Source organism: Eurosta solidaginis, chromosome 4 (genome assembly GCF_040869045.1).
Source record: "Eurosta solidaginis isolate ZX-2024a chromosome 4, ASM4086904v1, whole genome shotgun sequence".
Lineage (NCBI taxonomy): Eukaryota > Metazoa > Arthropoda > Insecta > Diptera > Tephritidae > Eurosta > Eurosta solidaginis.
In genome coordinates, this window is record NC_090322.1 from 147419044 (window position 1) to 147540939 (window position 121896).

Consider the following 121896-nt stretch of genomic DNA (forward strand, 5'->3'; position numbering starts at 1 on the left):
GCCGATTAAGTGGATCCGACTACATACTTTTAATTTTTTTGTATAGATGTGTTAACAAAAAATATATCAGCTTTTTAAATTTTTGTTGTGCCAGAAAAATGAATATGCTAAATCTCGGACAGAATGGATGCGAGCAGAACAATTATCTCAGTTAAAAGAGCATAGTGTGAGTATAATATATAAGTACATTTTTACACTAAAAACTAATTCTTCTAGTTTTGAGAGAGCAATAAACTTTGAAACTCGATTTCCCAACCTTTTCATTTTGGCTCATTCATGCTTCTGGCAAGCGGGCGACGGTATGTAATCATGTTTTTAAATACTTTTTGTATTTTTATTTGGTACTTTTATCGTCACTTGGTGTGTACATTTCATACTTATATGATTTTAATAAAACAATGTAATAATAATAACAATGTAAATAAATGTTATGTTTAAAGACACAGAGTGAAAATTTCTGAAAGTGATTTTTGAGCAACAAAGATATTATTTGATAGCTATCGATAATACAAACAAATCTTCGTCTCTGATTTTTCCAAAAAATACTGTATCCGAAAAATTACCGGCGAGTCCCTCCGAAAAGGGGGTGGTATCCATAGTATTTTTACGCAGAACACCTTTCTGCATTGGCGGCCTTCGGCCGCGCTTATAAAAAAATACCCTGGGTGGGTCCAGCACCGGTTTGGAGACAAAAACTGTATCCGCGCAAAAAATCTTATGTTTACAATTTTTTTTGTGCATTCAAGGTTCGAATCGAGCTCAAGGCCAGAACAATAATTTTTTCTAATGATAATTATTGTTATTTTTTAATTTTTCTAAATTTGAAAAATTGTTTTTGGAATAGTAAGTAGACAATTTTTCAGACAACCTGCCATAGCTGCGCAGATAGATCCATTTCGAAGGATGCTAAGCCTTCATCATCAGTACGCTTTAGGCATGCTGCGCTATATGTATAGCTAAATGGTTAGCGCAGCATGCCTAAAGCGTACTGATGATGAAGGCTTAGCACCCTTCGAAAATGGATCTATCTGCGCAGCTATGGCAGGTTGTCTGAAAAAATTTCTACTTACTATTCCAAAAACAATTTTTCAAATTTAGAAAAATTAAAAAATAACAATAATTATCATTAGAAAAAAATTATTGTTCTGGCCTTGAGCTCGATTCGAACCTTGAATGATTTACCAATAGGCCGATAAAAACAAAAACATTTTTTTTTTGTGGGTAAAACAACATTACAACAACCACATGAAAATAGCCAAATTCAACTGCAAATATCTCCCGGCAGAGATATAATATTTTTTTTTGCGCCTTCGGATTATTGTTGTCAATAAGTGTCTTTTGACACCCCTCTCGATATTTTTGGTAGCGTATTAGCAGTCGACCCCTCAACTAGACTTTTACCGACACACGTTCCGACCACGGATAACCCTGCTGACATTGTTTCGCGTGGGTCAAGTGCCATCAACCTTTCGGAAACCATATGGTTCACAGGGCCAACTATTTTATATAAAGAATACACAGATTGGCCTGTTAATAAACAGGCAACAGATGTCACTAACCAAGAGCTAGAACGTCGGAAAGCGGTATCGTTTAAGTGTAGTAGTAGTAGCACCCAGGGAGCCATCATGAATGTAATAATCAATCGTAGCTCATCATATTATCGCCTACTTCGCACAACATCATACGTCCATAGTGTTTTCAACAAAGTTCCAGTTGACACGCATCTTCGCGCTGCGATGGTGATACACGTACCACATACAGAACTGGAACACTCCTTCTGGAGAATTGTATCACAAATTCAACAAAAGGAGTTCGCGCTATAGATCGAATGTCTTCGCAAATAGGAACAGTTGAAATCTTTTTTACAAAAACTAACCCCATTCATACATGAAATGAAAAGGGGCGATCTTACGATTTCCATTTCAAGAGCTGGAGGTCGTCCATCTAAGGCACCAATACCCTTTGACACAAAGTTTCCAGCTATACTGCCAAACGAACATCGTTTCACTACACTTTTTGTTGAATACCTTCATCGCAAGAACGTACATGCCGGCCCACAGGTATTGTTGAATTTAATGCTTCAAAAGGTCCGGTAACAAACGCTACAGAAATCGTAAGAAAGACAGTACGAAACTGCTTCCACTATAAGCCAAGGCTTATGAATCAAATAATGGCAGACCTTCCTGCCTTCGTCTACATGGGCAAACCCCCTTTCTCATATCTGTGGTATATTTTTGTGGCCATTCGCTACAACTTATCGCATTCGAGGAAAACCCCCTTATAAAACTTGCATAGCAATTTTTGTTTGTTTTGCGTCGAAGGCAATTCATGCCGAGCTCGTATCTGATCTATATACTTATAACTTTTTGCTTTGTTTGAAACGTTTTATAGGTTGGCGAGGCATTCCTCAACGCCTTTATTGTGACAATGCAACCAATTTCATTAGAGCGCAGGCCAAATTGAAAGAACTTCAACAATTTTTCTCTACGGCAGCAGTCGACGACATCGTCAGCTACAGTAACACCACTGGTTTCGAATTTTGTTTCATTCCACTTCGCGCCCCTCATTTTGGTGGATTATGTGAGGCAGCAGTGAAATCTATGAAAACAATTATAATCAAAAACATTATCAAAGCTAATCTAACATATGAAGAATTGCAAATCGTCATAATTGAAGTCGAATATTCTTAATTCTCGACCGTTAGCCACTCTATCTACCGATCCCAATTATATGAATCCATTGACACCAGGTCATCTTCTAATTGTCAAACCTTTACTATCAACTACAGATAAGCATATTGAGGCCCAAACCATGCCCTTTTTGACACAGTGGCAGCGAGTATCATACTTGAAACAACGTTTCTGGGAAGTCTGGGCGCGTGATTATATTATTAGTTTACAACATCTGTCCAAATGGCTAAAATCAGAAACTAACATAAAGGTCGGAGAAATGGTCATTATACAATGGTCATTATACACGCAGCAATGGCTTCTTGGAAGAATTGTAAACACCGTTCCAAATTCTGATGGCAAGGTTCGAGTTGTAGACATCAAAACCACCATACGTCGCTCAATACGTAAAACAGCACCATTATCAATCTCAGATTGAAACGCAGGCATTTCAATGGGGGGAGTATGTTTGGTCAGATTCAGCCCACTGTGCCAGCGCATCATACTTACTTTCATATCTACCTTCATCATCTCTAATTTAATCATTTACCTACGCTGGCTAATTATATAGCTATGCTCAATCGCTTTCATATCATCATATATGTACTTGCATTTGTTTTAACTAGCCTACTTTGCGTGTCACCTAAGAATTTACTCGCACTTTATTTATATTAATATAGCTTCGTTCGGGTCATTGTAAATTTTACCAAGTAGCGCAACTAACAGCTGATCGGTGAAAATTCGCACATTCACACGTACAGTTCTCGACTCAGTTCCAAAAAAAAAACTTTAGATTATTTAATTCAAATTTTAAAGTGAGATACTCCTTATAAATTTATGAATACAGAATATATATGGCGTTTTTGTTGTTATTAAAACAATAGTTTTAATTATATAACAGCTGTTATAATTTTTTTGTTTAACTTTGAAAAAACTCCGAACACCATTCCTTCATTATATGACATACGACTGCCTAGTCCACTGCCTTCCACTCTATTCGCAACATAACCTCTACTTAAGCTGCCAAACTATATAGTAAACAATGGTTCGGGTACTCCAGTTTTCTGTTAATTTTGCTAATTTTGCAGGATTTTCTGTTCGCGTACCCGGCTCTCCAACAAAAAAATAAGGAAAAGGGAGAGTAAAGTGGCATTTCATTTTGCTGAGAGCTGCAATTTTCTGTTGGTCAAATTTTTGCCAACAGCAATTTACAAACTAAAAAACAGCTGATCGAAAAACTGCTGGTTGTAATTTATGCAAATTGCGAAATTTAATTCAAGTATTGCAGCCGGAAAATAAAGCATGGAAAATATATATGTTAATGAAAATAATCAGGGCGAACATCTGGATGAATTGGAGAATTGAAGCGGAACAAGATGGACAAACTTTACGGACATCCACCAGCTATGACACAACATTGCCAAAATTGCCGCCAAATAATTCATCAGCTCTTCGCAAATTGTGATGGATTTCTGTTCGCGTACTTTTTAGCACGCTTTTATTAGCTTGGCCTGTATGTAACGGAATCTTTGAGCTTAATTTTCACCGGTTTCTAGAAGTCTGATTAATTTGAAACTTTGCACACTTATCAAGGACCGATGACAATGCATTAATGTGATGGTGTGGTGACATAAGGTCAACGGCCATAAGGCCAATTGGCCTTATTACCACTTTGAATGGCCATCAGTTTGTTTGAAACTTTGCACACATATCAAGGCTCGATTAAAATGTATTAATGTGATGGTGTGGTGACATAAGGCCAACGGCCATAAAGTCAATTGGCCTTATTACCACTTTAAATGGCCATAAGTTTGATTGAAACTTTCCACACATATCAAGGGTCGATGACAATGCAATAATGTGATGGTGGGGTGACATAAGGTTAACGGACATACGGTCAATTGAACTTATGACCACCCCAAATGGCCATAGATTTGAAACCTTGCACATAATGCGAAAAACGCATTCCTTTATTAATGATAGAAGTGGATGCATGGCACATCTATGAAAGAGCATACTGGAGCCCTTTTTAACACGCTTTTATTAGCTTGGCCTGTATCTATGTAACGGAATTTTTGAGCTTAATTTTAACCGGTTTCTAGAAGTCTGATTAATTTCAAGCTTTGCATACGTATCAAGGACCGATGACAATGCATTAATGTAATGGTGTGGTGATATAAGGTCAACGGCCATAAGTTCAATTGGCCTTATTACCACTTTGAATGACCATAAGTTTGATTGAAACTTTGCACACATATCACGGCTCGATGACAATGCATTATTGTGATGGTGTGGTGACATAAGATCAACGGCCATAAGGTCAATTGGCGTTATTACCACTTTGAATGGCCATAAGTTTGATTGAAACTGTGCACACGTATCAAGAGTCGATGACAATGCATTAATGTGATGGTGTGGTGACATAAGGTCAACGGCCATAAGGTCAATTGGCCTTATTACCACTTTGAATGGCCATAAGTTTGATTAAAACTTTGCACACGTATCAAGGCTCGATGACAATGAAATAATGTGATGGTGGGGTGACATAAGGTTAACGGACATAAGGCTAATTGAACTTGTGACCACCCCAAATGGCTATAGATTTGAAACCTTGCACATAATGCGAAAAACGCATTCCTTTATTAATGATAGAAGTGGATGCATGGCACATCTACGAAAGAGCATATAGGAGCCCTTTTTAACACGCTTTTATTAGCTTGGCCTGTATCTATCTATGTATCCATGTATGTATGTAACGGAATCTGGAGTGGACCCGAGAGCTCCGGTAATGCAGAGCTCCGAACTCCGTTGCACCTTTTGAAGCATTTTAAGATAGGTACTTTTAGCTAGTGCAGGCCACCAGACCAAGGCACCATAAAGAAGAATCGGGCATAAAATGGATGTGTAAATACTTAGGGGAGAATCCCCAGGAGGTGCCAATTGCCCTCATGCAGGTGAACAACTCTGCTGCTGCCTTCTTGGATCGCTCCACTATATGGTCACTCCATAAAAGCTTCCTATCCAGAATGACTCCCAAATACTTGACTTGATCGCTAAACACTAAGAACGTACCCCCAATTCTTGGCGGTGTAAGATTTGGTACTTTGTACCTCCTCGTGAAGGGAACAAGCTCTGTTTTATCCTGGTTGACTTCCAAACCTATCAGAGTGACGGCGGGCCTATAAAGGTTGACCGACCTGGCGTCGTCACAGGCAATTATCTTGAAATTGCCCTGCAACAACCCTGCATCGGTGTAAGATGGCGGTGGACCAGGGTTGTCCTTTTAACCTTAACGTCCACCCTAGCGAGCGCGGCCTCGATCCACTTCCACTGTTGTTTCGGGATCCTGCCATATTCGCTGATCTCGTCTTTAATGCCAATGATCTGCCGACCCTTGGCAATTTCGGTGAAAGACCGCGTCCAGCCTCCCTGCGTCTTGGCCCTTTTCGGTGCCGTGGGGTTGGATTCATCCATGATCTGCTGGCATTTCGAGGTCTCATCACTCTCGACTAAAACTTTTAGAATTACTTGAACTAAAAAATTAAAAATAAATAATAGTTTAAAAAACTAAAAAAACACGCTTTTATAGCAAACCGAACTATAAAATAGAAAATAACTTTCAATTAAAAAGAGTTTATATAACAGTAGTAGAAGGTCAAACAATCGTTTAAAATTAATCACCTCAAAATAAAATTATAATAAAATTTAAGTTATTAACAGAATAATTTAATTCACAGTAAAAAGCGTGGGGTGCTTGATATTGAATGTTACAATCATTCTATTGGCAACTATCTGAGAGGAAAGATATGAAATACAGTCAAATCACCCAACGCTTTTTACTCTGAATTAAATTATTCTGTTAATAACTTAAATTTTATTATAATTTTATTTTGAGGTGATTAAGTTTAAACGATTGTTTGACCTTCTACTACTGTTATATAAACTCTTTTTAATTGAAAATTATTTTCTATTTTATAGTTCGGTTTGCTATAAAAGCGTGTTTTTTTAGTTTGTTTAAACTATTATTTATTTACATATTTTTCTCTATGAGAGGAAACAGCTAATAGTTGAGAGGATTTTGGCTGTTTGTAAGTTTCTGTTGGAAAAATACGCGAACAAAGCTTATGTCGATATATGCGTATGTATATTCATTGCAAGCTACAAAGCATTGGCATTTAGTAGGCATTGAAAGGGTATTAAACCATATTGCGGTGTATTTTTTTTTGCTATAGACAAATTCAGCAGTATGTAAATAATGATGTGTATATTTGTTGAGTGATGGTAGCGTGGTCCGCCTACCACACCGAATGCTCTGGATTCACATCACGGGCAAAGCATCATCAAAATTTTAGAAATAAGGTTTTTCAATTCGAAATTTTTCTAAGCGGGGTCGCCCCTCGGGAGTGTTTAGCAAGCATTCCGAGTGTATTTCTGCCATGAAAACTCTCAGTGAAAACTCATCTACCTCGCAGATGCTGTTCGGAGTCGGCATAAAACAAGTAGGTCCCGTCCGGCCAATTTGTTGGAAAAATTAAAAAGGAGCACGACGCAAATTGGAAGAGAGAAGCTCGGCCTAAAATCTCTCGGATGTTATCGCGCCTTACATTTATTTTTTCTTATATTTGTTGAGTACATATGTTAATCAAATTCTGTCATACTACGGGATCCCTTTTTATGATACAAATAGAGCCGTATGCACTTAGCAAATAAGAAAGAAGATTCACTTGAATAAATGAAATAGCCATTGCAGCATCGGCATAGTGTGTTTTTCTTTGGCTGCAACATACCTTATGATAGCATTTTTAACCCTTTCAGGCATAGGAGACACCGGTATCCCGAAAATAGTTTCTTGTATAGCAAGAAGGCTAGCAATATTTTACTAGTTTTTTTCGTTATAAGTTACATAATACAAATTCCTAATCGGTTAAACAAATAGATTTTGATCTACCAAAATAACAAGTTCAAGGTTGCTATGTTTATTCCGAAATAAAATTAGGGTGTATTTGTTCAGAATATTTTGATATTATTTTTCAATGGAAAATTTAGTTGTACTTAATAGCTTGTTTCTATATTTGTACAGTTGATTGAAACCATTTTTTAGTTTTATATATAAAGAAACTTTTATTCAATAAAGAATACGCCTCAATGTATGCGTCAATATCTTTTATTTTTCACAACAATGAAAGTTTTTGAAAATTGAATAATCAATATTTGAAACTTAATAAAACTTAAAATATTGATAACACATTTAAAAATTACAAAGTTGAAAGTAACTAAAATACAAAGTTAAATAAAAATAATAAGAACCCTACACTACTCCCCCTTCAAGAAAATTTATCATTAAACAAATTGAACGTAACTCTCTTTTTATGGAAATTCTTGGTGTTGTTTGTGTCTGTCGTTTCAATTATTGCAGGTTTTAATCTATCAATAGGAATAGTTTTAATATTATTATCTATTTCAAGTTTAAAACATTTTTGGTCTTTTTCCACAATTTTGTAAGATCCTTCATATGGCTGTTGTAATGAATGCTTATTAATGACTCTAACAAATGCAAATTTACTATTTTGAAGATCTTTTGGAACGTAAATTCCAGTATCAGAATCTTTATGATGACTTAAATTTGATCTAACATTTCGAAAATGTTCACGTAAATTACTTAAAATTTCAGTTGATGAGAAATTTTTAGCTGATGCCACAACAAGTTCCCCTGGCAAACATAAATTCTGACCGAAAACCATTTCCGCTGGTGTAGCCGAAATATCTTCTTTGTAAAAAGATCGCAAACCAAGTAATATAACCGGTAACTCGTCATACCAATTATTTGTGTCCTCTCTAGCTATAATAGTAGTCTTTAATTGTCTATGAAATCTTTCAACCATACCATTTCCTTGAGGGTGATATGCGGATGTTGTAATTTGGTGACTACCAAGTAATTTAGTTAGCTCTGAAAACAATTTCGATGTAAATTGGCTACCTTGATCAGTTGTTATCTTTAACGGAACTCCAAACCAAGAAATATATTCTCTAAAAAACTTATTTGCAATTGTAGTTGCTGAAATATCTTTTAATGCATATGCCTCAAGCCAACAGGTAAATCTTTCAATAATCGTTAAAATATAGCGATGTCCTTTTGAAATAGGTAATAGTCCAACTATATCTAAATGGATGTGTTCAAATCTATTCTTGGGAATTTGAATTTTGACAACAGGGGATTTTGTATGACGATAAACTTTAGATTTTTGACAATTAAGACACTCTTTTGACCAAATATTAATATCCTTATTCATATTAGGCAATAATATTTTTGAACTATGAGCCGTCGCACTGTGGCGCCTTTTGAGTTTTTTCCTTGTAAAAATCATAACTTTTGAACCAATGAAGAGATTTTAAAAATTTAAAATGCAAATGAAAGCTAATTATTTGAAGTTTTATTGTGTGAAAGTAAATGTCACAGATACAGGGTGCTTCAAAAAAATTCGTCAAACTCGAAAATTTTTAGAAAAATGCAAAAAGAAAATGGTTTTAGTAAAAAATAAAAAAAATAAAATGAGATTTGTCTTATAATGACGTATTTAAGCATTAAATAAGATAAACTAATGATTTTGATAAGATAGCGTGGCACTTCCCACTTATCATAAAAAGTTGTATCTAAGTAGTCACGTAATCAATAACTACCAAAATCTATAGACGTATTGTTTCTTTTAAATGGCAATACTCTTATAAAACTCAAATTTCCGTTTTTGGTGCCACAATAACAAGGTGCTTCAAAATTCATCGTAAAATTTTACATGTTTTTTTTTTTAATTTACAAGCAAAATATGTATTTTATTAACAACTTAAAGTTATTGGAAGTGGTTCAATGAAATTTTATTTGAGCTTAAGATTAAACAGCCAACGAATTTTGGAAAAAGAGAGTGGCACTCCCCATTTATGCTAAAAAGTTTGATCTTAGTAACCGCTTTACCAATGTGTACCAAACTCGATAGACATATTGATTTCTATAAAAATTTAATACTCGTTTGAAAGCGAAATGCCTAAGCTGTAAAATAAATTTGGTAAACTTTAGAGAAATGCAATAACGAAAGGTATATATTTATAAATTACTAAATTAATTAATTCTTTTATTTGAAATAAAAAATTAACTTGTACATAGATATCTTATTTTCCAATAAAGTAACAAAATTGATTAGTAAATCTGTTTTTCATTGTTGTGATAAGAAATGAGAAGCTTATTTTATCTTAACATAGTCATCGTCACTGGAACATATACCTAACAAAGCAACCATTTCTCATAGATGATATGACTCATAGATGATATGACTGGATCAGAAGAGATAGTTAACATGTTGAAAAGGTCTTCGTTTTGTCTAACTCGTGATACTTTGCAGGTGTTCATACATCTATATCTTTTGTAGTCCTTGTTCTTTGATTCTTGAGCTTTTTCAGACAATTCTCCTAATGGTAAGCACTGGTACTCTTTTAAATCTTTTCCATGTGCTAAAATTTTATGTACCGTTGGTGTAAGTTTCTTCTCAGGATACTTTTGTTGCAGCAACTCTGTAGTTTTAGATGCATATTCTCCAAATTTGGGTCCATTAACTGGTTCATGGCAGTTTAAAATATTTAAAATTACTCGCAATCTTTTCACAATATCTCTATCAACTCCTGTTATGCGAGCAGTCACTTCATCGTTTTCAAAAAATCTTCTTGAGGAGTTACCATCATTTGTATTTCCGTATCCATACTTTGGACAGTGAAGTCTAAGGCCAACCTCTTTATAGAATGCATCCTGAATTATTTTTTTTTTCTCCTTACATGTTGTATTGTCGTCGAAAACTTCTCCTTGTTGTGGTAGTGTATAAGCCAGCTTCAAAACAAATTCCATACGTCTTATCCTAGCATGCAAAGGAGATATTCCATACTCATAATTTAGATCATCAATTATTGAATCATCAAGATTTTCAAAGTCCTTTTGGCTCTTCTTACAAATTGGACATTTCATTGTAGATGTCATATTTGTTATTAAGTTCAAAACTTTTCTTTTCACTGTAGCTTTTATGAGTTCCGAAGACTCCTTCTCGTATTTAAATAAAATCGGGCGGCACAATATAGTTGATGACGGACGTCGATTTTTCCAATATTCTGAAGCTTCATCTTTTAGTCGTAATGGAACAATAGAAGCCATAAACATATTACTATCTGTAATTGGGTCATTGTCTACATTTATTCTTTGTTTATTTGCGCTTTGTCCTGATGATCCATCACAGCCCCATTTATTTATCAATGTTAGCCTTTTTGGCAGTGATTTCAACTTTTCTTCAGTAAAACTTTGAAGGAGTCATGTAGACGTATGATCCATTAGGTTTTGTAGCTCAATTTCAGCTGATGCTTCTGTTATTTTGGGACTTAGAGGAACTGCTTCTTTCTTGGCTTGAGTAATTTTTTTGTATCCAGGTAAAATATCGGCATTAAGTTGCAATAATGACTTACACAATATAAGATATTTTTTCTTCGTTAAACTGAGATCTATAAACAGCGCCAAAGCTTCTTAGGGAGTGTATTTCCTAGGTAGCGCATTTGGTGGTGTGGGAGTGCCGTTTTTAATCCTCATCAGTCGCACTGGACTTGCTACCGCAACTGCTTCTGTTATATGAGACTTCACGTTTTCTTCGTCTTTTTATATTTAATAGCCAGTGCTTCTGAAAGATGAGTCGTGGCCATAGCTTTTGTGGTATCAGACAGCCTCCTTTTCCTTGCGTAGGTAGAACACCCTTCTATGGGTTTTGTTGGTCTCCCCCTAGTTGGATTGGTTGACGTGCTAGGCGTTTCTTCGTTTAAAAAAGTTTTGTCAGCTAGCCACTTTTCATGCTTACTTAGAAATTTTAAATTGTTACGATAGACGTCCTTCCATTTTCTTTCTATCATAATGTATTGTAAACCAATATCCGTGGTGTGATGGTAGCGTGCTCCGCCTATCACACCGTACACCCTGGGTTCAACTCCCGGGCAAAGCAACATCAAAATTTTAGAAATAAGGTTTTTCAATTAGAAGAAATTTTTTCTAAGCTGGCTCGCCCCTCGGCAGTGACTGGCAAGCGCTTCGAGTGTATTTCTGCCATGAAAAGCTCTCAGTGAAAACTCATCTGCCTTGCAGATGCCGTTCGGAGTCGGCATAAAACATGTAGGTCCCGTCCGGCCAATTTGTAGGGAAAATCAAGAGGAGCACGACGCAAATTGGAAGAGAAGCTCGGCCTTAGATCTCTTCGGAGGTTATAGCGCCTTACATTTTTTTTATTTTTAAACCAATTTTTTCTTCCAGGCCTTCCTTTTCTTTAATGCTTGTTTCGCTCGCTAATTCTCTCATAATAGCCTCAACAAAGTCCCGTCTTGACTTTGTAGATTTAAACAGCGCATATAGTTCCGAGTTTTCTAGATACATATTAGAATTGGCTTCGAGTGTATCTGACTAAATATTAAACTGTGAACTATATTTAAAAATACTATTCACTTTATTTAAGTACACAAAATACTTAGTTCCTTAATCTCCAAAAGACGAATGATAATGTGCATTGTAGATGGATAGCTTTATATACCTACTAAAATTATTAAAATGAATTTCAGGTTTACAATTCGTAACTAAAAAATTTATGTTGTTAACAAGTTCCAATAACAAAAACGACTTTACGGCCGTACTGAATTATAAATACCTGCTCAGGCGCGTATTTATGCCCAAGGATGTTTAACTTTATTTCATGTAAAAAGTGAAGTTGCAACTGGACGCAGGTAGACTTTATGAATTTTGGTAACTGAATATTTCACAAATAACTACTGTTTTCCATCAAAGTTTTAAAAAGGGCCTAAAAATAGGTATTTCGGAAAACAGGTATATCCGCCAACTTTTAACAAAAAAAAAAAACAATTTTTTTTTTGTTTCAACCCTAAATTAAATTATCTTTAATTGCTATGCAGGAAAACTACAACCGGCCGCCTTATTTACTCACAAAACCATTTTAAATACAACGAAAAAGAAGAACAATTTTAAAATTTGCCCAATGTTGAAAATTGGTCAACTTTGAGCGGCTTTACCTGGTAAACTATAATTTTCTGTGAAAAACAGTTGTATATTCTTGATCTCTGGAGAATTCTCTCTTAGAAACATGTAGTAGATTTAGCGAACGCTTTCATGATTTTTTTGATTTTTGCCATGCTTTAACGGCAGAGGCGCCACTGTGCGTCGTGTAGCTCTTGTACCCGGATGTGCTATTCAATGTAAAATATCAAATACTGTCTTTCGCAAATTACTCGGTACAAATGCCCTAGGAGTTTCTCCTGAAATTTCACACCAAATATTAAAATTTAAAATGGGAATACTAATTAGTTTTAAATTTAGATATTGAGAATCAGATACAAGTTGATTTAAGTCATCATCTTTTTGTTGTTCAGGTTGTAAAATTTTAAAATTCAGTTCTGTATTATATATTGCAATAACCTCAAAAGCTCTAGATAGCGTATCTGCTACAACATTGGATTCTCCTTTAATGTATTGTATGTCATCAGTAAATTGTGCTATAAATTCCAAGTAACTCGTTTGTCTAGGATTTCATTGTGTTTTTAAATATAAAGCAGTAGTCAAAGGTTTATGGTCTGTATAAACCGTAAATTGTCGTCCTTCCAAGAGATATCTAAAATGTTTTATATTTAAATAAATCGCCAATAACTCCCTATCAAAAGCACTATATTTAATTTCAGTTGGAGAAAGTTTTTTAGAGAAGAATGCAATGGGCTCAATTTTATTATTGTAATTTTGTTGTATAACGCCCCCAAACGCTGTGTTAGATGCATCTACTGTTAAAGATAATTTAGCATCTTTGTTAAAATGATTTAAAAATATCGTAGATGCAAATTTATCTTTAATGCATTCAAAAGCTTCATTCGTATTCTCGTCCCATACCAAAGTTGTGTAACGTTTCTTACTTACTTTGTTAATTAGATCATAAATTTTGTTTGTAAATTCTGCTAGTTTTGGAATGTATCTATGATAATAATTTACCATACCAATAAATTTCTGTGCCTGCTTAACTGATTTTGGACGTTCGAAATTGCGAATAGCTGATACCTTTTCATCGGAAGGTCGAATACCTGTTCCAGAAATGTTATGTCCTAAAAGATCTATATTTGTCACACCAAAAGTACATTGACTTGGTTTAATGTTTAAACCGTACTCTGTAAAGCGATGAAAAAGGATACGTAAAACTTTTAAATATTGTTCTTCGTCTTTACTTGCAATAAGTAAGTCGTCGATGTAAGCATATACAAAATCTAAGTCACCAACTACCTCATTTATGAATCTTTGAAAGGTTTGTGCAGAATTTCTAAGTCCGAAAGGCGTTCTCATGAATTCCAACATACCGAAAGGAGTGGTCATAGCAGTTTTATAAATATCTTCTTCAGCCATAGGAATTTGGTGATATGCCCTAACTAAATCTAATTTTGAAAATATATTTTTATTATGAAGGTTCATATTAAAATCTTGAATGTGAGGTAAGGGATAATGATCGGGAACAGTTACAATATTCAGTCTTCTAAAATCACCACAGGGACGCCAATCATTCAATTCTTTTTTAGGTACAAGGTGAAGTGGTAATGCTACTGAAGAATTTGAAGGCCGACAAATGCCCGTTTTAACTAAGAAATCAAACTCCGTTTTCGCGACTTTGTATTTTACCGGATCTAAGAGCCTGGGCTTAGAAAATGGAAGGCTACCTTCTGTTACAAGTCGATATACTGTTGTACGTTTAACAGGTTTAGTATAATCTGGCTCTGAAATAAGTGACGGAAACTCTTTTAATAATTTTGTAAATTTATTGTCAACCACAAATAATTTAGGTAATGGAATATCATAAAATTTTTTTGTTATAAGAACAAGGTTGGTCACAACTTCTAGCATCATTTCCAAATTTGTAGTGAAATCTACACAACCAATTTGGATTATTACGAGAGTTAGAACGATGCCTAAAAGAATTTCTAAAATTATTCCTAGAATTAGAACGCGACCCAGATTTATTCCGATACACTTCTGTTTTAATTTCTGCTAACTTCAAAGAAAGTTTCTGAAAACTTTCACACATTAAAGAAGTGGTTTTAACTAAATTTTCAACAACCAAATTTTGAACTTTTGTATCTGAATTTGTATTTACTGAGAAAACTTCGCTTTTATTCATAACTTCAAAAATGTTATCTGCTAATTTTGTTAACTCATTAAGATTGTCACAACTTGAGCTAGCCAAAATGGCATTTAAATTTTTGGGAACTTTTCTCAACCCAATTTTCTTTAAAATATTTTCACTAAAATTTGAACCGGCTAATAAAATTAATGACCGATAAAACTCCGATCAATTTTGGACTAACTGTCCGGAAGCATGGTTTATTCATGCAGAAACACAATTTAGTACTAAAAACATTACACAAGAAAACACTAAATACGAACACATCATTACAGCACTTCCGCAGGAAGTGATAAAAACTATTTTAGATTTTATCCAAAATCCCCCAATTAATAACAAATTTACTGAACTTAAAAAAGTGTTGATAGAAAGACACTCACTTAGGGAAAATTCGAAACTTGATAAAATTTTAAACGATTCTGAGATGGGTGATCGAAAGCCCTCAGAATTTTATCGTTCATTAATTATATTAGCCGGGTCAAATTTTAGTGAAAATATTTTAAAGAAAATTTGGATGCGTAAACTTCCTAAAAATTTGAGTATGATTTTGGCTAGTTCGAGTTCTAATAATATTACCGAATTAACAAAATCAGCAGATAATATTTGGGAAGTGATAAACAAAAATGAAGTATTTTCGGTTAATAATTTTTCGGATACAAAAGCACAATTTTCTGTTGTTTAAAACTTGGTTAAAACGATCTCTTTGATTTGTGAGAATTTCCAGAAACTCTCTTTAGAGTTATCTGAAGTCAAAAACCAAATTTACAGAAATCAACCTAGATCGCGGTCCAGTTCGAGAAACAAATTTAGGAATACATTTAGGGATCGATCGAATTCACGATATAATCAAAATTGGTTGTGTAGATTCCACTAAAAATTTGGAAGTAATGCCAGGAAGTGTGAACAACCTTGTTCGTATAACAAAAAACAAAGATTTAACAAACTAAATTCTTCCGCTGTTGTAGCGACGAACCACGGAAATTTAGAATTTTCGACGCGTCGCTTATTTATTTTTGATAGAGAAAACAAACAAAATTTTTTAATTGATAGTGGAGCAGAAATTTCGGTATTACCCGCGTCTAAATTTCCTCATACGAAACGTTAAGACATAATTCTCACTGCAGCTTATGGCTCAACAATTGCCACTTACGGAAAAAGGCTTTTAAACGTAAATTTAGGTTTAAGACGTGAATTTCCCTTTACATTTTTGATTGAGGATATAGCCAAGCCAATAATTGGCGCTGATTTTCGTTGTAAATATGGTCTTCTTATAGATATTAAACATAAACGTTTAGTAGATCCATTAACCAATCTCTCAGTTAATACAGTATCCTACTTTTGTGATGTTCCATTACCGTAATTATTTGTGGTTGACAATAAATTTACAAAATTATTAAAAGAGTTTCCGTCACTTATTTCAGAGCCAGATTATACTAAACCTGTTAAACATACAACAGTACATCGACTTTTAACAGAAGGTAGTCTTCCATTTTCTAAGCCCAGGCTCTTAGATCCGGTAAAATACAAAGTCGCGAAAACGGAGTTTGATTTCTTAGTTAAAACGGGCATTTGTCGGCCTTCAAATTCTTCAGTAGCATCACCACTTCACCTTGTACCTAAAAAAGAGTTGAATGATTGGCGTTCATGTGGTGATTTTAGAAGATTGAATATTGTAACTGTTCCCGATCGTTATCTCTTACTTCACATTCAAGATTTTAATATGAACCTTCATAATAAAAATATATTTTCAAAATTAGATTTAGTTAGGGCATATCACCAAATTCCTATGGCTGAAGAAGATATTTATAAAACTGATATTACAACTCCTTTCGGTATGTTTGAATTCATGAGATTGCCTTTCGGACTTAGAAATTCTGCACAAACCTTTCAAAGATTCATAAATGAGGTAGTAGGTGTCTTAGATTTTGTATATGCTTACATCGACGACTTACTTATTGCAAGTAAAAACGAAGAACAACATTTGAAAGATTTACGTATCCTTTTTCAACGCCTTACAGAGTACGGTATAAACGTTAAACCAAGTAAATGTACTTTTGGTGTGACAAATATAGATTTTTTAGGACATAACATTTCTGGAACAGGTATTCGACCTTCCGATGAAAAGGTATCAGCTATTCGCAATTTCTGACGTCCAAAATCAGTTAAGCAGGCACAGAAATTTATTGGTATGGTAAATTATTATCATAGATATATTCCAAAACTAGCAGAATTTATAAACAACTAACTCCAAAGAAAGTTTCTGAAAATTTTCACACATCCAAGAGGTGGTTTTAACTAGATTTTCAACAACAGAATTTTGAACTTTTGTATCTGGATTTGTATTTACTGAGAAAACTTCGTTTTTATTCATAACTTCAAAAATGTTATCTGCTAATTTTGTTAACTATTAATATTATCACAACTTGAGCTATCCAAAATTACATTTAAATTTTTGGGAAGTTTTCTCAACCAAATTCTTTTTAAAATATTTTCACTAAAACTTGAACCCGCTAACAAAATTAATGACCGATAAAACTCAGAGGGCTTTCGATCACCCATTTCTGAATCACTTAAAATTTTGTCTAGCTTTGAATTTTCACTAAGTGAATGTCTTTCTATCAAAACTTTTTTAAGTTCACTTGTTAGTGAGGGTGGATTTTGGATAAAATCTAAAAATGTTACTATTACTTCTTGTGGAAGTGCTGTTATAATGTGTTCGTATTTGGTATTCGCTTGGGTTATATTTTTTGTACTAAATTGTGTTTCAGCATGTATAAACCACGCTTCTGGACAACTAGTCCAAAATTGTTGAAGTTTGACCGATGTTGCTGAAATTTCGTTTTGATTGTAATTATCATACTGATTTGTAATATTTTGTTGTAAAGTGTCATTTGGTATATTTATATATGAATCATTTAGAATATTGGAAAGTGTAGATGTTTGTGTATTATGTTGTGGTGAACGAAACACTATTGAATTAAATGAAAAGAGAGTTCACTAACAAAACAGTAAAATTAACTAGTAATTCTATGAAAAGAGAGTTTACAATAATAATAATAATAATATATCTATATTTTAGTATACATACATAAAAGATGATACTTTTATTCAAATACTTGCGAATATTTAGTTTGTTGCCGTAACTGATACTATGGCTTTTGATGGTGTTGTGTTTGTAGTTGTTGCTGTTGCTACTGCTTAACCTTTAAGTTATTCGAGGATAATAATTGCTTTTGATGTTTTTTAAACGTTTGATGGTTCTGCCTATGAATGATGATGATGTACTGTAGCAATTGTTTGAAATTGGTTCGATGATAATGTTATGACGCCACTTGAGTACTTTTAAATTGTGTTGGCTGTTGATAATTTCACAGTGGAATTTGTTGATGTTACGCTTTAGCTTATTGGATCGAAGTAACTGTCAAATAAATCTTCCAATTCCTTATCTTCTGGCTTTAATTCCTCAATATCTCGCAATACTTCAGCTAAACAATCTCTTTATTTACTTCATATAGTATTCAAGGATTATAAATCATATTTTTGTTCTACATACTTTCAATTTAACCCCTTATTCCCTTAAAACTGCCATATTTTGCTCACGCGTCTCTAGATCAAAGCCGGCCAAAAGTTGCACATGGTGCAATTTGAGTTCATATTTTCACACCGACACTAACGATGTGTGATCACGATCGTTTGCTTTCGCTTGTCATTCACAAAAATCAACCGTGAATGCAAAAGGAAAAGTCCATGCTACTTTTTGGGCACATAATAAAAACAATATGCTACAATGTTAAAGTGACTTTTAATACGTTTTAGTTAATAAATATATTTTTATACGTTCTACTTAGTTTTATTAATTTTCATAAATTTTTATGTTTTGAAAATATATATTTCTATCTTTACATTTACTTTGTTTTATAGTTCTTTCTTAATGAAAAAGTGAATTTTTTAAGTAAATTTTGCATTGAATAAACAGCGTACCTTCTTTTATAAAAAAGTTTTATCTGACTAGCTCGACCTCCACGTTCTTAGTTATACGAATATAAGTAAATAACCAAAATCCTTTTTAATTTCACACTTCACAGTCCACATTTTCTTTTAGCACACTGTGTGGAGTTCTCACTCAATTTTTACACATACTTATGCAATTATTTTAGGTTTGGGTGGCCTGCTCTGCTCTAGATCTTCATCTTTATGTGTATTGAGTGTAACCGTAGCTACGAAGCCAAACGAAAGGCTAAGGGACAAAACTTACATCTGTGTATATTATCACCCAGATGTAGACGTAAATGCGGATTCAGTGCACTTGTTTGCAGTATTTGCATTTATATGGGCTTTCACCGGTATGAGTACGCATATGCTGGTTTAAGTACGCAGCATATATAAATCGCTTATCACAAAGATCACATTTATTGGCCTTTTCGCCGCTATGATATAGTTTATGTCTATTTAAAACCGACTTTGTTTTAAAATTTTTTCCACAAATATCGCACTGGTATTGGTATTGTTCGTTCTTGTCACGTATGCTTTTGTATCTTATTATCTTGTGATTTGTTAAAATGCAAAAGTTTAACTGCACCGCAACGGCCCCAAGGTTGGATCTTTGACTGCCACAACGACTTTAAAAGCATGATTTGTTACTTTATCGCGCACACATCAAAAATGTTTATTTTTTATTTAATTATTAGCTCCTGGCAGGATCGCCAGTGTGGTGATTGAACCAACATTTAATTTTATATATAAAGAAACTTTTATTCAATAAAGAAAACACCTAAAATGTATGCGTCAATATCTCTTTAAATTTTTCGCCACCATGAAAATTTTTGAAAATTGAAAAACCAATATTGAAACTTAAAATATTGATAAAACATTTTAAAATTACAAAGGTCAAAGTAACTAAAATACAAAGTTAAATAAAAATAATAAGAACGCTACAATATTTTACTAGTTTTTTTCGTTATAAGTTACTTAATACAAATTCATAATCGGTTAAACAAACGGATTTTGATCTACCAAAATAACAAATTCAAGGTTGTTATGTTTATTCCATCGAAGTGAAATTAGCTTGTATTTGTTCAAAATATTTTGGTATTATTTTCCAATTGAAAATTTATTTGTACTTAATAGCTCGTTTCTATATTTGTACAGTTGAATTGTGGTATTAAGTTCACATAGGTTAAGTGATACATTTTACACGTGTGACGGTATTTAAGTGATACGAGTACAATGTGACCATATTTAAGTGATACGTGTACCTTATAACCGTATTTTGAACCATTTCAGGCAATGAGACACCGGTGTCCCCAAAATATTTCCTTGTATAGCAAGAAGGCTAGCAACACTTTACTAGTTTTTTTCGTTATAAGTTACTTAATACAAATTTATAATCGGTTAAACAAACAGATTTTGATCTACCAAAATAACAAGGTTGTTATGTTTATTCCATCGAAATGAAATAAGCGTGTATTTGTTCAAATATTTTGGTATTATTTTCCAATTGAAAATTTAGTTGTACTTAATAGCTCGTTTCTATATTTGTACAGTTGAATTGTGGTATTAATTTCACATAGGTTAAGAGATACATTTTACACGTGTGACGGTATTTAAGTGATACGAGTACAATGTGACCATATTTAAGTGATACGTGTACCTTATGACCATATTTTGAACCCTTTCAGGCATATGAGACACCGGTGTCCCGAAAATATTTCCTTGTATAGCAAGAAGGCTAGCAATATTTTACTAGTTTTTTTCGTTATAAGTTACTTAATAACAATTCATAAACGGTTAAACAAACAGATTTTGATCTACCAAAATAACAAATTCAAGGTTGTTATATTTATTCCATCGAAGTGAAATTAGCATGTATTTGTTCAAAATATTTTGCTATTATTTTTCAATGGAAAATTTAGTTGTACTTAATAGCTCGTTTCTATATTTGTACAGTTGAATTATGGTATTAAGTTCAAATAGGTTAAGTAATACGTTGTACACGTGTGACCGTATTTAAATGATACGAGTACAATGTGACCATATTTAAGTGATACGTGTACCTTATGATCATATTTTGAACCGTTTCAGGCATATGAGACACCGGTGTCCCGAAAATATTTACTTGTATAGCAAGAAGGCTAGCAATATTTTACTAGTTTTTTTCGTTATAAGTTACTTAATACAAATTCATAAACGGTTAAACAAACAAATTTTGATCTACCAAAATAACAAATTCAAGGTTGTTATGTTTATTCCGTCGAAATGAAATAAGGGTGTATTTGTTCAAAATATTTTGCTATTATTTTTTCAATGGAAAATTTAGTTGTACTTAATAGCTCGTTTCTATATTTGTACAGTTGAATTGTGGTATTAAGTTCATATAGGTTAAGTGATACATTGTACACGTTTAAGTGATACGTGTACCTTATGATCATATTTTGAACCCTTTCAGGCATATGAGACACCGGTGTCCCGAAAATATTTCCTTGTATAGCAAGAAGACTAGCAAAATTTTACTAGTTTTTTCGTTATAAGTTACTTAATACAAATTCATAAACGGTTAAACAAACAAATTTTGATCTACCAAAATAACAAATTCAAGGTTGTTATGTTTATTCCGTCGAAATGAAATAAGGGTGTATTTGTTCAAAATATTTTGCTATTATTTTTTCAATGGAAAATTAGTTGTACTTAATAGCTCGTTTCTATATTTGTACAGTTGAATTGTGGTATTAAGTTCACATAGGTTAAGTGATACATTGTACACGTTTAAGTGATACGTGTACCTTATGATCATATTTTGAACCCTTTCAGGCATATGAGACACCGGTTTCCCGAAAATATTTCCTTGTATAGCAAGAAGACTAGCAAAATTTTACTAGTTTTTTCGTTATAAGTTACTTAATACAAATTCATAAACGGTTAAACAAACAAATTTTGATCTACCAAAATAACAAATTCAAGGTTGTTATGTTTATTCCGTCGAAATGAAATAAGGGTGTATTTGTTCAAAATATTTTGCTATTATTTTTTCAATGGAAAATTTAGTTGTACTTAATAGCTCGTTTCTATATTTGTACAGTTGAATTGTGGTATTAAGTTCATATAGGTTAAGTGATACATTATACACGTTTAAGTGATACGTGTACCTTATGATCATATTTTGAACCCTTTCAGGCATATGAGACACCGGTGTCCCGAAAATATTTCCTTGTATAGCAAGAAGACTAGCAAAATTTTACTAGTTTTTTCGTTATAAGTTACTTAATACAAATTCATAAACGGTTAAACAAACAAATTTTGATCTACCAAAATAACAAATTCAAGGTTGTTATGTTTATTCCGTCGAAATGAAATAAGGGTGTATTTGTTCAAAATATTTTGCTATTATTTTTTCAATGGAAAATTTAGTTGTACTTAGTAGCTCGTTTCTATATTTGTACAGTTGAATTGTGGTATTAAGTTCATATAGGTTAAGTGATACATTGTACACGTTTAAGTGATACGTGTACCTTATGATCATATTTTGAAACCTTTGAGGCATATGAGACATCGGTGTCCCGAAAATATTTCCTTGTATAGCAAGAAGACTAGCAATATTTTACTAGTTTTTTTCGTTATAAGTTACTTAATACAAATTCATAAACGGTTAAACAAACAGATTTCGATCTACCAAAATAACAAATTCAAGGTTGTTATGTTTATTCCGTCGAAATGAAATAGGCGTGTATTTGTTCAAAATATTTTGCTATTATTTTTTCAATGGAAAATTTTGTTGTACTTAATAGCTCGTTTCTATATTTGTACAGTTGAATTGTGGTATTAAGTTCACATAGGTTAAGTGATACATTGTACACGTTTAAGTGATACGTGTACCTTATGATCATATTTTGAACCCTTTCAGGCATATGAGACACCGGTGTCCCGAAAATATTTCCTTGTATAGCAAGAAGACTAGCAATATTTTACTAGTTTTTTTCGTTATAAGTTACTTAATACAAATTCATAAACGGTTAAACAACCAGATTTTGATCTACCAAAATAACAAATTCAAGGTTGTTATGTTTATTCCGTCGAAATGAAATAAGGGTGTATTTGTTCAAAATATTTTGCTATTATTTTTTCAATGGAAAATTAGTTGTACTTAATAGCTCGTTTCTATATTTCTACAGTTGAATTGTGGTATTAAGTTCACATAGGTTAAGTGATACATTGTACACGTTTAAGTGATACGTGTACCTTATGATCATATTTTGAAACCTTTCAGGCATATGAGACATCGGTGTCCTGAAAATATTTCCTTGTATAGCAAGAAGACTAGCGATATTTTACTAGTTTTTTTCGTTATAAGTTACTTAATACAAATTCATAATCGGTAAAACAAACAGATTTTGATCTAACAAAGTAACAAATTCAAGGTTGTTATGTTTATTCCGTCGAAATGAAGTAAGCGTGTATTTGTTCAAAATATTTTGCTATTATTTTTTCAATGGAAAATTTAGTTGTACTTAATAGCTCGTTTCTATATTTGTACAGTTGAATTGTGGTATTAAGTTCACATAGGTTAAGTGATACATTGTACACGTGTGACCGCATTTAAGTGATACGAGTACAATGTGACCATATTTAAGTGATACGTGTACCTTATGACCGTATTTTGAACCCTTTCAGGCATATGAGACAGCTGTGTCCCAAAAATATTTCCTTGTATAGCAAGAAGGCTAGCAATATTTTACTACTTTCTTTCGTTATAAGTTACTTAATACAAATTCATAATCGGTTAAACAAACAGATTTTGATATCCCAAAATAACAAATTCAAGGGTGTTATGTTTAATCCATCTAAATGAAATTAGCTTGTATTTGTTCAAAATATTTGCTATTATTTTTCAATGGAAAATTTAGTTGTACTTAATAGCTCGTTTCTATATTTGTACAGTTGAATTGTGGTATTAAGTTCACATAGGTTAAGTGATACATTGTACACGTGTGACCGCATTTAAGTGATACGAGTAAAATGTGACCATATTTAAGTGATACGTGTACCTTATGACCGTATTTTGAACCCTTTCAGGCATATGCGGCACCGGTGTCCCGAAAATATTTCCTTGTATAGCAAGAGGGCTAGCAATATTTTACTAGTTTTTTTCGTTATAAGTTACTTAATACAAATTCATAATCGGTTAAACAAACAGATTTTGATCTACCAAAGTAACAAATTCAAGGTTGTTATGTTTATTCCATCGAAATGAAATTAGCGTGTATTTGTTCAAAATATTTGCTACTATTTTTCAATGGAAAATTTTGTTGTACTTAATTGCTCGTTTCTATATTTGTACAGTTGAATTGTGGTATTAAGTTCACATAGATTAAGTGATACATTGTACACGTGTGACCGCATTTAAGTGATACGAGTACAATGTGACCATATTTAAGTGATACGTGTACCTTATGACCGTATTTTGAACCCTTTCGGGCATATGCGGCACCGGTGTCCCGAAAATATTTCCTTGTATAGCAAGAAGGCTAGCAATATTTTACTAGTTTTTTTCGTTATAAGTTACTTAATACAAATTCATAATCGGTTAAACAAACAGATTTTGATCTACCAAAGTAACAAATTCAAGGTTGTTATGTTTATTCCATCGAAATGAAATTAGCGTGTATTTGTTCAAAATATTTTGCTATTATTTTTTCAATGGAAAATTTAGTTGTACTTAATAGCTCGTTTCTATATTTGTACAGTTGAATTGTGGTATTAAGTTCACATAGGTTAAGTGATACATTGTACACGTGTGACTGCATTTAAGTGATACGAGTACAACGTGACCATATTTAAGTGATACGTGTACCTTATGACCGTATTTTGAACCCTTTCAGGCATATGCGGCACCGGTGTCCCGAAAATATTTCCTTGTATAGCAAGAAGGCTAGCAATATTTTACTAGTTTTTTGCGTTATAAGTTACTTAATACAAATTCATAATCGGTTAAACAAACAGATTTTGATCTACCAAATTAACAAATTCAAGGTTGTTATGCTTATTCCATCGAAATGAAATTAGCGTGTATTTGTTCAAAATATTTGCTACTATTTTTCAATGGAAAATTTAGTTGTACTTAATTGTTCGTTTCTATATTTGTACAGTTGAATTGTGGTATTAAGTTCACAAAGGTTAAGTGATACATTGTACACTTGTGACCGCATTTAAGTGATACGAGTATAATGTGACCATATTTAAGTGATACGTGTACCTTATAACCGTATTTTGCACCCTTTCAGGCAATGACACACCGGTGTCCGAAAATATTTCCTTGTATAGCAAGAAGGCTAGCAATATTTTACTAGTTTTTTTCGTTATAAGTTACTTAATACAAATTCATAAACGGTTAACCAAACAGATTTTGATCTACCAAAATAACAAATTCAAGGTTGTTATGTTTATTCCGTCGAAATGAAATAAGCGTGTATTTGTTCAAAATATTTTGCTATTATTTTTTCAATGAAAAATTTAGTTGTACTTAATAGCTCGTTTTTATATTTGTACAGTTGAATTGTGGTATTAAGTTCACATAGGTTAAGTGATACATTGTACACGTTTAAGTGATACGTGTACTTTATGATCATATTTTGAACCCTTTCAGGCATATGAGACACCGGTGTCCCGAAAATATTTCCTTGTATAGCAAGAAGGCTAGCAATATTTTACTAGCTTTTTTCGTTATAAGTTACTTAATACAAATTCATAAACGGTTAAACAAACAGATTTTGATCTACCAAAATAACAAATTCAAGGTTGTTATGTTTATTCCGTTGAAATGAAATAAGCGTGTATTTGTTCAAAATATTTTGCTATTATTTTTTCAATGGAAAATTTAGTTGTACTTAATAGCTCGTTTCTATATTTGTACAGTTGAATTGTGGTATTAAGTTCATATAGGTTAAGTGATACATGTACACGTTTAAGTGATACGTGTACCTTATGATCATATTTTGAACCCTTTTAGGCATATGAGACACCGGTGTCCCGAAAATATTTCCTTGTATAGCAAGAAGACTAGCAAAATTTTACTAGTTTTTTCGTTATAAGTTACTTAATACAAATTCATAAACGGTTAAACAAACAGATTTTGATCTAACAAAATAACAAATTCAAGGTTGTTATGTTTATTCCGTCGAAATGAAATAAGGGTGTATTTGTTCAGAATATTTTGCCATTATTTTTTCAATGGAAAATTTAGTTGTACTTAATAGCTCGTTTCTATATTTGTACAGTTGAATTGTGGTATTAAGTTCACATAGGTTAAGTGATACATTGTACACGTTTAAGTGATACGTGTAACTTATGATCATATTTTGAAACCTTTCAGGCATATGAGACATCGGTGTCCCGAAAATATTTCCTTGTATAGCAAGAAGACTAGCAATATTTTACTAGTTTTTTTCGTTATAAGTTACTTAATACAAATTCATAAACGGTTAAACAAACAGATTTTGATCTAACAAAATAACAAATTCAAGGTTGTTATGTTTATTCCGTCGAAATGAAATAAGGGTGTATTTGTTCAGAATATTTTGCTATTATTTTTCAATGGAAAATTAGTTGTACTTAATAGCTCGTTTCTATATTTGTACAGTTTAATTGTGGTATTAAGTTCACATAGGTTAAGTGATACATTCTACACGTTTAAGTGATACGTGTACCTTATGATCATATTTTGAACCCTTTCAGGCATATGAGACACCGGTGTCCCGAAAATATTTCCTTGTCTAGCAAGAAGACTAGCGATATTTTACTAGTTTTTTTCGTTATAAGTTACTTAATACAAATTCATAATCGGTAAAACAAACAGATTTTGATCTAACAAAGTAACAAATTCAAAGTTGTTATGTTTATTCCATCGAAATGAAATAAGCGTATATTTGTTCAAAATGTTTTGCTATTATTTTTTCAATGGAAAATTTAGTTGTACTTAATAACTTGTTTCTATATTTGTACAGTTGAATTGTGGTATTAAGTTCACATAGGTTAATTGATACATTGTACACGTTTAAATGATACGTGTACCTTATGATCATATTTTGAACCCTTTTAGGCATATGAAACACCGGTGTCCCGAAAATATTTCCTTGTATAGCAAGAAGACTAGCAATATTTTACTAGTTTTTTTCGTTATAAGTTACTTAATACAAATTCATAAACGGTTAAACAAACAGATTTTGATCTACCAAAATAACAAATTCAAGGTTGTTATGTTTGTTCCGTCGAAATGAAATAAGGGTGTATTTGTTCAGAATATTTTGCTATTATTTTTTCAATGGAAAATTAGTTGTAATTAATAGCTCGTTTCTATATTTGTACAGTTGAATTGTGGTATTAAGTTCACATAGGTTAAGTGACACATTGTACACGTTTAAGTGATACGTGTAGCTTATGATCATATTTTGAAACCTTTCAGGCATATGGGACATCGGTGTCTCGAAAATATTTCCTTGTATAGCAAGAAGACTAGCGATATTTTACTAGTTTTTTTCGTTATAAGTTACTTAATACAAATTCATAATCGGTAAAACAAACAGATTTTGATCTAACAAAGTAACAAATTCAAGGTTGTTATGTTTATTAAGTCGAAATGAAATAAGCGTGTATTTGTTCAAAATATTTTGCTATTATTTTTTCAATGGAAAATTTAGTTGTACTTAATAACTTGTTTCTATATTTGTACAGTTGAATTGTGGTATTAAGTTCACATAGGTTAATTGATACATTGTACACGTTTAAGTGATACGTGTACCATATGATCATATTTTGAACCCTTTCAGGCATATGAAACACCGGTGTCCCGAAAATATTTCCTTATATAGCAAGAAGACTAGCAATATTTTACTAGTTTTTTTCGTTATAAGTTACTTAATACAAATTCATAAACGGTTAAACAAACAGATTTTGATCTACCAAAATAACAAATTCAAGGTTGTTATATTTATTCCGTCGAAATGAAATAAGGGTGTATTTGTTCAGAATATTTTGCTATTATTTTTTCAATGGAAAATTAGTTGTACTTAATAGCTCGTTTCTATATTTGTACAGTTGAATTGTGGTATTAAGTTCACATAGGTTAAGTGATACATTGTACACGTTTAAGTGATACGTGTACTTTATGATCATATTTTGAACCCTTTCAGGCATATGAGACACCGGTGTCCCGAAAATATTTCCTTGTATAGCAAGAAGACTAGCAATATTTTACTAGTTTTTTTCGTTATAAGTTACTTAATACAAATTCATAAACGGTTAAACAAACAGATTTTGATCTACCAAAATAACAAATTCAAGGTTGTTATGTTTATTCCGTCGAAATGAAATAAGGGTGTATTTGTTCAGAATATTTTGCTATTATTTTTTCAATGGAAAATTAGTTGTACTTAATAGCTCGTTTCTATATTTGTACAGTTGAATTGTGGTATTAAGTTCACATAGGTTAAGTGATACATTGTACACGTTTAAGTGATACGTGTACCTTATGATCATATTTTGAAACCTTTCAGGCATATGAGACATCGGTGTCCCGAAAATATTTCCTTGTATAGCAAGAAGACTAGCAATATTTTACTAGTGTTTTTCGTTATAAGTTACTTAATACAAATTCATAAACGGTTAAACAAACAGATTTTGATCTAACAAAATAACAAATTCAAGGTTGTTATGTTTATTCCGTCGAAATGAAATAAGGGTGTATTTGTTCAGAATATTTTGCTATTATTTTTTCAATGGAAAATTAGTTGTACTTAATAGCTCGTTTCTATATTTGTACAGTTGAATTGTGGTATTAAGTTCACATAGGTTAAGTGATACATTGTACACGTTTAAGTGATACGTGTACCTTATGATCATATTTTGAACCCTTTCAGGCATATGAGACACCGGTGTCCCGAAAATATTTCCTTGTATAGCAAGAAGACTAGCAATATTTTACTAGTTTTTTTCGTTATAAGTTACTTAATACAAATTCATAATCGGTTAAACAAACAGATTTTGATCTACCAAAGTAACAAATTCAAGGTTGTTATGTTTATTCCATCGAAATGAATTTAGCGTGTATTTGTTCAAAATATTTTGCTATTATTTTTTCAATGGAAAATTTAGTTGTACTTAATAGCTCGTTTCTATATTTGTACAGTTGAATTGTGGTATTAAGTTCACATAGGTTAAGTGATACATTGTACACGTGTGACCGCATTTAATTGATACGAGTACAATGTGACCATATTTAAGTGATACGTGTACCTTATGACCGTATTTTGAACCCTTTCAGGCATATGCGGCACCTGTGTCCCGAAAATATTTCCTTGTATAGCAAGAAGGCTAGCAATATTTTACTAGTTTCTTGCGTTATAAGTTACTTAATACAAATTCATAATCGGTAAAACAAACAGATTTTGATCTACCAAATTAACAAATTCAAGGTTGTTATGTTTATTCCATCGAAATGAAATTAGCGTGTATTTGTTCAAAATATTTGCTACTATTTTTCAATGGAAAATTTAGTTGTACTTAATTGCTCGTTTCTATATTTGTACAGTTGAATTGTGGTATTAAGTTCACATAGGTTAAGTGATACATTGTACACGTGTGACCGCATTTAAGTGATACGAGTACAATGTGACCATATTTAAGTGATACGTGTACCTTATAACCGTATTTTGAACCCTTTCAGGCAATGAGACACCGGTGTCCGAAAATATTTCCTTGTATAGCAAGAAGGCTAGCAATATTTGACTAGTTTTTTTCGTTATAAGTTACTTAATACAAATTCATAATCGGTTAAACAAACAGATTTTGATCTACCAAAATAACAAATTCAAGGTTGTTATATTTATTCCATCGAAATGAAATTAGCGTGTATTTGTTCAAAATATGTGCTACTATTTTTCAATGGAAAATTTATTTGTACTTAATAGCTCGTTTCTATATTTGTACAGTTGAATTGTGGTATTAAGTTCACATAGGTTAAGTGATACATTGTACACGTGTGACCGCATTTAAGTGATACGGGTACAATGTGACCATATTTAAGTGATACGTGTACCTTATAACCGTATTTAGAACCCTTTCAGGCAATGAGACAACGGTGTCCGAAAATATTTCCTTGTATAGCAAGAAGGCTAGCAATATTTTACTAGTTTTTTTCGTTATAAGTTACTTAATACAAATTCATAACCGGTTAAACAAACAGATTTTGATCTATCAAAATAACAAATTCAAGGTTTTTATGTTTAATCCATCTAAACGAAATTAGCGTGTATTTGTTCAAAATATTTTGCTATTATTTTTCAATGGAAAATTTAGTTGTACTTAATAGCTCGTTTCTATATTTGTACAGCTAAATTGTGGTATTAAGTTCACATAGGTTAAGTGATACATTGTACACGTGTGAACGCACTTAAGTGATACGAGTACAATGTGACCATATTTAAGTGATACGTGTACCTTATGACCGTATTTTGAACCCTTTCAGGCATATCAGACACTGGTGTCCCGAAAATATTTACTTTTATAGCAAGAAGGCTAGCAATATTTTACTAGTTTTTTTCGTTATAAGTTACTTAATACAAATTCATAATCGGTTAAACACGCATTTAAGTGATACGAGTACAATGTGACCATATTTAAGTGATACATGTACCTTATGACCGTATTTTGAACCCTTTCAGGCATATGAGACACCGGTGTCACGAAAATATTTCCTTGTATAGCAAGAAGGCTAGCAATATTTTACTAGTTTTTTTCGTTATAAGTTACTTAATACAAATTTATAATCGGTTAAACAAACAGATTTTGATCTATCAAAATAACAAATTCAAGGTTTTTATGTTTAATCCATCTAAACGAAATTAGCGTGTATTTGTTCAAAATATTTAGCTATTATTTTTCAATGGAAAATTTAGTTGTACTTAATAGCTCGTTTCTATATTTGTACAGCTGAATTGTGGTATTAAGTTCACATAGGTTAAGTGATACATTGTACACGTGTGAACGCATTTAAGTGATACGAGTACAATGTGACCATATTTAAGTGATACGTGTACCTTATAACCGTATTTTGAACCCTTTCAGGCAATGAGACACCGGTGTCCGAAAATATTTTCTTGTATAGCAAGAAGGCTAGCAATAATTTACTAGTTTTTTTCGTTATAAGTTACTTAATACAAATTCATAATCGGTTAAACAAACAGATTTTGATCTATCAAAATAACAAATTCAAGGTTTTTATGTTTAATCCATCTAAACGAAATTAGCGTGTATTTGTTCAAAATATTTAGCTATTATTTTTCAATGGAAAATTTAGTTGTACTTAATAGCTCGTTTCTATATTTGTACAGCTGAATTGTGGTATTAAGTTCACATAGGTTAAGTGATACATTGTACACGTGTGAACGCATTTAAGTGATATGAGTACAATGTGACCATATTTAAGTGATACATGTACCTTATGACCGTATTTTGAACCCTTTCAGGCATATGACACGAAAATATTTCCTTGTATAGCAAGAAGGCTAGCAATATTTTACTAGTTTCTTTCGTTATAAGTTACTTAATACAAATTTATAATCGGTTAAACAAACAGATTTTGATCTACCATAGTAACAAATTCAAGGTTGTTATGTTTATTCCATCGAAATGAAATTAGCGTGTATTTGTTCAAAATATTTAGCTATTATTTTTCAATGGAAAATGTAGTTGTACTTAATAGCTCGTTTCTATATTTGTACAGTTGAATTGTGGTATTAAGTTCTCATAGGTTAAGTGATACATTGTACACGTGTGAACGCATTTAAGTGATACGAGTACAATGTGACCATATTTAAGTGATACGTGTACCTTATAACCGTATTTTGAACCCTTTCAGGCAATGAGACACCGGTGTCCGAAAATATTTCCTTGTATAGCAAGAAGGCTAGCAATATTTTACTAGTTTTTTTCGTTATAAGTTACTTAATACAAATTCATAACCGGTTAAACAAACAGATTTTGATCTATCTAAATAACAAATTCAAGGTTTTTATGTTTAATCCATCTAAACGAAATTAGCGTGTATTTGTTCAAAATATTTTGCTATTATTTTTCAATGGAAAATTTAGTTGTACTTAATAGCTCGTTTCTATATTTGTAAAGTTGAATTGTGGTATTAAGTTCACATAGGTTAAGTGATACATTGTACACGTGTGACCGCATTTAAGTGATACGAGTACAATGTGACCATATTTAAGGGATACGTGTACCTTATAACCGTATTTTGAACCCTTTCAGGCATATGAGACACCGGTTTCCCGAAAATATTTCCTTGTATAGCAAGAAGGCTAGCAATATTTTACTAGTTTCTTTCGATATAAGTTACTTAATACAAATTCATAATCGGTTAAACAAACAGATTTTGATCTACCAAAATAACAAATTCAAGGTTGTTATGTTTAATCCATCTAAATGAAATTAGCGTGTATTTGTTCAAAATATTTGCTATTATTTTTCAATGGAAAATTTAGTTGTACTGAATTGTGGTATTAAGTTCACATAGGTTAAGTGATACATTGTACACGTGTGACCGCATTTAAGTGATACGAGTACAATGTGACCATATTTAAGTGATACGTGTACCTTATAACCGTATTTTGAACCCTTTCAGGCAATGAGACACCGGTGTCCGAAAATATTTCCTTGTATAGCAAGAAGGCTAGCAATATTTAGCTAGTTTTTTTCGTTATAAGTTACTTAATACAAATTCATAACCGGTTAAACAAACAGATTTTGATCTATCTAAATAACAAATTCAAGGTTTTTATGTTTAATCCATCTAAACGAAATTAGCGTGTATTTGCTCAAAATATTTTGCTATTATTTTTCAATGGAAAGTTTAGTTGTACTTAATAGCTCGTTTCTATATTTGTAAAGTTGAATTGTGGTATTAAGTTCACATAGGTTAAGTGATACATTGTACACGTGTGACCGCATTTAAGTGATACGAGTAAAATGTGACCATATTTAACTGATACGTGTACCTTATGACCGTATTTTGAACCCTTTCAGGCATATGAGACACCGGTTTCCCGAAAATATTTCCTTGTATAGCAAGAAGGCTAGCAATATTTTACTAGTTTCTTTCGTTATAAGTTACTTAATACAAATTCATAACCGGTTAAACAAACAGATTTTGATCTATCTAAATAACAAATTCAAGGTGTTTATGTTTAATCCATCTAAACGAAATTAGCGTGTATTTGTTCAAAATATTTTGGCTATTATTTTTCAATGGAAAATTTAGTTGTACTTAATAGCTCGTTTCTATATTTGTACAGCTGAATTGTGGTATTAAGTTCACATAGGTTAAGTGATACATTGTACACGTGTGAACGCATTTAAGTGATACGAGTACAATGTGACCATATTTAAGAGATACGTGTACCTTATAACCGTATTTTGAACCCTTTCAGGCAATGAGACACCGGTGTCCGAAAATATTTCCTTGTATAGCAAGAAGGCTAGCAATATTTTACTAGTTTTTTTCGTTATAAGTTACTTAATACAAATTCATAACCGGTTAAACAAACAGATTTTGATCTATCTAAATAACGAATTCAAGGTTTTTATGTTTAATCCATCTAAACGAAATTAGCGTGTATTTGTTCAAAATATTTTGCTATTATTTTTCAATGGAAAATTTAGTTGTACTTAATACCTCGTTTCTATATTTGTAAAGTTGAATTGTGGTATTAAGTTCACATAGGTTAAGTGATACATTGTACACGTGTGACCGCATTTAAGTGATACGAGTACAATGTGACCATATTTAAGTGATACGTGTACCTTATAACCGTATTTTGAACCATTTCAGGCAATGAGACACCGGTGTCCGAAAATATTTCCTTGTATAGCAAGAAGGCTAGCAATATTTTACTAGTTTCTTTCGTTATAAGTTACTTAATACAAATTTATAATCGGTTAAACAAACAGATTTTGATTTACCATAGTAACAAATTCAAGGTTGTTATGTTTATTCCATCGAAATGAAATTAGCGAGTATTTGTTCAAAATATTTAGCTATTATTTTTCAATGGAAAATTTAGTTGTACTTAATAGCTCGTTTCTATATTTGTACAGTTGAATTGTGGTATTAAGTTCTCATAGGTTAAGTGATACATTGTACACGTGTGAACGCATTTAAGTGATACGAGTACAATGTGACCATATTTAAGTGATACGTGTACCTTATAACCGTATTTTGAACCCTTTCAGGCAATGAGACACCGGTGTCCGAAAATATTTCCTTGTATAGCAAGAAGGCTAGCAATATTTTACTAGTTTTTTTCGTTATAAGTTACTTAATACAAATTCATAACCGGTTAAACAAACAGATTTTGATCTATCTAAATAACAAATTCAAGGTTTTTATGTTTAATCCATCTAAACGAAATTAGCGTGTATTTGTTCAAAATATTTTGCTATTATTTTTCAATGGAAAATTTAGTTGTACTTAATAGCTCGTTTCTATATTTGTACAGCTGAATTGTTGTATTAAGTTCACATAGGTTAAGTGATACATTGTACACGTGTGAACGCATTTAAGTGATACGAGTACAATGTGACCATATTTAAGTGATACGTGTACCTTATAACCGTATTTTCAACCCTTTCAGGCAATGAGACACCGGTGTCCGAAAATATTTCCTTGTATAGCAAGAAGGCTAGCAATATTTTACTAGTTTTTTTCGTTATAAGTTACTTAATACAAATTCATAACCGGTTAAACAAACAGATTTTGATCTATCTAAATAACAAATTCAAGGTTTTTATGTTTAATCCATCTAAGCGAAATTAGCGTGTATTTGTTCAAAATATTTTGCTATTATTTTTCAATGGAAAATTTAGTTGTACTTAATAGCTCGTTTCTATATTTGTAAAGTTGAATTGTGGTATTAAGTTCACATAGGTTAAGTGATACATTGTACACGTGTGACCGCATTTAAGTGATACGAGTAAAATGTGACCATATTTAAGTGATACGTGTACCTTATGACCGTATTTTGAACCCTTTCAGGCATATGAGACACCGGTTTCCCGAAAATATTTAATTGTATAGCAAGAAGGCTAGCAATATTTTACTAGTTTTTTTCGTTATAAGTTACTTAATACAAATTCATAACCGGTTAAACAAACAGATTTTGATCTATCTAAATAACAAATTCAAGGTTTTTATGTTTAATCCATCTAAACGAAATTAGCGTGTATTTGTTCAAAATATTTTGCTATTATTTTTCAATGGAAAATTTAGTTGTACTTAATAGCTCGTTTCTATATTTGTACAGCTGAATTGTTGTATTAAGTTCACATAGGTTAAGTGATACATTGTACACGTGTAAACGCATTTAAGTGATACGAGTACAATGTGACCATATTTAAGTGATACGTGTACCTTATAACCGTATTTTCAACCCTTTCAGGCAATGAGACACCAGTGTCCGAAAATATTTCCTTGTATAGCAAGAAGGCTAGCAATATTTTACTAGTTTTTTTCGTTATAAGTTACTTAATACAAATTCATAACCGGTTAAACAAACAGATTTTGATCTATCTAAATAACAAACTCAAGGTTTTTATGTTTAATCCATCTAAACGAAATTAGCGTGTATTTGTTCAAAATATTTTGCTATTATTTTTCAATGGAAAATTTAGTTGTACTTAATAGCTCGTTTCTATATTTGTAAAGTTGAATTGTGGTATTAAGTTCACATAGGTTAAGTGATACATTGTACACGTGTGACCGCATTTAAGTGATACGAGTAAAATGTGACCATATTTAAGTGATACGTGTACCTTATGACCGTATTTTGAACCCTTTCAGGCATATGAGACACCGGTTTCCCGAAAATATTTCCTTGTATAGCAAGAAGGCTAGCAATATTTTACTAGTTTTTTTCGTTATAAGTTACTTAATACAAATTCATAACCGGTTAAACAAACAGATTTTGATCTATCTAAATAACAAATTCAAAGTTTTTATGTTTAATCCATCTAAACGAAATTAGCGTGTATTTGTTCAAAATATTTTGCTATTATTTTTCAATGGAAAATTTAGTTGTACTTAATAGCTCGTTTCTATATTTGTAAAGTTGAATTGTGGTATTAAGTTCACATAGTTTAAGTGATACATTGTACACGTGTGACCGCATTTAAGTGATACGAGTAAAATGTGACCATATTTAAGTGATACGTGTACCTTATGACCGTATTTTGAACCCTTTCAGGCATATGAGACACCGGTTTCCCGAAAATATTTCCTTGTATAGCAAGAAGGCTAGCAATATTTTACTGGTTTTTTTCGTTATAAGTTACTTAATACAAATTCATAACCGGTTAAACAAACAGATTTTGATCTATCTAAATAACAAATTCAAGGTTTTTATGTTTAATCCATCTAAACGAAATTAGCGTGTATTTGTTCAAAATATTTTGCTATTATTTTTCAGTGGAAAATTTAGTTGTACTTAATAGCTCGTTTCTATATTTGTAAAGTTGAATTGTGGTATTAAGTTCACATAGGTTAAGTGATACATTGTACACGTGTGACCGCATTTAAGTGATACGAGTAAAATGTGACCATATTTAAGTGATACGTGTACCTTATGACCGTATTTTGAACCCTTTCAGGCATATGAGACACCGGTTTCCCGAAAATATTTCCTTGTATAGCAAGAAGGCTAGCAATATTTTACTAGTTTCTTTCGTTATAAGTTACTTAATACAAATTCATAATCGGTTAAACAAACAGATTTTGATCTACCAAAGTAACAAATTCAAGGTTGCTATGTTTATTCCATCGAAATGAAATTAGCGTGTGTTTGTTCAATGGAAAATTTAGTTGTACTTAATAGCTCGTTTCTATATTTGTACAGCTGAATTTTGGTATTAAGTTCACATAGGTTAAGTGATACATTGTACACGTGTGACCGCATTTAAGTGATACGAGTACAATGTGACCATATTTAAGTGATACGTGTACTTTATAACCGTATTTTGAACCCTTTCAGGCATATGAGACACCGGTGTCCCGAAAATATTTACTTTTATAGCAAGAAGGCTAGCAATAGTTTACTAGTTGTTTTCGTTATAAGTTACTTAATTCAAATTCATAATCGGTTAAAAAAACAGATTTTGATCTACCAAAGTAACAAATTCAAGGTTGCTATGTTTATTCCATCGAAATGAAATTAGCGTGTGTTTGTTCAATGGAAAATTTAGTTGTACTTAATAGCTCGTTTCTATATTTGTACAGTTGAATTGTGGTATTAAGTTCACATAGGTTAAGTGATACATTGTACACGTGTGACCGCATTTAAGTGATACGAGTACAATGTGACCATATTTAAGTGATACGTGTACTTTATAACCGTATTTTGAACCCTTTCAGGCAATGAGACACCGGTGTCCGAAAATATTTCCTTGTATAGCAAGAAGGCTAGCAATATTTTATTAGTTTTTTTCGTTATAAGTTACTTAATACAAATTCATAATCGGTTAAACAAACAGATTTTGATCTATCAAAATAACAAATTCAAGGTTTTTATGTTTAATCCATCTAAACGAAATTAGCGTGTATTTGTTCAAAATATTTTGCTATTATTTTTCAGTGGAAAATTTAGTTGTACTTAATAGCTCGTTTCTATATTTGTAAAGTTGAATTGTGGTATTAAGTTCACATAGGTTAAGTGATACATTGTACACGTGTGACCGCATTTAAGTGATACGAGTAAAATGTGACCATATTTAAGTGATACGTGTACTTTATAACCGTATTTTGAACCCTTTCAGGCAATGAGACACCGGTGTCCGAAAATATTTCCTTGTATAGCAAGAAGGCTAGCAATATTTTATTAGTTTTTTTCGTTATAAGTTACTTAATACAAATTCATAATCGGTTAAACAAACAGATTTTGATCTATCAAAATAACAAATTCAAGGTTTTTATGTTTAATCCATCTAAACGAAATTAGCGTGTATTTGTTCAAAATATTTTGCTATTATTTTTCAGTGGAAAATTTAGTTGTACTTAATAGCTCGTTTCTATATTTGTAAAGTTGAATTGTGGTATTAAGTTCACATAGGTTAAGTGATACATTGTACACGTGTGACCGCATTTAAGTGATACGAGTAAAATGTGACCATATTTAAGTGATACGTGTACTTTATAACCGTATTTTGAACCCTTTCAGGCAATGAGACACCGGTGTCCGAAAATATTTCCTTGTATAGCAAGAAGGCTAGCAATATTTTATTAGTTTTTTTCGTTATAAGTTACTTAATACAAATTCATAATCGGTTAAACAAACAGATTTTGATCTATCAAAATAACAAATTCAAGGTTTTTATGTTTAATCCATCTAAACGAAATTAGCGTGTATTTGTTCAAAATATTTTGCTATTATTTTTCAGTGGAAAATTTAGTTGTACTTAATAGCTCGTTTCTATATTTGTAAAGTTGAATTGTGGTATTAAGTTCACATAGGTTAAGTGATACATTGTACACGTGTGACCGCATTTAAGTGATACGAGTAAAATGTGACCATATTTAAGTGATACGTGTACTTTATAACCGTATTTTGAACCCTTTCAGGCAATGAGACACCGGTGTCCGAAAATATTTCCTTGTATAGCAAGAAGGCTAGCAATATTTTATTAGTTTTTTTCGTTATAAGTTACTTAATACAAATTCATAATCGGTTAAACAAACAGATTTTGATCTATCAAAATAACAAATTCAAGGTTTTTATGTTTAATCCATCTAAACGAAATTAGCGTGTATTTGTTCAAAATATTTTGCTATTATTTTTCAGTGGAAAATTTAGTTGTACTTAATAGCTCGTTTCTATATTTGTAAAGTTGAATTGTGGTATTAAGTTCACATAGGTTAAGTGATACATTGTACACGTGTGACCGCATTTAAGTGATACGAGTAAAATGTGACCATATTTAAGTGATACGTGTACTTTATAACCGTATTTTGAACCCTTTCAGGCAATGAGACACCGGTGTCCGAAAATATTTCCTTGTATAGCAAGAAGGCTAGCAATATTTTATTAGTTTTTTTCGTTATAAGTTACTTAATACAAATTCATAATCGGTTAAACAAACAGATTTTGATCTATCAAAATAACAAATTCAAGGTTTTTATGTTTAATCCATCTAAACGAAATTAGCGTGTGTTTGTTCAATGGAAAATTTAGTTGTACTTAATAGCTCGTTTCTATATTTGTACAGCTGAATTTTGGTATTAAGTTCACATAGGTTAAGTGATACATTGTACACGTGTGACCGCATTTAAGTGATACGAGTACAATGTGACCATATTTAAGTGATACATGTACCTTATACCGTATTTTGAACCCTTTCAGGCATATGAGACACCGGTGTCACGAAAATATTTCCTTGTATATCAAGAAGGCTAGCAATATTTTACTAGTTTTTTTCGTTATAAGTTACTTAATACAAATTCATAATCGGTTAAACAAACAGATTTTGATCTACCAAAGTAACAAATTCAAGGTTGTTATGTTTATTCCAACGAATTGAAATTAGCGTGTATTTGTTCAATGGAAAATTTAGTTGTACTTAATAGCTCGTTTCTATATTTGTACAGCTGAATTTTGGTATTAAGTTCACATAGGTTAAGTGATACATTGTACACGTGTGAACGCATTTAAGTGATACGAGTACAATGTGACCATATTTAAGTGATACATGTACCTTATACCGTATTTTGAACCCTTTCAGGCATATGAGACACCGGTGTCACGAAAATATTTCCTTGTATATCAAGAAGGCTAGCAATATTTTACTAGTTTTTTTCGTTATAAGTTACTTAATACAAATTCATAATCGGTTAAACAAACAGATTTTGATCTACCAAAGTAACAAATTCAAGGTTGTTATGTTTATTCCAACGAATTGAAATTAGCGTGTATTTGTTCAATGGAAAATTTAGTTGTACTTAATAGCTCGTTTCTATATTTGTACAGCTGAATTTTGGTATTAAGTTCACATAGGTTAAGTGATACATTGTACACGTGTGACCGCATTTAAGTGATACGAGTACAATGTGACCATATTTAAGTGATACATGTACCTTATACCGTATTTTGAACCCTTTCAGGCATATGAGACACCGGTGTCACGAAAATATTTCCTTGTATATCAAGAAGGCTAGCAATATTTTACTAGTTTTTTTCGTTATAAGTTACTTAATACAAATTCATAATCGGTTAAACAAACAGATTTTGATCTACCAAAGTAACAAATTCAAGGTTGTTATGTTTATTCCAACGAATTGAAATTAGCGTGTATTTGTTCAATGGAAAATTTAGTTGTACTTAATAGCTCGTTTCTATATTTGTACAGTTGAATTGTGGTATTAAGTTCACATAGGTTAAGTGATACATTGTACACGTGTGACCGCATTTAAGTGATACGAGTACAATGTGACCATATTTAAGTGATACGTGTACTTTATAACCGTATTTTGAACCCTTTCAGGCATATGAGACACCGGTGTCCCGAAAATATTTACTTTTATAGCAAGAAGGCTAGCAATAGTTTACTAGTTGTTTTCGTTATAAGTTACTTAATTCAAATTCATAATCGGTTAAACAAACAGATTATGATCTATCAAAATAACAAATTCAAGGTTTTTATATTTAATCCATCTAAACGAAATTAGCGTGTATTTGTTCAAAATATTTTGCTATTATTTTTCAATGGAAAATTTAGTTGTACTTAATAGCTCGTTTCTATATTTGTACAGTTGAATTGTGGTATTAAGTTCACATAGGTTAAGTGATACATTGTACACGTGTGACCGCATTTAAGTGATACGAGTACAATGTGACCATATTTAAGTGATACGTGTACTTTATAACCGTATTTTGAACCCTTTCAGGCATATGAGACACCGGTGTCCCGAAAATATTTACTTTTATAGCAAGAAGGCTAGCAATAGTTTACTAGTTTTTTTCGTTATAAGTTACTTAATACAAATTCATAATCGGTTAAACAAACAGATTTTGATCTACCAAAGTAACAAATTCAAGGTTGTTATGTTTATTCCAACGAATTGAAATTAGCGTGTATTTGTTCAATGGAAAATTTAGTTGTACTTAATAGCTCGTTTCTATATTTGTACAGTTGAATTGTGGTATTAAGTTCACATAGGTTAAGTGATACATTGTACACGTGTGACCGCATTTAAGTGATACGAGTACAATGTGACCATATTTAAGTGATACGTGTACTTTATAACCGTATTTTGAACCCTTTCAGGCATATGAGACACCGGTGTCCCGAAAATATTTACTTTTATAGCAAGAAGGCTAGCAATAGTTTACTAGTTGTTTTCGTTATAAGTTACTTAATTCAAATTCATAATCGGTTAAAAAAACAGATTATGATCTATCAAAATAACAAATTCAAGGTTTTTATGTTTAATCCATCTAAATGAAATTAGCGTGTATTTGTTCAAAATATCGTGCTATTATTTTTCAATGGAAAATTTAGTTGTACTTAATAGCTCGTTTCTATATTTGTACAGCTGAATTGTGGTATTAAGTTCACATAGGTTAAGTGATACATTGTACACGTGTGAACGCATTTAAGTGATACGAGTACAATGTGACCATATTTAAGTGATACGTGTACTTTATAACCGTATTTTGAACCCTTTCAGGCATATGAGACACCGGTGTCCCGAAAATATTTACTTTTATAGCAAGAAGGCTAGCAATAGTTTACTAGTTTTTTTCGTTATAAGTTACTTAATACAAATTCATAATCGGTTAAACAAACAGATTTTGATCTATGAAAATAACAAATTCAAGGTTTTTATGTTTAATCCATCTAAACGAAATTAGCGTGTATTTGTTCAAAATATTTTGCTATTATTTTTCAATGGAAAATTTAGTTGTACTTAATAACTCGTTTCTATATTTGTACAGCTGAATTGTGGAATTAATTTCACATAGGTTAAGTGATACATTGTACACGTGTGACCGCATTTAAGTGATACGAGTACAATGTGACCATATTTAAGTGATACATGTACCTTATGACCGTATTTTGAACCCTTTCAGGCATATGAGACACCGGTGTCACGAAAATATTTCCTTGTATAGCAAGAAGGCTAGCAATATTTTACTAGTTTTTTTCGTTATAAATTACTTAATACAAATTCATAACCGGTTAAACAAACAGATTTTGATCTATCTAAATAACAAATTCAGGGTGTTTATGTTTAATCCATCTAAACGAAATTAGCGTGTATTTGTTCAAAATATTTTGCTATTATTTTTCAATGGAAAATTTAGTTGTACTTAATAACTCGTTTCTATATTTGTACAGCTGAATTGTGGAATTAATTTCACATAGGTTAAGTGATACATTGTACACGTGTGACCGCATTTAAGTGATACTAGTACAATGTGACCATATTTAAGTGATACATGTACCTTATGACCGTATTTTGAACCCTTTCAGGTATATGAGACACCGGTTTCCCGAAAATATTTCCTTGTATAGCAAGAAGGCTAGCAATATTTTACTAGTTTCTTTCGTTATAAGTTACTTAATACAAATTCATAACCGGTTAAACAAACAGATTTTGATCTATCTAAATAACAAATTCAAGGTGTTTATGTTTAATCCATCTAAACGAAATTAGCGTGTATTTGTTCAAAATATTTTGCTATTATTTTTCAATGGAAAATTTAGTTGTACTTAATAACTCGTTTCTATATTTGTACAGCTGAATTGTGGAATTAATTTCACATAGGTTAAGTGATACATTGTACACGTGTGACCGCATTTAAGTGATACGAGTACAATGTGACCATATTTAAGTGATACGTGTACCTTATAACCGTATTTTGAACCCTTTCAGGCATATGAGACACCGGTGTCCAAAAATATTTCCTTGTATAGCAAGAAGGCTAGCAATATTTGACTAGTTTTTTTCGTTATAAGTTACTTAATACAAATTCATAATCGGTTAAACAAACAGATTTTGATCTATGAAAATAACAAATTCAAATTCCTGGGCGCTCATCTCAGATCGCTATTTAAAATGAACGAAATCGGTCTGCAACCACGTCCACTTTTTCGATATCGAAAATTTCGAAAAACAGAAAAAGTGCGATAATTCATTACCAAAGACGGTTAAAGCGATGAAACTTGGTAGGTGGGTTAAACTTATGACGCAGAATAGAAAATTAGTAAAATTTTGGACAATGGGCGTGGCACTGCCCACTTTTAAAAGAAGATAATTTCAAAGTTTTGCAAGCTGTAATTTGGCAGTCGTTGAAGATATCATGATGAAATTTGGAAGGTACGTTACTCCTATTACTATATGTGCGCTAAATAAAAATTAGCAACATCGGATTACGAACACGCCCACTTTAAAATTTTTTTTTTTTTTAAAAGTCAAATTTTAACAAAAAATGTAATACCTTTACAGTATATAAGTAAATTATGTCAACATTCAACTCCAGTAATATGGTGCAACAAAATACAAAAATAAAAGAAATTTTTAAAATGGGCGTAGCTCCGCTCTTTTTCATTTAATTCGTCTAGGATACTTTTAAGGCCATAAGTCGAACAAAAATTTACCAATCCTTGTCAAATTTGGTAGGGGCATAGATTCTGTGACGATAACTGTTTTCTGTGAAAATTGGCAAAATCGGTTTAAGCCACGCCTAGTTTTTATACACAGTCCACCGTCTGTCCTTCCGCTCAGCCGTTAACACGATAACTTGAGCAAAAATCGATATATCTTTACCAAACTTAGTTCTCGCACTTATCTGAACTCACTTTATTTTGGTATAAAAAATAGCCGAAATCCGACTATGACCACGCCCACTTTTCCGATATCGAAAATTACGAAAAATGAAAAAAATACCAAATATGAAAACAGAGAAGAGACATTGTAATTGGATTGGTTTATTGACGCAAAATATGACTTTAGTAAAAACTTTGTAAAATGGGTGTGACACCTACCATATTAAGTAGAAGAAAATGAAAAAGTCCTGCAGGGCGAAATCAAAAGCCTTTGGAATCTTGGCAGGAACAGTATCGTGGTATTATATATGTATATAAATAAATTAGCGGTATCCGACAGATGATGTTCTGGGTAACCCTGGTCCACATTTTGGTCGATATCTCGAAAACTCCTTCACATATACAACTAAGGGCCACTCCCTTTTAAAACCCTCATTAGTGCCTTTAATTTGATACCTACATCGTACAAACACGTTATAGAGTCACCCCTGGTCTACTTTTTTGTCGATATCTCGAAAAGGCGATCTCCTATAGAACTAAGGCCCACTCCCTTTTAAAAAAATCCTTAACACCTTTCATTTCATACCCATAGCGTACAAACAAATTCTATAGTCACCCCTGGTCCACCTTTATGGCGATATCTCGAAAAGGTGTCCACCTATAGAACTAAGGCCCACTCCTTTTAAAAATACTCATTAACACCTTTCATTTGATCCTAATATCCCTTGTCCACCCCTGGTCACCCCTGGTCACCCCTGGTCCACCTTACTGTCGATATCTCGAAAAGGCGTCTACCAATAGAACTAAGGCCCACTTCCTTTTAAAATAGTCAATTACACCTTTCATTTGATTCCCGTATCGTACAAATACCTTCTAGAGTCACCCCTGGTCCACCTTTATGGCGATATCTCGAAAAGGAGTCCACATATAGAACTAAGGCCCACTCAATTTTAAAATACTTATTAACACCTTTCATTTGATACCCATATCGTACAAACGTATTCTAGAGTCACCCCTGGGCCACCTTTATGGCGATCTCTCGAAAAGGCGTCCACCTATAGAAGTAAGCCCCCCTCCCTTTTATAATACTCATTAACACCTTTGATTTGATACCCATATCGTACAAACACATTCCAGAGTCACCCCTGGGCCACCTTTATGGCGATCTCTCGAAAAGGCGTCCACCTATAGAACTAAGGCCCACTCCCTTTTAAAATACTTATTAACACCTTTGATTTGATACCCATATCGTACAAACACATTCTAGAGTCACCCCTGGGCCACCTTAATGGCGATATCTCGAAAAGGCGTCCACCTATAGAACTAAGGCCCACTCCCTTTTAAAATACTTATTAACACCTTTGATTTGATTCCCGTATCGTACAAACACATTTTAGAGTCACCCCTGGGCCACCTTTATGGCGATCTCTCGAAAAGGCGTCCACCTATAGAACTAAGGCCCACTCCCTTTTAAAATACTTATTAACACCTTTGATTTGATTCCCGTATCGTACAAACACATTTTAGAGTCACCCCTGGTCCACCTTTATGGCGATCTCTCGAAAAGGCGTCCACCTATAGAACTAAGGCCCACTCCCTTTTAAAATACTTATAAACACTTTTGATTTGATTCACGTATCGTACAAACACATTTTAGAGTCACCCCTGGTCCACCTTTATGGCGATATCTCGAAAAGGAGTCCACATATAGAACTAAGGCCCACTCAATTTTAAAATACTTATTAACATCTTTCATTTGATACCCATATCGTACAAACGCATTCTAGAGTCACCCCTGGGCCACCTTTATGGCAATCTCTCGAAAAGGCGTCCACCTATAGAACTAAGCCCCCTCCCTTTTACAATACTCATTAACACCTTTGATTTGATACCCATATCGTACAAACACATTCTAGAGTCACCCCTGGGCCACCTTTATGGCGATCTCTCGAAAAGGCGTCCACCTATAGAACTAAGGCCCACTCCCTTTTAAAATACTTATTAACACCTTTGATTTGATACCCATATCGTACAAACACATTCTAGAGTCACCCCTGGGCCACCTTAATGGCGATATCTCGAAAAGGCGTCCACCTATAGAACTAAGGCCCACTCCCTTTTAAAATACTTATTAACACCTTTGATTTGATTCCCGTACCGTACAAACCCATTTTAGAGTCACCCCTGGTCCACCTTTATGGCGATTTCGCGAAAAGGCGTCCACATATAGAACTAAGGCCCACTCCATTTTAAAATACTTATTAACACCTTTCATTTGATACCCATATCGTACAAACGTATTCTAGAGTCACCCCTGGTCCACCTTTATGGCGGTATCTCGAAAAGGCCCCCACCAATAAAACTAAGGATCCCTCCCTTTTAAATTACTCTTTAATACCTTCCATTTGATACCCATGTTACAAACACATTCCAGGGTTACCCTAGGTTCATCTTCCTACATGGTGATTTTCCCTTATTTTTTTGTTTCCAAAGCTCTCAGCTGAGTATGTAATGTTCGGTTACACCCGAACTTAGCCTTCCTTACTTGTTTTTCTTTAAGTTATAATCGCGGCTGCGAAGCCAAGGCAAAGCGGGAAAAGGCAAGAAAAAGAAAGATACGGAAGAGAAAGGTACAGAAGAGAAAGGTAAAATAAATAGAAAAAAAAATGTAGCACGCGAATAACTTCCGAAGAGATTTTTCGCCGAGGTTCTCTTCCGATTTGCGTCGTGATACTTTTAATGTTTCGTACAAATTGACGAGTCAGGACCTGCATGTTTTATGCCGACTTCGAACGCGTCTGCAAGGCAGAGGAGCTTTCACTGAGAAGCTTTTCATGGCAGAAATACACGCAAAGTGCTTGCCAAATCACTGCCGCGGGACGACCCCGCTTAGAAAAATTTCTTCTAATTGAAAAAAAATGTTTTCTAAAATTTTAATGTTGCTTTGCCCATGGTCGTGAACCCAGAACCCTCGGTGTAGTAGGTGAAGCACGCTACCACCACACCACGGTAGCCGCCAAGTTAAGAGGAAGGTAAGGAGAAAGTAAATGAAGGGGGAGAGGAATGGAAATATTGGAAGACACAACCCAAGCCGGATGATGGCGTGTTATAAATTTACTAACGAAGTGTTATGGGTTTGTTACCAGTGTGTTATCAATGAGATGTAGACGAGTAACCAATTTGTCATCAGCGGTGCTTTGGCAAACACACCAAATGTATTTCTGCCATTAAAAGCTTCTCCGTGAACATCTGTCTTGTTGCTGTCGTTCGGACTCGTACGTCCCGTCCATTTGTAGAAAAAATTAGAGAAGGAACACCACACAAATCGTAAGAGAGGCTCGGCCTAAATCTTCACGGAGGTAGATCGTTACAAGTATTTTTAATAGGCATACTTTGAAAAAGTTATCGATTTGCTATCGAAAAGTTTTTGATTTATTATGGAATAGTTATCGGCCTGCTATCGATTTGTTTTCGAAAAATTATCGCCTTCTTTCCGAAAAGTCATCGATCTGTAGTGGAAAAGTTATCGATTTATTACCAAATAGGAGTCGACTATTAATCCCAACGTTATCGATATATTTTTCCGAGAATAGTTATCGATTTTTTATGGGAGTGTTTCGCTCTCGATAATATAATATTAGCTTGTCAGTATCGGCTTCGCCTATTTGCATAACATGACTTGGCCAGCGGAACCTTTGAGCTTTCGCTGCACAATCAACATATCTTCATAAAGCTCATCATTATACCTACTTCGATACCCACCGTCAGCATCACCGAGATTTTTTCTCTCGAATACTCCATGAGACATCTCATTTTCTCTTGGTGAGACTTGTAGAGCATGATTTTTCTCACTTTTCAATTGCCTACTCAGTCCAAAAAAGCACTCCGGTTGATTTCTAAGCCGACATAGTTTGCGCTGTAAATGTTTGTTCCCAGATAGACGAAGTCCTTCACAATCTCCAATTTATATCTGTCAACAGTGACGTGGCTTCCAAGGCGCGAGGCTCACTTTTTTTGCTACTTTATCTAATCCGAAGAAGGCAGAATTCAATATCATCAACATACGCCAGGATTTTTTACTCTTTTCTAATAGATTGTGCCATTACGGCTAAGGACCAGCATTAGGTTAAAGAAATCGCACGAAAATGAGTCGCCTTGTCTGAAGCCCAAGCCTTATGAAGATCGTGGTGTTCCTCAACGTCAACACGTCAACAAGAAACTTCTTTTCAAGCTGCCAAGCTGATTTTAAGTTGACAAAAAGCTGGTGAGTGCCAATTATTTTTTCGTGAGTACTCTACTGTATCGGGCGTATTGTTAAGATCTGATCGATAGTGGATTCACCAGATCCGAAGTCGCACTGATAAGGTCCAATCAGTTTGTTGACGATGGGCGATATTTGTTGACATATTTTGCATTGGAGTTCTTCTTCACCTCCATGTTTGAACAGCATGGCGGGTAGTCCGTCTTCACCCAGCGCCATGTTATTCATAAGCCGGGATATTGTTGTTCTCTCTGCGTATTCTCCATACAACTTGAGCACACTCTATACGTCAGATACCAGGTTGCCATTATCATTCCTGCTAGATTCTTCCCCGCATTGAAACCCACCGCCGTCATTACTATATTTTCTACTCGTTCAAGACTGTTTCATGTCGAAAATTGGTCGGATATGGTCGAAAGTGATATCAACGGATGCGCATCACTGCCGGTTATAAGAAACTAATTGCGAAATTTAACTCTTTCTAACTGCTCAAAAGTTATTTAAAAAAAACAGGCGTTTTCGATGTCAGCTGAACAAGGACTTTGTATCACCCAATTCACCAAGTTATTAAAACAAAACACTAAAAGAAAAGTTATATAATAAATTTATATGCCCAATTGCATATTTTTTTTTTTTTTAATTAATATGAGCAATGAATTTAAATAAAATGTCCCAAGTCGAACATATTTTCAAATTGTCCTCAAGTTGTTATAAAAAGCAAAATACCCAAAAAGCTGCCGTTAACAACTTTCAACCTAAAATCGGTCGACTTTCATTCTAAAATATCATCTTGATTTAACGAAGACTATTGAAATCAATGTTGTGAACACAAACGTCTGCAAACTTTGGTCTACATTTTAAAAATTTTATCCAGGGTCCTAGTAAAATATTAAATATGTAGATGCGCCGGGGATTATACGATTTTCACCCATTACGCAATGGCATCCACTTATACTGCTTATACTTTCGGGGCATTCTTGGCCGAATAGTCACTCCCTAACGTTTCAAGGTGTTTCTCTGATGTAGCTCGACATCATAGCGCGACAAAAGCATCCGTTGGAAAGTCTTCGGGGCTAGAGCTTATAGGAAAGTTACGTCGACGAAGGTATGAGTTCGAAGTCGCAGTCCTATAGCTTCTGTGCTGGCATATGATGTGAGGGTCAGGAGGCGTGGCAGCGTCTGGTATTTGGGATTGCTACTGTTCGCACATCGGGTATTGTAGCTCTTAAAAACAGCCGAAAAAACTGGAGGCGCCCTGTGCCACGAGAGCCATGAGTATTAATAGACCATTAATAACAACCGTAAGTCGACTTTGTGTGTGACGGCGAAGGAGCCACAAAACTGGAACTACGCTTTGCAAGAGATATACAGACAAAATTGTGACTATTTTATGTATCTCTATTTCTTTTCAGCAGACGCAGCAGTACCAATTCCAAAGACCGGGGTTAGGTTCGAAGACTCTGTGGAGTAAGTGAACGAGGGACAATACCTCCGCACGGCGCTACTCCTGAAATTTTTTGAATGGTCTGCGAGATCTTGAAATGGCCAACACGTTGATTTCCTTAAATACATACAAACAAAACCTTTCCTAAATATTATTTTTTTAAATAGAAAAATCAAGATTTTTAAAGTAAGAACACCGGCCTACGCCGCCGCCACCGATAGAGTGATCGGCGCAAACCTCTAGTACATATGCATTGTGTACTTACTTAGTTACCCTTGTCCATCATTTATTAATAATCATTTTGTTGAATGGCTGTTAGGTTATTCTCATGGATGACATTCGTTGCCACCCCAATGGCGATTTTATCAAAACAATGTTCTACAATTACAACAATTTAAAATGTATATCAGTGGGTGATCAGATGTAACAGATGATTGTGTCAAACATGCCATAAGCAAATAGCAGATAAACAAAAAAAATACAAAATGATATAACTAAAACAATAACTAAATCGTTTAGGCACACTTACATACACATATATATTTAGTAATATTTTTGCATGCGGCCACCGTGGTGTGATGGTAGCGTGCTCCGCCTACCACACCGTATGCCCTGGGTTCACACCCCGGGCAAAGCAACATCAAAATTTTAGAAATAATATTTTTCAATTAGAAGAAAATTTTTCTAAGCGGGGTCGCCCCTTGGCAGTGTTTGGCAAGCGCTCCGGGTGTATTTCTGCCATGAAAAGCTCTCAGTGAAAACTCATCTGCCTTGCAGATGCCATTCGGAGTCGGCATAAAACATGTAGGTCCCGTCCGGCCAATTTGTAGGGAAAAGCAAGAGGAGCACGACGCAAATTGGAAGAGAAGCTCGGCCTTAGATCTCTTCGGAGGTTATCGCGTCTTACATTTATTTATTTATTTAATATTTTTGCATAGGGATTATTTTCAATTATTTTATACACGCAGAACGCTGTCAACATTAAAATTAAAATAGCTTGTAATAAAATTTAATAGCTGCAATCTTGTATACCTAAGTTGAAAATAAAACACTGACATATTGTATTGTAGTATTACAATAGTACGACTCATGCGGAATTCTCATTTGGATGCTATCCTAAACAAAGCAAAAAGACCTTTCTTCACCTGTACTGGACTCTACAGCAAAACATGGGGGATATCTCCAAAAATGGTATACTGGACATTGAATTCTGTGGTACGGCAAACAGTCACCTATGCTTCCCTAGTTTGGTGGCAGAAGGCCACGCAAAGAACAGCAACAGCAACAGCAAAACTAAACAAGTTGCATCGACTAGTTTACATTGGCATAACGCGTGTGATGAGAACGTCCCCTGCTGATGCAGTTAGTGCTTTAGTGGGAATACTATAATACCCTATTCCGATAGAGAAAGAGGCAACACTAGGCGCACTATTTCGGAGTTGGAGCCTGGAAACATCATAGAGCATATAAAAGTAATAAGAAAATTCATAGGAAATCCCACATTACCACTGCGTGACGTAATGTCCCCTCAGCTCATAATCTCACGGAGTTTTGCAGTGTCCATTGTGGACAGAACGCACTGGAAACAGAGAATCCTTATAATGACCCTGAGTCAGAGGTCGGGTTCACGGATGGATCGAAATGCGATGACGGAAGAACGGAAGCTGGCATCTATGGGCCGAACTTCAAGAAATCGATACCAATGGCATGCTACCCCACCATATTTCAGGCAGAAATCCATGCAATAGAAGTCTGCTGTAGAGAATGTCGGCGGAGAGGCTCAAAATCGAAGAGCATCTACATTATGTCGGACAGCCAGGCGTCGCTGCATGCCTTGCAATTCTACACATTTACATCTAAGCTAGTGGATGACTGCGTCCTTAATGCACTGGAAGCCAAAATCAAGGTTTAGTTAAGACATCAGGACACCCGGACATCAGGGACATGAAGTTAATAAACATGCAGATTACGCAGTAAAGCAGGAGCTATAGCAGCATTCTATGATCCAGAGCCCTTTTGTGGACTCACAAAAGCACACACCAGAGAAACCATAAGTAACTGGGAAACAAAACAAATCAGACGTCACTGGATTGACTGCCCAAGGCAAAGACTGACCAAACTGTTTGTACTTCCAGCAACGAAAGTATCAGCCAAACTCATTAATCTAAGCAGGCAGGACCTAAGAACTTTCACTGGGTACTATACGGGACACTGTGGTCTACGATATCACCTTAATAAGTTAAATCTATCCGATACTCAAATTTGTCTTTTCTGTAAGCTGGAGGAAGAACCACCGGTTCACATTCTCTGCGAATACGCCGCTCTGGTAAGGCAAGGATTCTCCCATCTAGGTGATGTAACTCTTAATCTCTATGTGATACGGAATAAAAAGCCTGAAAAGGTACTTAGATACATCAAAAGCCTCCACATATAAAATTAGGCTGAAAGGTCATGCAAAATAGATCTGCACAAAGGTCGCAGTGCTTCCAGGCCTAATAATAATAATACAATATTACGATCCTTACTGTAACTTCATATGCGCCTAAATACATACTACAATATACCAGCAAAACAAACAGAGGCCGGTCAACGGTCAGCAACTGGCCAAGTGAAAAGCGTCAATGCTGCAGTGTACCAGATCCTGTCCGCATGACTCTGGCCTTGTCTGATGAATCCTTTTAGCATAACATCACCTAGCCCCACCCCGAAACCATCATACTCAGCAAAATTGGCGAATCACATTCCCAACATTGACACCTATGAAGCTACGGTGTGATAACTGCAGGGGCGAGGCCAGTACTACAATGGATTCTGAAATATTTAGTAGTAAATATTGAATCAAAACTAACTTTAAGCAGCACTTCAGGGTAGTGGGTAGGAAACAAAGTTTCTGAAGTTAGTGGAACATCGGAGGACCAGGTGAAGCTAACCGTCACCTTTTGTCCAACGTAACCAGTCGCCACAAGTGGGGCACAGAGCTATAATGACCCACGAAAAAGATAAACTAGAGTTACAAGTGCTTATCGGACGGTGTCCGACGATGTAATCCTTGTTTTATCCCAGTATATCTACTGTCAAGAGCCGAGCTGTACGGTACTGGATTCGGGCGACCATCGGAAGATCCCAAGAAAAGCGCAAGGTGAGGAACAATTGCTGGGTGACAATAACGGTGAGAAGAACCGAGGAAAATGCGCTGGATGTTCACGTTAGCTCCGAGTATAGAGGAATGGTATGAACGGAAGCGCAGCGAACTAAACTACCACCTTACGCAGATACTGAGTACGCACGGCGTGTTGTGGTAGCTGTGCAATATTGCCGACATTTGCCAGGCCGCATGAGATCGCCGAGGATTTATTCGGTCATAGTACCAAGTTATGCGAGATGACATAGCTGGAAATACTTTGAAGATAGTTGTTAGTTTAACACAAGAGCTCATCAGTGGAAGAGTCAGGACCTGTTGCCTTTATCGTGCAGGCATCAACGTAGGAAACAATGGCAGCTCTTTCGGGTTGTAAGAGAGATGTAAAAATAAAACATAAGTGGTGGCAGGACACCATCCTTGGTGGCAAGACACCTCCTTTTGAGACTAGATGGAAGGGTAGACCCTTCCAAGTATTGCAGTGGCGTACTGTGATTGACTGCGCCCAAAGCTTTTGATAAGTCTATGGTGTGGTGCTTGGTTCAGTCTTCAATTTATTTGTGTTGATGGTGCAAATCTGGGTGGAGGTGCTCTGTAATTTTCGAAAGCCATGCTCGTGACTGGCACGTCACAGATTTGCGGAGGAATAAGGAAGCAAGACGTGCTTTAGTACCACCCACGCCATTTACAATTTTTTTAGGGAGACAAAAGAGGATCGAGAGAGGTTGAAGACGGGCGCTATGTAACTCAGACCCTCATTACCAACGTTTTTTTTAATCAATTTCAGCACAACAATTCAGTACAGGCCTACGGCTTTTAAACACAATTCTTCATTGCGCTTTGTGGTATTTGAAAGAGACCTTGCGATTGACCAAACCTTACTACCACCGGCAGAGGTAGCAATTTTTTTGATGTTCCCCCTATTATCCACCACTGATACGCAATTGTTTGTCCCTGTCGTACAAGGTCACGCCTCTCTTGAAAAATTTGGCCGGCTTTCCGGAATTTGTGATTGCGATGGGCGCATAGAGACTATCTGTGTATACTGTATACTCTGCTTTTTTTTTTTAGGTTGATGAAAGTGCGACGCTCAGACGTGGTGAATTCGGCTGATCCCTGCAGCGATAAAAGTATGGGCAGTTGACGAAGTTGAAAAGTCCTGCGCTAAGGAACCTATTCTCCCTGGATATGTCTTCTATATATTTGTTTGCGTCGAGCTTCCTCCCAAACATGCCGCTAAGTTATTCCTTTTCACTTGAAACTAGAATATATCTCGATTTACCACCAAAAACCAATTCTGACTTTAAGGATGGATGTTGGTAGGCGCATGTTAGGTTCAATTAAAAAATCAATTACAAAATTTTTAGTTTAATTGATTTAAAACCATAGGAATCATCTTTATTTCACAATAATTTATAAACAATGAATATTCTTATGCAAACATATATTCAGGAATTTTATAGTTCGAGTAAACTCCATTGAAGTTTATAACCCAACCGGTGCCATCGTAGTTAAGTGTTTTGTGGAAACGTATGGAGAGTGTGCTGCGTTCACTCTTATAGAATTTGGGATTATCCTGCAAGGAAATAATATTTTTCAGTATACATATATACACAAGGAAAGACATTACAATATATATTACCTCGCCACAATATCGTCTCACCACAGCATCCTCGCCATTCTTATTTTTCTCGATAATCTCCAGATAATCCGTGTGACAAGTGTTTTTGGTGCCAAAGTCAAAAACTTTATAAAATACAAACATCAAAATTTATATAAATAATAACTGCAGGATGTAGTAGACACTTATATGTAAATTAGTTGGGGAACAGAAGTGCGAAGGATACGATCGTTTACCAGCGCGTTAAACCCTAAACCTGGACTTAGTGATGTTACTACGCTGTTATCTCTTAAGCGAATGCCAAACACAACTACACAAATATAAGCTCTAGGGGTAGTAACTGCATGCCAATAGCGATTTTTATGAAATATACCCGTTAATTTCAGAACTCTCATGATGGAAATCTTATTAATAATCGAAATTATAAATGAAGCTCAATGTAAATAAGAGACGGAAGAAAGCATTAATATATCTAAAGAATGTTGCGGCTGCATGCGGGACAAATCGCACTTTCTTTGAAACAAGTTATCGACAATCATCCCTTTGAAAGCTAATCCGGCAACAAACAATGCACTTCAGCACATTCACCCAGTAGCCGTCCTAACAAAGAACAAGGATATTCAGGCCGTACGGCCATATTGATATTAGACGGACAGACTATGTTATACCATGGCAATGCTTTGATGGGGATTTAAGATTTAAAACAGATGTGAAGGGTTGGTGTAATGCCTTTCTAACTTCATTTGAAGACATAACAAATCAGCTGAGATACTAGAGAAACTCGCATAAGTTGCAGTCTCATCAACTTTGACATTGACAGTCGGTCGGCCATCAAGCCGATAATCTCGCATAGTACATCAACTAGATTCGGCCGCAGAGAAAGAATTGGATTTAAATCTCGTCTAGGTTTTCGGCCATATTATAATGAAAATGTATAAGGAGCTCTCCTTGTAGCTGTTTCAATCTGATTGGGTGAGATATATAGTAGACCAAGATGCATATGATCAACCAAGGTGATTAAGACTATGAGTCATACGAGCTGTACTTTCACAGTGGCTTAAAGGTCACAGCAAATTACAGCGACAGCGACAGCTTTAAAGAAATCGACGTGTCTAAGAGATTGCAACGCCACATCTGTCTTTTACGCAATCTCGCTTACCATTAACGGCAATCTCAGATCCATTTACACCGCTCGTTATAGGAACAATTCGCTGCACAGTATGTAGTAGTAAGCCTGTAATTTGCGTTGCGACAAAGAAGCAGAGCATGTTTCGACTTCGCAGAATAAATCACGGCCTTATTGTTTATCCAAGCGCATTCTTCTGCCGTGGCGAATTGTGATTTCGACTATAACCGCTGAAAAAAATCGCCGCGACCGAGAAGTCATAGTCATAAGTGACCCTGCTTCTCGGATATCACGGGATCTGCCAGCTCTAAGCTTAGCTATTGTTACTAAGGCAGCACCATAGGTTTATAGCATAAATATTGGTCCAAGCAAGCTCACGTCCTCTGCGGCAAAATATACTTACATCTAAACCAATTCAAACGGAGCAGGTCATCACGAACTCGTAGGTAGTGTAGGAAGAAAAGTAGGCACTCTGCAGCCCTGAGAAATTCCGGCAAATGAATTTAAGTACGCCTTAATGATGCGAGCTCGCAAGTTTTTACTCAAATAAAAACTCTTGCAATTGTGGCAGGGCTCACTTGTGGTGGTAGAGCTTTCTTTTCCACAGTGAAGCATCTGAGAGCCCAAATATTTAGCAAACTAAAATGGGGGTGCATCATGCGCACAGCAAGTGCAGATTATTTAGGATTGGAAAATATTCATATACCTAGAATTTTGTCACGGCGACTGAAATATCACAGTAAATATCAGCGACTGCTTGGAAAGAATGGCTGTGATTGATTGTATGTAATGCGCGTCCCATTCGTAATTACGCTTACATATAACATCAACCCCAGACCCTAAGACCATGTAGTAGTAGTGTTCTTTTTTGCGAGGTTGCCCGACATTCCCAAACTGTACCAATAACTTTTTCGCGCTCACGGGGCTCCTGTTCACACTGCTTGCTTACATGGTGACTTCAAAGAGTGCTCCCATTTGTGCTGTTAAATCTATAATTCCTCCTTTCTTGATAAAGTTAATAAAACTATAAGACACACTAAGCAAGACGTGAAAGCGTCGAAACGCGTGGGAGAAAAAAGAAAAATTGAACTTTGCCTTGCCATTTCTAGGCCGTAAAGCTTAATCTCATTTGGTTTTAATATCAAATACTAATTTTTTCCGCAAACTTACCTTGAAATTGTAAAAGCACATGTAAATTCGATGGCACTCTGATATTCCATAGGCAATTCGAATTATTTCGCACATTATTTGGATAGAAGGGACTCACAATTGTGCCATGACTGTTATACAGATTACCACCACAACCTGGACCATCACGACTAGCCAAATAGGTGATATCGAGTTTTGTGTAATAGCCGCTCATTTTCATGTGTAAACGTAACTTATTCGTGCGTGAAAAGAGCGCCAATTCATTTCCAGTATACGAACAAATCTTTTGCAAGGAACTATTCGTATGCGAATCGAATACTTCGACAAATTCTTTCCCACATTCATATTCGGCAAAAGTGGCATCGTTGTAATAAAGGTTCAATGTATAGTTCTCTGGTGATTCGACATAAATGTCACACTCGTCGGTGACATCGGCCATTTGTATGCGACCCTGTGTGCCGGTAAAGTTACGGAAGCAACCTTGAAAATAAAAAAGAAATAAAAGGGATAATAAGTTTGAAATGTTCTATTATGAAATAGCACAGAATAAAATCGATATCGAATAAAGCAAATACATAGCTATACAACTCTTACTTTCGCCTCTAGTAAACGACCGATACTACAACGCCAACGACAACGTAAGCAGAAAGGGATGCAAAAACGAATGTTAACGAGCATAAGTATTCGGTATAGTCATCCTCCATCGTTGGCAAGTGGCTCTCATGAGTTGATCATGTTCCTTCGGATTACACTACATTACAGCCACTGAGCCAACGAGCATGTCCACCAAAATCACTAATTCACCTCAATTGTGATCAAATCCAATTGGGCACAATTTTAGAATTTTTCGTCCTCGCCGACTTCGGAAAGTGTAACCACATTCACCATCGGTTAAAATAAAACGGATTCATCGATTGGTTTGTCCACACACAAAAATAATCAATCGTATTTATTGAAAAACAAGATTGTTGAAGAGAAGAAAGGCAGGAAATTGGTGATTCAAGCCATTAAAGGAAGTGTAGAGAAAGGGAGAGATAGGTAGAGATAGGGAAAAGGTAGGCTAGGTTAGGATGAACTGGCCGGTCAGTTGGGATCTCACATAAACTGAATGTACTCATAGTGTTACCAGCACTGTTTGGCGACCAAACATAAAAGCCTCAATCAGGTACCAGGACTTAAGGTACGAAATAACTACGTCCTCTTGGTAAATACTAAAAGTTTTCTATGACTTAGCTTAATTGCTGCCACGAGATCTGGCAACACTGCCGCCCCTAGTAGCTGGAGCATTGACTTCGCGAGCGCAGGACACAAACGCAATACGTGCTCAAACGTGTATGCCTGCTGCTCGCACTTCCTATATCTGCTGTGACTGATGAGCCGAGAGCAAAGGTAAAGAAAAACAAGAGAGGAAGGCTAAGTTCGGGTGTAACCGAACATTACATACTCAGCTGCCAAATTACAGCTTTAAAAACTTTTAAATGACCTTCTTTTAAAAGGTGGCGGTGCCACGCCCATTGTCCAAAATTTTACTAATTTTCTGTTCTGCGTCATAAGGTCAACCCACCTATCAAGTTTCATCGCTCTTTTTCGGTTTTTCGACATTTTCGATATCGGAAAAGTGGGCGTGGATATAGTCCGATTTCGTTCATTTTAAATAGCGATCTGAGATGAGTGCTCAGGAACTTACATACCAAATTTCATTAAGATACCTCAACATTTACTAAAGTTATCGTGTTTACGGACGGACGGACGTGGCTAAATGAATTTCCTTTTTCGCCCAGATAATTTTGATATATAGAAGTCTATATCTATCTCGACTAGTTTACGCCGTTACGGAGTACCGTTATGCGAACAAAATTAATATACTGTGTAAGCTCTGCTCAGCTGAGTATAACAGTATGGTAAATGGAAGACAAAGTAAAACAAGGAAACCGGAAAAGGAAGATGGAAAGATATCGGAAATGAGAGAGGAGTACAAAATGCAATGGTTTTATAAGTTTTTAGTTGTTTTTGTATAAGGTCCAGCCTTAATGTACTTTCGTCGGGTATCGAAAGGTTCATGTAGTTTTTAATCAGGGGTGATGTTATTCGATGAGACTAACCTCAGCGAGGTCGCGTCTACTTGAAGACATTAAAGGTGGTGGTTATTTAAGCCCTGAGTTCAACTGTGGTGGCGTCACTTTTTTAACTATTAATATCATTGCATCACGGAACATAGCAATATACCTGGCAACTGTGTTTTCAACTGAAACTGATCTGGGCGAAAAAAGAAATTCATTTAGCCATGTCCGTCCGTCCGTCTGTCCGTAAAGACGATAACTTTAGTAAATTTTGAGGTATCTTAATGAAATTTGGTGTGTAAGTTCCTGGGCACTCATCTCAGATCGCAATTTAAAATGAACGAATTCGGACTATATCCACGCCTACTTTTCCGATATCGAAAATTTCGAAAAACCGAAAAAGTGAGATAACTCATAACCAAAGACGGATAAAGCGATGAAACTTGGTAGGTGGGTTGACCTTATGACGCAGAATATAAAACTAGTAAAATTTTGGGCAATGGACGTGACACCGCCCACTTTAAAAAAAGGTAATTTAAAAGTTTTGCAAGCTGTAATTTGGCAGTTGTTGAAGATATCATGATAAAATTTGTCAGGACCGTTACTCCTATTACTATATGTGTTCTAAATAAAAATTTAAAATTAGAAATATCGGATAACGAACACGCCCACTTTAAAAAAAAAATTTTAAAAGTCAAGTTTAAAAAAAAAAAATGTATATCTTTACGGTATATAAGTAAATTATGTCAACATTCAACTCCAACATTTGTCTCCAAAGCTCTCAGCTAAGTATATAATGTTCGGTTACAACCGAATTTAGCCTTCCTTACTTGTTTGAACCTACATAGTTGCCACGCAACGGTGATCTAAATAGGTACTTCTTACATTACTGTATCGTATGTGGTATCACAACAGACCTTCTTTTTGGTCAAGTAAGCTACGCCTGCATTGGTGGCTAACACTCAACATAACCTACCTTAAAGGTGGCGTTTGTAGCTTCAGTGCAGAACGCTGTAGAGCATGAACTGCGTGATCAGCTTAAACCAGTCCGCAACAGTTCGTTCAATGTAGACCTACTTTGCACAAAGACATACTGAAGTGAAAGGTGACCACCTAAATTATATATTTTTCCGGCATATGCAGGTGTTTTTTTCTAAACCTGACCGGAGTTTTGTAGGAAATACGAGTATATGATAAATTAAACATGTTTATACGCAAATGACACCCCTTGGTCGGGTGAAGAAACTTGCAGCTACTAGGTGCAACTAATTGTCGTAGGAAGTATGAGGAAGTAAATTTTGCTATCGGAGACCGCAAAAATTAATTCCGCTGCTGTAACTGAATTCGACCTTCTCGACTACGCACCGCATTTCTTATATCCATATAATTATATTCATCAATATATTTTCGTAGTCCCACTTACCTTCAACTGCATAAGCACTTAGAGTAAAACCAGTTCGTTCAATATCCTCATCAGTCTGAAATTTAATAATCAACGTACTACTCGTGGAAAAGTAATCATCCGGCAAATGATTGCCACAATAAACATGATCCGTTGCGTATTCACTATAATCAACGCTGCCTAATTTGCCATTGAAAATGACCTCAGTGCCATAACCTTTTTCAATTTGATCGGCGTCCTATGAGCATAGAAAATGTGTTTGAAAATTGTTTCACATTTCGGTTTATGAAGTTAAGTTAGTGATGACATAAAAAAATATCCCTTGTTATGGGTAAGACTAGGATGTCATGATATGTCGCCACCAATTTAACTTTCTTAACTCACGTCTTTGTTATAAATTCTGAGTGTATCACCACCACATTTTCCTGTAACATTGTTACCCTCCAAATCGAGCCGATCGAACTTCAAGTGTATTGTTTTTGTACTCTTAAGTTTCCACAAGCAATTTAAATGTTTGCCATAAAGTTGGTCGGGAGCGTTAGGAGATTTTATGATGAGTTTCTGTGAAAACAAAATAGTTGTATATATATATTGTGGCGAATATTAGTATCACTAAGCTGATACTAAATAAATAATCAACGCAACAATAAAAAAAAATTAAAGCAAGCTACATAAACACATGAGTCATCATTTACACACATATATAGAAGGCGACGAAGAGATTACTCACGCACACACATTTAGTCATCAGCAGAAGTAATTACTAACCCATACACACGCATATGGCTATAAGAGAAACATAAGCTACAAATAGGTATACATGTATATAGCTAATAACCAAGCAACGGATACAATTGTTTGGGAATACAGTTTCGCGAAATGACTAGACCTCAGGAAAATGGATGAACGACAAAACTGAGAGTATAAAAGCAGCGCAAGCTGAGGAATTAGTAATCAGTTTGATTTAAACACGCAATTAGTTGTGAAGTATACATGTTATTGTGAATTACTTTCAAAGTAGTATAATAAAGACCATTTTACATTACTGAATATTGGAGTTATTTATTCAACAATTTAGGGATTCGAACGGTTGCAGAAGGTGTATATTAACAAGGATTTCCTAAAATTCATTACAATATGTATATATGTATAAAGAATGAATGCATACAGGCCAGGAGCTTCAAAAGATCAATAGGAAGGCCTAAACTGAAACGCCCCACTGTATTCATTAGAAGATGTTACCGTAGACCACTGATGACCTTATACGAAGCATTCATTCTCTCTCAATTCGTTTCCAGGAATGGGTGTTAAAGTTCATTCGATTGTAAACAATGGTTCATTCGATTGTAAACAAAAGTTCATTCGTTTCCAAGAATGGGTCTTGAAATCAGATGGCTATAGAGTTGCCTAAAATACGCAAAAAAACCCCAAGAAATCCGTTCGGTTTTGATTATTTTCAAATAAATCAGCAAGTAAGCTGATAAAAAATCATTAAAATTTATAAAAAAGGCAAAGTTTTGTAGAAATATTTTGTGGTAGATAAGTGAAAAAATATGAAATAATATATTTCGGTTGCTCTGGCACCGCCATAAGATAACAATGAACGGCTAGCTCCTTCTTTCACTTTGATGCGACCAAAACGTTTATGTACATACATATCGTTAGCTTAATGTGAAAATTTGCTAGGTCGCTATTTTTGAAAAATTGTATTTTAATGCAGTTTTAAAACTGAATTCAAAATACATCGATCACAAAAAAAAAATATTAAAATTTTTCATTTTTACGTGCTGTGGGCAATGATGTGTAAATGTGCTAAGTCAACCTGTCAATAATATCAATCTGAATTACTAGTCGTTTCTTTGTGCACGCATTTTATTTATTTATATAATTCATTCAATCTTAAAGTACATGCTTTGTTGTTGTTGTTGTATTAACGATAAAGACACTCCCCGAAGGCTTTGGAGAGTGTTAACGATGTTATTGGCCCTTTGGCGGATATAGATCCGGTACGTTCCGGTAACAAAGCACTATTAAGGTACTACTAGCTCGCCCATCTCGGGAACGATTTATATGACCACATTAAACCTTCTAGGACATCCCGCCCTCCCCACCCCCTAGTTCCATGAGGACTTCAAATTCTTACATTTCGATAACTACATGCTTTCTTACAGACTAGTTAAAAATATAAAACAAGTCAGGCTTAAACTTATATAAGCTGTTATTAAAATTAATAACACTACTGAATCGATTTGCTAGATGTATAGTCCTAGTTATAGGTTCATTCATAGCATAATTCCTTTTATGAGTTATTTCGATAAATAATCTATTATGACGTAGATCAGGCAGTGGAATATTTGCAATGAACAAATTAGATAAATCAGAGCAATTCGTCCTATAGTTTATTACATTAAAGGCAAGCATGAGTGAGATAAAAGTTCTTCTGTCATGCAAAGCCTGAAGACCAAGCAATTTGTGCCTGCTGGTATATAATTGGAAGCATACTTAACCCTGGACGGTCATCCTTATTTTTTGTACATTAACGTCATCCTTAGTCATTATGACGACGCCTTATTTTAAATCCATTTTCGGAAGGGTGTGTGTAGAAATAATGAACGAGTTTTATTCTTTTTTTTAATTTATTTCATTATTGGTAAATACAAGTCAAAAATAAAAAGAAAAACTTATATTCTTTTAACTAAAATTAATAATTCACAGTCGTCTATCAATTGGCTAAAACTTTAAGGCATTGACTTTTAAAAAATAAAAAATCACAATTTGTAGCAGGAATTCTCATACAAGTCTTTAAGTTTCTTAAAACTAAATAATTAAACTTAAATAGGAAAAGCAACATTTAAAGTTCTAACCTCAGAAAAGACAGGAGGCACAAACATCAACTTTATGCTCTTCACATAGGTGTTTATGGCACTTTGCTTATACCACATTCGTTATTTTTCGTTTGAAAGAAGGACGCATGGCACAAATCTGTATGCGTGCATTCAAAGAGAGTAAACAACCGACTATCGCTGTACGAAATCGGAGATCAGCACGAACAATAAAAACATATTTACAGTGAAAATAAGATCATGCGTAGTCGTATTGACGAAGGATGACCGTCTAGGGTTAAAGCAATTTTTATAAAAATATTTTGAACTCTCTCAATTTTATAGGAGTTAGATTCATAGAAAGGATTCCATATTATTGAGCAATATTCAATACCACTTCTGACCAAGGATATATAAAGTGCCTTCAACGTCATAGGGTCCTTAAAGTCACTGGTGTTACGTCTCCTGAACCCAACCATTGCAACAAATTTTGAAACAACGAAATCAATGTGACTAGAAAAAGAGAGTTTGGAGTCAAAAATTACAACCAAGTCTTTACTCTCTTGACAACTATTGAGATATTGAGCATTTAGTTTGTAGATAAAGTATGTGGCAGTTGTCTTTATGGAATAAGACACAACACAGCATTTATTTGAATTTAAAAATAAGTTATTGTCTGCGCACCATCCGGCAAAAGAGTCCAGATCAGAACCGTTAGAAATAAAATAAATAAATAAATGTAAGGCGCGATAACCTCCGAAAAGAGTTTAGGCCGAGCTTCTCTTCCAATTTACGTCGTGCTCCTTTTTTTAATTTTTCCTACAAATTGGCGGCACTGGACCTACTTGTTTTATGCCGACTCCGACCGGCATCTGCGAGGCAGATGAATTTTTCACTCAGAGCCTTTCATGGCAGAAATACACTCGGAGTGCTTGCCAAACACTGCCGAAGGGCGACCCCGCTTAGAAAAATTGTCTTCTAATTGAAAAACCTTATTTCTAAAATTTTGATGTTGCTTTGCCCGAGGTGTGAACCTAAGGCAATCGGTGTGGTAGGCGGAGCACGCTACCATCACACCACGGTGGTCGCCAATAGTTAGAAATAGTTTGACAAATAAATTGTATTTTTTGTGAAATATATAGTTTTAGTGTTATATTTGAATCATTAAGGGGGAGGAGTGATGGGGAATTGAAAAACCTTATTTCTAAAATTTTGATGTTGCTTTGCCCGAGGTGTGAACCTAAGGCATTCGGTGTGGTAGGCGGAGCACGCTACCATCACACCACGGTGGTCGCCAATAGTTAGAAATAGTTTGACAAATAAATTGTATTTTTTGTGAAATATATAGTTTTAGTGTTATATTTGAATCATTAAGGGGTGGAGTGATGGGGAAACATATTGAGTAAAAAGTGCTTAGTCAGGAGAAAAAATTTGTTTTGAGTGAGGAAATTGTGCTAAGTCATATAATAGCTGCTGGGTTAGCATACATGATTTTTATTTATCTTTTTCAAAGCTTCAACACTCAAAAGTATTGCAACTAAGGTATCCTCATTCACAGTTTTGAAAAAAAGGTTATTTCAAAAATTATTCAGTTGTTTTCGTCTCCTGTAAAGTTCGTAAAAAGTGACTTAGCACATTTTCGCATTAAGCTAACGATATGTATATCCACATACAACAAAAAAACCCAAAAAATGTATAAGAAATTACGAAATTAGATCACTTGGTGAAGTATCTGCGTTGTCGTCCGCAAAAGGCTGTTAATTAAACATGCTGCGTCAACCTATATATTATATAACTACAATTTATCTCAGCTGTCAAAAATGGAATGTCGCAACGCTCGACAAAAACATGGCCTTTAAGCATCCATTTGCATCAATGCGAAGACTAAGAAGCTGACTTGACTTTTCACCAATCGAAAATTGCTACCAAAGCCTGTTTCGTGTGCAGCCCTTCGATGAAAGGTGTTGTCACTGATAAATTTTCCACCGGTGAAAGAGTTATTTTTTTCTTCGGATTTGTAATCCTGACATAAATTCGAGTTTTTTGATATCCCATTTGACAATCTTGAGTAAATTTTCCGTGAAAATCATAAATTAAACCTTTACCATGTAAAATAACCCAAAGTTATTCTGAAATGCCCGAATTTGATTTTGAGCATGATGGCATCTATGGCCAATATCAAAAAAAATGCACATTTTCACGCGCTCTCAGAGAGCGAGAAGTTTCATATCAGGTCATCAGTGCCGTAGACGAAATGCATAAACCTTTTAATAGACTTGAGCATAAATTATCATGAGCCTGAAATGCCCTACTGTATTCATTAGAGGATGTTACCGTATAATGAGCTGACCGAATACCCAATAAAGTAGTTAAGTCGGATTTACATCATCTTACGCCATCACCTGCCAACTTTCTTATTGTATGCTTAGCTTAGAAGATATTCCCAACAATGTGGAAGCGCCAGTCCTTGATACTACAACAAAACAACAAAGTACGAAATAACGGGCCTACATATTTTATGCTGCTTCAAATATGAATTTATCATACACTAGAAGACGTTGTTCTGCCCTAAATTTGGCCTATCTGCATACATTTTAATAAGCTTTTTCCGTCTGACTCTGCCTTCCCCCTCTCCACTTTTTCCTAATCCTTTTATTCACTCCTCCCTCCGTCTTTTTCGCTTCATCTATCTCCATATTCGTCTCATTCTATCTCTTTCTCAATCTCCTTCTCGTTCTCTCTTTTCTCTTCTCTCAATTTCTTCTCATTCTTCTGCATCCCTTATTGCCTGTCCAAGAGGGTGGTATCTATTTTATTCCAGTCCCAGTCCCAGTCCCACTCCGAGTCTCAGTCCCAGTTCCACTCCGAGTCTCAGTCCCAGTCCTAGTCTTAATCCCAGTCCCAATCCGTCTCTGGATAATATATTACTCTGTACTAAAGCACTCATCAACAGCTTTCATTTGTTATCGTTGTTTAATTAAACACCAACCAATTACACGGAAGTATATCCGCACCACCTGAAAATGTGAGTGCCGGTGCGTATACGTAACATTTTATTATTACGTATAAACAAATAAAAAATTTGCAATAAGATAATAGTGCGGCTATAAACTGAGATATAACCTACCCTATATTTCAAGTTAGATTGAACTATATACGGGGTGCAAAACAAATTCAAAATCGGTTCAGTAGTTTAGGAGTCCATCGGGAACAAACATAGTGACGCGTGATTTTTATATATTAAGATATATACATCAGGCGAGGTTCTGGCTTCCCGAATCTCCTCATTTAACTGGGGGTGGAGGCGGGATGGTTTAGAAGGTTCCATGTGATCATATTAAATCGTTCCCGAGATGGTCGGGCGAATAGCTTAATTGTGCTTGTTACGTTTTTATTACTGTAACAACAACAAATATTTGATTTATGGAAAAAAAATATTTGGTATACACTTAGATTAAGTTCTAATCAATTGTGAAAGAGTGCGAGGTGTAACACTCCTCCCTTTATCTTAGAACCCCTCCACCCCCCACCATCACACCAAGGAAAACACCAAGGTAATCGTTATAGCTCGGAGTCCATTTAACTTAGACCACGTTGGCCGCCTTGGTGCGGTGGTAGCGTGCTTCGCCTATTACACAGAAGATCCTGGCTCAAGTCCCGGGAAAAGCAACATCAAAAATTTAGAAAAAAGTTTTTCCAAGCGGGGTTGCCCCTCGACAGAGAATTGGCAAACACTCCGAAGTGTATTTCTTCCATGAAAAGCTTTTTAGTGAAAACTCATCTGGCTTGCAGATGCCGTTCGATGTACGACGCATATTGGAAGAGAAGCTCGGCCTAAATCTTGGCGGAAGTATATCGCGCCTTGTGTTTATTTAATTTTAATAACACCTGCGATAAGCGATTGGGGAGATGTGGGCGAACTCACCCGCCTCGTACTTCAGGAATATTTCGGGAGGATTTTAAGATCAGTTTGGGACTACTCCGGGATAATTTTAAATACTACATTGGAACTTTCACTATATCTATACTGTTTTGGCATCATCTTCAGATCAATTGGGGATTGGCTCGAAACCTATGATAAAAATTATTTCGGGACTGAGTTAGTTTGCCTACATTTACTTAAAAAGTGAGCCTCGCTTCCTCTCTGAACTCTCTATCACATTATATTCTACATGATCATTCGCTTTTTTCTCATTCTGGTTGATCCCTTATTCTATTTCCACTCCCACTACCACTCCAACTTTAACTACCATTTCTGTGGCAATTAGAAAAAACAACCTAATTCGAGATAGGATAAAAGTGATATTCTGGCTTCATAACAGAAATCCGGTACAGATCTACCTGTGTTACTTACTCATAGCCCTAGCGCCAAATGGCTGCTATAAAATATAGGAAGTTACAATGGTGAATTGTGGCTAGCTTTTCAGATAAAGGTCTATGTATCGCCATTATCCTAACTCGAATTAGGTTGTTTTTTCAAATTGCACAGATTTCTACTCCCACTAATACTCTCATACCCACTTCCACTCCCACTTACTCTCTCACTCCTTGGTATGCTGCCACGACTACGGTTATCGAATTAATCTCTTTTTATGCGTTGGTTTGAAATTCATTTTATGGGTTTCGGGCGCGTTTCCAAAATGAGTTTTCAAACATTTTTCTGAAGACAAAATTGAAATAGAAATGAATTTAACTAAAATTCTTAAATGTGCTACTTAATACCAGTTACGTTAATCGGAAGCCGCGATAAAAGTTAAGTTTTCTGGAACATTAGTGAGAAAATCGTTTCGAGCCTAAATTTTCCACCTACATCCGCATAGTTCTGTCATCTCTGGTTAACGTTGTCCGGCGCTTCTACTGACAGATAAGGTTTGGTTATCTGTCCAATAAGCCGTCGGTTAGCGCTAACGAGAGTTAAACGAGCACTAGCCATACACATAGATACATACCTCTTTACTTTTAACCTCCAAATCGGTATCACCACAATATCTAGGCATGGATGAAATCTTGACACTAAAGCCAGCACTGGACATTGACGAATCGCTAACAAAGCGCATAAACAAAGCATTCTTCGAAGACATCATTCGCGTGGGCGTTATGTGACCACAAAAACTGCCAATCAAATCACCGAACGGACCACCACCATCGCGTATCTCTAAGAAATCATTGCGACACTTAACACTATCCTCAATGTGAAAGCTATTGAATTCCACGAACAATTGACGCCCATGTGTTGTTGTAAATATGAGAGCACAATCCAAGTTATGCGCATAACCGTTAGCATATTTGACGTAATCATAAGTGGAATTCTCCGTGCCCAAAAAGATGCGCTCATCGCAATTGGGAATAAAATTAATAAGAGCTTTAAAACCCAACGATGGTACGCTACGATCGGAATAACTGTGAATTAGAGCACGATTGCTTGGCACATGTAACGGTGGTATACGACCCGTTAAGTTGCCGCATAATGTTGCAATGCGCTGATCTTCGACTTGAAAGAGTGATTTATAAACTTCAACGCCATCAAATTCGCAATCTTCGTGCGTTTCATAATTGAAATATTCAAATTTAATCAGTATTTTATAATTTTCTGGCGCAGTTAAATTCCAATTACATTCACTATTCGGCGGAAAACTACCATCGGTGTAGAGACGTGGTGTTTCGAGCACGCTTGTATTATGTATGGTATAACCACAAACATTGGTGCTGTAAACAAATTTGAAACCTTTTGACGAAAATGAATGATCGGTGCGAAAAATTACTGTTATTTTATCACCACGAAATTCAAGCGCATCACGTGTACCACATAGAACCGACTCTGCCATACCCATATCATCACATTGCGTTGTAACGGTAACATTATCGAAGAGACAGCGTGTTAGCGGCGGTGTCTCAACTTCGAAATCCAAAAATTGTAAAAGTATACCAGTTTTAGTTTTTTCCTCCTTTGGTAGTATAGTGTAATTGCATACAAGATTGCTGTCATAACGCCACGGATAGCCAGGACTAGACATGTGCTGAGCTTCAGCAGTGGCATATAGCAAACCACCACAATTACGATCAAAATGTGCTGTAAAACCATCACCCACATTTTCAGCATCGGTGCGAAATATTAAACGCATCTCACTTGTTGTTGTATTCACAAATTGTGGCGGCACACGTCCACAATATCTACCCAAATCTTCCCAACCCACACTATCATTGGCGCGTCTTTGTTGTACTAGCAAATAATCTTTGGTACAATCTTTGCTGGATTCGATAAAGAAACGATCGGTAAAATAGAGTCCCACATGAAAACCTGGTTCCGTTTTCAATTCCCATACGCATTCAATATTATTTTTATATTGATCGCTAAACGAGATCGTACGATATGGATATGAGAGTTTACCACCACAACCGCTACCTTGACGCATAGTCAAATTGAATGTGGAAGCGTTTTCATAACGACGCATATAATATTCAACAAATACTCCACCCTCCACAACTACATTTTCCAGACTCGATTGTGTACAGAAGCGTCCTACATGTGGAAAATTCTGATTCGGTCCGCTATAAATTAGCAAGTATTGATCGTCACAATTCGCTTTGAAATCTGTTGCCAGCGTCAACTCTATTTGTACACCCGCTGACCATTGTTCCAAGTCTTCTGCATCATCTTCGCTTAACTCATGATCAGGCCAAACAGCCCAGGCGCATTGCAAGTCGCCACTATAATTAGCCCACATGCGTGGCTCTGTTATATTTAGGTCATCATATACGGAACGTATACCACCACATGCATACATTTTATAACCTAATTCCAAATTAATCAATTTGTTACGATTGTCACCGAATAGCTTGAGATTAACTGGAAAAGGTAGACGCGCCACAGCCATCAGACTATCATTCTTACATAACAGCTCACCCATTAGTTGTTGTTTATTCAATTCGATTTTGAGTGGTGAGATAAATTTACAATATGAGGGATAATTTGGAAATGGGTCGCTGCGATTATGCGCATAACGTTCTACTTGTAGAGCTAGCGTATTATTATCGCCCACATTCAGCGCATAACTGCAATAGATGTTCGTATCGTTCTGACGACGGAATTCTACCACACCCTCACTATCTGCTAAATCAAAAGCTTGACGGCATACATGCGAATACTCATCAGAGCTGAAACGTAGCTTGAAACCACGATGTTGTACAAATGAAAAGAGGAATGCATCAATACTCATCGTATTATCGGTTGAGTAGACGACCGCTGGTGGATTATTGGAAACACGCATAATGATCGAATGCATTTCGAAATCATTAGCAAAAGTTAAACGTCCGCGGAATGCACCACCCATATGTCCGAAAGAGTGTGTTGCAATTAGATTTGCAGCAATTGATGACGTTGACATGCCCGTATCAAAATCTAATATCTCCACTTTAATACGTTTACCTTTGGCTACGCGTATACGCCAAGTGCAATGCATTGGATGTGGTACACCCTGTGGATAACCAGGTGTATAGAGTGTACCACGATTAGCATTGATCGTTTCGCCGCAACGTGCACCCAACGCAGTGTAGCTGAGTTTGAATGAGTGTGTTGTGGGATTTGAGTTTTTAATGCTATAGCGTATGATGAGCTTATTTGTTTCCACAATATAAACTTTATTTTTAAGTGTACCACAAAGGCGTAGCGAATCGGTGATGTTATCTGTGCCATCGTAGTTGACAATTTCTTGCAATTCTATGTGACTAACTTCATTACAGTCCTGTGCGTCGGGCAAATCCATATTCTCAACAGTTAATTTAATCGTACTACCAGCATCAACCTCAATGGTATAGACACATTCAAAATCGGGTTTATCATTAAGTAGCACATGTGCAGGTGAGTTTATTTCACCTTCATTCTCATAGTAAGCACCACCACAACGTCCAATTGATACAGTCGCTTTAAAACCGGGATGCGGTTCAGAGATATCAGTGAAATATTTGATGCGTAAAATATTGCCAGTTGTAAGATACATATTCGGTTTCTTTTTACCACAAAAAACACCAATGAGTGGCATTAAATCGGTTGCACCATCATTTAATTGTACATATTCACGTGCGCAATCCAATGCACCACCCGACGCACTCTCCGCTGCTGCTAAGTCAAAATCGTCCTTGAACTCTATCGCAATTATATGATGCGCTGGCGCTTCTACGCGCCAAATACATTCTGTATGCGGATTTGGTATATTTGGATAATTTGGTGAGTTGATGGTTTTCATTTGTTCTTCAGTTCTCGTGCCGCGTTCGGTGAGTACAAGCGTATCCGAACATTCATGACTGATCTCTTCATAATAGAATGCCGCCTTGAATCGCGGAAATGAGGTGCGCGCAAATTTTATGAATGCACGATTTGATGTGGTCTCCAATATGTCGGTAATATTATTTTCACAATATTTACCCTTACCGAGAAATGGTGAGTCTTCGTCTATACCGTTACGTACTAAAAAGTATGCACGACAGTTATTCGCTTGATTATTGTCTTGTGATAAATATGAGTCCACGAATTGTATGCGTATGCGCCGACTTTGTCGTACTTGTATTCTCCATGTACACTCCATTTGGAAGCTATTTATACCACTCACCATACTTGTTGCATTGATTAGTCCTTGCCTTTCGCTCAGTTCTGAACCGCAAGCAGCTCTTGCGCGCGCTGCAAAGCCGGTATTATTGATACTAACATCGGTTAAGAATGACAGTTTAAGATGTGGTTCACCATGATATTCTTTTGCTACATTATCCGCCTTTTTACATAGCCTTTCTAACTCATGCCAATTTTGTAGATCCTCACTAGCCGAGATAGCAACATAGTCAGCCAGACATTCCGACATGTCTTCCAAATCAACTTTGCTAAATTGTAGCGTAACATGTGTGCCAAGTTCAGAGGGCATCAAAGTCCAACTGCAATTAAGGTTACTGGCATAACCGTCTGGATAGCCGGGAGAGCTGATAAAAACTAGAATACCCGTATCGACTTTATACAAACTCTTGCCACAAATTTTTGTGTTCTCTTCTAAACTTTGATTATTTTTCAGTTCTTGCTTAGAAAGTGTGGACCATTCCATTTGGAATGGCCCTCTTGTGACCTTGATGTACACTATGTTTGTGCTTGATTGTACGTAATTTGTATTGGAGTAATCAATTTCAAGTCCAATATCCGAATAACCGTCGTAGATCTAGAGAAATAAAAATAATAAAATAATATTTTATATTGTAATTATTAGGAAGTAAAGGGCCCAACATTGTTCCCTAACCCTTCCGTGTCGCTCTACCTCTACCGCTACAATTGACTCTATCTTAATTAGCCTACTTCCAACAACAGCAGGTTCTGGATACGGAAGTGACTCGCGCTTTTTTTCGTGACCAAAGGCTGCTAACCCATTTAATTTGGGGATTCAGTCCCTCCTGCTCATGGAATATGTATATTGAGGTGGGTTGCCAGGTTGCTTACTGTGCAAAGGATGGGCGTATCGAACGATGTGCTGTGATCTCGCTCCAAATACCCTGCAAATTTTTTTGGATCCTTGTGCCTGAACACGTTGTGCGACCCACGCCCAAGTGTACCTCCGCCACCATTAAGCAGCTTCGCTGCCCAGCAAATCATGTCAAACACTCGCTTTTACTCGCGTCAAATAGTGCTTTTAGCACACAACGCTACCAGAGTGAAATACTTCCCCTCGCCCTTCAAAATTAGTGAAAGGGTGTTGGAGAACTTTGAGCCCTAAGCCCACGCCACTTCCAGGACTAGGGGGATATTCAACCGGTTGTTGATTCAAGTGCCATGCCTTACCGAAGACCATAACAAGCAAGGAAATCACTTTTGTTGTTGTTGTTATAACGACAGAAAACGCCCTGAAGGGTTAAAGGAATGTTAAAATAGGTGACAATTCTTTGTCGGACATGAACGTGGTATAATCCGGTATAACGTCTCGATCCTTCGTAAAGGAAAGTAGAAGAATGATTATTTAAAGTGAGAGCTATCGTGTCCGCAGATTAGCCCTCAATCTTTATTGCCTTTCAACCAGCTCTTTGGATAGCACTCTCGGAAAGCTCTGTTTTCGCTGCTGGTGATATCCCAATGCTGTGAGCTTTTATAAAGTTGATGTGGAGTTAAATTGCATAGATTGGCAGAAATAAGTTAGGCCTGGACGAGATTCAACGGGTTGTTAAGTGCAATAAATAGCTAATATAGCTTGGCAGCTTCTCCAACTCCCTTTTAACGGGAATAAATATCATATCATGTCTAAAAGACTCCTTCATAATACGGCACGCGTCCATGGGCACTTCCCAAGGAGGTGTAATGTCCTCACTGTGTTAGCAAGGGCCGGTAGCTAAGTTATCGGTTACGCCTATGACATCGCTGTTACGGCAACTGACAAATGTCATCAGGCTCTAGACAAGCATTAATCCTCGCAGAGGGCTGGGCCCGTGACATTGGCTTCAAAATAAATACTGCCAAGACTGAATGGTTCTATTTACCAGACGCTACAAAACACCACCTTTCAAACCACCGCAATTAAACGGGGTAAGACTCGAACTAAGGCAGTAAATTGAACTGGAACAAGCATGTCGAAGAGAGATCCAAAAAGGGCTATAACGACTATCAACGCCTGCAAAGTAGGCGTGGCTTTAAACGCCACATTTTGCATTGGCTGTACACCGCGGTAGTTAGACCCATCTTATTCTAGCTCATCAAGGTTTGTTGGTCGGCATTTAAAAGAAACAGCACAGTTAGCTGGTGAATAGGGTGCAGCGGGGAGCTGCAAACTAATATCAGGGACACTACCTTCCACGCCCACAAAGGCTCTAGAAGGTTATGCTCAGCCTCCTCCAAATAGACCAGTATAGTATCCTATAGACGAGTTCTAATGCGGTAAGACTGAATGCGCTTCTGTGAACTATCCCAGAAGACTTTAGTCATCTTGATTATACTACTCCAACCCTTCCTCTATACAACGAATTCTCTATCAGAAACCCAGAGCGACACGAAGAGAATATCCAATCTACATATATCCAGACAGTTACTCCGACAATTAAACAGCAATTAAAGCTCTTCAAGGTAGGAGCACTTTATCAAGGGTTGCAATCGAATACTCACAGTCGTTAAGTGAACTAGTCTCTCGGTGCACCACATTGGTGTTGTGGGTTGTTGTTGTTGTAGCAGTGTGGGGTTTGGGTCCCGGGTCGTAGTGGTGTACCTGTGAACTGCGTTGCTGATTAGCGAGGAATGCTACCGAGCAGACCGAGGTAATTCAGTTAAGACACATCGCTCCTCTTTTTCCGAGGTACAAACACTTCCTCATGTCTACATTTGCTGATGTCATGCGCACTAAAACCTATCAGTTAGGTGTCTCGGCGGACTTGGCCTCACATAAATAAGAAGCGAACTTGGTTCCTTATTAATCTTAATCGTCTCTCCTTAGGTCCACTAATCGGCATTTTAACAGGACACTGTCTGATGGGAGTACACGACGAACACATGGGAACCCCAACGAATTACTTCTGTCGTAGCTGTAGGGACGAGGCGGAAATCAAACATTTCGTCTGCAGATGTCCGGTTTTAGCCAGAACACAGCAGTCGGAGCGGCTCAGGGATTTTCCCGATCAAGGGCTGTCATATCGGTGGAACCCCATTTCACTGCAACAACAACCAAAGCTCCTTACGTAATGATCTTGAAATCGTCCCCAAGACTTAGGTCCTGTTTTTCAGTGCAAAGAAACAAACATTTTTGCTGCTCATCTTAGTTTAAGCGGCCGAAGTGGCAATGTTAAACTCTATTCAACTTTAATTGGAGTTTAAACTCGCACTGAAAACCCGGGCTTAACTATTTTAATTTGCTACTTTCGGAGCGTACCGGATTGAGTTGAAGTGAAGCAGAACCCTTTATTTCAACAGAAACGTGTCCATCTAACTTTACATAGAAGCCAGCTTTAACGGATCGATCGTCCTGTATACAATAGTCCTTAATTACAGAAATAGTCTCACCTTAACAAATGGCACATCCACGTCAACGATATGTTTTATTACCATCACAACAACATACTCTTTATCGACTGTAATCCGCCACGAATACGGCTCATCTGTATGAAATCTGCTTGGATAACGTGGTGATTCGATGGTAGCCTTTGTACCATTGAGCTCATTGTGATATGCTAAAAGTAAGTGGAAAGAAATCATAGTTATAAAAGCAATTCATAATTCACCACATTTGTTTTCGTACTCACCATAATTATAAGAAATCAAAAACCCATTGCCAACATTATCATTATCGCTACTAAATTTCAACCACATTGATTGGACACCCGTTACAGGCGCTGGAACATTCTTACCACAGAACAAACCAAGCAAACGTCCATCTTCTTTTGTATCACGCACTTCCAAATAATCTTTATTACAATCCTCCGATTCCTCAATATCAAGTTTTTCCAAAGTCACCACCAACGAATTACCCTCACTTGCTGAAATTATATATTCACAATCGATATTCACCGGATACGAGGATGGGTAATAAGGTGAAGCAAATTGTCCATTTAATGACATGTAATAACCACCGCACCAATTATCCAGCAATTGGTAGTAACCTTGAAATTCCGATGTTACATTTAGAGGCACCTTGATGGTAAGAGCGTGTCCATTCGATATTATATTCGGTGGATGAATTTTGCAAAATTTAATGCCTAATGGTGCGGTATCATCTTCACCATCATATATCTGTTAGGAGGTATATTTAGAAGCGTCAAAAATTGCTGCCAGATATTTTATTTTTGTACATTTTTGGTAAAAAAAAAATTACATAGTCATCCATAAGTGGCAACTCTTAAAATCTCTCTTATTAAATGACAGATGCCAGCGAAATTTAAAATTTTGGTCGAAAGGCATAAACCCTTTAGCTTTTTAGACCCAAATGGTATTTTTTATTTAACTCATATGTTTAATTAAAAGTAAACCTTTAAACGGGTGTCAACCCAATTTATAGTTTTTTAAGTAATTCACACTTGTATTGGGGCTTAACATTTAGCTTTGATAAAACATTATTTGAAAATCCGGCAACTCTATACGACGATAGGTGGCAAGTTTATTAGGCTGTAAAAAGTTGCTCGACTCCAGCACCTGTACCCCGTATCGCCACCAAGAAAAAAATTGCATACAGCGCCACACTGTGCTGAAGCGCATCGCACGGAGATAGCTCCTTTGGACTACGAAAAGGTCCGTTATGATAGCTCAGAGGACGATGATGTCAGCTTTAATTATCAAGGGAGTCTGTGGGACTTTTTAGTTTCGAATATTACTGCCCCTGACCAGGTAAAAAACCCTCGGGCAGGCCAACAAGCCGAGGTCGAAATACTTTCATTTTTTGTTGGCAAAAACTGAGCAATTAAGCAGGAACTGACTCGATAATTTCACTTTCGATTGCACCCATATTATATGCCCCGAAACCAAGTTGCTACAAATCTTAGATATAATAATTTGAAGCAATGGCAAGCGAGGTATACCTGTCGTAAGAGACGACTAAAATACTAGATTCAAGGGATTGTGTAGCGCAACCTTTTTAGGTTGCCAGCGCAATATATAGCTTCTCCAAACCCAATTGTCAACCTCAACGGCGAATCCCATTTCACTAACAGACGAGGCTCTGGCGACCCCCAAAGCCTGCGGGAAGCAACCTTATCGCTACAACAACAACAACAACAGGTCATGCCTTCACAGACCAGCTTCGATTGCACCACAGTCAAGTTTGGAGGTTTACTTTCCGCTTGACTGTTTGAGTAAATGTTAAATTCTTTGAACGTAGTACCATTTTATAGCATTCCATCCACCGTATCCTTATTTGCGGCAACTTCTACTTGAAAAGCAGTGGTCGGTGATAGTCAGCGTTGTCGTTACTTGTCCTTTTACGGACTGAGTACCGTCGCTCGTGCATTGGCCCCACCGCTTTGAGAAAGACGTTTATCGGGCTCTTCGAGTCTTCGCGTCAGTGGATTTTAGTTGCCTTTTTCGGCAGACATGCCTATAAAGGGAGTATTCTAAGTCCCCTATCGTGTTTGAGGTATCGTAACTCGAATAGGGCAGAAAGATGAATAGTTAAAAAGAAGAAAAATAAGGCCGTAAAGATTGCGTGCTAGGAACCGATATAGCTAATGACCGAAAACAGAGAAGAAACACTCCGCTCCACTGCTTAATATCGAAGAAGATACATAAAGGCTAACCCAATCGGCTTTTATCATTATCACTAACCTTCTAGGCGACTTTAACCGTTGCGTAACAGGTCCCGTCAGTTATTCCTATTTTGCGACAAGCAACACTATTTGGGAGCACCAAGGACGATGAAGTTGTTAGAGGTATCAATTTAACACTGTCACCTGTTTCCTGTTTCCCCCTTCATATTTTCGCACAACATGACACAGCCAGCAAGATTGTTCCAATATACATCATTGTATATGTTGTACTTTGTTCAATTTGAAATTTCATTTTTAATGCTGGCTCCAAGGTAATTTAAATCCTTCACATATTTGAACTTTGCAAAGGCTCGTCTTTCCTAGTTGAAAATTTTTGTACGAATACGCTTTCCAAACCTTGTCCTTAAAGGGATCGCGGCGAAGGTTTAATGGAATATTGCGGATGGTGTCATTTCACTGCGGAAATGAATCCGGTACACTCCAATTCTAGTACATTTTGGTATCTTGGAAATGAATTTTTCTTTCCTCACACCTTTAGGTCTGTAGATTTTCGTCGCCTCTTATAACAAGCATGCCTACAGCTGGAATATTATAAGTCCCTTAACCCATCTCTTTCCCACCAAGAAACCAACACCACAGCTTCGACTTACGCTTTCTTCCTAATGGCCATTGTTGTAGATGTCGCAAATCCTAGCGCGAAACTAAGGCACGGGTTTTGATTTTAGTCAGCTCTCAATATAGGCATACCTTACCGCAGGTATATCTAAGCACATAAACCCGCCGGGGTAAGCCATATAATACGAACGGAAGATGAAGGTCAGGATCAAAAGGTGTCCCTATTGGCACAATGCAAGGAGGAGACCCCCATTGAGCTGGGAAAAGCAGGCCTCGCTTGGTGCTTAAATTTCGGTCAGCTATCGCTGAAAGGTCAAGCGCCAATTTATGCAAGTAGGTGACTGGTGGTGTGCTGGCTAACTAACAAATGATCCGCGACTCAAGTGAGGGACTATTAATATCAAACTAGGTCCCCCTTTGTTGGGGTTGGCAAGTTATTTGAGTAAATATATGCCACGAAAAGCTTCTTAGCAAAATTCATTTGCCTTACAGATGTCGTTTGGAGTCGGCATAATGGAAGTAGGTCCGCCAATTTAGAGGAAAAATTCGCGCCAAAATATTATTTTATTTAGCATAAAATTGATTATAGAATTTACCTTAACACCTTGATCCAAACACTCCTCTTCTGTTAACGCCGACATAGCTGCCAATGGACTCAATTGTACATGGGTTGGGGTGAATTGTATATGCTTTTTAAGATCCCTGGCCAATAAAGTCCACTCGCAGGTTTCATTTGTAATTGCGTTACGACTAATTGTTATATAACCAATATTATCATCATCAACTACAATGCGTTGTCCACAATTCTATAAACAAAGATGAAAGAAGATATTGATCGATTATTTTTAATCTTCTTCTTTTTAATCTTACCTCCTTAAAACTTAGCTTAAAGCCTTTGGCTTGTATGCTATCATCACTTTGAAATCTTACGACTGCCTTATTTGTTGTTGTAGTCCATTCAGATTTTGCTGAATCTGGTAAACTGCACTCTTTGAATAATAAGATGTGGACGTCATCGGGTGTTTCACTATCACTATTGGCACTCTCGTATGCTTCCACGAAGTCCATTTCACACGTGTAGTAATTTTCCATTTCCACTTCATCTAAAGTCAATGTCATGGTGTGATGCTCCGAAACTTCTATCGTCCATTCACAATTTGATTCCGGTGGATAGTTGAGCGGATAATTTGGTGATGTGATTATACCATTTTTAGCGCTAAGGACACCACCACATTCTGGAAGATATTTGAATAAGCATTAGTTTAATATAAGATGGGAGTAGCTCCCGGATCAGGTCACGTAAAATCAAAGGTAGCGCACGAATAATAATAATTAATAGCCCAACTGGTATTCGCGCTTTTCCTATATCTATATGTATCATTTCAAGAGCTGTTCCGATTGCCCTCCGACCATCTTAGCCTAGCTTTGTTCAGTTTCGACATTTCACAGACTTTCATCCTGAAAACAGGTTACACGTATCTGATCAAAACAATCAGCCAACTGCACCCAAAAGACTACTTATAACCCGGGGTACTCACGCGCGTCTCGAAAAGCTCTATCATGCACAGTTTCACTTCGTTTAGAGTACACCCAGCAAATTGAATCGCCTGGGATCACTTCATTATGTTTAACTGTAACTGGTTATCAGTCACCGGTTAAGGTAGTTCAAGGCGACATGCAGATGACGTTTTTTGATGGTTAGCCTCATCGTGAGGTACATAACTTACATGCGACAACAGGTTGGCTGCCACTGCATTGTAGTCATGCTTCCTTTGCTTTATGCTGGTACTCCATGTGGGGGAGAGGATTGTACGTTGTGGTTAACTCAATACATCTCTCTTTCTGTATATAATCCTTGACTTAATAGAAGTCTACTCTGGGAACTGAAAGGTTTTCTTAGAAGCATCGCCACGGCATTATTACGTCTGCATACTTAGAAAAGTTAAAAAAGCTACTCTGTAGGGAAAAATATTGAGCTACAGATAAGATGCTCCCAATAATCGTCGTATTTTACTATTGGCCGACAGATCACTACTGAGGTATAGGAGGACCCGGACGTCACCACGAAGGTGTTTTCAGGGGACAAACAACCAAATGGTGCTGCGAGTTGCACAGAGAATCATCCAACACAGCATTTACGCCCCGGGAAAAGAAGTCCAGAGGATAATAATCTAATAATATGCGAAAAGCGGGAGAGGTTGAAGAGGACATTGAAAGCCTTCGAACAAAAGAACAAAAGGGGGGGGGGGGGGGGGGGGTGGGTGATGTCACGACGAAGATGTTGGAGGGGGCCAGCCTAATGGTTCTGCGAATCTTGCAGATAATCCTCTAACACAGTAAAGTGGCGTCGTGTGAACTCCTCCTAACCTTGAGGAGGGTTCGTTTAACATGGTGCTGATCCAGGAGCCATGGCTCTTATCGAGAGGAAAGGTTTCTGTGCTAAGCGCGCGCGAATTTGGCGTTTACTACGCGCAATCGGAAGGAATGTGCGAGCTGTCGTAGTGGTAAGGAAACGGCTATACTGATATATGTTGCCTAAATACACTACTGAGGACCTCGCAGTGGTGGCCATCGAGCATAAGAATAACAAGTAAGGAAGGCTAAGTTCGGGTGTAACCGAACATTACATACTCAGTTGAGAGCTGTGGAAACAAAGTAAGGGAATCACCATGTTGTAAAAGGAACCTAGGGTAACCCTGGAATGTGTTTGTATAACATGTGTATCAAATGGAAGGTATTAAAGAGTATTTTAAGAGGAAGTGGGCCATAGATCTATAGATGGACGCCATTTAGGGATATCGCCATAAAGGTGGACCAGGCCTGACTCGAGAATTTGTTTGTACGATATGGGTATCAAATGAAATGTGTTAATGATAATTTTAAAAGGGAGTGGGCCTAAGTTCTATAGGTGGACGTCTTTTCGAGATATCGCCATAAAGGTGGACCAGGGGTGACTCTAGAATTTATTTTGTACGATATGGGTATCAAATAAAAGGTATTAACTAAGTTCTATAGATGGACGCCTTTTCGAGATATCGCCATAAAGATGGGCCAGGGGTGACTCTAGAATTTTTTTGTACGATATGAGTATCAAATGAAAGGTGTTAATGAGTATTTTAAGAGGGCGTGGGCCTTATTTCTATATGTGGACGCCTTTTCGAGATATCGCCATAAACGTGGACCAGGGGTGACTCTAGAATTTGTTTGTACTATATGGGTATCAAATGAAAGGTGTTAATGAGTATTTTAAAAGGGAGTGGGCCTTAGTTCTATAGGTGGACGCCTTTTCGGAATATCGTTATAAAAGTGGACCTGGGTTGACTCTAGAATGCGTTTGAACAATATGGGTACAAAAACTTCAACCGATTTTGCCCTTTTTCACAGAAAACAGTTATCGTCCTAGAAGCTAAGCCTCTACCAAATTTCACAAGGATTGGTTAATTTTTGTTCGACTTATGGCATTACAAGCATCCTAGACAAATTAAATGAAAAAGGGCGGAGCCACGCCCATTTTGAAATTTTCTTTTATTTTTTGTATTTTGTTGTACCATATCATTACTAGAGTTGAATGTTGGCATAATTTACTTATATGCTGTAAAGATATTAACTATTCTTTTAAAATTTGAATTTAAAAAAAAAAATTTTTAAAAAGTGGGCGTGGTCGTTCTCCAATTTTGCTAATTTTTATTAAGCAGACATAAAGTAATAAGAGTAACGTTCCTGCCAAATTTCATCGTGATATCTTCAACGACTGCCAAATTACAGCTTGCAAAACTTCTAAATTACCTTCATTTAAAAGTGGGCGGTGCCACGCCCATTGTCCAAAATTTTACTAGTTTTCTATTCTGCGTCATAAGCTCAACTCACCTACCAAGTTTCATCGCTTAGTGCGTATTTGGTAATGAATTATCGCACTTTTTCGATTTTTCGAAATTTTCGATATCGAAAAAGTGGGCGTGGTTATTGTCCGATATCTTTCATTTCAAATAGCTATCTGAGATGAGTGCCCAGAGACCTGCGTACCAAATTTCATCAAGATACCTCAAAATTTACTCAAGTTATCGTATTAACGGACAGACGGACGGACGGGCGGACGGACGGACGGACATGGCTCAATCGAATTTTTTTTCGATACTGATGATTTTGATATATGGAAGTATATATCTATCTCGATTCCCTTATACCTGTACAACCAACCGTTATGCAATCAAAGTTAATATACTCTGTGAGCTCTGCTCAACTGAGTATAAAAAAGAAGTTATCCTAGCATCCTGTTATATGGCCCATACTGCGAAGGCAGCACCGGGGGAGTGCAAGAGGCGAGTGCAAAAGGAAGGACGCAAAGGGCGGTTGGTCATAGGTCCGAATGCTAATGTGACCACAATGCGTAGAGAGGAGGAGATACGAATGATAAAAGTCGCTCTCTATTATATTACATATTGCAAACGCAATTTGCACATAGCCAACAGGATTTGGTCCAACAGCGAGAAATGAACGCGTTATATCAAGGTATGATTGGATAGCCTTCGCTAGACCATCCTTCTCCCCCTAAAGAGGGAAGACGAGGTTCCTCCACCTCTGGAAACCCTAGGTCAACGAACTGGGCCAAATTCCAGAAATATGTAGAAACAAAACTGGGCAAATCCAAAGAGGTTTCCAATGTGGAGGAACTGGAGGAGTCTAATGAGTTCCTATCAAAGACGCTTATGAGTACGTATAATAGAGCTTGTCTTCTTAGAAAATTCAAGGGAAAAGCAAAGCCCACATGGTGGAGCAAGGAGTTGAGTCTTCTTAGAAAACAGGTAAAAGAAATGTTTAAGCTGGCAAAGGTCGCGCAAAGCGAAGCGTGTCGGGACGAGTATAGGGATCTGTTGAGGATCTACAAAGGCGAAGAGAGTCTCTTGGAAAAATTTCTGTGCGGACCTCGAGTGCTCCAGGGAAACAGCGCGGCTGGGGAAAGTTCTAACAGGGGGAAACATAGTCGAAGGACTAGTAAAGAAATAGATAGAAATAGTGAGGTGTCCCTTGAGGCGCTTTTCAGCAGGGTTAAGCTCTAGTCAACTTTAACTGGTTTAGAAAATATTTGCTACTGCCGGACATTTGCTGAAGACGAAAGCCTTACCTACCCGATACTCCTGAGTATGCAGTTGGTTGGGTTAATGGTCAAAGCTTGAAAATGTTCAGATTTTTTCGTATTCCATTAGCAAACAGTCTTCGTTAGTAGGACCTAACCGACACAAAAACATATTAAGTACTCACGTGACTTTAATACTTTGTAAGTTGCAAAAAATCCTTTTCCGTTATGTTCTTTACTGCTGTAGAATCGTATATACAAGCGATGACTCGAGCTGGTGATGACCAATTTTTCCGGTTTTCCGCAATGTCGTTCTTTCCAGTTTTTGCTATCAGAATGGCTTGATATCTAAGGAAACAAAATGAAAAATGGAATATTTTAAATATACATATGAGCAAGATTCGATTTCTCTATACCGCCATACAAAAATAGGTTTAAAAGCGCTTCCGAGACACTCAGTTCAGGGTTAAGGGGCTTACATTATACCCGCGATAGGGCATACGTGTCGTAAGAGGCGAATATAATCACTCGCAGTCGATATACTACCGGATCGTACTTGATTCTTCTAAAAAAAAGGACTATATATGTACATCCGTCAACCTTCCTTTGACATTAAAACTACAAAAAAACCGGAAATAAGTTGGCACACTCACCCAATATCTACGCAGCTGAGGGTAAGTCGGGATAACAAAAAGAAATGGACAGTCCTCATCCCAAACGAAATATTTTGATTCATTGAGCTTGAAATTTATTTGGTATATAAGCTCTCTCCGGCTAATTAAGGTCGCTAGGACGTGCATGGAAACTTCTGTCACCTCCAATGCTAGAAATTGTTGTTCATTATAAAATCACTTGCATTCGAATATGAATTGAAGTAGGAGAGGAAGATCTTTCTTTTCCTCCGTTACACTGTCGGGAAACCGTGCTCACAGCAATCTGAATGTCTGCTGTTCTGAACTTTGGCTGAGAGAGTGCTGAACCGAATGTTCTTCTTATCTTCACAGCCTCTGAAGAAAAATCGGAGCAAGGGCATACATACAGACACCTCTAACTTTTCCATCCAAACATGGTCATAAAGACCCCGAGACCACTGAATTTTGGTTGGTCTCCAGCAAGTTCGTTTCCCTAATAGTGTAAACATAGATTTTCCTCAGGAGCAGTCCAACTCGTTTATATTCATTTCGAAACCTTGTTTGGTTCTGTATTACTGTGACTTTGGATTTAGTAGAGAAGACCCTGAAATGTCCAGACGTCAGCGAGGCTGGAGGTCTCCTCACATTATCCGATTTTACTAAAATAGTAATCGTATGCTTTTTAGCCAGCCCGGCTGTCACCAAAATTCGTCACATTAGTATCTTAGTTTATACTCTCCTCTAGCAGCCTAGCTGATCTCTCTGTGGCGCAGACCTCCAGCTGGACTGAACATTAAGAGTCAGGTAGCCGGTTAGGCTGGCCGAGTCCTATAAACTGACCGAACGACTGACCACCACTATCCAATCCTTTCTAGAATACCTGCATCGAAGGATACCTCACATTCTGTACCTAGAAGTCAACAACTGCCGTAATATAGTTCGTCGAAGACCGCCCTGCCTTGTCATCTTATATCTTTCCGTACCCGATGCTCACATGTGGGATCCTCGGAATAGCTGAGCCTCTTCTGCGGAAAAATTCTGCACGAAACGTCGAATAATAGACGACATTAATGCTTCATAAAGCGCGAGCTTTTATATTCCCAGACAATTTTAGCCTTTGCACCTTCTTTTTTTTCCAACGCCTTTCACCAGACTGGAGCGTCATACGTTAACTTCAGCCAGTACGATGCCAGAGCTTTCATTGATCTCTCCTTAGCATTGGCTTTTTAGTAGAGGTTTATCGTTGTGCCTTTCAATCTCGGCAAGTTGAAGGAGAGGATTTTGGTTTTTCTAGTAAACAGGACAAGCTCCGTTTTCGTGGAATTATTCTCCAGCCAAAGGTTAATGTTCTTTGGTCTGCAGAAGGTCTTCACCAGCTTAGTACAGCTAGAATGTCCTAAAGGCATTAAAATTAGGTTTGATAAAATTTGTAAATTGTTCGAAGGACATAGGGCATCTAAATCCTTTTTTTCTTCTTGTAGTAATAATGGTAATCTCCAGTAAATTTGTGTTACTGTGTAGTGCATTTGTGTTACTTCGCTTTGGCGTATCACAAAACAGCTGAATACAAAAAAAGTGTGGTGCTAGAGCCTTGTGTATTCCAAGAGTCAGTCTTGGCTTCGAATCACACCTATTGCTAAAGGTTATTTTGCTCTGTCCGAAAATTTGCAGTATTCCATTAACCTCCACATAACCTTTCCGGCCAGCTTCCAGCTGGAACCACTCGTACATATTTTAAGCCTTCTGAATGTGCTTCTCCACATGAAGCTGATGGTGGCATCGTCATCATCATTAATTTGGGCTTAACTGGGAGGTCAAGCCTTCCTCCTGCTGCTTTTCCCAACTCAGTGGAAGTCCCCCTTCCTCTGCTTCACAACTGCGATGTCGACTGACATACTTTCTTCGTCTGAGCGTCTTCGTCCATTCGCAGAACATGTCCTAGCCAGCGAAGCTTTTGGGCCTTTATTCGCTACACTATCTTGCTATCTGCGTGAAGCTCATATTTATACCTCCTTCAGTACTCGTAATCGTATAGGACCATATATCTTTCGAAGAACTTTTTTCTCGAACACTCATCTTCTCTCGTCGCGACACCGTCCATGATTCCGAGCCATATATCAATACAGGTGTGATAAACGTCGATAGAGGGCTTTACTATTCAAATGTCTACTCAGTCCAAGGTTAGGTTAGGTTATGTGGTAGCTACCTTAATAAGGGGAGCTCACTTGGACAACATGAAGGTCCGTTGTGATACTACTCAGTCCAAAGTAGCACTTGTTTTCAAGAGTTATCCTCCGTCTGATTTCTAAGCTGAAATTGATTTGGCGAAATTTTGTTTTTGTTGTTATAGCGATAAAACACTCTCCGAAGGTTTTGGAGAGTGTTATCCACGTTGATGATACTTTGCCGGATATAAATCCGCTACGTTTCGGTAACCAGTCCCATTAAAGTGTAAGCGCGACCGTCTCAGGAGCGGTTTAATATGACCGCATTTAACCATCTACCCCACCCCGTCCACCCCCTAGTTCGATGAGGAACTTGGTGTCGCTAGAGCCTGTTAAAGAAACCGGTTGCGCCACGGGTAGGTGAAGTTGACAATTGAGTTGGAGTTGCTATAAATTGCGTTGGCAACCACTTCGAAAGTTTGCGCTACAAAACCCCTTGAATCTTGCACTTTCACCCGTCAACAGTGGCGGGCAGAAAGTATTTTTACTCTTTATCTAATCGAGAGAAGGCAGAATTCCCGTCAGTAATTTTACGCTCTTATAATAGATTGTGCCATTGCGCTTTAGTTCTGCTACTACAATAATATTCTACCTACTATCCACCCGCATCAATTTTAATCCACTATTTATTACTTTCTAATATCTTTTCTATACTCACCACTATTGCATCATTGGTGCAATTCACGGTTTCTTCAATATCCATATTCTCAATTGTCACCTCAATACCCTGACCCGGTATCGTTTTTATTTCCCACAGGCATTCCACATCATTAGGATAAGGTAGCGGATAGTTCGGAGATTGGAATTCGCCTGTCTCACGATGAAACACTTGCACACACCCCACCATTATATATTCCAAACGGAAATTCACCACACTACTATTTTGTAAAATTGTTAGCATATTTCCTGCTGTGGTGTAATTCTCATTCGTTGATAGTGTATGGACATAGGTTTCATTCCTTCCATGTTCTTCAAATACCAAAGGCTGCCCACCATAACCAAATTCATAATGTGAAAATTGCAGTACTATGTGATTGCCCTTTGGAGCCTTTATAGTCCATGAACAATTGATGGGATCATTGTAATAAGGATTACCAAAGTTGGGACTTTCAATTATGCCGCTAATATCACTGATGGTACGCGAACAGTTCGTATAATAGGATAACAGGAAACCACGTTCATTTTGACTACCATCAGTACGAAAACGTATCAGAGCTTCATTGCTAGTTGTATAAAGTTGTATCGGTGCATGGGCCTCCAATTCGCACAGCTTGGCTAGTACAGGGTCTGAAGCACTACGTCCGTTGAAAATTTCCAAATAATCATAATGACATTCAAATAATGTTTCAATTTCGAGATCGTCAATGCTAAAATGTATCGAGGAACCACGCGGCACTTGTATATGCCAATCACATTCAGCATTGCTTGGATAGGCATTTGGATAGCGTGGTGATGCGACAACCCCTCTATCCGCTCTCAAATTACCGCCGCAACCATTCGAGAAAACAAACCAACGTATTTGAAATCCACGCGCGTTAATAAAATCGTCACTGTGAAAATGTATGCGCATTTGATTTGTGAAAGATGGTATTTCACGTGGTATTAGAGTGCCACAATATTGATCGATTAATGGCGATTGCACAGAGCCACCATTGCGTATTTCTAACCAATCGTTTTCACAATTACTGCTCGCTTGCAACTCAAACATCGGAATATCCAATTTTAGTTGTGTACCTTCAGGAGAACTGATGACCCAGATGCAGTCAATGCCATTTGTATAATTGGCTGGATAGTCTGGTGAGAAAATTCGTCCGGTAGAGGAGAAGATTTCCCCGCCACATGACTTCGTAAGATCAACGAATTCGTATGTGGCTTCAAAACCTTCAGCTGTACTAGAACTATCTGATACAAATTTGATTGTTAGGAGGCGTGAGTGGGTTGTAAAAGATGGCGGCGTATTACAGTATCTGAAATGAAAAAAAAAATTTTATTATTAAATTATCCATAAGACCAAAAGACCCGACGCTGCCGTGCACAAGCAATTAAACCATTATTTCCCTACTAGATAATGACGTTAGGTTAGGTTAGGATTAGGGGGCGTCCACACTTGCACTATTTGTAGTCCTGAGCAACTACTGAGGAAGTGATGGATCGACTCCTCCTCCTCCTCATTCTAGCAACTTCAGCAGTGGCTGTTTACGCCATAATCTAAGCATCGCTGCAATATCACAGCGACTTTTAATGACGCCTGTTGGTACTGTCACTGCTTTTTATACTCAGCGTACTTTGCACACAGAGTATATTAACTTTGATTGGATAACGGTTGGTTGTACAGGTATAAAGGAATCGAGATAGATATAGACTTCCATATATCAAAATCATCGGTATCGAAAAAAAATTTGATTGATTCGATTATTTTAGATTTTTTTTTTTTTTTTATTACTTTTGATTATTTTTCCGCTTTGTTGAAAAAAAATTCTTGTTTGTTGCATACACGGAATAATTTCTACATGCAAGTACATTTTAGGATGCAATATTAAATCATAACCGCTTATCGAGGCAAATATATACATGCAATATATAGGGCAAATGGTATATGAGCGTTGATATAAACATATTCTCCGATAAGTATATACACGTGCATAATTGGCTACACTCATTATATAAAATAATAACGATCCTCTATGGCTCATCCTTAAGGCAAGCCAATTTTGTTTTGTTTACAAGAATTACGAGAATTTTTCTTTCAACGAAGCACAAAAAAAATTAAAAATAATCAAAAAATCAAAAAAATAAATAAAAAAAAATCAAAAATAATCAAAAGCAATCAGAAACGCCTTTTTGATTACTTTAGATTTTTTTTGATTTTTTTTTTTTTTTATTTTTTTCAATAATCGGAAAAAATCATGATATTTTTTGATTTTTTTAATGGTAATCAATTAGTAATTGCTTTTTACGGGAAATAATTGAAATAATCATTGGCCATTAAAATAGGCATCTAATTAATTGATTGCTAATGCTAATTCAAATTTAACAAGTCTGGTTTTATTGTAAGAGGAAATGGGGAGACATTTTTTTTAACGAGCGCTGCCACGTGTTATGTAGAAAGGTAATTTATCTGAAATGAAATGTGCAATTGAAGCTCACGCTGAGTATATAATGTTCGGTTACACTCGAACTTAGACACCTTTAATTGTTTTATTTAATTTTAGGAGGAACCTTGTCAATTTCTTAGCTAAACATGATAATAAGTATCTGGAGGCCGCTCAATGATCCCGGTTTGCCCACAGCGTAGTGTGTTCATCGATTTTGCCCCAGTAGATCACCGAGTGGAGGTTGTACGAAGCTTACGAAGCGGCCATATTTGTAGCAAATTCATTCCCTTCAATGTTGCTGCACCCTGGAAACTAGCAGAGTGAGGCAGACATTGAGATGGCGTATAGATGTGTTAGACCATACCTCTGTACTATATCCGATTTCATTAAGTTGGGACCTAAAACAGCTTGTCTGCCAATAACGATCCTTGCATTGGTCTCTTCGACTGTCTAAAGCATCTAGACCTCCGTCTGGAAAACCCTGCAAGATTCGGTAGGACTGACAGACCCAAGGCATCAGATGCTTCGACTGTGCATGTCTTCGGCTTATTTCCACATATTAGATTCCCTCAATCCTAGAGCCACTTTCGCAACCAAACTATGCCCCAACATACATATATAGAGGCAGCGAATATTGTGTGAGAACGTTATCGTTATGAGAAGTAGTGAGGTTGGTTGATAGGACTTAAGTACGAAAATTCTGCCAGAAAATGCATTACGGAGGGTTTCAAAACTGAAGGATATTTGTGTAGTAACAATAGGTGCGTTCTAGCACTATTTAACCAATTTTTGCGTGTCCTCGGTAAATTTGAAGATACAGTAGATCGATATTTTGGATTTTTCATCGAGAGAGTCGAATACGTCGTCATTTAGATATTTACGCCTGGTCCTCGCAAAAGCTGGATATTTGACCATGAAATGGCTGGAGTATTCTACTAAGTATGCGTTCAAATAGCTGGCACATCTGTGTTATCCAGCATATTCAGGCGCACTGCAAGGATTCTTCTTGAGCAATACCCTGATATTACTCCAATTCGAAACGGTAGATGAACTTAAGTAAATACCAGTAGATCCGCCGAACGTTTGGAGTCAAAAACTGGCCTTAAAGACCTTTACACCAAGTAAGAGGTGCTGTTTGCTTAGCACTTACTTAGCTGACTCGTGGGCCATCTGTCCAAAAGGAGCAGCAATACTCCATTCTCAGGTGCTTGCACCGGCAAAGAGATCAGAATGACATCTGCCAGGGATGTCCTTTAGACCTGCCACCCAGAGTTCGATGCCACGGCGAATGGGGTCAAGCAATAACTGACAGCCCTCGTGCTTTAATAGCCGCATGAGAGTAAATTAAAAATTATCTAACGGTTAAAGCAACGGATAGCATCCTATTCATCACATTATTAGTAGTGGCGACTCCGCCTGGCACCGAGCTCCTGGCAGAATATTACCTTCGATAAGAAGTTGACCAGACTTCAAAGCCGGTCAGAGTACTAAAGTCACACAATGTTTACCATTCTCTTGTCCGTGGAAGAAGTCTATCGTATTAGAAGTGTATAATTCTCTTCACGTGACCAACGCGTTCAAGACAGCGTACTGTCAAGTATAGTCACAAGGGGGTCCCTATAAGCAGCATCAGCGGAATAAACTTCCTGTATACCAAATTTCAAGCAAATCGGATGGTTAGTTTCGGAGTCAATTAAAGACAACAACGAGACACGACAATTATATACAATATATATTGGCATAGGACACATTTCCTCACTTAGTCCATACAAAACCATTTCACGTCTGATAGTCTATCCTATTCATACCTCACTAAGTGTTAACAGAAGCGTCAACCAAAAATTTTCACTTTTTCCGCACATTGATTTGAACTTATATGTAGAGTTATCTCAAGTTCGAACTCACTTTCCCAAAGCTCGATCCTTATCATTACGTGCTATGTTGTCATATATCTCCACATAATCGTACATGCAGTCCGACGTCTTTTCCAAAGCAAACGACAACCAATTAATAAGTATCCCTTTGCCTTGCGGGGCCATTATAACCCAATAACATTCCATATTATTCAGATAATTATCATCCTCGCCTGTGGGTATACGTATTTTATAACCCGGTTTTGTAAAAACTCCACCACAATCGGTTTTATCCGTTGGTATTGCACGATATTCCAATTTGAATCCTCTACCAGAGCTGGTAATGGCCGTGTGGAATGTCAAAAATATCATATTCGTTTTGGAGACAAATTCTACTGGCGGTGTGTTATTGCCACAGAAAGGACCCATAATATTTTGATTCAGACCGTCATTAATCTGCATGGAAAGATTAGCGAGAAAAAAGAATTAAAGTGATGTTAGAATTTTAAAAGATTATTAGGAAGCTCCACTTTATAAAGACGTGAGATAACTTTTACTTTGTGCGAGACGGTATAACCGTAATACTTTGCTCTTTTACTTACCCTTAGCGAACTAAATGCACAATCATTGGCGTCCACACTACTATCTTGAAGATCGAAATCGATAAATTTAACCGATATAACGGTATTCGGTTCAGTTGATATTTTATAATTACATAAACGTTCAATATTAGTCAATTCCGGATAGGCTGGTGAGAGCACCTCATCGCTCTCGCTCTCATAAGTATATGAGCAATCTAAAACAAAAAACAAGAAAAGACCAATTTCAAAAACAAATATTACTAGGAATAGAAGTGAAACTTCTTTTTACAACTGTGCAAATTTTTATATTTTTAAAATATTTGGTCAGCGTTTGTGATTTTAGGTTCTTGCCCATGATTCAATTACTAGAGGTTTGTTCTCCAATGATGACAGATCTTTGACACTCCCAAATTGAAAAAGCTGGACGCATTGCTTTTACGAAGTAAGGAGAACGGAATAATTCAATACCCTTCAATGAAAATTGTAGTAGAAAAATATTTTTGGTAGTATATTTGTAGTAATAATAAATTTGTAAATGCCAAAAGTTTTTCGGGATATAATTCATTTTCTACTAAATATTTGTGAATTGATAAAGTTATGTTGGTTTGGCCATTCTTTCAGAAATTGTTTGAAGAATGCCGTACGTTAGAATTTTATTCAGAAATTGTTTCAAAAACTCCCTATATGAGCATAAGTGCAATGCATTTTGTCATAAGAGGGAGTTAATGAAAAGCGTTCTTCAATCTAACTCTAATATAGGGCGGTTTTGTGACAAATCCTGAATGGGGAAATTTTTGAAAAATATTTTGAGATAGCACGATTTTGAACATGATCGCGGGTTGCGTTGGCGGCCTTCAGCCGAGCTTATAAAAAATTACTCTTGCCGGTCCACCAATGAGGTGGGATCAAAATGAAATCCCTTTGTACACAAAATCTTTTTCAGTGCAGAAAAACATTACAATAACCACATGAAAATGACAACTTTAACTGCAAATATCTCCGGACAGAGATACAATTTTTCTTTTCCGCCTTCGGATTATTGTTGTCGAGGTCACCTCTCTCGATATTTTTGGACGCGTATTAGCAGTAGACTGCTGTTCTGGACTTTTACCTGAATAAATTAACATGGTCAATGAGATGAGTACATGTCGTTATGGCATCTCCATTATTTACTAATGACATTTTTACGTGGATCGATTAAATACTCGAGGTTTTGACGTTGAACGATGAATTTTGAATTGGTTTAGGTTTCGTATATTCATAGGTTTACGAAAGTGCACGATTTCTTGGTGTCCTCACTTTTCATAAAATTACCTATGTTCAATGTTCAGCCATACTTATAGATCAGGGCATAGTTAATAAATTCACTATAAAATTTAAAAAAAATGTTCTAAAGAATAATGAAGTTCAGTACTTATCGGATATTTGTAAACTGATTGCTTCCTATTTCTACTACTAATATTTTTCGAAAATTCGCAAAGACACAACACAGTTAACGGATGTCAATTCGATTTGAGAGCAAAATGGCTGCAATTGTCAAAAAATGTGTCTGTCGAGCAAACCTCTTGTGAATGAATCATGCTTCTTGCCTACCCAACGTACAAAAACGGAGTTTCAATGTGTTGTCTTTAACATGATCGGCGTACGCACTTATTGAAGTTAAAAGCGTGTTGCTCAACCCCTTGATGAGGAAAAAAACGCTAGAAAAGCTGTTGATGTCCTCGTGAGTGCAAAAGTTGAAGCGTTCGCCCTACAGGAAATGCGAAAGGATTGGATCTTGCGTTGTCAACTCTCTGTGGGATAATAAAATTGATATTGATTTGTAGTTTGAAAAGTACCGCGCTGCCAAGAGGGTAGGGAAGGTATGATAAATTTTGGAAAATTAAACATGAGAAACTACATCTGATCATATTAGTTATCAGGTTCCACCAAAAATATATCCATCAAGTTTTTTGGCTCAATCCTGCTACCTTTAAGTTGGACTTCTTTTTTATCAATCGAGAGCAATAGTATCACTAAGAGGCAGCTTAAATAGCCAAATGATTCAAGGGGTTGTGTAGCGCAACCCTTTCATGTGGTTGCAAGGGCAATTAATAGCTTCTACAACCACCTATCCGTGGCGAATTCTGTTTCTTTAGCAGACGAGGTTCTGTCGACCCGAAGTTGCTCTTGGCAGTAGGGTGTGCCGGGCGGAATAGCTTAGAGGGTTCAATGTGCTCATATTAAATCGATCCCGAGATGGATCTGGATTTACCGAACAGAATAGATGGAACCTGTTACTTCTTGTCACAGAATCTTGTAAGTGTTGTGAGTCATGCATATACTCAGACAGACAAGCAGCGGTCATAGCGTTGGATTTATCACTCTACGACACACCTTTGAGTACCTGGCCACAGTAATATTGACATCAATGTAAATGCTGAAGAACTGACGAAGAACAGACATCGCCCAATTGCATCAATAACAAGTAGGAAAGGCTAAGTTCGGGTGTAACCGAACATTACATACAAAGCTTTAAGCTTTGGAGACAAATGTTTGAGTTGAATGTTGACATAATTTACTTATATACTGTAAAGATATTCAATTTTTTGTTAAAATTTGACTTTTAAAAATTTTTTTATTTATTTATTTAGAACACATATAGTAATAGGAGCAACATTCCTGCCAACTTTCTTCATGATATCTACAACGACTGCCAAATTACAGCTTGCAAAACTTTTAAATTACATTCTTTTAAAAGTGGGCGGTACCACGCCCATTGTCCAAAATTTTACTGATTTTCTATTCTGCGTCATAAGGTCAACACACCTACCAAGTTCCATCCCTTTATCCGTCTTTGGTAATGAATTCTCGCACTTTTTCGGTTTTTCGAAATTTTCGATATCGCAAAAATGGGCGTGGTTATAGTCCGATTTCGTTCATTTTAAATAGCGATCTAAGATGAGTGTCCAGGAACTTACATACCAAATTTCATTAAGATACATCAAAATTTACACAAGTTATCGTGTTTACGGACAGACGGACGGACGGACATGGCTAAATGAATTTCTTTCGTCCAGATCATTTTGATATATAGAAGTCTATATCTATCTCGATTAAATAATGCCGTTACGGGGTACCGTTATGCGAACAAAATTAATATACTCTGTGAGCTGTGAGTATAAAAACGGACTTATATTTAGGGTACGGGAAACCCCCCGATGAAGGTGGTACTATACCGACACAAATAAGATCGACAAACAAAAGTGAGCAGATTAGTTTTCTTAGTATGGGTAGAAGAGAAATATTTAAAATCAGAGCCACCAACGCTATCCGCTGGACTTACTTGCAGAAAGAATGTGAGCTCCCCTCAATGGCTGGTGTGGGAGCTGCTGCCTAGAGGGATACAACGAAACCCATTCTAGCTCTATCAAATATCAAATATCGAGCTTCAGGGAGTTTGGTCCGATCTGATCTAACTAAATAGCACAGAGTGCAACAGTTTAATAAATATTTGGTTTCACCAGAAATTTTCATTAAAGTGGCGTCTTGTGCGCTACTTGGTTCCGGTGTCTCCGCCCAGGGAGCACAGCAACCAACCAACCTGACTGTTTCTTGATGTACAAACGCTAAACGCAATCTGTAGCGTCGGACATCTCTTCAACGTCCTAGCTATAAGCACAATCCGATGTCACAACATCGATACGGACCACACATCTTTAAGCGTAAGGGTGCACCCTACATCGAAAGCAAAGTTTGCTGTCGCCAAGCCACTCACACAACATACAGCGGACGAAGTACTGCTCGATGCACGCTCTGCGATAAATATTTGAAGGTACGCGTTAACCAAGCAGGGGGGAAATATATTGCATATGGTGCTGCTTCAGCAAGGAAAAAGGGCGACGGGTAGTGCCACGTTTGAAGTAACTCATGGCCAGTGGTAATCCTTTGCCCTGCGAAAATAATGTGTGCTGTCGCATTGGTCTGAGTAACAAATTAAAAAATCATCTCCCCAATTTTCTGCTACGACCGTTATAATGTACGTCTCGAAACAGCAAACAGTGACAACAATGATGCGGAACTGGTCGATTTCGAGAGAAAACGTTCTTCAAAATTAAGCGACTCCGCTAGCAGCCTTACTATGCAAATGAATCAATTTGATCCGCCAGCGACAGTAAATGTATGTAAAGCTCGAAGCGGGGGAAGGTGGAAGACATCATGCCGAAAATGACTAAGTTCCCATTGATATTTTCATTGACAGAAGCTCTGGCTCGTCGCTTCTTCTTAAGAAAAGACATTTAATTATATAACCCCAAATGAATTTCGCGCTATGCAATCAAATAACCTACAGCATAAACAATACCCAAACCAACAGCCTACAGCTAGAGCTCTGTAGTCGGCAGTGGTGTGGTAAAGGGTGATCTATGAAGGATTCACTTCGCACTCAACCGCTTAGAATTATTTCAGAATCAAAATAATATATGTCCCGGAGCTGAAAACCAGACGAGCTGACAGGACGAGCTTGGATGTTCTGCTATTCATTAGCAGTCTTTTATGGCCAAGAGGGCCTCGGATAAGCTACCAATCTCTAAGCTGACAGCACCTCTAATCAGTTGGTAAAATATTTGTGCCTAAATCTTAGCGCTAGGCATTCACTCCAGCTTCGTGCGTTCATTAGAGTTTATTTAACGCTTTAACAAGGTACTGTTCTATACCTATATCGACTTATGGAAGGAAGGCAACAAACAAAGCCAATTTAGTCGCTTAGGCCAAGGAAAATGCAGTGAACGAAGTAGGAAGTCTGTCAAATCACCGCTTTCAAAACTGTCACAGGATATCCCCTAAGCCGCCAGTTAACACAGAATCTCTTTTAAAATGCCCAATTAAATAAACTAATCTAGCATAACGCTACCTTTGGTTCAATCAATACCCCGAAAGGTACTTGGAAGTTGATGCCACCGTTAGGTAACATAGTGTGGCGAATGTTAGCATGACTATGCTGTTAGTAAATAAATCCACAACAACAATAAAGCAAGCAGCCACACTTGTGTACATGAACACATCAAAGTAATCCATTTACACTCGTACATAGAAGGCGACGAAGAATATCTCACATACACATATGTAGAAGCTAAGAGCAGAAGTTGTTACTTACACATATACACGCATATAGCTAAATAACCAAGTATGCGATGCAACTGTTCCATGTTCGCGAAAAGTGTAGACCTTTGGAGAAATATGCGAACGATGCAACAGAGAGTATAAAAGCAGCGCTAGCTGAGGAATAACTAAGCAGTTTGATTTAAATACGCTTTTGTGAAGTACGTGATGGTGTCAAAGTAGTTTGTCCATATTAAGAAACTAAGCTTAAGGTTAGTACATAATAAGCCTGGCGTTTAAATAAAATTAAAAAGTGCTTGGAGCGATTCACCTCCGAAGAGATTTAGGCCGAGCTTCTCTTCCAATTTACCTCGTTTTCCATTTTAATTTTTCCTGTAAATTGACGGGACGGGACCTAAATATTTGATGCCGGCAGATGAGTTGTCACTGCGAAGCTTTTCAAGACAGAAATACAAGCGGATTGTGTGCCAAATCACTGCAGAGGGACGACCCCGCTTAGAAAAATTTTGTTCTAATTTAAAAAACTGTTTTCTAAATTTTGATGTTTCTTTGTTTGTTTTTCGAGCGGCAGGCTAATGAAATCACTTATCCTAGCTTCCGTAGAAAATCCAGAAAGACTATGAACGGCTTTCGAGCAAGAACATACAATTTAGGCGCATTCGAAGATATCATTACTAAGATATAAGTTAAACATCAAACCCAGACTAGCTGTACATCTCCCAGCTGACGCGTAGGAAATGCCTTCAACAGTGCGAGATGGACAAATGCATACAGATTACCTTAGACCGCTTCCGAATGCAATCCTACATAAAACGCTTACTTGCCAGTTTTCTCAGATATCGCATCTCATACCAAATATTGACTCTGATCTTTGGAACGCCAGCTATGATGAAATTTTCAATCATGCAATATTCGATGATGTATTCTTAGCAGATAGACAAATTTACCGCAGTCATACCAGGCTGAAACACACAAGTAGAACGCACTGAATACTCTCCAGACTATACCCGACTCCAGCTGGCAAAAGAAAAATCAGAGCTGATACTCCCAACAACAAAGCACATATCGCTAGAAGTTGCTTCACTTCTTTGGAAATATAGACTCAAAGGAATATTAAAGTGTAAGATTAGACTAACGCCTACAGATCACCAAAAAAACGCCTAATTACCTATGAGCACTTTAGCACTGGAAAGACGAATGATATCGAAGGCATATGAGTGGGTAGCTGATGTCTTAAGGCCGCATAAACGTCGATAGCCAACAAACCAGGTAGGAAGCGCTTAGACTGTTGCAAGACCGCTCTTGAGCCAGATGGACAACCGATAAGCAAATACTTAACTTAAGTAAGTTACGCAGGTAGCAATGGGCATATTCTAGTAGGAGAATAACAATTTATTGCAATATAAAATATGACAAAATTCACTATGTTCCGACGGTCTTATCTTGTGAGGGTGAGAGAATTTCCATGGAACGACGTTGCATGATGGAACGCCATGATTTCCAAATGTTCGAGAAAAGAGTTAACACAATTAGTGAGGAAATATAATCACACTCAATAGAAAAAAAGCGGGACCTGAACACAGGGACAAGAGAAGGCGCTTAAGAAATGAGAAATATGAAACAACCCCCCCCCCCCCCTGAATTAATGCGAACGCGGTCCGTCTCCCGTAAGTAATCGTAGTAGTTATGTGACTATGAGAGTAAAGAGCGCGTAAGCAATTCAAGAAGTTTCACTTAAAAAAAATGTATATACTTAATGTACTCATTTAACCTACCTGCTACATATTTAAATTCGAATCTTCCACCTTTTGCAAAATATTTTATACGCAGCGCATTGTAAAGGGACTGGAAAACGACTGGCGGTATAGCGCCAAAACCACCACAATATTTACCCTGAAGTATTAGCTCGTGTGAACTTGGGTGTATATCGAAGAACTGCAATTGAACAAGTTACGTAATATGCAAGGGTTTATAACAAACAATTACTAACCTCCAAACATTCTCCCTCACCCAATTCAAATTTATTGAATTCAATTCTTATTGACTCACTCATTGGCATTTTGATGTCGTATTCACAAGATATTAAGTCTCCTAGGAGATTCGGAGATGTAATAACATCTTGCTTAGCAGTGTAAGTTCCGCCACATCCCGGTATACGTTCCTCGGTTGAATAGTAGATTTGAAAGCCCGCATCAGTTTCCATATTATCGGAGTGGAAGTGTATGAGCGCTTCATTGGTCGGCAGCATCAGAGGGGACGGTGCTGATGAGTTGCAATATTTTGCTATTGTTGAAACAGATATTTCATCTATTATCTAAAGATGGTGGATATATAGAGTAATTAACAAAAAAAAATTAAGTCGATTAATATAAACGTATATAACGAAAATAACAATGATATTTCACAGAGGATATGTGGTAGATAGATATTGTAACGAATTTAGAGAAACTCTGTTTATTTTACACCTTCTGCAAACGTTCGAATCGCTAAACTGTTGAATAAATAACTCCAATATTCAATATTGCAAAATGGTCTTTATTAGACTACTTTGAGAGTACTTCCCAATAACTCTTACTTCACAACTAATTGCGTGTTTAAATCAAATTGCTTCCTGACTACTCAGCGTTCGCTGCTTTTATACTCTCTGTTGCCTCGTCCACCAATTCCCCCTAAGGTCTAGTAACTTCGCTAACTTCATGCTTGGTTACCAGCCATATATGTACATGTGTATTTGTAGTTTATAGTCTCTCGCATAGCCATATGCGTGTGCATATGTGGGTACTACTTCGGCTGATGGTGAGTATCTCTCTACTTCCTTGTATGTACATGTGTAAATGATGATTGATTTGTTTACGTACATACAAGTGGCTGCTTAGTATCGGATTATGGATGCTGGTATCACTTAGCGATGTAATATGCTAGAACACATTGAAACAATCTACTAAATGATAATGCTACAACAGCAACCGAAGAATCGAAGGATCTTCACAGCTGATTTCAGATATGGGCTCGGCATGACACCTACATGAAAGCAAAATAACACAAACCAGAACAGTACGAAACAAACCACCAAGCAAGACCGACCACCACTCGTTTGTTCGCAGAAGTATGTAATATCTAATGAATCAGTACGCAGAAACGAGCTACGACCAAGCTCGCTCGTCAGATACTGATCTCCTTTTTAATCTTGTGGAATGTATATATGACATACTCATTACGAATGACACATGCACACGAATGAATGTCACAGACTTATATGATGGAAGATGTAGCTCTAGAATTGTTCTCCGTCATATTCATAATTAGCTGGGAATTTCAAAATCCCAGTATCTAAAGTTACTCAATCCCTGATTAAATATAGCTATCAAAAACTTGCTGCCAAACCAAGATGGGAGCAGGTTGAGAAGGACCCTACTATCGGAGACCATGGCTCTCGCCTTTCTTCACAACGAACGCGATGCTGACAGTAAAAGCACCTCACAAGAAGCTAAGACCTTCTTCGGGTGAAGTCATGCAGGAGGGAATGAGACAGTCGAAAATCCATGCAATGCTTGTGCTACTTGACAAATATACGACACTGCTATGAAAGCCATCAGTATGGTTATAAATCAGCTTACTCAGGTGCTAAAGGAAGTGATGAGAGTTTAGAGGTTTGCTTCCGGTGACTCGATTCCGAACTATACAGAAGTTTTTCTGTTCGACGCTTTGTTCATTCGGTGAAGAAATCAGTGTGAAATTTACCAAAGATCTCGGTGCACTGGAATATGGAACCGAAATGCAGTGCCTAGGATATTTCTCTGACACTAAGCCTCACTGGAAGCAACAAGGGCCACAAAGTCTGCAATGACGCCCCAACGTTTAGCTGGCAAATCGTGGGGCAGCAGCCCATATGTCCTGTAATGTATGTATACCGCAACAGTAAAACACATTACAACGTATGACTCGGAGTCCTGGGCAACCAGGAACGAGAAAATTGCTAAAAAGTCTGGCATGCGTATGCATGACCAGGGCCATGTATACAGAAGTTCCCAGTTTCTCAAAAGTTTACGTCCTCTGAGGCCTCAAGAAGGTAGTCTTTGAGAAAAATGCAAAGAAGAGAGCATTCACCGATCACACAAGATCATATCGTATACATAGGGCTCGGAAACATCAGATGAGACTGGAGCCGGAGGGGTCGCACCAAGACACAGATTAACAGTGCAAACTCTATAAATTAGAGTGCTGAGCTGAGCGTTTCTAAAGAAACCATCGCCATGCTAAGCGATAGCCAAGCCACACTCAAGGCAAATGTCGTCGTATGAAATAAAATTAGCATTAATCCTAGTGCTTAGAAAAGCTGAACCCAAGAACTGTTGGCCTGTCAGGTTACAAAAAGAGTTTAGTGTAATAAACAGGCGGAAATACTAACGGGATATGTAGCGGCTCTAAATCAAAAGGGTATGGGCGCTTCTTTCAGCTGGTTCACAGGAAATACGCAATACAATACGCCAGGCTTAAGACAACCTAAGTTACTATTGAGGAGATATTTGTAGTATATATTCACGCCCTGCATTAAGTTGTCTTAATGCTCTGTAATCGTTCTGCGAAGACGGCCGCTTAACTGTGTCAAAGATAGCTCCGAAAGAAGTATCAGGCAACCTAATCTTTCTTATGTCTGTAGTATCCCAGAAGCAACCCTATCAGATATTACTCTAGTCGACTTGGTAATGCACCATGCACAATGATTGTACAAGCTGCCCACTTCCTTTCGAAAAGGATTGCAATGTCACTAGAGAAGGCTACCTGCCGCTGGATTCTAGGACCTGGAGGAGTTTGTTTATGCTCACAAACCACATGGATGGCAGCATCTTGATGGGTATACTATCTGAGTCTTCTTTGGGCTCTAGATACTACACATTCCTGATTAACAGCTCCGCCACTCAGCTGTCATTTCAACTGCTAACGCTATCAGGTTTCTATCGATAAGGGACTGGATACTATTCAAAGGACTTTCAATTGCAAGAAAGATAATATATCATCTACTTAGTTCAACAATGCAGTGGAGAACGGTTCCGACAATCGATCGTTAGACTCTGCGCGTTTGTATAAATAAATAAATGCCTCTCTCTCGAAATTAATACTCACCTCCAGATAATCAAAATTACAGCTATCATGTTTCTCGATTTGCAAAGTGAAGAAGGTCAATTTGATACGTTTATTATTTGGCGCTCTCAAGTGCCAACGACAGTCACGATTCCTCGGATAGTTACCAGGTGAGCCAGGCGATGTGATTGTACCATGTGATTCCACTTCAATTATACCACCACATTGCGGTGGCACCGAATTCCATACCAAATCGAAACCCTCCTTTGACGTCGAATTATCCGATCTAAACCACAAATACAAATAGCTACTACTCGATATAATATTGCCACCTCTCGGCTTGTGAGCACCACAAAAACGTCCAATAATTTGTGCAGCTGCACTACGGCCATCGTTAATCTGCAACCAATCAAAGCGACACTCAGTCGCATCTTCCAATTCGAAAGCATTAAAAGTAACATTCAACACCAACGATTCATTCGTACTTATAACCCAAGCACATTGAGACATATGATCGTAAAGCGAATCGCCCTCTGGATATTTTAAACGTCCTGTCTCACCTCGTAGTATGCCACCACAGCGACTAAAACGATGATCGCATAAACGACCATTATAACCGGGTGTACATTGGCAAACGAACTGTATACCACCAGTCGGGCGACAACGTCCATTATTTTGACAAGGATTTGGTGCGCAAGGATTCGCAGTAGGTGTAACACACGTAGGACCGTGAAAGCCCATCGGGCAGAGGCACATGAAATCGGCGCCTGAATCGATGCATGTGCCACCGTTCTGTAAAAAGAGGGGAACAGAAAAGCATGAGCTAAGAGTTCGTAGATATTGAAAAATAAGAAGCGCCAATAACTTACTTGACATGGCAGCGATGCACAATTTTGTTGTGTTCCCTGCACACAACCGTTCAAACCAACACCACTACCTACCATACCCGCTGGACATGAGCATACCAAGGTATTTGAAACTTCAGTACATTTAGCCATTGGATGGCAATAGTTGTTGAACGCACAGCTAGTCGCTGTAGCACCATTGCTATCAGCGGTACCACTACGTCTTTCACAAGTGCGTCCGTCGCCGACCCAGCCAAGTGGACAATCACCGCAATGATACGAACCCTGTAAGGAGAAAGGTTAAAATACCAACAAATGAAATTGTGAAGAAACCGAATTTCGAAAACATTTCGTAGTCTTACTGAGCAAAAACAAAAATATTTAGGTCCGAAAGGACTTTTGTTTTTACTTGGAGATTAATGAAATCAGGATAAGTCAGGATAAGGATAAGTTCACGCATTCAATCCCGAAGTTTCGCAGTTACGGAACGCCTCTTCCTCACAGCCTTGAATAATTCTAGGAACGAAACATATCGTACGTTTGTACAAATCCCCTCTACCAAGGCGAAGTTATCGCTTAAGTCAATGACATAGCGGAAAAAGGGATTCAATGGGTTGATAAGCGCAATACAAATCTTTATAGCTCTACCTCACCTACGCGAGGGGAATCCTGTTACAAATATGAGTGTATCATACACATATTTAGCGGACGAGGCTTTGGCGACCCCGAGGTCCTCATGAAACTGGGGGATGGGGAGGGTGGGATGGCCTACAACACATAGCTCAAAAAGCAACTGGAAAAAATTTTCAGATTATAGTCGAGTCATTAATCCACTTAGAAGAAAAAATAACATCCTTTAAAGGAATGGGGCTTGAACTTTTCTCATTTCAGCAATTGTGTTGCATGTACTTCATCAAAAGTAGCAACAGAAGTAGATGAACCCAGGTAACAGTCTCATTTCTTAGCGATACAATTTGGTTGTTCTGGTGTCAACCATACATGGGGTTGGGCAGTCAGATACCTTATTGATGAATATTTGTCAAATTTGGTGAAAAGAGAATCCGTAACCGGCGAGGTGTCATATTCAGGGCAGTTTTTTGTTCTGATAGGTCTAGGACAGTTTGAACTGTTCTGTTAATAAAGTCCTGGCATAGACTGAATTTGTCCACGGAAATTGTCCACAGAATTTTTCGACGATATTTACTGAAAGATGAAGGTACATATATGCCAAGACGAATTGCTTCGATGAACAGTCGTCACAATTTTGATATGCCTCAAAATGTTACTAATTCCTTCGTTTTGAAACGGGGTGACAGTATAATACCACTTTGGCTTCTAGAATAAGTCGAGGTACCAAAGAAAACTCCTTTGCAGTATCAACAACATTATGCTCTCTATTCTATGCACATCATCACTGTTCACAAATTGAGAGTTACTTGCTTCCTCGCTTTGGAGACCCTATTAGTTCCAACTTTAGATATACACGCCTTGGCAACACATAGAGCCGAGCTCACGGTTCTCGAAACATGCCTCTTCTGCCTCTGAAGAGCACACTTGGCACCGACTATTGCCTCCTCATTTTACCCGCGACCCCACCCTCCCCAAACCGCTTTAGTGTCGCGGGGTTCTCGCTGCAAAGTTCATGTCAACGAACGGTGTTCGGCAGTTCTACCGTCCCGTGGTCGCATGACAAGCGCTTACTTTCCCAGTAAGTTGGCGCAGTCACAGTTCTTAAGCGCTGAACAATGTTGAATGCAGTTTTTTGAACAGTGAATAGTGATGAAGCACTCTTACTCTCTCTGCCTCATACACTTTTTCACTCTAATTCTTTAATCGCACCCGCAGCCGAGCTCACAGACTCCCAGATAACTTCGCTCTGCATGTCTTCTTCTACTACTTGTATCAAAGAAAACACTCCCCTAAGGTTTTCCGTAGCGTAATTGATACTGATAGCTGTTTGCCCGAATAGATCCGGCTCGGGAAAGATTTAATATGACATTGAACCTTCTAGGCTATCCATGAGGAACTACAGTTTGCCAGAGCCTCGCCGGCAAAATATATACATGATACATTAATATTTGTAACAAAATTCGGCTTGGATAGGTGATTTTAACAATTGAGTTGGGTAAACTGTGAAGCTGTAAAGTTTTGTATTGCGCTTAACAACCCCTTCAATCCCTCGTTTTGAACGTCCAACTAATCGCGTATGGCGTTGTCATCTTCCCATCCATATTTTCGTGATAATTTTTTAACTTATTCACCTTAGTCCTGCGACCAACTGCCCTACAAGGCACGCTGAGCAGTCTAATATTAAATATGTGGAGAAACATCCCCAGGGCCGGATTAACAAGTAGGCAGAATAGGCAGTTGCCTGGGGCCCCGATTTTAGGGGGCCCCCGAAAAATGAAAAAGACTTCAAAATTTTCTTACAAACATAAAATTCTAGAGAGTGAAACAAAAAAAAAAAAAAATCAGAACTGAAAATAATTTTTACTCCAATAAATAAAACTCGATTGACCGCATTCAAAAGGCGACGACCGACGAACTAGACAAGGTTCCTAAAAAGGATATTTCCGACTCATTTGACAAATTGTATTAGCGTGCAAAGAAATGTATCGAAGTGAAAGGAGAGTATATTGAATATTAAAAAATAATTATTTCAAAATGTACACTGGTTGTTTTTATTTTGGAAAATTTCGGTTATTTTTGAAATAGAGGGTGTAGAAGCCTTCAACTCTATTTTGACTGCTATGCGTTCAGTGAGTAAGTCATTGCAAAGTGAAAGAGCAGATTTGAAAACGTGTGCTTTTTTTATGGATCGTTAGAAGAGACTTTCATTCCGTGAAAAGTTCAATGATTTCGAGGAAAAAACAAAACAATTTTTACCTGGTTTAGGATATATAGAAATCGTAAAACGTACTCGTCGTAGAAAAAAACACCCTAATGACGGACGGAAATGCTCCAGAAGTAGAATTTTCGCTTGCCGATGATTTTAGGACAAAAGGTTTCCTCGAAGTCATCGACAATCTTCACAGTGAAATCAAACGATGTGCGAAAGTGTATATGGAAGTTTCAGAGAGATTTGCATTTCTCATTAACTTTTCTCCAAGTGATGGAGACCTCCACGAAGCTATAAATAACTTAGTTATTTTTTATTGTAGAGACTTGGAAAAATTTTTCATTGAAATTAAACAATTCCAAAGTTACGTGAACTCCAGATACGCTGACGCACAAAAAACTCATAGTCATTTGTATAAGATTCTAATGGAAGATCAATTGACCGATGTATTACCTAACACAGAACTAGCTCTTCGGATTTTTTTAACTTTAATTATCACAAATTCTTCTGCCGAACCATCCTTCTCGCAATTAAAAAGAATCAAGGCTGCTGAAAGAGCTACAACGCGACAAGAGTGCCTCAAGATGTTAGGTATACTTTGCATTGAGTCAGATTTATTGAACAAAATCGAAATTGATGATATAATTTATGAATTTGCCGAAAACAAATATAGAAAACGACATGTTTAAAATGTAGGTAGTAATTTTGTAGATATTATTACATTGTGACAATAACATTTTTATGAAAGATATAAGTTTGTACTTTTTAATCCAAAAAAGAGGGAAACGTACGTGAAAAAGGGACCCCAAATTGATGGTTTCCTAGGGCCCCGTTGAGGGTTAATGCGGCCCTGAACATCCCCCACCCCTACCTTTAACACTCCCTCTGCTGTAGTGAGACCATCGTTCTATTTCAAACGGCCTTGTAGATTTTGCTCGTCTATTGTTACGTGATTGATTGCCGTTACGTTCTTTGTAAATCTCTTTTAGATATTCAAATATTTCGTCAAAGTTAGTGTTTGTTTTATTACTCAGCGTGCTTTGCACACAGAGTATATTAACTTTGATTGGATAACGGTTGGTTGTACAGGTATAAAGGAATCGAGATAGATATAGACTTCCATATATCAAAATCATCAGTATCGAAAAAAAAATTGATTGAACCATGTCCGTCCGTCCGTCTGTCCGTCCGTCCGTCTGTCCGTTAACACGATAACTTGAGTAAATATCTGAATCCAGAATAGATTGGTATTGAAAATGAGCGAAATCGGATGATAACCACGCCCACTTATTATATATATAACATTTTGGAAAACAAACAAAAAACCTTATTATTAATAAATAATACACCTAGAATGTTGAAATTTGACATGCGGACTGATATTGAGACTCTTTAGAAAAAATTTTGAAAAATTTTTTTAGATGGGCATGGCACCTCCCACTTGTGATAAAATCAATTTTCCAAATATTATTAATGATGAATCTAAAATCGTTAAACCTATCGTAACAAATTTCGGCAGGGAGATTGCCTTTACTATAAGGAATGCTTTGAAGAAAAATTAACGAAATCGCTTAAGTACCACACCCAATTTTATATATAAGATTTCTAAGAGGGTCGTGGACGAATAAAATAAGCTATATCTTAGTGAAAAAGAGCTTTGTATGAATACAATTTTACTTTCTAAATTGAAATATAACATTAAATTGGAAAACACTAAAATTTTTGAAAAAGGCGGTGGCACCGCCGTTTCTATGTTTCGGGAGCCATAACTCGAAGAAAAATTAACATATCGTAATGAAATTGTGTACACATATTTTGCTTATAGGAGAAAATATTTCTATAAAAATGGACGGGATCAGTTAAAGACCACGGCAACTTAGATATAAAACAAATTTAAAGGGGTCGTAGACTACAATAATAAGCTATAACTTAGCCAAAAATAGTTTTGAATCAATGATATTTCACTTATCAAGTGTTAATGTAAGAGGAAATGGCGAGAAATTTTTTTAAACGGGCGGTGCCACGTGTTATGTAGAAAAGTAATTTATCTGAAATGAAATGTACAATTGAAGCTCACGCTGAGTATATAATGTTCTGTTACACCCGAACTTAGACACCTTTATTTGTTTTGTTTATTATTCTACCATCGACTTCGAAGATATTTCATAATTCTGGCTAAGTAGTTTAATGCAAGGCCGTGTTTCAGAATAATATTTTAAAGATTATACTTACATACGTATTTATACATGGCACACGTGGGCTCAAGCTACATCCACCATTTTGCAATGCGCACTCATCAATATCACGACAATTCACACCACTTCCCGTTAGGCCAGCTGGGCATGGTGCACATGTGAAGGAACCTGGTAGGTTTATACATTTTGTTGCGCATGGTGGATGAGACTCATTACACTCATCCACATCAATCGAACAAGATGGTGTCAGACCATTCGTTTTCCAACCAGCATCACAAATACATTTATAACCAAAATCATCGTTGCTATTAACGCAAGTACCATGGCCGCAAAGTTCCCAAGTTGATGACTGCATGCAATCACCTTTCCTCTGTGTACAATGAATGCCATACCAACCAGCGCTGCAAATACAACTATAGCCACCATGTTGGTTAACACATTGACCGCCATTTTGACAGCCTAAATCGGTGCCGGCATAGAGAGCGCATTCGTTTACATCCGATTGGCAGGTTGGACCCTAAAAAGAGAACAAATTTTCGGATACATTTAAGATAAGGATCGATGATTTTGTGATTTTATTGGAAAGTGCAACATGTTCTGGGCTTTGTATGCTCATTTGCACAAAATTTTGTTGGGCACTCAATTGTTTTCACCGTTTACCTTACTACTCTAGTGGTGGTGTTACCAGATTTTGTACTAGTACCAAATAAGTACAAGTACGCAAGTACTTAAAATCTAAGTACAAAGTATAAGTACTACAGTACTTGTACTTCGAATCCGAAAGTACAAGTAGATATACTTACGAATTACTTGCAAGTACACGAAAGTACTTTTTCTGTCAGCTTGATTCATAAATGGAAAATCAAAATATGAGTAAAATTCATATTAGAAAGCAAGAGGGAGTAAAACAACATATTAAATAAGTATAAATTGTACAACAGCTAACGATATTAAAGTAGTTTTGTGTGTGCCTTCATTAGTACTAGCTTTTCAAACAAAAAGTCTTTCATTGATTGCCTTCTAGGACTATAAACAATGCCTGCTAAGGAAAATAAACGCTCTACTGGATTGGTATTGAAAAGCTGGAAGCTAACGGCGTATTCATTTTGAGTGATTGGTCTTTGATAAGAGGATAACTCTGAAGCATATTAAAATACCTGTGAAACTCTTCTTCAACCATTTTTTCAAAGTTATGTGATCGTAAGGGTGCTGGTTGATCCGCTTCAAAACCGTTCAATAATTATTAAAGGACTTCGAAAGTACTTTCAAGTACTTTACTTGTACTTCAACAATTCAAGTACAAGTACGTCGATACTTATACTTGTACTCATTTTTCGAAGTACTGAGGTACTGATGCTTGTACTTGTACTGGTACTTTTCTTTACAGATCTGGGTGTTACACTATATCTAAACTTGTTGGAAGCTAGTTGAAATTATAGGTTCAAACTTCAAGGTAGTCTATATTCGTAAGGCCGACCATCTACTCCATTTCATCGCAGAAGTGGCTGCAGTTGATCAGCGGTTCACTTACGTCAAGTAAGTTTTCAACAAATCTACTCACTGGAAGATTTCGTCAAACCGAACTGTCAAGGAAAGCTGCTTGTAATTCGGTTGATTCATTATGTAGAATTTGCGTTTGGTATGACTGTTCTATTGGCGATTTAAACTGGTACTAGTAAGAAAAGCACAATGACGCTCAATACTTTTGCCTTCATATCCCTCCAATCACTCATCATCAACATTATATAACGCGTACCTGCCTAAACGAGTTTGGCCGTCTCCTAACTAGGCCTGTTCTCTGTTATTTATCCATAGAGCTCGATTAAGTGTGGGACTCCCCTTTCCTCTGCTGGTAAAGGCTGGTGCGGATAGAAATGCGTTCTTGAACAAAACTCATACATCCATACGCCTTACAAGATCTATGTCAAACAGCCGTTGGCTCGACTTATATTCTTAACCAAGCTTGCAACAGTATATTTTCCCGTCGTTCCTACACTCAGGGCACCAAATCTTAGGTACATCTTGCTGTAAGCAACCCGTGAGGTACGTTGAATGGCGGCAGAAAGAACAAGATGTATTTGTGGGTTCACTCCGATATACCCGACTTCAGTGGTCACTGAGGGCTCACTATTCCACAAGAGATGTTGCTGTGGGGGACGCTTGTCTTGGAACAATCTGCTTATTAGATATAAATTTGTAAATATATTCAAAATTCCACAGAACAAGTTATGCTATTGGCTTGGTTTCCAAAATGTGAAAGCCACTACTAAGTATTGGACAGCAAAAAAGGACGTGTGGCACTCGGGGACTGCCGCGGTAAAGCTATTGCATATTATCAACTTATGCAATTATAATATTTATGCAACATTTTGTTTTCTTTGATATTAATTCAAGTTTTGTCTTTGATATTACTTCAAGTTAACCTTTTTAAGCGTGGTGACCGATAAGAAAACAAATTTTTTACTTTTATTGAAAAAATGAGAAGTTAATATTTAACTTTCACTTTAACTTTAACTTTATTTTTAACTTTAACTTTAACTTTAACATTCACTTTAACTTTAAATTTCACTTTAACTTTAACCTTAACTTTGACTTTAACTTTAACCTTAACTTTAACTTTAACTTTAACTTTGACTTTAACTTTAAATTTCATTTTAACTTTAACTTTAACTTTATTTTTAACTTTAACTTTAACTTTCGCTTTAACTTTAACATTCACTTTAACTTTAACTTTTACTTTTACTTTAACTTTAACGCCAATATTGTGAACCGTGTTGCCGGACAAGGCTACGTCCGCCTAACTACGAATAATACCACAATAGTAAGCTGCTACTTGTCCCCGAATGATCCCATTCAAACGTTCAGGGACAAGCTTGAACTTATTGAAGACGACCTGAGGGACTTAACTAGTAACCTGGTTGTGGCGGGAGACTTTAACGCAAGAGCCGTCGAATGGGGAATGCCGCAGACTAACATCTGTGGAAGGTTAGTCCTTGAGATGGCAGCCAGGCTCGGTTTGAACGTGATTAACACTGGTAAGACCCCTACATACCGACGGCCAGGCTTTGGATACTCGATCCCCGATGTAACACTAGTGTCAGAAAGCCTGCTGCTGACCGCTGCTGGATGGAGAGTCGTAGAGGATCTGACTGGCAGCGATCACAACTACATCACTTTCCACCTAAACGACCCCGGTCAGAAGCAGATCCCGAACGGGCCACGTAGAACAAAAGCATGGGACGCATTCAAGGTCGACTCTGCCACGTTCTCCGCATCAGGGCATCCCCCAGTGCCCGACGGATAATCAGCAACTCCAGTCCGACGGAAGAGACGGTTGAAAAGACAATGAGCTGTCTTCGCCACGCTTGCAACCTCTCTATGCCACGGAGGGGAGTGTGGAGGGGTAAAAAGCAGCTATACTGGTGGAATAACGAAATCGCGGAGCTGCGGACAATATGCCACAGGATGCGAAGGCTAGCAACTCGCGCGCGCGGCAGGCCTGAGGCTCTAGAAAAGTCGGAAGCGTACAAAGGAGCGAAGAAAGCTCTTAGTGCTGCCATTAAGCAAAGCAAGCTTAAGTGCTGGAAAGCGCTTTGCGAGGAAGTGGATCGAGACCCCTGGGGCAGGGATATAAGATAGTAATGAAGAAGTTCCGCCAAACCAGCTGATGGACGAGAACCAAATAAGGAACATTGTGGATGGCCTGTTTCCCACCCAACTGCCTAGGGAGGGCGGGTACGTTACCCATGAAGATCGCAAAGTAGAACCATTCGAAGAAGAAGAGCTTAAAACTGCCGTGCGAACTATGAAACCTAGGAAAGCATCTGGGCCCGACGGAATACCCGCGGAGGCAATTAGACTAGCTGCAAATAACTGCCCAGAACTTATGTTGCACATGTACAACAAATGTCTCGAAGAAAGAACTTTCCCCACCATATGGAAGACAGCACGACTAGTTCTCATTCCAAAAGGGAAAGGAGATCCCAACTCTCCATCATCCTACAGTCCCCTATGTATGTTGGACACAGCAGGGAAATTGATGGAGAGTCTCCTAAAGCAACGCCTCACCAGAGCGTTACAGGACGCCGGAGGACTGTCGCCCAGACAGCATGGTTTTCGGAGGGGGCACTCCACAATCGATGCCATAGCAGAAGTTATAGACGCAGTCAAGAAAGCCGAAACAGCGTGCCACAGAGCAAGACCTATAGTGTTGCTGGTCACGCTGGACGTCAAAAACGCTTTTAACTCAGCTAGGTGGGAGGACATGCTTGAGGCACTAGAAAGCACTTTCAAAGTACCGCAATATTTATTAGAAATTTTAAGGGACTACCTAAGAGAGAGGTATCTAATATATGAAAGTACTCATGGTCAAAAAAAGGTAAAAATAACAGGTGGAGCAGCCCAGGGTTCGGTACTAGGTCCCGATCTCTGGAATATAACTTACGACAGTCTTCTTCGATTAGACATGCCAGAAAGCACCTTCCTCGTTGCTTTTGCAGACGACGTGGCAGCTGTGATAATAGCACCAAACTGCGAGCTGGCACAGCTAAAATTAAACCAGGTCATGCGTAATGTAAATAGGTGGATGGTTGAGCACGGTCTCCAGTTAGCAACAGCCAAAACGGAGATCGTCATCCTCACAAAGAGACGTATTCCCACTACCAGGAACATGATGGTTGGGGACCAGCCAATAGAAACACTCGCTTCAACGAAATATCTGGGAGTGAGGTTAGACAGCAAACTCATCTTCTCGGATCACATACGAGGGGCCTGCGAAAGAGCTGCGCGCATAATAGCGCAGTTGAGTAGATTAATGGCAAACACAGGTGGCACAAAGCCATGCACAAGGAAGTTGCTTGCATCAGCCTCGGATTCTATACTCTTATATGGTGCAGAAATCTGGGCGAACGCAATGAAATACCGGAAGAACCGAGTCGCCCTCACCTCGGTCCAACGCAGAGGGGCGCTGCGAATATCTTCGGCTTACCGCACGGTATCAGCTGAAGCTGTCCTGGTCGTTGCGGGAACCATACCGATATATCTTCTCGTTGAGGAAAGAAAAACAATATATGATAACGGATCGCAAGCAAGTAGAGCTGCTGTTGCCATGCAGGCGCGAGAAGAATCAATCCGACGCTGGCAAGATCAGTGGAGCAACAGCATCGTAGGAAAGTGGACTAGGGAACTAATCCCTGAACTGAATCCATGGTTGAAGCGACCGCACGGATAGGTAGACTTTTACCTGACCCAGTTTCTAACGGGACACGGTTACTTCCGCAAATACCTACACAGAATGGGTAAGGTTGATAGCCCGAGCTGCCTGTACTGTGGGAAAATAGATGATGTACGCCACACCTTCTTCGAATGCAGGCACTTCTCCCATCAGCGAAGGAAGGTAGAAGAGGTACTTGGCGACCTATCCCCGGGCAGTGTCATTAATAACATGACCTGTCGAAGAGACAGATGGGATACGGTCAGCACATATGTGAGGCATATACTTACCAGTAAACGAGAAGACGAATGCCTAGCCCATTAGCGTTAGAGTAGCAATAGAGCTCACGTAGCGCGCACCCGTACCCGAAGTAATGCTAAACGCGGTCCCAGGTACGGTGATTTGCGCGGGCCGTGGGAGGTTAGGTTTTAGTGGGTAGGCCTTCATGGAAGAAGGGAGTCCTACACTCGGAGAGTCTCGCAGTGAGGCTTAAATATCCCGGTCAGAGCATAAAGCATTTCCTCCTTCCACGAAACACAAAAAAAACAAAAAAAAAAAACTTTAACTTTAACTTTAACTTTAACATTCACTTTAACTTTAACTATATTTTTAACTTTAACTTTAACATTCACTTTAACTTTAACTTTTACTTTAACTTTAACCTTAACCTTAACTTTAACTTTAACCTTAACCTTAACTTTAACTTTAGCTTTAACTTTAACTTTGACTTTAACTTTAACTTTAACCTTAACTTTAACTTTCACTTTAACTTTAACTTTATTTTTAACTTTAACTTTCGCTTTAACTTTAACATTCACTTTAACTTTAACTTTATGATCCGGGGTGGGCGTGAGCTTAGCACCTGTTAACAAGCCAACCTAATATAAACGCACGCAAGTCATTTTCTGTCAAAAATGTCTCATGCACATACAACTTGTATGAAGCAACTCAAATTGAATTTGTTGCGTGAAAACCTAACTCGATTTCCAATTTTTGTTCTGAGTGACATTTAGATTTGACGTTTGCACACATGCTTTACATGCCAACCTAATAAAACCGCACTGCGTTTTTTAGCGCACGCAAACAACCGGCGTTTTTTGCCCTAACCCAAATAAGCATGCGTTGCGACAATGTATGTAAAGCATGTGTGCAAACGTCAAATCTAAATGTCACGCAGAACAAAAATTGGAAATCGAGTTAAGTTCTCACGCAGCAAATTCAATTTGGGTTGCTCTCATGCAAGTTGTATGTGCATGAGCCATTTTTGACAGAAAATGACTTGCGTGCGTTTATATTAGGTCGGCATGTTACATTGTCGCAACGTATGCTTATTTGGGTTTGGGCAAAAAACGCCGGTTGTTGCGTGCGCTAAAAAAACGCAGTGCGGTTTTATTAGGTTGGCTTGTAAGCGACCATATATGTATACGATAAGCGATAGCACAATGGCTACTTCGTGAAAATCAACGACAGCTCTTTTAGTTTGATCATAGTACAGGTCTACAAGTAGGATATGTAGCAGCACGCACATACACAGCCACGCTCACCTGATAAAATGCTTGTTCTTGTTCGTTTTTTGTGTGGATGCTATTTGGCACTGTTGTACTTCTTAGGTACAAGAAAAGGGTAGTAACTGCTAACGAAAACTGCGTAAAATTTTTATCGTAAAATTACAAAGAAATGCCTTTATTTACTTTCAAACGGGCACTTAATTACATCTCTCTTTAAAATCCATATGTTTTGGACAATTTTAATTAACAAATTGTGATGCTTTATTACAGGGGACGATTGCTAAAACACGACCAAAACCGTCGGGGGAGGTATTAATAGACGTGTTTTTGCCTCGGTTCCAATAATTCGAATACTTTTTCGCCTTTGGACTAGTGATAACAGGACAAAACGCGTCTTTTCATTTCTCTTTCCACATTTTTGGACGGGTTATTGCAATCAAACTGTTTTTCGTGGAGAACTTTTGAACGGGTAGAAAAACTTGGCACCCCTGTTTGTATTCTTAATACTGGAATAACTACGCGTCCTCACATATCCCAATTCAAGACTTTTGTATAATTTTCTGTAGGACCCATAGAGGTGCCATACATTTTCATACTAAATTGGTTAAAAAAATTTACCATCACAGCAACCCATATCTGATATTCTGCTCCTTTTTTTGTTTCTCTGCGTCGCTTCCAACGACTGCAACCCCGTTAATTTTGACACTTCGTTCAGTGTCAAACGCATGTTCCACGCAGGTTCCACTGAGTTCCACAATAGTTTGACACTGACCGAAGTGTCAAAATCCAATGTGTTAGAAAAGGAAAGGAATTGCTTCCTTCTCATACATATCATACTTGTAAACCTGTACTATGAGTTTGATTTCGATGGTCTTTCGGTGAGGAAGCGTCGCACGCGCGCTTAAAACAGAGTACAAAAGAATGCGCATGATACATGTTCACCGTTCACATAGTGTACCTATACAAATCAAACTAAATAAATAATTGATTTTGCTTTCGTGCTCGCTACCAGTGTTGCCAGGTTATGCAAAAAAAAGAAGCTAGATTGGCAAAAAAAGGTTATAAAAGGCTAAATTTAGAAAAAAAGAAGCTAAAAAAAGGGCCAGAAATTTTTTGGTTAATTCATAAAATTTTTTTTATATTTTAGTTTACACATTTGTAAATAAAAACTTATAAACATAACTTCCTGTTTCAAAACATATCAGGCACATTTTCCTTGACTAGCACATGGACTTACTTTAAATGATTGCATATGTGTATATACATAAAAAAATAATACAAACTAATTATTTATATAAAATATTCCCCGTCTGAAGAATCAGAAGAGCTTAAGTCTGGGTATAAAATTTGGCTATTTACCATAGATATGAGATCACCGGTAATTTCAAAGTCATTTCAACATTTTGATAAGCGTTTTAGAGCATCTAATATTAAGCAGCGCATTAAGTATTTTAATTTTTAGTTTGTTCCTTAATTTAGTTTACAGAATTTTCATGCCACTAAAAATTCTTTCAACCTCCGCGTTACTGAGTGGTAATACTAAAAAACTAAATATGAATTCGACAAGTTCTAAAAAAGGAGGTTCGTTTAATGCATTTTTATGTTCTCGTACTTCCGACCAAAATTCCATGGTGGAGTGTACATTTTTCCATTGTATAGTTATAAGTTTTCGCCACTGCAGCTCTATTAATGCTATTTTGCTTGAAGAATAACTATACTTCTCTTTTTCAGAGTAAGAAAATACATCTGGCTTTGAAATTTTCTACGAATTTCCAGCAGAAAAAGAAGTAATCTTTTGTAGAGCTGCCATCGTAGGTCACATTGCCAATTATAACTTGTCCAGATTTAAAGAGGACTAGACGAAACTGAGAGTTCTACCCGCATAACGTGCTTTGCCGACAAGCCATAAACTGTCAAGTGACACATTCAGTCCAGTCTATATGAAGTCTTTATTGTCAGACCAGTTCAGCCTAGTCAAATTAGTTATGAACAATAATCAGCTGTATTTGAAGATCGGGTATCAAAACCAAGAATGATAAAGCAAGGTATTCCACTGGCTAATTTGGTGAGGTTGTGGAGAAAATGTTTGGCGTAATCAACAAAGGGGCCAATTATATCCCTTCGTGGTAGACATTTTCGAATTTTATGCCTTAACACGGAGGATAGTACCCTGGTTTAGTCATTAGTTAGTATCTCTGTTAGTCCAAGTTTGGAAGGGCTCAAGGCTCGAGGCCGGGAGGCCGATAAATCTACCTCTCCACCTAAGGGTGCAATCCGGCTACCTACTGAGTATATCAGAGCAAATACTTGAACAGTTTCAGCAGGGAAAGACGGAACCCCCTCATTCAACATTGGAGGATGAGCCTGAGCATGCGTAGGAACCCGTGGAAAGTGCTGATTCTGCTCCATGCATTGTATTAGAGGTATTTCCTTGGTTCAAGGGGATTACCATCCACGCACATGGCAACTTAGCCCACTTATTCAGATAGTGTCATTCACCCCTCTTATGGATCATCACCGAGTGATGATGACAGTGCGCACGCTCCAAGCGACTTGCATGGCACCACTATATCCATAGCCTCTGCCTTTCCTCCGCCTACCTTTAAATAAGTCGGATAGCGACAACTAACTCTGGATTATGTGCAAAGGCTTTTCATAATAAAAATTGAGTTGGAGGTTCTGCCAATGACGAAGGCAACCTTGTTTTAAACAAATTATTCTGAAGTATACTCTTGCTTGATACTGCCAGCCGAACGTAAAGAAAATAGAGCCTACGATGTTCATCTTTTGCTCCCTTTATATAGCTCTACCTCTATGTCTCCCTTTTCTGCCATTTTCCTTCTCCCTCTAACTTTCCAAACACCCTTTCGTTTTCCTTCTATGCATCGCTCGAACCATAAATCAGCAGAGGTAACACCAAATCGTATTCGGTTAACGCTCTCATACAATTCCAACTTGGATAGGGACGTACCTATCCAACACAATATCGAACTAAAACTTCACCCAATCTTTTTCGCAAAATGTCACACTTTAAAATGCTATTAACTCGAGTGAGAGCAAACTTTCTAATTGTACTAACCTCAAAGTTTTTCGTACATTTACATAAGAAACCACCGAAAATATTTATACATGATCCTCCATTTTCGCAAGGATTACTTTTACAACTATCCAGCTCGAGCCGATCCCATAAACTCTGCACCTTACGTTCCACACGTTGCAAGCGGGTTTGAAAGCGACGAAGAGATTGTGTATTTGACCGAGTTCTACAGCAGCACCGGAAAAGAAAATAGGAAACTTAACTAAATCAAACATCCCCAAAAATGTATTTGTGGACTCCAACTTACCTGTTCAAAAGCGTACGGAAACGTGGATCCAAACCATCGGTGCCAAAGATGTATGTTCGCAAAGTTGAAAGCTCATTGGAGAGTACGACTAAATTATCTTTTTCGATGACATCATTGTGCATTGACGAAGATCCATTCGGCTTTCCGCTAACCAGCAACAAATCCAATAAATCGTATTCATCGTTGATATTAATGCGCGATGTACCATCCAGACGAAAAGTGATATTGCGATTTAATCCGGATTCTACAATAAGATTGCCATCCTTGGTTATGATTTTGGGGCTAGAAAAATATAATAAAGGATATATTAGGAAAGCGGTGTATAAGAGCAGACGAAAAAAGAACATTTTTCTTAAATTTTTGAATTGTACCTTGGGGGCGTTAATCTCTCAAATACAGAACCCGAACGAAAATTCCCAGTTTTAACTTACGTTCTCTTAATTACAAGAGCTGAGTCTTTTAAATGTTCTAGGATTACTTTTGACACCAATGCCAAACTGGAGGCAAAATGGAGCTAGATAAAAATTGAGACCTGAGGCCAAAAGTCGCGGCACAGATGTACAAGAACGTTATGCGGCCAATCCTAATATACAGAGCACTGATGTTGTGAAACGTTGTCGAGCAGAACTACAAGAATAAAACGGTAGGAAAATTTTAACGATCTCACTGCGGTGTATTCACAGGAACGTTTATATCATGCTCTTCAGAGGCTTTAAATTTTATATGTGATGAGCCACCGATCGATCTATTTCTCAAGGTAACGGCAAGGGTACCCTCAGACTTCTGAAGTTGGGTCTCTGGAATAAGCACAACCTTATCCGCCTAAAGTTAATAGCTCCTATACCACGAAAAAATCTTGTTTCTACAAGGAGGGATAGAAAAGGATATAAAATGCCCTGAAATTTTTGCCCTGACGGTAACGTCCCTTTCTATCCGTCCTCCTGGTCTCAGCGAGAGTCTTTTAATTGGAGATTTTCGGTATTCTGAAGGCATGTAAAGCATTATTGAAATAAATAGCACCGATAACAGGGTAGCTATAGCAAGGCGGCTCGGGTCAACAACGAACATCAAGGGCATTGTATCGACCCAGCGAGTTAGGGGGTTAGAATAGAACCGCGGTAGGTATGCCTGTCGTAAGAGGCGGCTAAAATACCAAGTTCAAGGGATTGTGTAGCGCAACCTTTCAGGTTGCCAGCGCAATATAGCTTCTCCAAACCCAATTGTCAACCTCACCTATGCGTGGCGAATCCTATTTCATTAACAGCCGAGGGTCTGGCGACCCCGAACTCCTCATGGATCTAGGGGGTGGGAGGGCGGTATGACCTAGAAGGTCGCATGTGGTCATAACAAATCGTTCCCGAGATGGTCGGGCTTGGTACCGGAACGTGCCGGATCTGCATCCGGAAAAGGACCATCACCTTGATAACACTCCCCAAGGCCTTCGGGAAGTGTTCTTATCGCTACAACAACAACAACAAGGGCATTGTATGATGTATGGTAACAAAATGGTCAATTAGTAAGCACAGCAAGGATTTCCTTTAGGGACAGGGTTGGAGGATACGGTTGCGCACCTGCCATGTGATTGTACAGCGCCCTGTCAAAGCAGAATGAAGTTTTTGGCCAAAGCCTTTTTCGAGAACTTCCCATGACTCAAGATTGTTAGGCCGAGTTTCTCAAATATTCAAACTCAACGTATGGCTATATGTAGGAGGACAAGAATCACGCATTGGCTTTTGAGCATTCGTCAGCCCTCTTACATTAGGTTTGATTGGTTAATTTGCGGGCTATGAAATCAAAGTAGCGCGTTATCACAAATTGGGTTCAATGGGGACTGGCCGCATTAACCAAACAAACATAACAATTTGATCAGGGTTCGCCTTTCGGTTATCACAGGAGACTGCAAAGTAAAATCTTAGCATTAAAGCCCTTGTGGCTTCTAGATTCAGAGAACATCCGCGCATCCGAAAACTTCGACAGCGTACCGTTGGCTACGCTTTTAAAATGATATGTGGAGAGACGAGGCTTTGTTTGTGATGGGCGTAGGACGATTTTACATACCAGTACCCCTGATAGCCATTCGGAATGGTACAACTCACTCTTCAAACAGAAGTAGGCAAAATACTGTTTGATACACTTTATTATATCTTCACCGCCTAAGATATGGCCTGGACCCCTCAAACCTTGGAGTCTGAGAATTTTGATCGCCTCTTACGACCCGGATGTCTAAGAAATATTCTAAGCTCCTTAACCTACATTGGTTCTCATGGTGCTGACCAAAAATGGTCACGAATTCATCGATACAAAATAGAGTGAAGCTTTTTTCATGGCTGTAGCAGTCGAGGAGCAACCCACATTCCACTAAGGCCTTCATATCAGCACTTCGCAGCGAAAGTCAGCAGCGCCGACTAGTATGTTCAATACAAACACTGGAGGTCTCTTGCTGCTTTTACTCTTCCCCTTTCAACTGACGTTTGCTGGGAGAAATGGATTTTATTCAAAGCCACCGCATTTACTATGAAAGCACCACCACCTATCCATACGCCTATCGTTCGAACGATCAGCCGAATTCATAACATCTGAGAAAGGCACTTTCATCAATTTTAAAAAGGGAAACTGTACAAAATATAAAGAATGCACCGATCATTTTTTCGCTTCAAGGTGGACGTGCTTTCCGCAAGGTCATTGAATCCGCACCGGCTGGTATCATTCCCGTTGGAGGACTTCCGGAAATCCAGACACATTTTCCAACTGGGCCGCAACTTTAGCGAGAGAACGTGACCTTGTAAGACAGCAAGACCCCCTCGACCTTCAAATTAGGGACATAAACCTGCGTATCAGACAGCTTTTAGACAAACGCAAGCGGGAAAAAATGGGAGGAACGCCTATAGTACTGTAACCTCTCTGCCAGTATTTGTTAACTTTGGCATTCCTTGTTCGACAAGTTTAGACGGCAGGCCAGCATAAGCACATCGCGTCCACTCTTACCATTACGACCAATGGCAATGAGGGATTAAAAATCTGGTGCTCACCATAGAACAGTACTTATACCGTTAGACTTATCAAAAGAACTTTATACGGTCAATCACAGCACGTTAATTCAAGACCTGGAAGGGGGTGCCCTTCCTCCTAGTCTCTCAAAAGGTCGGCAAGCATCGGTGTAATTCAGGAACGTAATACATAAACCCAGAAGAATTAAACAAGGCGTGGCACAGGGTACTTCGCCACCTGAAGGATTTATCAATGTATCCTGGCTCACCCATTGATAAGCTATACAATAAAATAAACGACTATCTCCCTAGTCTCTCCAGTTTCTTCGCTCGCGAAACCTGACCACCGACCAGATCCTCGGCGACCTTATTTACAACGATGATAAGACAAATATCGACCATATTGGCCATCCGCGTCGACGGCATTCCGGTGCTGACTGTATTACATCCAAAAATACTGGGTGTGACGTCCGATCAGGATATACACTTTTGGAGAGCATGCAGCCGCAATTGAACCTAAAATTCAGAGCAATAACAAAATCCTCAAATCTCTTGCCGGTAGCAATGGCCAGTCGCTTGAATGCTAAGCGTCCTCAAGGATACACCTAGAAGAAACTACACACCTGTAAAAACACCGCTTTCAGAATCGCTACGGGTTGTCTTCTTATGTCCGGAGAACACCATCAACGCAGTGAGGGGAGAGTACTCCCCATAACTGAGAGAAATGAAATGCTGAGCAAACATCTTCTGCTGAAGACCTAGAAACCTGGGCTTCCCAACAGACATCTGCCTCCCAGTGACTTGAGTTATCGAATATGGCAGGTGAGAACTAAGCCAAATGTAGAAAAAAACACAAAGAGGTCCTCAGAGATATTCACAAAAAGGTCGGACCTCTATGCCAAGAACTGCCCGGTGAACGCCGTTCTTAAAGACAAATACCCGGAGCTCGCAGTTGAGGAAAGCAGCCTTCCCTGGTAGACGCTCGTCTATCTAGCTCACCTCCGATCTGGATATTGTAATAGGTTAAAATTTTACTTATACAGAAACAAACCCCTGTTTGTAACGTGTCCCCACATGATACCATCTATTTTTTCAATTACAATGTGGAACCAACGCCTCTAACATCCTTATGCCTCTGGTTCCAGGTTGAAACTCAAGCTTCCTCAGACTCCCGTTAGAGGAGTGGTCGAATGTGGATGAGCCGAAGTAATCCAACTAAAACGTTGACGTATACTGGGATGCTGACGTATAATAAAAAGGTACTGCGAGTTCCCTAAATGCGTCACAGAAACGCCCCTTTTAACATTTTTTTCTTTTTAACTTTTAACACTCACGAATTAATGAAGCCATCTGCGGGCTCTTCTACAGAAATTATAAAATATATTAAATGCAGCAATAACGGTACACGAAAGGATAATTTCCTTATCCTGTAATGCGACATTTTTATTGCTTCCCAAGCACCGCATGAGCAAATATCGAACACAATTCGTGTTACTGCGAGGCGATTTAAACTCCGTCTTTCCGCAAACTCAGCTAAAGTAAAACTATTTTGATGCGCCGACTTGCACTTAGAAAATAAATTCGGGGCGTTACATTTGATGCCTACGCAAAGAACGCCCCCATTTGAATTTTTCTTTTTAAATATTTCAAAATATGGAATATATTTTGCAGATATCAACCAGCATACTTCTAAATAATCTCGTACCAATTGGTTAAAAGCATTTGGC

General features: G+C 37.2%; 1 protein-coding gene and 1 long non-coding RNA gene across 2 annotated transcripts in view; one reads left to right on the plus strand and one right to left on the minus strand.

Annotated features, from left to right (window-relative positions):
• Positions 1 to 357, plus strand: part of LOC137250457 (uncharacterized) — an 897-nt gene extending 540 nt beyond the window's left edge. The window contains exons 2-3 of the long non-coding RNA XR_010952967.1: positions 47 to 166; positions 217 to 357. This is a non-coding gene — a long non-coding RNA (uncharacterized lncRNA). The remainder of the gene's footprint in view (positions 1 to 46; positions 167 to 216) is intronic.
• A 53606-nt stretch (positions 358 to 53963) lies between these two features.
• On the minus strand, positions 53964 to 121684 carry Cubn (Cubilin). Its single transcript, XM_067783331.1, has 22 exons — positions 121504 to 121684; positions 117183 to 117464; positions 116918 to 117101; positions 107156 to 107635; positions 102109 to 102369; positions 101282 to 102031; positions 98148 to 98471; positions 97933 to 98092; positions 91079 to 91272; positions 90529 to 90932; positions 86187 to 87495; positions 82857 to 83019; positions 78468 to 78832; positions 78194 to 78403; positions 75030 to 75516; positions 74791 to 74957; positions 67733 to 71980; positions 60346 to 60522; positions 59983 to 60199; positions 56521 to 56979; positions 54246 to 54349; positions 53964 to 54179 (listed from the first exon to the last, which is right to left on the minus strand). Exons 1-22 carry the CDS (start codon positions 121608 to 121610, stop codon positions 54036 to 54038), a joined length of 11196 nt encoding a protein of 3731 aa, XP_067639432.1. The 5' UTR covers positions 121611 to 121684; the 3' UTR covers positions 53964 to 54035.
• Between the last annotated feature and the right edge of the window lie 212 nt (positions 121685 to 121896).

Excerpts from the sequence above, each read along its gene's own strand:
- Cubn (XM_067783331.1), bottom strand. The coding sequence starts at position 121,610 with ATGTCGCATTACAGGATAAGGAAATTATCCTTTCGTGTACCGTTATTG. Across the intron at positions 117,102-117,182 it reads TTCCGTACGCTTTTGAACAG|AACTCGGTCAAATACACAAT; the intron begins GTAAGTTGGAGT and ends GTGCTGCTGTAG. Across the intron at positions 78,833-82,856 it reads TTACAAAGTATTAAAGTCAC|AATGTGGTGGTGTCCTTAGC; the intron begins GTGAGTACTTAA and ends AATATCTTCCAG.